At 43.2% G+C, this 136,868-nt stretch overlaps 5 protein-coding genes across 10 annotated transcripts in view; 4 read left to right on the top strand and 1 right to left on the bottom strand.

Annotated features, from left to right (window-relative positions):
- Positions 1 to 15,342: 15,342 nt before the first annotated feature.
- RETREG2 (reticulophagy regulator family member 2) lies at positions 15,343 to 20,525 on the bottom strand. Of its 2 annotated transcripts, none has more exons than XM_081261442.1 (9): positions 20,121 to 20,525; positions 19,725 to 19,831; positions 18,888 to 18,918; positions 18,386 to 18,611; positions 18,053 to 18,137; positions 17,600 to 17,743; positions 17,353 to 17,447; positions 17,068 to 17,203; positions 15,343 to 16,830 (listed from the first exon to the last, which is right to left on the bottom strand). In XM_081261442.1, the coding sequence occupies exons 1-9, from the start codon at positions 20,387 to 20,389 to the stop codon at positions 16,199 to 16,201; spliced, it is 1,725 nt and encodes a 574-aa protein (XP_081117568.1). In that variant the 5' UTR covers positions 20,390 to 20,525; the 3' UTR covers positions 15,343 to 16,198. The 2 variants fall into 2 exon arrangements, with proteins under 2 accessions (XP_081117568.1, XP_081117569.1); XM_081261443.1 differs by having other exon boundaries at positions 18,386 to 18,521; positions 20,121 to 20,522.
- A 73-nt stretch (positions 20,526 to 20,598) lies between these two features.
- Positions 20,599 to 26,233, top strand: CNPPD1 (cyclin Pas1/PHO80 domain containing 1). Of its 4 annotated transcripts, none has more exons than XM_081261446.1 (9): positions 20,599 to 20,731; positions 21,808 to 21,894; positions 22,331 to 22,439; positions 23,147 to 23,228; positions 23,386 to 23,506; positions 23,591 to 23,719; positions 24,270 to 24,331; positions 24,707 to 24,824; positions 25,008 to 26,233. In XM_081261446.1, exons 2-9 carry the CDS (start codon positions 21,826 to 21,828, stop codon positions 25,551 to 25,553), a joined length of 1,236 nt encoding a protein of 411 aa, XP_081117572.1. In that variant the 5' UTR covers positions 20,599 to 20,731; positions 21,808 to 21,825; the 3' UTR covers positions 25,554 to 26,233. The 4 variants fall into 4 exon arrangements, with proteins under 4 accessions (XP_081117572.1, XP_081117573.1, XP_081117575.1 ...); XM_081261447.1 differs by having other exon boundaries at positions 20,649 to 20,786; XM_081261449.1 differs by lacking the exon at positions 20,599 to 20,731 and adding an exon at positions 20,836 to 21,016.
- A 931-nt stretch (positions 26,234 to 27,164) lies between these two features.
- On the top strand, positions 27,165 to 35,522 carry SLC23A3 (solute carrier family 23 member 3). The gene is made up of 13 exons (XM_081261452.1): positions 27,165 to 28,115; positions 28,241 to 28,398; positions 28,511 to 28,608; positions 28,818 to 28,891; positions 29,089 to 29,270; positions 29,619 to 29,742; positions 29,891 to 30,005; positions 31,802 to 32,055; positions 32,548 to 32,653; positions 32,900 to 33,067; positions 34,071 to 34,166; positions 34,268 to 34,556; positions 35,438 to 35,522. The coding sequence occupies exons 1-13, from the start codon at positions 27,948 to 27,950 to the stop codon at positions 35,463 to 35,465; spliced, it is 1,860 nt and encodes a 619-aa protein (XP_081117578.1). The 5' UTR covers positions 27,165 to 27,947; the 3' UTR covers positions 35,466 to 35,522.
- Positions 35,523 to 35,551: 29 nt separating this feature from the next.
- On the top strand, positions 35,552 to 120,276 carry NHEJ1 (non-homologous end joining factor 1). Of its 2 annotated transcripts, XM_081261451.1 has the most exons (9): positions 35,583 to 35,670; positions 37,258 to 37,321; positions 38,451 to 38,627; positions 39,346 to 39,558; positions 49,110 to 49,248; positions 49,853 to 49,911; positions 117,215 to 117,332; positions 118,024 to 118,148; positions 118,603 to 120,276. In XM_081261451.1, the coding sequence occupies exons 3-9, from the start codon at positions 38,451 to 38,453 to the stop codon at positions 118,675 to 118,677; spliced, it is 906 nt and encodes a 301-aa protein (XP_081117577.1). In that variant the 5' UTR covers positions 35,583 to 35,670; positions 37,258 to 37,321; the 3' UTR covers positions 118,678 to 120,276. The 2 variants fall into 2 exon arrangements, with proteins under 2 accessions (XP_081117576.1, XP_081117577.1); XM_081261450.1 differs by lacking the exon at positions 37,258 to 37,321 and having other exon boundaries at positions 35,552 to 35,670.
- Positions 120,277 to 133,463: 13,187 nt separating this feature from the next.
- The window catches only part of IHH (Indian hedgehog signaling molecule), a gene marked incomplete at its 5' end in the record, with an annotated part of 5,465 nt that continues 2,060 nt past the window's right edge, over positions 133,464 to 136,868 (top strand). Inside the window, 2 exons of the mRNA XM_081261061.1 lie at positions 133,464 to 133,775; positions 136,067 to 136,328. Coding sequence (XP_081117187.1) covers positions 133,464 to 133,775; positions 136,067 to 136,328 — 574 coding nt within the window. The remainder of the gene's footprint in view (positions 133,776 to 136,066; positions 136,329 to 136,868) is intronic.

Here is a 136,868-nt window from a genome sequence, read left to right as displayed (position 1 = left end):
ATCCCATAAATTGGAAAGGACTGATTTAAATATGAAAGTGAAGGAAGGATTTGGAAGACTGGGATACAGCTTAGTGTAGAGCACTTTGCTTGTCCAGGATGCTTAAGACCATGAGTTCCATACCCCAGCAAAGCAACCAGTGCAAGTGCGCGCGCGCACACACACACACACACACACACACACACACACACTTTGGAAGATTGCAGAAGAAAGGGCTGACTTGGAGAAGGGAGACAAACACATGAAATTTGGAGACTTTCTGGGAAACAAAAAATGGAGGAATGGTATTGTGTTGCTTGAGACAGTGGGAGAAAAATGGAGGGAAAGAATGGGGAGAAATTCAGTGTTTCAGGCTTTTTGCATGATTTTGTTAAAGTCTATCAGTGCTTTTCAGTGTTCCAGGACTATTAGATTGTAAGACTATGTTGAGCCTGGCTTCCAGGAAGCTTGTTTGCAACTTCAAGTAGGTTGCAGGAAATGGGGGCATGGCTTGTCCTGGATGGTTCCCTTGTTTTCACTGGATGAATAGGCCAGGGTATAGTCTTTCACTCAAACCCCGCACTGTCTGAAAGGTCTCCTATTAAGAGAAGCAAAGCTACCTGGACCCTCTTTCCAATACACTCCCTATCGTTCATTGGGAATCTGTCTTCAAGGAGTTCAAGTCTTCCTTGCATTCTACCCAGGTCCCCAAACCTTGTTTTCACATGTCAAATGCATGCTCCACTTCCCAGTCTTACCTCTTGAAAGACTTATTGGTTGCTTCTGTTTTCCCTTATCCAGGATTAGCCTCATCCTTAATTAAGTTGAGGTGGTCCCTGGACATGCAATCCATCTGGACTCCTTCCCCTGCCTTGGGGCTAGACACCTGTACTTTTCAGGGGGCCTGCTATTAGCTTCCCTGACCTTGGTCTTGAAGAGTGAGTCAAGAGTTGGCCAGGTGGAAAGTAAAGTGCAAATGCCAAAGAGGAAGAATAAGAATTACTATACTTGCTCTGTGGTTCAAATGTCTAATTAGGGGAGGAAATAGGGAAAGACATTAATAGATATGGAAAATGAAGAATCCCCAAAATAATGTGGCTGAGAAAAGGGGAGTAAAAAAGAAAGCCATGCACTGACAGCTTTCATCTCCCAAGACAAATGTTTCCCTGGTGTTATTTGCAGGCAGGAAGGAGGTGTCTCATCACACTAAGGTGATAGCCTCTGAGGGGCATTGACCTTACTTGGAGTAAATTCTCTCCAGATATAAAGCACAGACCCCTGACCCAAGAACTCAAATTACTAAGCACTCAAACTGACCCCTTCACTGATTGATAGAACAAGCCCAAATTCCTGAGTGCCCAAGAAAACTGATATGCTCACTAGACTACTTCTCAGGATAACCTATATAAGCCCAGTCCCTTCCTTTGTTCAATGGCTCATTTTCCACCAGGAAGTGGGTCCATTCCCATAGGTGTCATCCCATTCCTGAATAAAGGCTGAAATGATCTGTGAAGTTTGCATCCAGCCTGGTCTCATTGTTCTAACAGACATGAAGCTGATCATCTAGGTAATTTTCATATTATTTTGAAATGTATGTTTATAAACATCTGTTTACAGGTGGCACAACAAGGCTTCAGATGCACCTCTTGATTCCAAGTTTAGTGGTCTTTCTATATAGTTTAATTTAGATCAGTAGTTCTTAACCAAGGGCAATTTTGCCTCCAGTGAACATTTGGCAACCTCTGGAGACACTTTGGCTGTCACAATGAGAGCACGGGCTGGAGGGTGCTACCAGCTTCTAGTGGGTGGCAATCTGTCAAAGATGTGGATAAGTATTCTATAATGAAGAGGAAAACTGCCACCATGACCACCAAAGAATTATCTGTCTCAAAACATAATAGAATTGATGCATTAAAGCCCTGATTTAGATGAAGTTTAAATCTAGAACTATTCTAGCTGGTATTCTATAGGTGGTAGCACCTGTAGTTCCACCTACTTGGGAGGCTGAGCAGATAGGATCCCTTGGGCTCCCAAGTAGGACACCAGCCTGGGCCACATAGCTGAGACCTCTAAAACAAAACAAAGCAAAAAAACTAAAGCTAATCTGAGTTCAAATCCCAGTGCCAATAATTCCTAGCTGCCTGAGATTAAAAATGAGAACACAATGACTTTACTGGCATCTCAGTATTTATTTTACATAAAACAGCTTCTTATTTATTTTGAAAAATGTTTTTGGTATCAGGAACCCAAGGTTTATTGCATGCTAAGCAAGTTCTACTACTGAGCTACATCCCCAGCCCAGTAATTTCATTTTAAAGCTAAATATTCTGCACTTTGAAAAGTAAAATTGGTATGACTCTACTTTGTGTATAACCAGAGACATGAAAAATTGTACTCTATATGTGTACTATTCTTCTGTATAATATTATAGAAAAAATAAGTAAATAAAAATAAATAAATAAGGTAAATAATAGCAATACCTTTGAAAACAAACCTAAAAATGTAGATTTAAAAATATAAACATTAAATATACATATTTTAGTTGGGTACAGTGGCACACACCTGTTAATCACAACGACTTGGGAGACTGAGGCAAGAGAATCCCAAATTCAAGGCCAGCTTCAGAAATTTATTGAGGCCCTAATCAACTTAAGGAGACCCTGTCTCAAAATAAAAAAATAAAAACTGCTGGGGATGTGGCTCAGTGGTAGAGAGCTCCTGGGTTTACTCTCCAATAACAAAAACCCCATGTTATTTTTAAATGAATTATTAACATATAAAAGTAATATTATTTTATTATGATATTAACACACATAATTGACTGCACAGAATAATGGAATTCACTGTGATATTTCCATCCAATCATATATTGTGCGTTGATCCTGTGCATTCACTCCTCTTCTGCCCTTGGACCCCTTTTTCCTCCAGTACTCTTCCCAGTACCTAGTAATCTCTCTCCTACTTTCAGGGCATTGCAGGGTTTCTATTCTCAGGGGTCACTCCAGTTGAACTGGGCTGACTGGGCTGCACGAAATAACCACACAAGAGACACAAATACCTTTTTCTTTGGGGTTGCTGTGACAACTCTTCTGACCTTAAGGGTCGGCAGGAAGAGAGAGTGTGAGAGCATTAGCTGACCCCTTTTATTGAGGAGAAGCTATTCAAATGAGGCAAGGGGTCAGGTTTCAGGGGGCTGAGTCTATCTTCATGAGGTCCACTGTCAGCAGGTTGACTGACGTCTGGATAGGCCACACCCAAGGGCACAGTAAGAGAAGGGGACTCACACAAGGCACTTTCATGGAAGATTTTATCCTAAACAGGGCAAGGGGTTATATTACAGAGGAACAGGTGAGCATAGCTCCACCCATGGGGCTTAGCAAGACACACCCATGCACGAGACACCGACCCTGGAACTGAAGAAGGGTGGGGAAAGCTCTGCCACATTTCTGTGACTGAGCGCCTCAGCACCCAGTGGGGAGTGTGACTCAGTCACGTGCAATGTTGGTCTCCCACAGGGCATCTTTCATTTTTTCGTTTCTACAAATGAGAGAGAACATGCAATAACTGTCTTTCTGTGTCTGGCTTATTTTGCTTAACATGATGTCCACAAGTTCCATCCATTTTGCTGCAAATGACAGTATTTCTTTTTCTTTTTTTAAACCAAGAATTGAACCCAGGGGTGCTTAACCCCTGAGCCACATCCAAAGCCCCTGTCCCCTCTTATTTTTTAAGACAGGGTCTTGCTAAGTTAATTAGGGCCTCACTAAGTTGCTAAGGATGGCTTTGAACTTGCAATCCTTCTGCCTCAGCCTCCCAAGCCACTGGAATTACAGGCATATGGCATCATGCCTAGCCAGGATTTCATTCTTTATGGCTGAATAAATGTGTGTGTGTGTGTGTGTGTGTGTGTGTATCTCATATTTTATCTCTTTTTTTTTTTTTTTTTGAGAGAGAGAATTTTTTTAATATTTACTTTTTAGTTCCCGGCGGACACAACATCTTTGTTTGTATGTGGTGCTGAGGATCGAACCCGGGCCGCACGCATGCCAGGCGAGCTCGCTACCGCTTGAGCCACATCCCCAGCCCCTCATATTTTATCTCTTCATCTGTTGATGAGTAATTAGGCTGATTCCCATATCTTAGCTATTATGAAGAGTGACACGATAAATGTGAGCATGTAGATATCTCTTTTGTATACTGACTTTATTTTCTTGGAAGTATACCCAGGCATGGGATAGCTGGATCTTATAGTAGTTTTGTTTTGATTTTGTTTTGTTTTTGCAGTACTGAGGATTGAATGCAGGGCCTTGTGCAAACTAGGCAAATGCTGTACCACTGAGCTATGTCCCCAGTGCTACTTTTTTGTGAGGAACCTCCATACTATCTTCTACAGTGGCTGTTAATTAATTTACATTCCCACCAACAGTATATAAAGGTTCCTGTTTCTCTACATTCTTTCCAGCCTTTGTTATTTCTTGGTTTTGATAACAGACATTTTAAGTGGTTTGAGATGGTATCTCATTGCAGTTTTGATTTGCATTTCCATGATGGCTAATGATATTGAACATTTTCCACCTTAATACTAGGAATTGAACCCAGGGGTGTTATACCATTGAGCTACATCCCCTGCTCTTTTTGTTTTTGATTTTGAGACAGGGTCTCACTAAATTGCCCAGGTTGGCCTTGAACTTGCAGAGGCTGGTTGGGATTATAGGCATGCACTGGGATTATAGGTGTGCACCACTAACTTGAGCATTTTTTCCATGTTTTATTGACAGATTTTTGTTTTTTATTTAATTTATTTATTTGGCACCAGAACTTGAAACCAGGGGTGCTTAAATACTAAGCCACATCCTCAACCCTTTTTTGTATTTTATTTAGAGACAAGGTCTCACTGAGTTTCTGAGCCTGGCTTTGAATTCAAGATCCTCCTATCTCGGCCTCCCCCACTGCTGGGATTATAGGTGCGCACCAGTGCACTGGCCTTATATTTCCTTTTTTTTTTTAATATTTATTTTGTAGTTTTTGGCGGACATAACATTTTTGTTTGTATGTGGTGCTGAGGATCGAACCCGGGCCGCACACATGCCAGGCAAGCGCGCTACCACTTGAGCCACATCCCCAGCCCCTTATATTTCTTTTTTGAGAAAAGTGTTTATTCAGATCATTTGCCCATTTTTTAAGTGGATACTTGGTTCTTGTTGTTAAGTTTTTTGAGTTCTTTATATATTGTGGACCTTAACCCGTTGTCAAATGAATCGCTGACAAATATTTCCTCCCATTCTGTAGATTGTCTCTTCACTCTGTTGTTTCCTTTGCTGTACAAAAGCTTTTTAATTTGATGTAATCCCATTTGTCATTATTTTGCCTTTGTTTCCTTTTGGATCCTATCCAGAAAACCATCACCTATACCAATATATTGAGGTGTTTCCCCAATGTTTTCCTTTAGTAGTTTCATAGTTTTAGATCTTATATTTAGTCTTTAATCCATTTTGAGTTGTATAGGGTGAGAGATAGGGGTTAAGTTTTAATTTTCTGCATGTAGATATCCAGTTTTCCCAGCAACATTTGTTAAAGAAGCTGTCCTCTCTCTATCCAATGTATGTTTTCGGCACCTTTATGTAGAATCAGTGGGCTGTAGATATCTGAATTTGTTTCTGGGTTCTCTATTCTGTACCATTGGTCTGTGTGTCTGTTTTCATGCAAGTGCCATGTTGTTCTTGTTATTATGGCTCTTCAGTATGTCTTGAAATCAGGGATTGTGATGCCCTCAGTTTTGCTCTTTTTGCTCTAGATTTCTTTGGCTATTCTGGGTCTTTTGTGCTACCAAATTAATTTTAGGAGTTTTTCTAATTCTGTGAAGAATAATATTGTTATTTTGATGGGGATTGCACTGAATCTGTAGATCACTTTGGATAGTGTGACAGTCCATTTTCCATCACTGTAACCAAAATATATGATTAGAACAACTTAGAGAAGAAAAAGTTTATTTTGGCTCATGGTTTCAGAGATTCATTCCATGGTCCTCAGACCCCATTGCTCTGGGCTCCAGGTTAGGTTGAGAATTGTAGCAGAAGGGCAGTGGAAAGGAAAGTCCTCACATCATGGTAGCCGGGAAGGAGAGAGAGAGAGAGAGAGAGAGAGAGAGAGAGAGAGAGAGAGAGAGAGAGAGAGAGAGAAAGAAAGAACAAGAGCCAAGGACAAAATACATAATCCTCAAACCACATCCCCAGTGACCCACTTCCTTCAGCCATGCCCCATCTGCCTACAGTTCCCACTCAATAATCCATTCAAATCATTATTCCATCAAATGGATTAATCCATGGATTAGTTTATGGCTCTCATAACCTAATCATTTTGCACCCTATGTTAACACAGGAGTTTTTGGGGACCTCATATCCAAACCATAACATGTAGTATGGACATTTTAACAATATTAATTCTTTCAATCTGTGAACATGGGAAGTCAAATTCTTTCTTTAGCATTTTGTAATTTTCATCATAGAATTCTTTCACTTCCTCATTTAAGTTAATTCTGGGTATTTTATTTATTTATGATTATGCTATAGGGATTTTTTCATGATTTATAAGCCAATTAATTTTGCTGTATAGAAAGTTTCTGATTTTTGTATGTTGGTTTTGTGTCTTGTTACTTTACCATAGATATTTATCAGTTCTAACAGTCTTTTGACTGGATTCTTTGGTTTTTTTGTGTGTAGAATCATATCATCTGCAAACAGGGAACATTAAACATTTTCCTTTCCTGTTTGTAGGCCTCTTATTTTTCTCTCTCTTACCTAATTGTTCTGGCTAAAATCCCTAGTACTATATTGAATCAGCTGTGACAGTGGAGGGGCTTGTCTTGTTCCTGATCTTAGAGGAAATGCTTTCAGTTTTCCCCATCCAACATGATGTTGACTATGGGTTTGTCATATGTTGAGGTATGGTCCTTTATGCTTAATTTGTTCAGGTGTTTTATCATAAAAGGAATGGTGAATTTTATCAAATGCTTTTCTGTATCTGTTGCAGTGATTATATAATTTTTCCTTGACCCTCTTTATGTGCTGTGTTAGGTTTATTGATTTGTATATGTTGAGCAATTCTTTCATCCCTGAAATGAAACCAACTTGATCATGGTAGCATGATCTTTTGCTGTTCTGTTGAATTTGATTTGTAAGTATTTCATTTAGAACTTTTCCATTGATCTTAATAAAATATATTGGTCTATTTTCTTTTTTCATTGTGTCCTTCTCGGATTTTGATAACAGGGTAATGCTTACCTTACAAAATGAGTTTGGAAGCGTTCCCTCCCTTTCAGCCCTGTGGAGAAGTATTGTTGTTAGTTTTTCAGTAAGAGTTAGATAAAATTCAAGTTGGTGCAGTGCCTCATGCCTGTAATCCCAAGTGACAAAGGAGGCTGAGGCAGGAGGATCACAGATTTGAGGCTAGCCTGGGAAATTTCATTGGGTCCTGTCTCAAAAAATTAAAAGGCTTGGAGATGTAGCTCATTGGTAGAACACCCCTGGGCTCAATCCTTAGTACCACCCTCAAAATAAGAAGTTTGGTAAAATTCAGCAGTAAAGCCATCTGTTCTTTGGCTTTTCTTTGGTGGGAGACACTTATTACTGATTGATTCTTACTGTTATTGTTCTATTCCATTTTTAATATCTTCTTGGTTCAATTTTTGAAGGTCAAATGTGTCCAGAATTTGTCTGTTTCTTCTAGATCATCCAATTTTTTATCATGTAGTTTTTCAAAATATTCCCTAATGATTCTTTGACTTTCTGTAGTAATGTTTGTAACCTCTGCTTCTTAAAAAATATTTTTATACAATTGTATAAAATATATATTTTAAAGTGTGTACACACACATATACATATACATATGTATGTGTGCGTCTATGTATATATATATTTGGTACTGTGGATTTAACTCAGGGGCACTAGATCACTGAGCCACATCCCCAGCCACCTGCTTTTTATCTCTCTCATTAGCCTAACTAAAGGTTTATCAATTTTGTGTATTTTTTCAAAGAACAAGCTCTTTGTTTCATCGATCCTTTGTATTGTTCTTTTAAGCTCTCCTACTTATTTCTGCTCTGACCTTTTTTCTTTACTAATTTTGGTTATGGTTTGTTTTCTAAGACATTGAAATGCATCATTAGGTTATTTTAAATCTTTCAATTTTTTAAAATGTAGGCACTCATCACTACAAACTTCCCTCTCAGTATTGCTATTGCTGTATCTCACAGGTTTTGATATGTTGTTTCCATTTTCACATGCTTCAAGGGATTTTTAAATTTCTTTCTGATTTCATCAATAACCTAATGTTCATTCAAAAGTATGTTGTTCAGTCTCCACTTATTAGTATAATTTCTAAAGTTTCTCTTGCAATGGTTTCTAATTTCATTCCACTGTGATTAGAAAAGATACAAGATATGATTTCAATATTTTTTAATTTGTTGACTTGTTTCATGGCCTAATTATGGTCTATACCAGAGAAAGTTCCATTTGCTGATGAATTTGTATTCTGGAGCTGTTGGATGGAGTGCTCTGGAGATGTTTATTAAGACTGAACTATAGCTGGGGATGTGGCTCAAGCGGTAATGCAATCGCCTGGCATGCGTGGGGCACTGGGTTCAATCCTCAGCATCACACACACACAAAAAAAGACTGAACTATAGTGTACTTTGAGTTTGTTGATTTTTCTTTTTTCTTTTTGGGTCTGTATGATCCATTGGTGATAGTGGGGTACTGAATCCCCACTATTACTGTACTGGAGCCTATCTTTTCCTCTTAGGTCTAAATGATGTTTTATAAAATTGGGTGCTCTGTTATTAGGTGCATATAGATTTATAATCATTATATTTTCTTGATGAATTGATCCCTTGATTTTTTTAAGAGGAGTGGGGGGGGGGGAGAGAGAGAGAGAGAGAGAGAGAGAGAGAGAGAGAGAGAGAGAGAGAGAGAATTTTAGTATTTATTTATTTATTTTTAGTTTTCCACGGACACAACATCTTTGTTTTTTTGTATGTGGTGCTGAGGATCGAACCCGGGTCGCATGCATGTGAGGCGAGTGCGCTACCTCTTGAGCCACATACCCAGCCCCAAAATTATAGTTGTTTTTTTTTTTTTGTGGTGCTGGGGATTGAACCCAGGGCTCTGTGCATGAAAGGCAAGCACTCTACCAACTGAGCTATATCCCCAGCCCTGATTTTTTTTTTTTAGTTGTTGATGGACCTTTATTTATTTGTATGTGGTGTTGAGAATCAAACCTGGTGCGTCATGCATGCTAGGCAAGCATGCTACCACTGAGCCACAACCCCAGCCCGGATCCCTTGACTCTTATATAGTGACCATCTTTTTCTCATCATACTGCTTTTGTCTTACCTATAAATATAGCTATTCCTGATTGTTTTTAAGATTCCATTTGCTTAGACCCCATCCTTTCATTTATATTCTGTGTGCATCTTTATTGGTGAGATGAGTTTCATGTAGGCAGCTTATTGTTGAGTCTTGTTTTTAATTTAGCCAGTTTAAGTCTTAAAAACATTTATTTTTAGACAAGTTCTAAATTGTCCAGGTTGTCTTCGAACTTGTGATCCTCCTGCCTTAGCATCCTGAGTAACTGGGATTAGAGACATGTGCCACCATGTCTGGCCAGTCTGTGTCTTTTAAATGAATAATTAAGGCCATTTATATTCAGAGTTATTAACGAAAGGTGTGGACTTGTGCCTATCATTTTGTTGATTTGCTTCTAGTTGAATAGTCTTTGTTCAGTTCTTCCTCTCTTATTCATCTTTATGATTTGATGGGTTTTCTGTGTTGATACTGATTGATCCTTTTCTATTTCTCATTTATGTGTCTGCTCTTCTAGTGGTAAAGCACTTGCCCAGCATTTGCAAAGCCCTAGGTTGGATACCCAGCACAAAAAAAGAAAAAGAAAAAAAAAAAAAGATTACTGAATTCCAGAAGACCCCTTCACTCATTTCCCTCCACATCCAATGGTGGCCACTAACTTGCCTTCTACCAGTATAAATTCATTTTATATAAATGGAATTATATATATCATTTTGTTTTTATTCCTTTGCTTAATATTTTGTTTATAAAATTCACCTATTTTGTGTCTACTTCTAGTTTGTCATTCTATTTAGTTATCTAAATATATCACATGTATTTATCCACTGAATAGGAAACTTCTAGTTATATTTATCTATGTATTCCTTCACAACCAGTAGTTATATTTGCTTTATCATTTTCTATCTTTCTACACATATACACATGTACACACACACCCCATATATTATTAAATTATTTGATAAAATTTACAGAGAACTATACATATAAATTCTTCAGTATCCTAAAAATAAGGATATCCACTCATATAACTATACCACAATTATTAAATTAATGAAATTTGACCTGGGATACAATCTGTGTGTATGTGTGTGTGTGCAAGTATTGTGGTGATTGATTCCAGGGCTTCATATATGCTAGGCAAGGGCTTTAGCAATGAGCTATAAAGCTCAACATACTCTTTTGTATGATATACATATTCAGATTTTACCAACTGTCTCAATAGTGTCCTTTGTAGCAGCTCTTTTCCCTCCACCTAGCATCCAATTCAAGATCACATTTAGTATTTGTCAATCTTTTTGGTTTTGTTTGTTTGCTTGTTTTTGGTACTGGAGATTGAACCCAGGGATACTTTATCACTGAGCTACAATTCCAGACCTTTTTATTTTGAGGTAGGATCTTACTAAGTAATTTAGGGCTTTGTTTAGTTGTTGAGCCTGGCCTTGAACTTAAAATCCTCCTGCCTCAGCCTCCTGAGTTGCTGGATGTGTGCCACTGCACCCAGCTTTTATATATATTTTTTAGTTGTAGATGGACACAATACCTTTATTTTATTTATTTTTTATATGGTGCTGAAGATTAGACCTAGTACCTCACATGAACTAGGAAAGCACTGTACCACTGAGCATTGCAAACAACAAAACAATCAACTTCTTTAATCTTACTTATTTCTACTGAGTAGCAGCTCAATTTTTTAATATTTATTTTTAGGTGGACACAATATCTTTATTTTATTTCTGTGTGGTGTTGAGGATTGAATCCAGTACCTCATGCATGCTAGGCAAGCACTTTACCAATAAGCCACAATCATAGCCTGCAGCTCAATTTTCTAAAGTAAGTCCTACTACATATGATTATTATTATTTTTTTGTGGTGGGGAGTGAACCAAGGGACATTTAACCACTGAGCCACATCCCCAGTCCTTTTTTGAATTTTACTTAGAGACAGGGTCTCACTGAATTGCTTAGGGTCTCATTTAAGTTGCTAAGGCTAGATGTGAACTTGTGATCTTCCTGCTTCAGCCTCCCAAGTTGCTGGGATTACAGACTTGCGCCACAATGCCCAGACATGACTAGATTGAATGATTAAAATATCTTGAGTCTAAATATTTTAGCCAAAATTATTTTCCAAATAATATAATATTTTGATGCAGTCATAATGGTTCAAGCTAATTGGGCAATCTTACTTTAAACTCAGAAAATCTTTAGCTCCAAAACCAGCAAATATAATTCTCCAGATCTACATAATTTTCATTGCCTTTAACCTAATGCAGAAACAAAGAACCCACAAGTCTATCTGTGGATTATTTTAATTTAGCTACTATCAACTCTGGAACAATAACAAAATATTTACCTTCAACAGATAAACCCACCACCAAACTCTATTTATATTGTCTGCTTCAAAAGTTGGAACTAGTTATTACAGTGCACTTGTTTAGTCCAGTATACATTTATTGAGCATTTATTATGTGTCAGGCACTGTGGTAGATTTTGGGAATATTCAGGTGAATTGACAGTCTCTGCCTTCAGGAATGAACATTTAAAGTTATGGATACATATACATACAGAGAACATATGAAAATTCTATGTAATAGGTGGAAAGAAGTATGCCTAAGATACCATAGGAACACTAGAAGAGCAGGACTAATATGGGAATGGGTATGATATGGAATATCAGGGCAGGTTTGTTGATATAGTGTGACCTGAAGATATCTTAAAAGTAAAGGGCCAGGTTGGGGACATAGTTTAGTTGGTACAGTGCTTGCCTCGCATGCATAAGGCCCTGGGTTCAATTCTCAGCATCACATACACACACACACACACACACATAAAGGGTCAGGTGCAGTGTTACATGCCTATCATCTCAGCAACTCAGGATACTGAGGCAGGAGGATCACAGGTTTGAGGCCAACCTCAGCAACTTAGTGAAATTCTCAGCAAATTATCAAGACCCTGTCTTAAAGTACAGAAAGGGCTGGGGATGTAACTCAGTGGTAGAGTGCCCCTGGGTTCAATCCCAAGTACTAAAAAAAAAAAAAAAAAAGTGAGAGGCTGGGGATGTAGCTCAGTGGCAGAGTACTTGCCTAGCATGCATGAGGACCTCGGTTTGATCCTCAGCACTGGAGGGGTGGGGTGGGGGATGCCATTGCTGAGATGCTGCACTGTGCAGGCATGAAAATAAGTATATGCATGTAGAGCAAGTGAGCAGCACAGCTGAGCAGTGGGGAAGGGGTGCTTTACCACTGAGCTATGTCCCCAGTCCTTTTTTTCATTTTGAGATAGGGTTTAAGTTGCTGAGGGTTTTTGCTAAATCACTGAGGCAATTGTGAGTTTGTGATCGTCCTGCCTCAGCCTCTGGACCTGCTTGGAATAGAGGCAAGAGCCACTGTACCCAGCTTCAGACTTCCTAACCCTTTCAGGGAGCTTGAATTTATAACCTTGTAGATAAGCCTTTGGTTAATAAATATTAAATACAGAAAGCTCATCAAATCTATTATTTCTAAATACTCTATTGACTGGGAATGTAGCTCAGTAGTAGAGTACAAGCTTACTATGCTTGAGGCTCTAGGTTGAGTCCCTGACACCAAAAATTAATAATAATTCAGACATTTTATTAAGTAAGGGTTTGTGGTCAGGGACAAGACTGTGGGCAGGAAAACTATCCAGAGATGAGGAGGATGTGCAACGGAACTGTGATGGAGATAGCCTTCAAAAAGTGATTAGAACACCAAATTGGCAGCAACTGGAGATACACTGGGTGTGGGATGAGGGAGAAGTAGGCTATCATAGTTAATGGTGCCAACAACCAAGATGAAAAGTTCAGAAGAATGTTCTGTTTGAGGGAGGTGGGGAGTAGAGTGCAGAATGGAAAGAGAGTTAGTTGTTTTTGATCTGTTGAGCAGAAGGCACCCGTGGGACATTCAAGTGGAGATGTCTAGTTGGAAATTCTGGGAAAGGAGCTAAGGTTTAGATATTATCAGCAAATAAGTGGGAACCAATAGGTAAATATGTGAAATTGCCTAGGATGAATGAGCAGAGTGCAATGCCAACTATTGACACCCAACAATATACCAATATTTAAGGAAACAGGTGGAGGGAGAGAAGTTTGAGCAGACTTTAGATAGATACTAAAAGAAAAATGGCATGGTGATGTAGTGTTCTTCCACAAGATTATTGTTAGAATCTCTGTCCTTGACCACTGTGTTTTAAAGATCATTTGTTGGCTGGGGTACTTGTAGCTCAGTGTACAGTGCTTCCCTGGGTTCAATCCCCAGTTCCACAAAAAGAAAAAAATAAATCTGTTTTGTAGTATCCCTTGTCTATAAAATGAAACTCTATTTCAATCTACTCAAAAGATTTAATTTCTGCCTTCTGAAACCCTACAAATCATCACAATCTGAAGGCAGCTAACATGACCAACTCAAGTCTCTTCTTAAAACATTTCCCAATTCTTTCAATTGGTCACACTGCACAGCAAACCCTCCTCTGGCAGTATTTTCACTTGTGTGCTGTACAGAAGTTACTACTTTCCTTGTTCTGAAGACTACAATTGTATTAAGGCAGACTAAAGCTAAATTAATTTATGAGCAGCCAAGTTACACCATTAGCTGTTTGGATACATAGTTAGGAATACTGCTTCCTACCCCAACATAAACACGAAGCCAACCCTTCTTCTCCAAGCCTGTACTTCCATGGTTGATTTTTGTTTAGCCTAATAATAGGTTTCATACTTTCATTCATAGGAAAAGTTGTCTTCTTGTGCTTTTCATCATGGTACACAAAATGGCCAGGACACCTGATAATGGAAAAAATAGACAATATGTAGCAACCATCAGGCCAGGGTGAACATCAATAATGGACCCTTAAGGAACTCCAAACCTACAGAGATGTTTTGATCTAGCTACAGGCTTCTGGTTCCAGTCTCGAACTCCAAGATTAATAAGGAAAAAGATTAAAGTGGAGCATTAGGTAATGACTTTGGTTAATTCTAATCTGGAATTGCCTGTTGATTAGAACTGATTTCCATTCTCTTCTGAAATCTATGGATAATGATGAGTTTATTTCTTCAGTGACATAGGACAAGGTCTCAAGTCAACCCTGAAAGATGGTGAATATCAAACCAATGGAAAATTCTCAAAGAGATGAGGCATAGAAGTCAACCTCAAAAAGACAGCATTGCCATATGGTGCCTGCAGCTGAAGGCTAAGGACATGAACTCATATAGAGACCAGCTGCTCAGTTTGTTTCCCAAAGGAGGGGGGATTGTCATGAGTCTAACCTTTGTAAAGCCAAGTATCAGATTTACTCTATAGTTCCCTCATCTTTGAGCATCTTCCTATTTGTATCCTGTTGAATAGAGAGGGGCTGACTATTCAAGTGTATCTGCTGGAGCCAAAATATGTGGGTTTGGATCTCGGTTCCACCATTTGTTGGGCCTTGTTACTTTCAGCAAAGTTAACCTATCCGTAAAATGGGAGTTAATAACAGGATATATCTCAAGAGTTGTGAGGAAAAAAACACGTCAACATATATAAATCATTAAAAATTGTTAGATATTATTTTTTAAGTATTCCTTGGCCTTCAGTCAGTTGCTATGGTATGTATAAATCCACTATTGTTTGGCCTGCCCAGTCCCATATATCAGGACTGAGCAAGCTGTTAGCATGTAGATGACTTCTTAAGAGGACAGTGTTAAGGATGTAAGCAACATGGAAAAAAACAAGTTTTATGGCTCCAAATTTCTACTAATTGGGAAGACAAGGCAATTTCCTCCTGCATACACTTTATTCACGCATGCTAAGTCTCACTAAACATATCACACGGTGGTCAGGAAAATGGCTGACAGGCAGTTAGGGTGTCAGGGTAATCCTCATTTCTGGCCTTGTTTTGCACCAAGATAAATGAACAGCCAGAAGCAAGACTAGAGTGAAGGGGGTAAGGGTGACGAGGGGAAAACACACAGTGTGGGAGGCAGCTCACAGTGAGGCAGGCAGGCAAGCAGGCAGCAGTTCTAGCCAATCAACACTTTATTTTTCCAAATGACACCTGCACAGATGTTACTATCTACCTCCTGACCCCAATGGGGTCCCATCCATGGCCCAGAGGAGCAGGTTTCCTTCTTCCTCCCTAGGACAGCAAGGAAGCCTCTTGTCTCAATAAGACAAGAGCACATGCTTACCACCCAGCACTGACACCCGTGCTGTGGGACCCTGCTCTCCTGCATCATGAAAAGGCTGAACTAGGGCAAGGGTACAGTGGAGCCTTTAGAGACTGCAGCAACCTAAATGCAGAACTACTGGCCTTTTCCATCACTCCAGGATTACTCTTTACCTCCCAGACCAGGAGCCACACTAAAGCTTGGCCAGTACCTGTGGGAAGGAGATGTCAAAGGATTGCACTGCTAAGGACAGGACACAGCAAGGAAACAAAGCTGAGGGGAATGCAGGACAGGAGAGAAAAATCATAAAGTGCCTGAACTAAACAACCAAGTGGGACATGAGGGCACAGCAGCACAGGTCCCTGAGGATAGGAGGAAAAAAGGGCTAGACCACCAGGGCTTGGGACATAGTGGAATGAAAATAGAAATGAGGCAGGGAAGCAAGTGCAGGCTGTGGGAAGGACTTCCCTAGCCCTGTTCACATCCACTAACCCAAATGAAAAATTATTTACAGACTTAAAATCCGTCCCAGACACAGGTGCTGCACCAAGCCTAGGACAGCAGGCAGGCAGGCAGAAGGTAGGCTGGCTACCAACTGATAGCCAGCTTCCCCACACACTGCCCCACCCTAGAGTGGTAGGGAAAGGAGAAAAGAGGAACACCTCAAGCCAGGAAGCCCACTGTGCCTGCAGCTCTTTCCCCATGGCTCATGGCTCTACCATGGCCTGTGCCTCTTGGTCTGACTGTACCAAAGAATGGGTATCTGGCCCCAAGGGAGGAGGGGGTGGAGCATCAGGGGGCTCTGGGTGTATCTCTGGCCCCAAGCCCAGCTCTGCATTCAGTTGCTCCAACTCCCCCTGATCCAGCAATTCAAAGTCCTCAGTGGCAAGTGCCTCCTCTTCCTCAGGGGCAGACAGGGGTTGGGGTGAGTCCTGGGGAAGAGGAGGGAGCACGGAGGGGGAAGGGAAGGGGACTGGGTCACTTTCAACAAGGCAAAGTGGGGGTGACAGGGTGCTTGGCGGAGCTGTGAGGTCACCACTCACTGCCTCTGGGCTCAGCGTCTCCACTGGTCCTCCAGGGGAGCACTTGACTTCATCCTGGGGGGACCCTGCCCCATTGAAGTGCGTGTTCACAAAGTGAAGAGGGGATGACAGCCGAAGCAAGGTTTCCTTGGCTGCTACATCTTCCTCCCCTTCCTCCAAGTCCAGGGCTTGCCTTAAGGGAGCTGGTGGGGTGCCTAGCAGATCTTCAGGAGGGGCCAGCTCTGCCTCCTCTCCTTCCCCCAGCTCCCGGCTCAGGGCCTCCTCTGGCTCACTCGGCAGGCTCTGCTGGTCCAAGTCTGAGCAGAGAAAAAGTTAGAAATGGGGCTGTTACTCTGACCACAACAGTCAAAAGTTCAAGGACACAAACTTAAAAAATGGATGCTAGGCCAGGGATTATGTTATGATCTTTCGGGACCTTAAATCAGAGGGTCCGTTCCCCAGAGGAAATATGATTTGTGGGAAGCCAGAGAGCACAACCAGCACCCCATGGAATGAAAAAAGGAAGATCGAGAGAGGCAAAAGGCTTCCCATACCTTCAGAGACATCTGTCAACTGTGGAGTTGTGGCCCGTGATACAGAGAAGCCACCACTCTCCAAGATAGAGGCCTCCTCATCTGACAGCTCTGAATCTGTAATGGCCAAGGCCAGTGCTGTTTTCTTCACATCCACCTGCAGGAAAACCAGGATGAACACAACAATGGGATAAGAGCACCATGCTCCCAAATTGTAGGGTTCCCACCTCCTTGAGAGGTGGCAGTTCTAAAGCATACAGATTTCCCCAGCCTTCTATTTGACATCCCATCTCCCCTGGACCTCACCACTGGGGAGAAGCCAGCCAGCTCTGCCTCGCTTTCACTCTCTGTTTCTGCCAGTGGCTCATCACCTCCTGGGGGTGCGTTCTTCCCTTGCCGCTCTAGAGAAGAGCAATAAGGCAGTGTCCAAGCAAGGACAATAGTGGGGGACAAACATGGCCAAGGAACTGGAGATGATCTAAATTCCAGGGCATTTCAAGCCATAATCCAGGTCCTCCCCCCTTCACCCTCCTGGATTGAGAGAGTCCCTTACTCCTCTTGTCATGTTTGTGATGCAGGGCATCAGCTTCCGCCTTCATGCTGTAGTCCAGCTGCATGAGCAAGGGCTCCAGGCGAGTGTACATCCTCTGGATCAGCTCATGATAAACCACCAGGGGCCACAGCAGGATACTCAGCACTATGGGTTAGAAAGTTCACTCAGAGTTCTCTAGGCCAATTTCCTAGACAGCCTTCATTCAGCTGGTCTCTAAGTAAGAAGAGCTGAAGGAATCCTGGTCCTTTCCCAAGTAGTGCTACCCTTTTTGCCCCAAATCTACTGTCTTCCTCCTTAAACGACTCTTCTACTATAAATAGGAATGCTCTATAGCATCCCTGGAAACCTCCACAGATGGGGAACTGAACAAAGAAAACATAGTCCTCCCCTTAGGTTGGTCTGTGGAAAGAAAAGAGGAAGGCTATGGGAAGGGCAGGGCTGGCCCTTACTCACAGACAATGTAGGAAATCATAATCCCTGGAACATAGTGTCCCAGCACAGCCAGCACAGCACAGCCAGAGCAGACTCGCGCACAGAACTGCAGAGAAGAATACAAGGTCTGTGAAGATGAGTTTGCTGAGCTTTGTGCCCAGCTCATGTAGGTTAACAAACTACTGCTCAGCTGTGACAGAATGGGTATTTCCACTAGAAGTTCAGTGATCCAGTCTAGTCAACAGGATGCCCATGACAATCAATTAAGGAGGTTTGCAGCAGATAGCTCACAACACTTCTGCTCTACCCTACCCTCACGCTCAAAAAACCATTACAGGGTGTGGGGAAAGTTACCTGAGCTGGATTCTGCCTCTTATACTGCAGCAGCTCTTGCAGGTGAATCTGGAAGGTGAGCCAGCTCTCAGCCAGGTATCTGCATAACTCGGGCACACTCAGCAGGTGCGGCCGGGCGCCTGACCCCGCACCCTCACTGGAGAGACATGACATGACCCCTAGAGGCCTCAGACACCAGTTTCCTAGGTATTCAATTCCCTCTAAGACTGCTGATGAGATCTTCACTCTAAGGAAGTTAAAAAAAAAAAAAAAAAAAAAACGCAAAAAACCAAAACCCACCTCCCGAAGGGTATAAGAAAAGCCCAGGGTACCCAACCCTCTGTGTCAAAAGCAGCAGTTGTACAAACACCAACACAGGAGCTGAGGACCAAGAAAACTCCAGCCTATTGTCAGTCTCTTCACTTGGCTGGGGCTGTGCCTGTAGAAGCTGCAGCACTGCTCTTCTTTGTGGTGACATCAGCACCAAAAAGCAGACTGTCTTCAGGAGACGGTCTGTACTCACCTGTCAGAGTGTGGTTCCTCAGGGGATGATGCTATGGAGAAAGAAAGGTGACAAATTATTAAGTGGTAGAGGCACTGGCAGACACTCCCCAGGCAGAAATAGTTATCCTCCTCTGCAATCCCAGAAAACTTTCTTCAAATACTAATTGCAGTAGGTATTACACATTGCTCTATATCCTTTTTTAAACTTTACCTTTTAAACACAGACACCACATCTTATTGTTGTTCATATCCCACACAATTCACACAGCCTGACACCTCTTGCTCCAAAATGCACATTAAATATATAAAAAAATAACCCCAACTAGTACAAATACCGTAAGTTAAACACTACCATAATCATGCATCATGTGTTGACTCATTTAATCCTTATCTTGTTAAGATGTTAAATTCTATTATCCCTACTTCAGAGATAAGAAAACTGAGACAGAAATTGAGACTATTTACAAGGTTATACACATGTAAGTGCTACTGAGTTGGGCATGAAACCCAGGCAAGCTGGCTGCAAAATCCACTCTTTTTTTTTTTTTTAAAGAGAGTGAGAGAGGGAGAGAGAGAGAGAGAATTTTAATATTTATTTTTTAGTTCTCGGCGGACACAACATCTTTGTTTGTATGTGGTGTTGAGGATCGAACCCGGGCCGCACGCATGCCAGGCGAGCGCACTACCGCTTGAGCCACATCCCCAGCCCTGCAAAATCCACTCTTACCCACTACATCCACAGACACATCAATTTTGGGAAATACCTGCTATATGTTACCTTCATCCCCATTCAGGAAATCAAGCACAAAGCAAGCGCGCAAATAAACAGGTGCTTGCCCAATGAAGAACCACTCACCTGAAACATCAGGGAGGAAGCGAGGTTGCCAGAGATCCAGCAGAAAGTAGGCCAAAAGTGAGATGCTGAGTAGGAAGAAAGGCCGGAGGGACGATGAGGACAGCAACCTTTGAGAGAGAGAAGCACCCCACGGGGAGTGGGTGAGAGTGGCTCCTACGTTCATCGCTAAAGGCGGAAAAGCGCCCACAGATGCGGGTACAGCACTTGCAGGCCTAACTCGCCACCCAGAGATAGAGGAATGCAGCAACCCAGGCGGACGTCAGCCTTCAAAAAGTGGGGGATGGATCATTTCCCCAGGCCAAGTGACAACCCAGAAAGGAGAAAGGTGCTCCTGGTCCCTTCCGCCCCCGCTCTCCCGCGCAGCCCGGCCCCGCCCCCCTCCTCCGCGGCCGTTACCAGAAGAGGCCGTTGAGCGCGGCCGCCGTGACCAGGCTGTGCAGCGGCTTTTCCCACACCAGCAGCCGCTGCGCCGCCGCCAGCACTGCCTCCCAGCCGCGGAGCCGCAGCCACAGTGTCGTGGCCAGGCGTCCCACCGCCTCGGCCGTGGCCGCCTCCTCCTCCGCCTCGCAGGTGGCCTCACCCATGCCGAGGCTCAGACCTAGGCCCAGGCCCAGCCCCGGGCCCCCACCTGCGCCGGTGTTACCACCGCCTCCGCCGCTCGCCATAACCCAGCCGCAGCCGCCGCCCGAGCCCACTAGGAGCCAGGGCTGCGCGGCCGCCGCCAGGGGCGCGTCAGGCGGAAGGGGGCGCAAGCCGAGGAGAGCAAAGGATGCGGACGGGCGTCACGTGACGGCTGAGCGCCGAGGCCGTCACGTGACGCGGCTCAACCGCCCGGATGGGTGACCCGCGCGTGCGCGCAGGCTGCTGCGTTGACCCGGCACCTACGCAGGTGCGTAGTTCTTCCTGTGGTATTCGTGACCATAGGTCGGGGTCCGTTCTGCACAGTTCGCGTTCTTCTCTCAGTGTCCGCAGGGAGACCGAGGCGCCTAGAGCTGATCGTATCACAGGTGTGACCCCGATTGGAGGAGCAGAAAGTGGGCTTCCGGGCGCCCAGTAGCCTGGGTAGGACCTGCTGCTACTGCTCGGGAAGGGCGGCGGCCGTCTTAGTACTCAACTCCCTACGTACTAGTGGCCCTCCCAGGTCCCTCCCCTCAGCGGGTAAACAAACACGAGCGCGTGACTCGACAGACTTGAAAACAAGTTGCTTCTTCCCCTTTCCGTAAACTTCTTTCTCGACTCCACGTTTTGGCGCTCCTTGCTCCCCCATCGCCTTGCGTGAGTGAGGGCGGTAGGTGAGTTTAAAAATAAAACCAGAGATGCAGCTGTTGGTGGGGAGACATACAAACATCACTGTTTGCAGTAACCCAGCAAAACTACTTATTCATTTAGGCTTACAATGTCAAACTATACTGGAAGGTATACAGTGAAAAGCTAAAATGTCCCTTTCACCTGGCCGTACTGCTCCCACAGGAAGTTTCTGTGTGCTTTCGCAGCCGCCTTTTGTGTGCATTATTGACTGAGTTCATCTCTTCTAAACAAGTGGGGCAGCTCGGTGCTGCCTGCTTTATTCACGTTAACACAGGGACACGGAAAGGTCCGCCTGGCTGGTTCGCCCTCGGTGGCGTGGTCTCCTAAGAACTGTCCCCATTTCTGAGACGAAGGTCCTCGGGGCTCAGCTCTGCCCCTTGGCCCGGCTCCGTGAGCTCTGCGGGGCTCGTCTTCCCGGCAGGCGGGGCGGCATTTCCTGCCGGCCTCTGACTCGCCGGCGACGCGCGCGCGGCTTGTAGACGCGGGGCGGACGCGGCACCGCGGAGTAGGCGTTGGGCTGCGGGGTCGTCTCTTAACTGCGAGGTGAGCGCCGCGCCAAGCACCCGGCCGTGGAGCTCCGCCGCGCCGCGCTCGGGGCGGAACAGGAAGAAGCGCCGGTCTGCTCGGGCTCCGCCTGCCGCTGCCGCCGCGAGGGGAGGGGGCTGGCGGGCGAGGGCTGCGGCCCGCTCGGGGGAGACTGGCTGGCAGGTGAATCGGCGGACGAGGACGGCTCTGCGGGCCCTTTACAACTCCTTTCTTTCTCCACCTTGGCAAGGCGGCGGCTGGCGGTGCGATGGACCTGGCCGGGCTCCTGCTGGACGAAGAAGGCACCTTCTCCCTCTCCGGCTTTCAAGATTTCTCGGTGAGCGCGTAGCCCGCCCTCTTCTCCAGCTCCCTTCTCCAGCAACGCCTTTTATGCTGGGCGTTCCCCTCAGGCCTCAAGTGGACCGAAAGCTCACCGTCTTTTGGTGCCCGGGACTGGGCGGCAGCCGCTGGAGTAGTGTTTACTCGAGGCCCGGCCTCTTGGGCCCTGAGGCAGAGCCGCGGGGCAAGAAGGGGGGGGTGGCTAGACTGGGGGCCCATTTTGGAGACTGTCACCGGGGAGCTCTCAATAGGGCTTTGTGTTTTCCTTCCCTGTGGCACAGGCTGCCATTTGCAAACAGTGCAAAGAACTAGGAACTGAGTGGGGCATAAGGCCCCTAGCAGCAAAGCGGACCCTTACCACCTAAGGAGAGCCAGGATCTTCATTATACTCTTCTCTACAGTTCACTCTCCACCCACTCCTGCCCTGTTTTTAGTTCCTCCCAGGACACCAGAAGCTGAATGCTCGGATCCGAAGGAGACTGTACTATGGCTGGGACTGGGAGACTGACTGCAACCTGGAGGAGCTCTCTAGCCCTGTAGCAGGTTAGGCAATGACTGGGCAAATGATGAGGGTAAGAGTGGGGCTGTCAGCAGTCACCCAGATACCTACAGGTTTACCCCCAGAGCTGTATACTGTCTCATCAAAGCTAGCTCATTGGTACTTGGTTCAAGAATGCAGGTTATAGCTGATGTTCTTCTAGCCCCTGAGAATAAACAACATTTCACAGCCAGTGTTTTGTTTTTGTTTTTGAGATGGGGCCCTTTTTTTGTTCTTCAGGCCTGTCTCCAGTTTATGAGCTCAAGTCATCCTCCTGCCTCAGCCTCCCAAGTATCTGGGACTTGTAACAGGCACCCAGGCCTGCTCTTTTTGTGTGTGTAGTATTGGGGATTAAATCCAGAGCCTTACACATGCTAGGCACATATTCTACCACTGAGCTACACCACCCTGGTATTTCTCTGCATTCATATATCAGAAACTTAGTTTTCTAGGGATTTCTCTTGGGTATGTCTATTTCTTAGACAAACATCAGCGAAAGACAGATATGATCCATTTGAATTGACAGGGAAATAACCTTCCTGCTGGAAAGATCTGAAATTCAAACTTAAGGCTTTTTGTCTCAACTTGAGACCATTTGCTCTCTATTTTGTTCCCAAGGCCTCAGATAACATAGACCTGGGTTTTTACTGATAGCAATGGGGGCTGGTGTGGGAGTCATTTGTTCACTTTGTCTTCCTTCTTCCCTTTACAGACATTGCAGTAGAACTGCTCCAGAAAGCAGCCCCCAGTCCTATTCGCCGACTCCAGAAGAAATATGTAGCTCATGTGTCACGGTGAGCCAGGAACTGAGGATCAACTAGGATGAGAGTTTTTGGGCCCTATAAAGGGGAGAATATTGTCTCTAAAGAGAAGATGTAGAGATGGGTGTTGTAAGAATTGTGAGAGCTGAATGACCCTTGGCTTTAGTTACTGATTCTTTCCACCTGCTAGGGAGGCGTGCATTTCCCCATGTGCCATGATGCTAGCTCTGGTATACATTGAGCGACTCCGGCACCGAAACCCGGACTACCTGCAGCATGTGTCGTCCTCGGACTTGTTCTTGATCTCCATGGTGAGGTGCCCCTCTCTATCATCTCTCTGGTGAGCCAGGAACCTGGCGCAAGCTCTATTGATGCCACTTCTGGTTCCTATGCAGATGGTAGCCAGTAAGTACCTCTATGATGAAGGGGAGGAAGAGGAGGTTTTCAATGATGAGTGGGGAGCTGCTGGAGGTGTGGCTGTGCCCACTCTCAACGCCTTGGAGAGGAGCTTCCTACGTGCCATGGCAAGTAGCTATTCTGTCTCTCACTTTTTTCCCCTGGTCCATCTGTTCCTTCCTTTCATTCTTTGTTCTCTCTCAGTTTTCGGCCGTTTTTTTCATTTTTCTTTTTGCCTGTCCTCTTTGTGCCTTTTTGTTAATTGTTTTACCTTCCTATCCTTTCAGGATTAACCTTTAGGAGGTTCCTGGAGTGGTGAGGCCAGGAGTAGAGTACTTCCTTTCCTCCTTTATTCCTCTAGGACCCCACAGGGCACACTGAGTCAGACCTGTCATGTTGGGCTCTGCTTCCAAACTTATTCTGCCTCTACACTGTAAGCTCTGTGGACATGGACCATTCTCTGGGTTATTTTCTGTCTTTGCCCTTAATATAGGGTATAATGTGAAAGTAGGTATTTTGTGTATTATATCAGCTTATGTAAAAGCTCTTGAGACAGTACCGTAAATACAGAGTAAGTGTCAGCTATGTAGAGGTTGTAGTTTCTGCCATGGCTCATGTTCTCAGATGACTGTGGCTCACATCCAAGTCAGGTTTGATGCTCTTCCCTCTTGCCCACAGGACTGGAGTCTGTACACTGACCCGAGGGAGATCTTTGAGGTGCTGAGCTGGCTGGAGAGTTGGTATGTTCTATGAATCAAGAAGAAAGGCTTGAGGGATTGAGAAGCTAAGGCCTAAGCCATAGAATCTAGAAATGAGGGTCTGTGTGACTTGGGGTAGGAAGGAAACAAATAAGAGAGTTGCCCAAGGTAGTGATTCCTAAACCTGCCTGCCCTTTTTTAGGAGGCTGAGAGTAGATTATTGGAAATATGTACCTTTCCAGCACTGCAAAAATAAAAATAAAATACAGATTTTGGTCTTTTTCTTTGCTTCTGGAATCTGAGCACTTAAATTTGAGTTCTGCAGTGCTTTCTGGAGGGTTCTGAGGGGTAAGAAGGTGTCCCTAGTATAGCTGCAGCAGAGTTGAATACTCTGTTTCTCTTCTTCTCTCCCACCAGTGTGGCTGAGCAGCAGGGTCGACGGCGGGGCTGGTACACCTACACAGATTTGTGTGTGCTGCTGGAGCAACCAACCTGGCAGCTGGCTCTGGGCTCCCTCTGCCAGAGGCTGGTTAAGGTGAGGAGGGGTTAGAAAGGAGAGGGATCTTGAATGGGCTTAGGAAATGGGGCTTGGGAGTAGATGAGTTAGGGGAAGTTAGAAGAGCTTTGGAGAGCTTTAATTTGAAAAAATATTTTTATAGGAGATGGGTGTGTGTGTTAAAGTAAGCAACCTGGTACTTTCTTGCCTTCTCTCCTGCAGTTCTCCTGTCTGTTAGCCATGGCATATGTGAGCAGTGTGGCCTTGGCTGTGGCATCAGTGGCTGTAATACACCAGTCCTTGGGGCTGTCTTGCAGTCCCCCACCTGGCCCTCCTGACCTTGGACTGACCTCCAAGGGCCTCTTGGAGCCTTGTTTACCAACTTCTGTGCCACAGTGCCTGCCATCTTCTGTTAACATCTCCACCTGCATGGAAGGCGACGTAGGGCTACGTTCACTCTGGGGCAGTCTTTTGGCCTCACTGACCCCCCCAACACTACCTCCCCCAGATCCCCCTGCCCCACCCACACTTCTCCATAACTGCCGCCTTTGCCAGAATGTCCAGAGAGATCCTCCAACCTGCCGTGCCTGCCACCACCCCAATCGCACGGTGTCCGCTGGGCCTCCCAGCCCCTGGTACCACACCCATGGCCTGGCTCCACCTTGGCCCTGGAGCCCAATGGCTTCTCCGCTCCCCCATCCCCAGCAGTGTTCCCTTTTCAGTGTCATGGAGCTGGCTCGTCTCAAGTCTTTCATTTTCCCAGGCTAGGTAGAGCTCCGAGGAGTGTATTAAGAGGATTTGGGAGTCCCTGAGAACCTGGGAGAGGGAAGTTTGACTTAAATCCTCGCTACCTCTCTGGGTCTTTGGCTGATCCCTTGTCCTCCTGGGTAAAAGCTTAGGGGATTGAGGGACAGAAAGGCTATAAAAGGTCATTCACTCTCCCAGACCTTAATGGCTGGCTGCTTGGCCCAGGGCAGTGATGGTGTCAGGGAAAACTTCAGCTTGGTGACCACGGGCATGTCACAAATGGCAGAGGAGAAGCCCCCATTTTGGGTCCCTGGGGCTCTTCTAGGCTTTTGATTTTGAGTTTCCTTGGGTGAAAAAGAAAAGGTCGGGAGATGGAGGAACTGGGGGCGAGGGGAGAAAGGAAATGTCCACATGGGCTTGTGTGATGTCCCAGAGACAGAAGAGCCAGGGACTGATGGGACCAAGGTGAAATCTGCTTAGGGAAATATGGGTGAGTCAGGAAAGCCTTTCTACACCCATAGACTGCTGGGACCTTCAACTTTGATCTTCTGTCTCCAACCTCTTAGTACCCTGCTCCGTAGCTCCCTCTCTTCCAGTTTCTCTCCAGGTGTTCTCTTCACAGGCCTTTCCAGCTATTGCTTTGTATCTGGGTTTTTCATGCTTTTATAGAACTGAGATTTCAATAAACAGTTTCAGTTGCATGGCCTGGACTTTTCCTTCTGCGGCAGCCTTGAAGATCTTTCCTCCTGTGTTTGCCTTCCAAGCCTCCCTATTTTCTGATTCCATCATCTTGCAGCTGTTTTCCTTGAACCCTAATTTATTTAATGTATCATTTGAGAGTCATAGGTTCCCATTTCAAACTTCTCTTTGACCCTGCTTCCAGCACCCTAGGGCCCTAGCCCTGCTTTACTTGGGGTGCCGTGGGACACAAATGATGGCTGTCCCATGTCCAGGGTTGGCCTTGTCTGTGGCATGTGAGCACTACCCTGTGAGACCAAGTATCTAGCAGTCCCCTCAGCTCCTTGAGGGCAACTCCAAGGATACCTTTCTGTGCTGGTGCTGACCGGCCTGTTCACTTGGCTGACAAGGTGAAAGGCGTTGCTAAAAGAATGCTGAAGCTAGGTTGTCATTGGAAGAACAGATTGGGTGGTGGCCCAGCAGGTTAGGCTGCTGAAGATCATCCACAACATGGTGGCACTGCCCTCTATGGGCCATTTTGGCAATATCAGTCATTTTTTGGTTGTCAAGAATTTAAGGGGGGATGTATGGGGCATTTAGTAGGCCTGGGCTAGATGCTAGACATTTCTCAGATACTCAAGGCATCTCCTGCTAGGAAGAATTCCCAAGACAAATTTTGGATGACTTAGATGGTTATTGTGCATGTTGAAGTCCTTACTGAGCCTGGAACTATCTTTTTATGTATAAACATGAATTTGTACATTTTGAAGAAGTCTTGATTTGTCAGGTATGAACTTCTATGAAAATTAAAACAGATTTGTCATGTTCATTGCTTTACCAAGAATTTGTCTGCCATTTTGCGACATCAAGTCACCACTGATCAAGTACTGAAGGTAGCATCTGAGTTGCTCAGTTGCCAGTTAAGTCCCATTATTAGCTGCCACAGTAGCTGTCACATCCTCAAAGATTCTACATATGGGTGTGGGACTTGGAATGCTCCGTTGTCTTCTGGTTTATCCATGTCCAAGCTTTTAGGCATTAAAATATATGTTGTTATAAATTTATTTCTTACAGAGAATAACATGGAGTTTGGGTCATTGTTGTGTGTGATTTGGGGCATATTATCCATGAGGTTTTTGCCCCCTCCCCTCCCCCGCAGTACTAGGAATTGGACCCTGAGGCCTTTTAACCCTGAGCTACATCCCCAGTTTTTGTTTGTTTGTTTGTTTGTTTTGAGACAGGGTCTCCCTAACTTGCCCAGGCTGGCCTCTAACTTGTGATCCTCCTTCCTCAGCCTCTGAAGTTGTTGGAATTACAGCTGTGCTCCACTGCATCCAGCTCATGAGTTTCATTTTGAGATGATCCAGGGACCTGTCCTGATATGGTTGAAAAGTGTGGATCTAATAGGGATGGTTGTAAATGGTTGTGGGAGGAAATAGTCTGCAAAACCTTTCCAGGCTATTTTGATAGTTGTCCATGTTCTCCTACCTTCCAGAGCCTGGTCTAGGAGCAGGGAATGAAGATTCTTGGGGGAGGGGTCCAGAACTCAGCTCCCCAGTTAATGGCTGATGGAATTTGCACAAGAACTGGGCAAAGGTGAAAGGGCCCCGTCCAGCCCCCAAACCCTCATCCCTTTGCTCCGCTTCATTGAAACCCCCACCCCCTCCCCACTCCTGGCAACTAACCTCACCCAAACTCCTACCTCTTACTCTGTACTTAACTCTGGCTCAGGGCAGCATGAGCCGATCACACCTTCATCCCATTCCACTCCAGTCTGTGGGCTCCCAGGATGCTCCAGTTCCCCTACCACGGCCACTGGCTGTTCCCCAGAATTCCTCTTCCCACACTTGGGCCTCTCCATGTGGGCCTCCCACCTGGGGCTTCAGCTGTCTTCTGGCTCTGCAGGTAGGAAGTAGAGGTACAGAAGTTGGTGCTAGCTGAAGGGGGTGCTTGGGGAGAATCATGTGGCATGAAAGCCCTCTAGAAATAGGAATTTCGAAGACTGTCCCTCCCCATTCCTCCACCTGCAGCATTTCCTGGTCCTGGCTTCTCTGCTCTGTGCCTCCCACCTGCTCCTGCTTCGTAGTCTTCCCCCAGGAGGACTCTCTTACCCCGCTGCTCAGCTCCTGGCCTCCAGTTTCTTTTCATGTGGTGTGTCTACAGTCCTACAAACTGGGATGGGCAGCAGGTGAGGGAACCCCTTGGAGAGAGGGTGATGGCTCCAGGGGAAAGAGAGGCATGGGGGGAGTACTATTGGCTGCCACATGTTTCCAGAGCTGCTAGGGCTGATGTTCCTACAGGCTGCCTCTTGTCCAGGCTCCATCCTTAGAGTTCCTTATCCCTGCTCTGGTGCTGACCAGCCAGAAGCTACCTCTGGCCATCCAGACACCTGGAAATAGTGAGTACAGAGCAAGGGTGATGGTACAGGGGAGTTGAGAGCTCATCTGAGCATACATGGAGAGTTGGGCTCAGGATTGAGGTTGGGCAGTAGTGGGACTTCTGGGCACTTAGGATCTTGGAGTTGTGCCAGGCACCAGTGAGGACTGGAGAGCCATGGGTTTCCATCCCATTTACTTTTCTCCTTTTCATGCCCTAAACTATTCCCAGGCTCCGTTGTGTTGCACCTGTGTAGGAGGCCTGGCTGCCACAGCCTGGAGCTCTGGAACACTTCTCTTCGAGAGGTGAGTGCCTAGGGATGGGAAGCAGGAGGGTTAAGGTGGCCCAGGCCTGGGAGGTTCTCATTTCCATTATGCAGATACTCTGAGATACTCTGGGGGAAGAAGTTGGGGTAGGGTCCCATCCCTGAAGTTAGCAAATCCAGGCTGAGGTTAACTTTACTGAGCAGAAAGTTTTTTCTTCATCTTCTCTTTTCTACCAGGTTTCAGGGACAGTGGTGGTATCTGGGCTGCTGCAAGGCATGCTGGGGCTGCTAGGGGCCCCTGGACGCCTGTTCCTATACTGTGGGCCCCTGGTGCTGGCCCCCAGCCTGGTTGTGGCAGGGCTCTCTGCCCACAGGGAGGTGGCCCAATTCTGCTCTGCTCACTGGGGCCTGGCCTTGCTGTACGTGAGTCCTGAGGCACAGGATAGTGCCTAGTGGGGTGTGCGGGACTGGGGGAGGACAGAGCTGCTGGCCCTATCAGAATCAGCAACAGTCTGGGCAGGGACACCACCTTTTAGACTTCAAATCCAAGGTTTTTTCTTGATTCATCCAGTCTCCTTGAGAGTCTTACTGTCTCTTCATGTCCCCCATGTACCTCTCTACCCCTTTCATGGAATTTTCTTTGCTAGGACCCCCTTTATTTTTGTGGTGCTAGGACCCTTTTTATGATATTCTTCTCATTCCCACCTTCATTGCCATCCCTCAGGATTCTGCTGCCTCTTGTCCCTAAAGCTGCTTCTCTCTTCTAGGCTTATCCTGCTCATGGTGGTCTGTTCTCAGCACCTGGGCTCCTTCCAGGTACCCCCATGTCCCTGGAGGCCAACTTCAACCTCTTCAACTCATATTCATGTCCCTGCCTTTCGGTTCCTCTCGGTATGTGGGGGCCTGGGTAGTTGAGGCTAGAAGGGCTGGTACAGAATGCTCCTTGGCCCCTGAGTTTTGGGCTTCTGTCTACCCAATCAAAGCTGGTTCACAAGGTTCTGGGGGAGGAGCTCTTTCCTGTCTCAGTCTTGCCCCTCAGGTGCTGATCCCTGTGGCCTGTGTGTGGGTCGTTTCTGCCCTCCTGGGTCTCAGCATCATCTCCCTGCAGCTGTCTGCCCCCACCCAGGCACCATGGTTTTGGCTGCCTCACCCAGGTAGGTTCTTTCCTAGGCCCTTGTCCTCTTACTCAAATCAAGGTATCTATTTCTTTGAACTCAGATTTGGTGGATTTCACTCCTTGTGTTTCTTAAAACACACAGGAAAGAGAAATTGCCAGCCTGAGGGGCAATCCAGCCCCTCCCTGCAGCATTTTATTGGGGTTGGTGTTGAGACAGATATATAGCTCCACCGCTCACTCCTTACCCAACTTACACATTTACGTTACTGAGCTCCAAGGGCTTTTCAGCTGGTGATCTATGTAGAAAGATTATTTTTGAGGCATAGTATGCAAAATTTATCATTCATCTATTTACCTATTGCACTGTTAGGGATCAAACCTGGCCCATCAATTAATAAGGCTCTTTTGAGTGCTGATTGTGTGCTAGGCATGTGGCAGGGGACATAGTGATATGACAGACATAGTATCTGCCTTCATGAGACTGGTAGTCAATTGGGGACTATAGATACTAATTAAATAGGGACCTAAGTAAATGTGGAATTGCAATTGTGGTAAGTATACTCAAGAGGAATTACACTAGCCAGGCATGGTGGCAAATGCCTATAATCCTAGTGACCCAGGAGGCTGCAGTAGGAGGATCACAAGTTAGAGGCCAGCCTGAGCTGCTCAGGGAGGCTCTGTCTCAAAATAAAAAATTAAAAAGAGGGGCTAGCGACTGGGGTTGTGGCTCAATGGTGGAGTGCTTGCCACATATGTGTCAGGCTCTGGGTTTGATCCTTAGTACCACATAAAATAAATAAAGTAAAGGTATTGTGTCCATCTACAACTAAAAAAAAAAGAAATATTTTTAAAAAGGGGGTGAGGGGGGCTGGGGATGTGGCTCAAGCGGTAGCGCGCTCGCCTGGCATGTGTGCGGCCCGGGTTCGATCCTCAGCATCACATACCAACAAAGATGTTGTGTCCGCCGAGAACTAAAAAATAAATATTAAAAAATTCTCTCTCTCTCTCTCTCTCTCTACTCTCTCACTCTCTCTTAAAAAAAAAAGGGGGGGTGAGGGGATGTGTAGCTCAGTAGTAGAGATTCCATCTCTACTATTGGATTCCATCCCAGTATTGAGAGGGGAAAAAAAGGAGCTACATTGCATGGTGAGAGCTAATAATGGGAGATTTGACATCATCAGGGAAGTCTGGAAAGGTATTCTTCCAGTGGTCATTGAGCAGAGATCTGAGAAATGAGTAGGAGCTAACTGTCAGGAGGCAAGAGAGAATATTGTGAATGAAGAGAATAGCATGTACAAAGACACTGTGGTGGCAAGGAGCACTGCAAGTCCAGGGCCTAAAGCAAAGGTAGTGTGTCTAGGGTGAGGAAACTGAGGTGAAGTTTGGCAGATGAGGCTAGAGAGAGAGTGTTAAGGGTCAAACCAAAGAAAGTCTTGTAGACCACAGTAAAGAGATGGGTATTTCCCCTTAGAGTTCAGGTTTTTTTTTTTTTTTTTTAAAGAGAGAGTGAGAGAGAGGAGAGAGAGAGAGAGAGAGAGAGAGAGAGAGAGAGAGAGAGAGAGAGAGAGAATTTTTTTAATGTTTATTTTTTAGTTTTTGGTGGACACAACATCTTTGTTGGTATGTGGTGCTGAGGATCGAACCCGGGCCGCACGCATGCCAGGCGAGCGCGCCACCGCTTGAACCACATCCCCAGCCCAAGAGTTCAGGGGTTTTGTCCCAAGATATCTTCAAAGACAATGGCTTCTAGCATTCTTATGGCACAGGCTGTTGTAAGTAGAGGAGTGTTCCAGAATTGAGTCTGGCCTTAAGGTGGCTCCTTTCCCTCCTCAGGAGAATGGGACTGGCCCTTGTTGACACCCAGGGCTCTGACTGCAGGCATCTCTATGGCCCTGGCAGCCTCCACCAGTTCCTTGGGCTGCTATGCTCTGTGTAGCCAGCTGTTGCACTTGCCTCCTCCACCTCCACATGCTTGCAATCGAGGGCTGAGCCTGGAGGGGCTGGGCAATGTGCTGGCTGGGCTGCTGGGGAGCCCCATGGGCACAGCATCCAGCTTCCCTAATGTGGGCACAGTGAGTCTTTTCCAGGTATGGGAACCTGGGACAGGGGTGGGGAACTGGAGGTACAGTAGAAAGTAGAGAACACATTGACTGTTTGCCAGCTGTGCCCAGCACTTAAGCAGTTCACATTAATGACTTCACTTAGGGCTGTATCTAGAAGTGGTAAGAGGCTAGCAATGAGGCCAAGACAACAAATTAGCACATCAGAGACAGCTGGCACTCTACCAAGGCTGGGGTTCCAGTGAAGAACAAGTCAGATAAAGTCATACTCTCTTGGGGACTTCCTCAGGAGAAGAAAATAAAGTAAATAAGGTAATTTCAGAGAGTGATAAGTGCTATTAAGAAAACAAAGTTGTGGAATAGTGGCTGAGCAGAGAAGGCATCTTTAGACAGAGAGTGGTTACAATGCTACTTGGATGGTAACATTAAAGTTGGGATCTAAATGATGAGAAGGAGTCAGTCAGGCAAGGATTTGGGACAGTCCAAGGAAGTGGCTGTTTCTAGTATCTCTTCCTGCAGGCTGGATCTCAGAGAGTGACCCACATAGTGGGGCTGCTCTGCATGGGGCTTGGGCTCTCCCCTAGGCTGGCTCAGTTCCTCACTACAATCCCGCTGCCTGTGCTTGGTGAGTGGATATATTGGCAGGCATCCTTTCTCTCTAAATAGCCTTCCTGGATGGGTGGATATGAACATGTGTCAGCTGCCCTCATTGTTTTGACCCAACATCTTGGTTTCTTGAATGGACTTTTGGGACTCCTGAAAAATCTGAAATAGGCCTTTTGGTAGTCCCCCCATTATAATCTGCCTGCCCACGATACACTGTGTCCTCTCCCTCTCTCAACCCTCTTGATTTTTTTTCTATATGAGACAGGTGGAGTACTAGGGGTGACCCAGGCTGTGGTTCTGTCTGCTGGATTCTCCAGTTTCCACCTAGCTGACATTGACTCTGGACGGAATGTCTTCATTGTGGGCTTTTCCATCTTTATGGCCCTGCTGCTGCCAAGATGGCTTCGGGAAGCCCCAGTCCCACTTAACACAGGTAGGTGGAGAGGGAAAGAGGAGTTGTTCAGTAGTGGAAAAGTACTGTTTGGACTCCTGGCCCCACAATCTTCTCTGGGCTTTGGAATAAATTATTTATCCATTTGTTGAACACCATGCTAGCAACCTGGGATACAAAGGAATTCTAGATGTTATAGTCTAGTAAAAGACATGAGGTGTGCAGGAAAATAACAAGAAAGATTTAGATAAAGAGCTGTGGCTCAGTGGTGATCCAGTAACATTAAGCTGGTCTTGAAGGATGGTAAACATATTTGGTAAAAAGATCATTTTTGATGATAAACAAAGATGTAGAAGTAGGAGAGCAGCCAATAGCTTAGCTTATCTAGAGCAATGGTTTTCAACTGGGGGTTCCCTATGGGGAACATTTAGCAATGTTGGGGAAAACACTTTTGACTACTGCAAATGAGGGAAGGGAGTATTGTTACTAGCAATTAGCACAGGGAGAGATGTTGCTGTATTTCCTGGGCAACTTGTGAGACTCTGTCTCACAAAATGAAAAAAGAGGGTCCTGGGAATGTAGTTAAGTGGTAGAGCACCTGAGTTCAATCCCCAGTACCCCCCCCCCCGCCCCAAAAAAAGAATCCTTCAATGCATAGGACAGTCCCTCATCTGGCTCAAAATGCCAATAGTACAGAGGTTGAGAGACTTAAGATAAAATATAGTAGGTATAAGGAGTAGGAGATAAGGTTGGGGATTTTAATACCAAAATCCCAGAGAAATGAAGCCTGGAACAATCAAAGCATATCTAAGCATGTGAAGGTTGTATGGATGCTCAGGAGATAGGGTGTTGAGCAAGGAACCTTGAGAAAGGGCCTCAGTGAGGAAAATGGAGAGTAGAGGGATAAAAGATAAGGGAGGTATAATGACAATTTAGAAAGGTCTGTCTTTAGTCCAAGACTTAGGTTTAAGTCTGGAAGGATAAGACTCCTTGGCTCTGAATAAGTATTAGAGTTCCCTTCCTGACTGGTCCTAACCCTTTGTAGGCTGGAACTCCTTGGATGTGTTACTGCGCTCTCTGCTGGCAGAGCCCATCTTTCTGGCTGGACTCTTGAGCTTTCTTCTAGAGAACACTATTTCTGGTAAGTTGACATCAGGCCCTAGCTGCCTGGGGCATGGCCAGGAAGTTATCACTCCCTGGTTTGAGCACAACCTGACAAACTTTTTTTTTTTTTTTTGGCAGGTACAAGGCTTGAGCGGGGCCTCAGTCAAGGGTTGCTATCTTCTTTTGTTGCCCAAGAGGCTCAAAAGTCTCAGAAGTCCAGGGAGAAGGCTGCTCAAGAGTATGGGCTTCCTTTCCCCATTCAAGACATGTGTCCCTGCATTCCCCAGCCCCTTCATTTTCTCTGTCCAATGCCTGAAGACCTTGGGGATGAGGAAGGAGGGCCATCTGAGCCAGGAGAGACCGCAGACTTGTTGCCTGGCTGTGGGGAGTCATGCCCTGCATGTAGCAGAGAAGGACTTAGGTCAAAGTAATTATTGAGACTCCTCTTTCTGCTTTCATTGAGAATCAGCTCCCAGGCTCAGAGGGACTGTGTATGTGTCATGGGCCCACCTAGAGGTCTCATTTCCCAATAGGATGGGTTGCCTTTTCTTCTCTTAATTAGGCCTATTATAGAGCAGGGGCCATGGTTTAGTGGATCATGATGAATGAATGAGATTTTTCCTATAAACTATTAATGTCATCTGAACCCTAGCATTCACTTAACAGATATTAATGCTTCTCATGTGCTAGGTTCTGAAACTAAAATATGAATATGATGGGATCCATGTCCTCTCTGGGTATTTAAGGTTTAAAAAGATATATGTAATTTCTTATTAAAATGCAAAGCAGAAGGCAATCTGTAATAAAAATAAAAATAATACCATGGGAGCAGAGGAAGTAGTAGTTCATTCTGGGAATAAAGCTTTATGAAAGCAGCAGTGCTGAGGATGACCTTGAGAAGCAAGGATTCCGGTTTTGGAAAACAGATGAGAAATTTTCAGGCTCAGGAATCCAGCGTGAACAAAAGCATGAGTTGTACAAAGTACTGATGAGGGGTTTCAAGTCTTCAGTGGTGATAGGTTATGAGTATAGGGGTGCATAAAGGGTGAGATGATGCAGAGGAGGTAAAGGATGAAATCAGACTACAGAATTTATGCCCAGGAGCCTCCTCTCTTCGACTACTCTATTAGCGGCCAAGACTCCAGAGATGATACGGTGAAATTCAATTCTTTCATTTTATTAAAAAAGGAAAAGTCTGGACAGTATGGGTGGGAACAGAAGTAATCTGGGTTTGACAAATTCAAACCCACATCCTACTCGCCTACATTTCTTCTGGCATTCTTTCTCCGCTGCTGATCTGACTCCTAGAAGGACCACTACCCCTCAACCTACCTAGTAAGGGCTGCGGTGGCCCTCCAGTCCTTCCACCCTCCTACAAGTTGCTCAGTGAACCCGAAGCCCCGCCCCCGCCAGGCCTGGACCCCGCCTCCGCACCCAGGACCCGCCTCCGTGGGGGGTATCGGTCTCTACCCTACGCCTTTCAGTTTCCGCGGGCGGACGGGCCTGCAGTGAGGAAGGTGTGAGTTCTAGAGGAACTGACGGTAGGTGGTATCGAGCTCAAGTTAGCCAGGGTCTGGACCGGGTCGGGCGCCGTGGAGCTGCGCGGATTCTGCGGGTTGGGCCCGGCACGGACGCTTTTTCCCAGAATGGACAGCGCGCAGCTGGGGATTTGGGCAGGCCTCCAAGAGTAGGCGGGGCTGCGCGTGCGCAGCGCGCTCCGACCGCACTTCGGCGTTTTGGGGGCGTGAGTGAGGCTTTTCCTAGGCCTGCTATTTGGTGTAGCCGGGCTACGAACCGGAGGTGTCCACTGTGTTACCCGCTGAGGGATTCTGACTATGCCTCGGTGCGGCCGGTGCTATAGAAATGGAAAGGCGGACCGCGGAGTCTCTTCTAGGGGAGGCAGATGGAAACTGGACGCCAGGCGGGGTTCCTGGGGTGGGCTGTGGTTTGGGACTCAAGGTTGGCCCTCTCCCAGGGGACGAGGAGTGGCCCGGCTTGAATCTCTCTAGGGCTTACTGCCCCCTGCAGGGTAGTGGAGGAACTGCCCTGAGAGGGGTCTGCTGGCCGAGGGGCGGAACCCTCGCACCCCCCTTCTTCAAACAAGAGTACTAAACGGATGAATATAGTTAACATGAATGTTAAAGGCGGCCTTGAAGAAAACAGAGGAATGAAATTTAGAGGCTTCAGTCTCGAATGGGCCTGGCTAGTGAGAGAAGCCAAAGTGGGTCTGTTGCAGAAATATTCCGACTTTTTTACAGGGCCTGTTGACCCTAGCCACATTTTAAACTACACCCTTTCATCAAACAAAAATCATCATTTTGAGGGTTCTGAGGTTCTTGGCTTTCAGAAGGACGGACTAGAATGATTAGCCGCATTTTGGTGACTCTTTAAAAAAAAGTGAACACTGGGGAATTTCTATAAGGGAAATTGAAGGGTTTGGCAACTTAATTTGCATTTGTGATCTTTGGCGGTAGGTGGTATGGAGCTCATTGGAACTCTGTCCAATGAGGACTAGCTTAATCATTCCAAGGTCATTTTTGCCCTGTAGGAACAGCAGTGAGAGATGTGACTGGACACATCATCTCCCAACAACACCTTGGCTGCTGCAGATAAGTCATGCAGTCATGGGTCATTAAGATTGATACATTTTGAGATACAGTATTAGGTGATTTCATCGTGGTGCAAACACCATAGAGTGTATGAAAATGCAAACTAAAGTGCCTGCAATGTTACTAGCAGTATACTGTTACGGAACTACTGTCATATACATATGGTCTGTCATTGACTGAAATGTTATTATGTGGCATGACTCTTTAGTTACAGTGCAAATTAAATAATGTCACAAGGTCACTCTTTGAAAACTAGGTTATGGTTGGAAGAATGATGATTTAGACTAAGTTGGAAATGACTGTGTTAATGAAATGTAACAGGAACTTTATTATTTTCTTTATATTCTAAGTTTTCACCTCCTGGTACTTCTCTTCATTTTGTATTTATAGACTGGAATAATGGAGGAAACTATTATTCCCCCCGCACACAGGAAAAATAAGCTGTGTTAAGCAGTCATTTTTGCTGAATATCTACTAGGTTAAGGCTACATAGAAAAGTTGATTTCCAAACTTTTCCAGGAGTTCCAAGCTGTGCAAAGAGTATGATGTCATTGGTGGCTGTGCCTTGGAGTGGGGATATGAGTTAAGTGGAAGTTAATTATCTCTTCTTCTGTGGTGTGCTGTGGTTTATATTCATGACCTCCTGGTCATTTGTAAAAGTGGATTTGGGTCTTTTCTGTTGCTCCTGGTCACAGAGTTTATTAGTTCCTTTCTATGTGTGTGCTGTTAATCTCTAAGAATTCGACCACAGCTAGGCACAGAGGCATATGCTTGTTGTCCCAGCGACTCATGAGGCTGAGGCAGGAGGATCAAAAGTTCAAGGCCAGCTTCAGCAACTTAATAAGACATATCTCAAAATAAAAGTGCAGGAGGATGATGGATCACACTATGCATTATTGTGCATACAGAACTGAGCTACGTGTGAATGTTCCTTGGTTTAATCAAAAATTTGAATTTGACTATAGAGATGGACTGCTTCTGTATGCACATATATGCATAACATTTTCATATAATTCTAGAAGGTTTGGGTGTATAAGCTCTACATTAGGAAGCTCTGTTTTAGAGATTAAAAAAAAATTCCTGAGAGCTTCTAGAGTTTTGTTTTTAGATGATGATGAAATAATTTGTATATCCTGCCCCTGACAAGACTTGATGATGTTTTACAATACAAGAACTATCTTTCTCTTCTAAAAGTTCTGGGAAATGATAGTATTGACATTTATTAGGATTTCTATTGTGGTAAAGGTGCAACAAGAATGGTTTGGGTTTCACATTAAACTATATTATGAGAGAGTGGAAACACACCAATTGGCTGAGGCTTAAATACTATGGAAGAAAGTACTATTCTCTACCCTCTAGGAACTTTATGTGGAAAAAGATTCTAACTAGATTTTAAAAATCAGATACAACACTTTTTTTATACATTTATTCTATTTATTTATTTTTATGTGGTGCTGAGGATTGAACCCAGTGCCTCACACATGCTAGGCAAGCACTCTGCCATTGAGCCACAACCACAGCCCCTCTAACTAGAGTTTAAGTGGTAGTAGGTTGGTGCTCAGCTAGTTCAATAATAAGGAGAAGAATGTAAATCCATGTTTCCTATTTTGTCAGGATTTTCACAGGATTGTAGTTGATGCAGAGTTGTCTGAGCACCCTCCTAGGCCTACATTACTCTGGAGATACTTTGCTAAATTAGGCCTTTTCTGCAGATGGAGGAATTGGAGCAAGGCCTGTTGATGCAGCCATGGGCTTGGCTACAGCTTGCTGAGAACTCCCTCCTGGCCAAGGCTTATATCACCAAGCAGGGCTATACCTTGCTTGTTTCGGATCTTCAACAGGTGTGGCATGAACAGGTGGATACTAGTGTGGTCAGCCAGCGAGCCAAGGTAAGTGTAAAGAGAAGTACCACTGTGAGGATACCTAGTGAAGGTCAGGGCATGTTAATGTCAACCAGCTTGACCACTTGTATGTTGGCAAGGAAGATTGAAATGAGTTGATACAATTCCAGTTTCAGGTTGAGCATCCCTCATCTAAAAATCCAAAATTCAAAATAATCTAAAATATGAAATTTCTGAGCATAGAGCACTTACAAAGTTTCACATTTCAGAGCATTTTAGATTTTGAAATTTGGGTTGCTCAACCGGTAAACTCTTACACATACATTCTAAAATCCAAAACTCTGAAATATGAAACACTTCTTGTTCCAAGGAATGTTCAACCAGTTATGTCCTACACTTCTATCTGCAGCTGTGGAATCTTTCTGGGATGAGGGGAGAAGGGAGGACGGGGAGAGAGAAGGAAGGGATAGTATATGTGTTTCTGTAGCATGATAATGCATAATGTGACCTATGTTGTCTAATCCATACAGGTCTTCTGTAAATTGATCTTGCCTAAGACAGAACTTTGAAGTAGGCCAGTTGATTTTTGTGACTCTTGTTACTTTTGTTTTTGTTTTCTTCTTTCCTATTGTGATGTTTTTCTCTTCCTTTCCCTTCCTCTCATGCCCATTGTCTTCACATTAACCAGGGCTTTCCTTTGCTACTGCTCAAGAGGGAGTTAATTTCCTTTTAGCACCCTCAGTGTCTAAAACTACTGTCTTTTCAGGAGCTGAACAAGCGTCTGACTGCTCCCCCTGCGGCTTTTCTCTGTCACTTGGATAATCTGCTTCGCCCATTGTTGAAGAACATTGCTCACCCTAGTGAAGCGACCTTCTCTTGTGATCGTGTGGCAGAGGCACTGATTCTACGGGTGCGGAGTGAGCTTTCTGGTCTCCCCTTCTATTGGAACTTCCACTGCATTCTAGCTAGTCCTTCCCTGGTAAGTTCAAGTCAGATTTGGGGTGGACGTCAGGATGCCAGCTGCTTGAGATGCAGCTTTAGGAGTCTTTATATTTTTGTAAACCCTGTTTGAAATTCTTCTCCAATCAGAAAACTTTCCTTGACCAGACAGTGGCAAATAAGAAAGATTTTTGACTGGTATAAGCAGGGGTCAGACCTACATACTTTATTCAGGGACTTTATTCATTAGTTTATTTATTGAACTACCTATGTGCTGCTAATTACTGAGTATCCCAAAACGTGTGTTTGTGTGTGTGTATACATATGTATATGGCTTCCTCCTGGAGTTTATACTAATGAGGAGACAGAAAGGAAATTATGATAAAGTGTGGTAAGTTCTGTCACTGAGACAGGCCCCAAATGGCTTGAGGATCAGAGAAAACCTCTTTGAAAAGTGAATTTCTGAGTTGTTTTGATGATGATTTGGGATAAAATAAAGAGAAAAATCATTCTCAGCAAACAGGTATGGAGATGTGTAAGTGTGGACTGAGTTCAGGAACTTTATAACCATAGTATAATAGGAAGGCATGAGAAATGGGGTGGATTTAAAATACGGGTTTTACATGGTCCCACTTGTGTTTTATCAGGACTGCTCATAACGGTGGACTAAGTGCTGATGTTAGTTATTTTTCTGAACATTGTCTGATCTTTTAATCCTAATGACTGTCCTGCAAAATATGTATTACTGACCTCATTTTCCAGAGCAGGAAACTGAAATTGAAGATAACTTGTCCAAAGTCATCCAGGTTATAAATGAGTGAGTTAGAAATTGAACTCCAGATCAGTCAAGTCTGAAGGCCCACTTTAGGGACTAGGAGAGTCATTAACTTCTGCTCACTTGTAACTTTCGTGCTCTAAGAGCTTTTATTAGAAATTAAGCATTGAGCATTGAGAACTAGTTTTCATGAATAACAAACAGGGCTTATTTTAGTAGCACTAGAGGTCAGGGTGTTCTCTGTGGGAGGACTAGGGGACAAGTTTCTCAACAGAGGGATCTGCAGAAAGTAATCGTCATTTCCCAGCCTATGTGTTTAGTCTCCCACAGGTGGAATGATGCTCTAGTATCCCTATATGACTGTGAATGGAACAAAAGACATTTTTATAAACTGTTCACTGATGTTTATTCATGAACTGGAACCCAGTAAAACTTGACTTGAGTGCTAAGAGAACTACTTCTCACTCATTTCTGTATTTCTAAGGCCAATATATTGCCTAGCATGTAGTCAGTCAAATTTGTGGATTTTAATTGAACTTCTTGTGAAATTTTCCATCCTGTTTTAGATATAGAATTTACCTGTATCATTTAAATCCCTCATGACTTTTTCTAAGTGACACCAGGTGGCACTGTTCCCTCAAGAATGAACCCAAATATTTCCACAGCCTTTGGGAATCTTAAGTGATATCTGATTTCACTTTGCTTTACATGGTTCTATACACAGGATAGTGTGACTTTGGAGGCAGCTCTTCTTGGAGGCTGATGGACTCCAACAGTTTCTTCTTTCCAAAGAATATAGTGGGCTTGGGATATAACTCAATGGTAAAGCATTTGCCTAGCATGTGCCAGGCCCTGGGTTTGATCCCCTGCACCACAAAAATAAATAAATAATTTTTAAAAGGATACAATAAAAGAGCACTTGTTTAATATTATAAGTAAAGAAATATGTGGAGAAAAACTAGCACACTATTCTAATTGAGGAGCTATAGTAAGAGAAGAAGCAAAAAAAAAAAAAAAATGTGTTAGGTGGGTGAGCCTTGATTGGCTATGGGCAGAAATTAGCTTTGAACAATCGATTAACAACTGTACTTTAAGTGAAAATAAAATACTCATCATGAAAAAAAGAGGAATGTCATTCCAGGGAAACCCCGGAGCCTGGGGAACTATAGGGAAGAGTCATAGCCGCTGGCGCTGGCAAGGGTGTAGGCAGATGCTATTTCAGGCTTCTGTGTGTGTGTCTGTGAGGTCATGCGGTTATAATTTTTGTTTGTTACTCATTCTTGTGATAGTTTTCACTTTTTTTTTGAATGGATAATTCATCCAAAGTCAAACATTTCAAACAGCATTTAAAGATTTACCGTGAGAAAACAGTCTCCTTTTTGCCCCTCTTCAGTCCCTCATTTTCCTTCCTTTTTTTGTTGGGGGGTTACTAGGGATTGAACTCAGGGGCATTCAACTACTGAGCCACATCTCCAGCCCTATTTTGTATTTTATTTATTTATTCTAATTTGTTATTCATGACAGCAGAATGCATTTCAATTTATAGTACGCATATAGAGCGCAATTTTTCATGTCGTGTTATCTATAAAGTAGAGTCACACCATTCGTGTCTTCATACGTGTACTTAGGGTAATGGTGTTCATCTCATTCCACCATCTTTCCTACCTCCATGTCCCCTTCCTTCCCCTCCCTCCCCTTTGCCCTATCTAAAGTTCCTCCATTCCTCCTATGCTCGCCCCCATCCCCATTATGGATCAGCATTCACATATCAGAGAAAACATTTGGCCTTTGTTTTTTGGGATTAGCTTACTTCACTTAGTATAATATTCTCCAGCTCCATCCATTTACCTGCAAATGCCATGATTTTATTTTATTTCGAGACAGGGTCTCACTGAGTTGCTTAGCATCTGGGTTCTCCTGCCTCAGCATCCTCAGCCGCTGGGATTACAGGCGTGATTGCACCACCGCACCCGGCTTCATTTACCTTCTTTAAAGCAACTGCTGATATTCCTTTATCAGCTTCTTGTAAATTCTTTAAAAAAGCTCTATGTAGTGTGTGTTTTATGTACATACACAGTCAAATACATATTTACAAATACATGTATAGTTTTACAAATGGCATCATGCTGTACACTGCTCAATATGTTGACTTTTTCACTTAATTATATAGAGATCATTCATGTCAATATGTTTAGAAAACCTGTATAATATTTTTAAATGGCAACTTAGTACTTTATAGTTTTATCAATATGTATTTAATTGATCTACTATTGGTAGACATTTTTTATTTCTAGTGTTTTGTTATATACTGTGAATATCCTTACATTTATTTATTCATTTATTTTTTTGTGGTGGTGGGGATTGAATCCAGGGCCTTTTGCATGCAAAGCAAGCACTTGTATCACTAACCCTATATTTACTTTTTCTGTGTGTAAATGCATAAGTAAATTTCTGAATGTGGAACAGCCAGGGCAAGGAGTATTTTCATCTTTAATTTTGCTAAACCAATGCCAGAGTATTCTCCAGAGACCTTCAGTCCTACCAGCCATAGAAGGAGTAGGAGAATACCTAATTACCTACAGCCTCTACCATATAATGTATGCATAATAACAACTCAGTGGTTTTTAAGTTGCTGCAGGATATTGTGGAACATATGAGGTTTGGGGTCTCTGCTTTATAACTTTGAGCTGGTCTCCACTTGTGATGAACTTCTCATCTCTTTTCCTCCTTCCTACTGTCTGCTCTTTGTAGTATCTAATATAATTCTTAATATTCTATATTTTTCCTTTCAAATTTGTCGCTCCTTTGACCATTTTATGATCCCAGGAGTCATTTCTCAAGGTTTTTAGTGGTAGAAAGCATAGGCTTTGGAACCAGCTGACTTGATTTTGTAATTAACCCCAGAACTTTCATATTTCACCATTTATGTTTTTTTCTTTAGCTATAAAATGGAGATACCAATTACAATCTTTTTACAGACTTGTGAGGATTAAATTAAAATATGTGTAACATTGCTCGACTTTAGTATTATATTGTATCTGTGAGAGCAAACAGTTAACTCCATAATTTTTCTTTTTGAAAAAGACAAGGACCATGAAAGTAGTTGAAGTCAAGACATTTTCATATTGAAGTTATGTGAGAGTCAGGATTGGAATCTAGGTCTCCTGCTCTCTAGTCTGTTACCCATTTCACTGTGTCACCTGATATGATTCATCTGGAGTTGAAAACTGCTATTCTGTCTCCTGCCTTGTGAGCATTTCTGTGGGAAATCAGAAGATGTTGGGGGAAATTCTAAATGGTTGAAGATTGGCAACTTCTGCCCTGTATCTACCACACTTCCTAACCTCTCTAACTGTTGGGCGTTCTTGGAAAGCAGAGGTCCCAGAGCACATGTTAGGTTCCTGGTAAGTATTGGTTGAATTGATTTGTGACCTGCATCTCTTCATCCTTTGCTGTCTGTAAGTGAAGGGGAGTATCCTGACCTCCTAAGCACATCCAAGATTTTTCCTTGTAATGTCTGTGCATTTGCTTTGATCTGTTTACACATTTGTGCCATTCTTTCTTTCTTTTCTTTTTTTTTTTTTTTTTACTTTTTAGTTTTAGGTGGACACAATACCTTTATTTTACATTTATGTGGTGCTGAGGATCGAACCCAGTGCCTCATGCATGCCAGGCGAGCACTCAACCACTGAGCCACAACTCCAGCTTCTGTACCATTCTTTCTTATGACCATTGATACATATTTTCAAGATTTCTATCCAGAACTGAGCAAAGCTATCTGGTTTAAGGGAAATAATTTTAGTGTTCATTTAACTTTGAAAGTAATTATAGCTCAGTAATTCAGAAGGTATAACACAATCCTATGAAATTATTACTATCTATCTATTTATTTATTTATTTCCTGAGGGTTGAACCTTGGTTCTTGCACATGCTAGGAAAGCACTCTACCACTGAGTTACATCCCCAACCCTTTTTAAATTTTTTATTTTGAGACAGGGTGTCACTAAGTTGCCTAGGCTGGCCTCAAACTCACAATCCTCCTGTCTCAGCCTCCTGAGTTGCTAGGATTATAGGTGTATACCCTATGAAATTATTTGAGCAGATGAAAAGATGAAATATGTACTGATAAAACTGTTGCTGTTGCTGCTATATAGACATTAGGGTTTGATAGATCTTTTGAGTAGCCTGGTATATTATTATCATATTTAATTAGACATAACATTGATTAAAACTTATCATATTTCATGATATATTCTGTACCACTCAGAGAGATTGCTATTAAGGTGTCCCTTTACTCCCTGAGAGAGGCTAATTATTAACTTTAGTAGTACCTGTTATTTGAGTGGTGCCACCAAATGCATGGTGTGGTTGCTTGAGCAGTGATAATTATTTTCAACCCAACTCACCAAACCTAGCCTGGCATTTAACAAATATTCAACTTTTTATCCTTCCTGATCTACTTTAACCAGGACCAAACTTAACAAAACTATTTCTAGGAAAGAGAATTGGGTCTAGAGCATAAAAATCTCCCCCAAACTGCACTTCCGCCACATTCTGAGCAGTACTTCTTGGAGACCTAAGTGTCCTGAAGACCTGAGTTAGGAGGCAGTGCCAGGTTGGGGTGTGCTATGTGATAGAAAGAAATAAGGAACATCTTGAGTTTGGCTTGGCTTCTGACCTTCCACCCTATGCCAGCACCACTCTCTCTTTGCCCACTTCCCCACATCCAGTCTTTCCTAATTGATTATTAGAGAAATGTGGAAAAAAAGTATTTTCCATATAATTTGAGTCACAACACAAGTAGAAGTTTTAGTGGTAACTTTTACCTAGAAAAATTAATGGAGGGGCTGGGGATGTGGCTCAAGTGGTAGTGTGCTCCCCTGGCATGCGTGCGGCCCGGGTTCGATCCTCAGCACCACATACCAACAAAGATGTTGTGTCCGCTGAGAACTAAAAAATAAATATTAAAAATTCTCTCTCTCTCTCTCTCTCTCTCTCTCTCTCTCTCTCTCTCCCTCCCTCTCTCCCTCCCCCTCTCCCTCCCCCTCTCCCTCTCCCTCTCCCTCTCCCTCTCCCTCTCCCTCTCCCTCTCCCTCTCCTCTCTCTCCTCTCTCACTCTCTCTTTAAAAAAAAATTAATGGAAAATGAAAACACAAGAGTCTGAAGAGCTCAGACTTCTGGTCCTGATTCAGATTAATCTGGCTTGCACATCCTATGAGAATCTCTAGTACCTTTTCTTCATTTCAAGCCTGTGTTGGGGTATCCTGTCTAAAGTCTTCCTTCCTGTTTATTTATTGTATTTTGTTTTCAGTGCTTAGGATTGAACCTGGAACCTCATGTATGCTAGGCAATTGCTCTGCCACCAAGCTGCACCTCTAGTCTTAAATTGCTCCCTTTTAGGACTAAGACAGGGGTTGGTATACTGTGGCCAGCAGGCCAAATCTAGCTTATTGCCTCTTTTTGGAAAGTTATATTGGAACACAGCCATCTCCTTTGTTTACATATTGTCTGGGGTTGCTTTAGTGTGCCACAACAGCAAAGTTGAGTAGTTGTGTCAGGACTGTATGGTCTACAGAGTGGAAAATATTGACTATCTGGCTTTTTCCATAAAAAAATCTTCTTGACCCCTGATCTGGAGCACCACTTCTTAGTTCCTTCTTTAATTTGTGTCCTTCAGGGGAAAAAGAAAGTAACTCTGGTAGCATCCCCAAGCCACAAATAGGTGATTGACTTAGTTATTTTCTTTATTTATTTTTTAATATTTATTTTTTTAGGTTTAGATGGACACAAAAAATGCCTTCTTTTTTTCATTATTTAGAGAATACTTTATTAGTTTCTGTAGTCAAACCCACGTAGATAAGACCTTACATATTTTTTTTTGAATTTTTTAATCTTTATTTTTTAGTTTTCGGCGGGCACAACATCTTTGTTTGTATGTGGTGCTGAGGATCGAACCCGGGCCGCACGCATGCCAGGCGAGCGCGCTACCACTTGAGCCACATCCCCAGCCCAAGACCTTACATATTTAATACAGTGTGTTACCCCTGTACAAATGGAAAAAAATTAAGTTTAACATTTCTAGACCAATATGGCTGTTAATTTCTGTACAATGCCAACTCAACACGGTAAACTGGGATACTTTTCCAAAGTTGACAGCACAGGTAAAGTTTCCAAAAATTCAAATTATCTATATATGTATATATATATATATATATATATATATATGTGTGTGTGTGTGTGTGTGTTTATATTTATATAAAAAGACCAATAATAGCAGTATGTTCTGCATCAGCAGCAGCAACAGCATTTCCAGGTTCTGCAGTCATCTGAACAGAATCATAGACACACCCAGCACACTCCATTTAAAAATGGGGGGAAAGTAAAAAAACAAAAACAAAATAAAACCCGAGAAAACAGCAAAGTTCTGTTACTGTTGTGATACCTGGCACCATTTTTTTTTTTATTAGCTTCTCAATCATCATCTGAAAAGAAAACATTCTAGAGTAACATCATTAAAAACAGCTCTGATAAAGCACGGTCACTACCATGTATCATAAAGCAGGTACGAGAGGTTTAACATTCACAGCATATGATACAGTACTGTCCTACATCTACAATACAAGAGGGTACGATTACAAAGGCAATTATTTGAGACTTGAGTCTACTTTTCCAACAGAGGGCCAAAAGGATGGTATGACACAGCTCTGTAAAGAAATGTACTTCCTTAGGATTTCCTTTCCTTGGCGGCACAGTTCCAAGTACTCACTATCTTCAAGAACGTCAGCTAAAAACCGTTAATGGGGAGGGGGGGAAAGAACAAAAAGCAAAACAAAACAGCCATTGGATCCATACAAAGGTGACCAAGTGGAGGCAAGCAAGACTCAACCTAACTAGCATTTGACCAAATCTGTCATGTTTGAATGGTGAGCGCTCCATGGAAGAAAGGAGATGCCTAGTAGTGCTCCAAGCTTCAGACCATGCCTTCATTTTTTTTTTTTTTAAAGAGAGAGAGAGAGAGAGGGGATTTTTTAATATTTATTTTCCAGTTTTCGGTGGACACAACATCTTTGTTTGTATGTGGTGCTGAGGATCGAACCCTGGCCACACACATGCCAGGTGAGCATGCTACCACTTGAGCCACATCCCCAGCCCCCATGCCTTCATTTTTATGTGGTGCTGAGGATCCCGCCCGCCCGTGCTAGGCGAGAACTCTACTGCTGAGCCACAATCCCAGCCCCTAGTTATTTTCTTTGAGAGGCTAATGGACACCTTTCATGGGTGAATTAAATGATTATTCTGTACAGTTCTACATTATCATATGAGAGCATCATTATAGCTGCACTGTAGTATGGCTCTGCTAGCATCCTTCTTTTTTTATTAATTTTATTTTATTTTTACACAAATGGAGCACAACTTTTCATTTCTCTGGTTGTACATGATGCAGAGTCACACCATTCATACAATCATACCCATACATAAGGGTGATAATGTTTGTCTCATTCCACCACCTCCCACCGCCATACCTTCCCCTTCCCTCTCCCCACTCTGCTCATTCCAAAGTTCCTCCATTCTTCCCTTGCCACCTGCTCCCCTCATTATGTTAGTATTCAGTTATCAGAGAAAAGATTTGGCCTTTGTTTTTTTGGGATTGGCTTACTTGCTTAGCATGATATTCTCCAACTTCGTCTATTTACCCATAAATGCCATAATTACATTTTTCTTTATGGCTAAGTAATATTCCATGGTATATTTATACCACAGTTTCTTTATCCATTCATCTATTGAAGGGTATATAATCTGTTTCTATAGTTTATGTATTGTGAATCGAGCTACCATAAATATTGAAGTAGCTGCATCACTGTAGCATGATGATTTTAAGTCCTTTGGGTATAGACTGAGGAGTGGGATAGGTGGGTCAAATGGTGGTTCCATTCCAAGTTTTCTAAGGAATTTCCATACTGTGCTAGCATCCTTCTTACTTCTTGTTAAAAGCAAGGTATATTTGGGTGGGTATTTTATTTATTTCTTGGCTAGTCTTTTAGAAATTGACGTGCTTTTATTATAACAACAACCTGAGACTCTGCTGCATTTGTGGAAACAGATTGAAATTCTGGGCTATCATCAGCCCTGAAATGGCACTTGATAAATGATCTAACTTGAACTTCAGAGCTCTCTACTTTCTGTTGAATTTTTGTTTTCTGTTATACTCCAGCTGGTGTACTCTGTTTTAGCCACTAGCCATACCTTCTTTGTTTCTTTTTTTGGTTCCAGGTGTTGAACCCACAGGTGCTTAACCACTGAACCATATTCCAGGCCCTTTTTGCTATTTTTTAATTTTGAAGTACAGTCTTACTAAGTTGCTTAGGACCTTGCTAAGTTACTGAAGCTGGCCTTGAACTTTCGATCCTCCTGCCTCAGCCTTCCAAGTTGTTGGGATTATAGGCATGTGCTACCATGTCTGTCTACCACACTTACTCTCTTGAGGGCTGCTTGAATATTCTGCTTTTATTTCTTAACCTCTGCTGAGAGTTGAGCAAATACTTTCCCTTTCTCAACTGTATCACATCATTGTCTCTAAATCACAACTCTTAAGTTAATCTATCCATATTCTATCTGGGTCATAAAGGCAATCCTTGAGCCTCTTTAATAAATTTATTTAATTATTACGTTTATATTTATGCTCATCTAAATGTATTGCTTGCCTTTGAAACTATAAATTCTTGTGAAAATATTCTTTGGTGTTTTCTTCTAGTACCTAATGCAGAGAGTACTCTGGAAGCATCTGTTGGCTAACTGATGTCTCTTTTCCATCAAAGGTCTCCCAACATTTGATTCGTCCTTTGATGGGCATGAGTCTGGCCTTGCAGTGCCACGTGAAGGAGTTGTCAACATTGCTTCGGATGAAAGATCTAGAGATCCAGGACTACCAGGAGAGTGGGGCTATGCTGAGCCGAGGTGAGAGGACATTCTTTGAGGAATTGGGTAAGGAGTGGGACAGGTAGTCCAAAGGTCTTAGAGAGTGGAGAGGCTCATGTGCATTGGGAAATTGTTTCCCCTGGGGTGAGTGTTGGGTCCTGACTAGGAACTGGAGACTTGATAGTAAGTAGATGACACTTTTTTCTACCTTGAGTACCTGGCTGGTGCCTAAGTGGCCAGTGGAAGCTATAAAGGACAAACATGTCCTAGGAAATGACAAGGGAAGGCTTTGGAAAGGAGCCAACAACTATACAAAATTGTACTAGGCAAGGCGAACTTGGGAGTTTAGGACGTTGCAAAGCACCAACTTCAAAGTAAAAATTCCATTTGACATGCCATTTTGTCAATGGAAATGGCAGGAGGATCTCATAGAGCAACTGCTGCCCCTCAACTGCCATTTGTTGCCAGTTGCCCTCTCCTCCTTGTGTTTGCCCACATACTCTCAGTCCTCCTTCTCTCACCTGGCTAGGGGGGATCTCTGGGAGGGCATCTTTCTGTTCTGGACTCTGTTCCTTTTCATCCAACAGGTAGGAAGCTCATCCTCAGGATCATATTTCTTTTTCTTTGACCCTTCTTATTACAGGTCGATTGAAGACGGAGCCATTTGAAGAAAATGCTTTCTTGGAACAGTTTATGGTAGAGGTATGGTAGTTATTTCCTTTCTTCAAATTTGAGCACTTAAAGTGCCTGGATAGTGCTGGGCATGATGGTGCATGCCTGTAATCCTAGCAGCTCAGGAGGCTGAAGCAGGAGGATTGCAAGTTCAAAGCCAGCCTCAGCACCTTAGTGAGGCCATAAGCAACTTAGTGAGACCTGTCTTGTAATAAAACATAAAAAGAGCTGGTGTTGTGGCTCAATCGTGAAGTGTCCCTGGTTTCAGTTCCTGCCACCCCTTTCCCCACAAAAAAGGTACCTGGATGGTGACTTGCATTTTGGGTGGTAGGTGGCTTGTATGGTTGGAAAGCCCTTTGTCTGAAAAAAAATGGCTATAGAAAATCTGATAAAGCTTGAGATATACATAGGGAAGATGGGGGAAGGAAAGGGGATGAATACAAAAGGCAAAAGCAGACTAATTAACAATTGTAAAATATCTCTGTTAAAGTACCTGGGAATTTCATTTGGAATTCTCTAACCTTCGGAAGCTTGATTGGCCAGTTGTTAACTTGTGCTTATTGAGATCTGAATTGTGGAGTAGAAGTGTAGTCATCGTTACTTGTCCAGTCCCTTCAGCATCTAGCAGTAGAGGAAAGTTAAAAGCTCAGGGCTACCATCTGGGGACTGTCTTGTGGGTGCTGCAGGCCATGGAAAATCACAGTGTTTATACAAGGGGATTGGCAAAGGAATGAATGGGGAGTAGATAATTGTGGCCTGTCAGAAGCTTCTGCCTAGGTTTCCCTTCTAAGGATTAAGCTTGGCCAAAAGAAACATCTGTTGAAGGCCAAACAGTGGGAGTATTAATAATGGTGACCTTTGATAATACCAGTCAATATTGATCTTTTCCTTCTCTAATTCTTTTGGGACTTGTTGGCTATACAGTTAGTACCTTAGTATTATTGCCCCATTTTCTAATTATACATATTACCCAAGTTACTATGTAAGTAAATAATGCTATTATAATATTGTTATATACATATTATTCATATTTCTATCTTGACCTTTAGGCTACTTGTAAGCTTCTTATGGATAAGTTCTGTGTCTCAGATCTCTTTAGAACCTGAAATAAACTCTTTTTACAGGGGCTAGACGTAAAGCAGCTATTCTTGATCTGGAACCTTCTGTTCTTTCTGTTCATTGACTGAGATTTAATACTTGAAGTCTTAACACTAGGAGCAAAAAAAAAGTGGGGGGGGGGGGCTGAGTACTCAGCCCATGTACTGAAGCAGTTTTAACTCTGGAGAAGAAGGAAAGCTTGCATTGCTAAGTCCTAAAACATAATTATTGTCAAATTCTTGGGGAAAGAGAGACTGTTACACCTAAATATGTGACAGAGATTTCTTTTTTAAAAAACTCAAGCTTGTTTTTTAAATATTTATTTTTTAGTTATAGATGGATACAATATATTTTATTTATTTATTTTATGTGGTGCTGAGGATCAAACCCAGGGCCTCACACATGCTAGGCAAGCGCTCTACCTCTGAGCCACAACCTCAGCCCGTGATAGAGATTTCTTAGGCCACTTTTCTCTCAGATGGCTTCTGTATGTGAATCTCTGGGCATTAAGGAGTGTTAACACAGCCTGGAGCTGGTGTACAATTTACCTGCCTCAGGCCCTGCATTAGAGTTCAGGGCTAACTCTTAGCCTTCTCTGCTGGTCTAGCGCCTATGTGCTTTCCAACTTGACTCCATAACGTTTTACTATATGTGCTTTATGTTTCAGCCATAAGAAATGACTTTTGATTTTCCCAGATGCTGTTTTGTTTTCTCTTGCCTTTATGTCTTTATAACATTCTTTCCTTTATCTAGAATGACCAATGTGCTGGCCTTATCTACCTTGTAAACTGTTCATCTTTTAAGTGCCAGCTTCAGCTTCTTTGGAAGATCTTTCTGGACTCTCATTATAAAAATAATCCTTTCCTGCTATTAGAGTGCATTGGTTTATACTTTTTTTTTTTATGTCTGCAAAACTGTAGCTTTCTGCTGCTGATCTTTGATTTCTTTCCCCTTCCCACCCCATACTGGGGATAGAACCCAGGGGCACTTTACCTCTAAGCTAAGTCTCTATCCCTGTTTATTTTGAGACAGAGTCTCACTAAATTGTGCCAAGCTTGCAGTCCTCCTGCCTCAGCCTCCTGAGTTGTTGATCTTTGGTTTCTTTGAGGGAAGGGACCATGTTGAATGCATTTCTGTCTTCCCAGCATGGATTATAGTGCCTAGAAGAAGTAGGTTCTCAATAAGTTTGTGTATGCATATTTTGATAAATCTATGCCAGGGGGAATTGTGTGAATTTTGTGGCAGTGTGGCCTGTAAATACATTGTTGCTTTTAAGGGCTATATTTGAGGACTTCAGTTATTATCATGGTTTATTTTGCAGCTTTAGATAAATCACTTCTCTCAGAGCCACTATTTTCTCATTTTTAAAATCGGAGGCTCATCTCTTTCATGCTGCTGGGGGAGGGCTCCATCCCTGTAGAATGGAATGAGAAAGCAATATAATCCAGGTGCTAACTCAGGGATGGTGTTGGTACTTGCAATTAATTACTTTATGAGTTCTGGTCCTCTAGGCACTGGGTGGATTGCAGCCAAGCCTTATAGACTTGTAGAAGTTTTATATATGGGATCATATAGAGATACATAGCTGAAGCTTTCCATTTTATAGATGAAAAAATTGAGTCTCAGAGGTTAAATGACTTACCTATGTTTAGGACTTCCCACATTTCTTGTCTCAGAGTCTAAAATGTATCCCTATTCTGTTTCTCTACTTTAACTTGTTGTGCACACCAGCTGAGGAGACATAAGGATAGGGTAATTTGAATTCTTATGACTATGGGTTCACTGCACTGTCCTCAGAATGTTCTGCATAGCTGCTAGACTGAAAGGACTCTAGAGCACTATTGAGACTATAGAGCTTCATATGGCTACTGCATCTTTTCAGTTACTGTGCTTGCCTGGGGTGCTGCAAACAGGACACAGAAGGGTCATGGGGTCACCCAAGACTGAAATGAAAGGATGTGCCATCAAAATAAGCAACATGGGATAGGAAGATAAACAAACCAGAGAGAGAGCTTGGGATGAAGGCGTGGAGAGGCCAGGCTGATGTCAGAGGGCCACGCGGTCAGTACTTGGGGTCACTCCTATTCTCATTGGAAATATTGCTAGGGAAGAGATTGTAGACAGAGTGCAGGGGCAGTGGGATAGGGAGGTTTCTTGGATATAAGATTAGGAAAAATATTGAAGGATTGAACAGGGATCACTTTCCCATATTTGATCCTTTTTGTTTTTTTTCTCCCCTCAAGAACCTCTGATTTTTCATTTCTAGGGAACCTAAGGGAGCCAATTGATAGCAGCCTAACTAAAGCAGGAATACTGGCAATGTTGATTCAAATCAAGGCTGGGGGAGAGAGGACTGCTGGCATGATCCTCATGTAGGGCAAGATCCCCATATGGAGCATTTCCCAGGATTAGGCCTAAGAGGTATCTTTTGGAGTGGAAGAAAAGTCAAGGAATTGGGCACTGTTATGACACAGCAATTGTAAATGAGTTTAAAATGAAGTTTAGGATGAGTGGCTGCTGTAGCCTTCTCTCCATCTAGTCCACTGGAGGGAGTTTCTTCTCCTGGCCCCATCTGTGCCTCTTTCCCTCCATCTGGTTGCTATCAGGCTATGCGGCTGCTGGCGGGCTCTTTATTTATTTATCCCAGTGTAATGGGATGAGGAGGGAGCTGGCCTAAGGCTAGCATTCCGAGGCCATGCCACTGAGCCACAGGCGGTTTGCATGGGTGTGTGAGTCACTGGGGCTGCATGCTGCTCAAACCAGATGCGGACAGGCTCAGGGACAGCAGGCAGCCTAAAATAGAGCCCCTCCTTCTGCAGCTGGCAACCTCTGGCCAAGAATCAACCCCTGACACCAAAACCTGGACAACTGTGTGCAGTTGGCTTCCTCTGGGTGGAGGCCCATTGTAGAGAGAGATATTTTGCAATTTTCTCCTTCTCTGTCTTTATATAATGATACTCATAATAGCAGTCATTCCCATTGCTGTATTCTGATTGTCTTATAAGGCTTAAACAATCTGTTCAGTGTAATACATTAACCAAGAAATTTGGAGGCTACAGTTAACATTGATTTGACTCAGCATCCTAAATGTAGCCGTGGTCCTTGTATCCTGTCTAGTTTTAGTTAGTATCTTCATCCCTGTCTGGTTCCAGGCAGATTCTAGAGCAGATACTTCATGCTGTGAACATATTCATTGCTGCCCTGGTGAATCTATAGTTCATATCAGAATCACCTGAGGGAGATTGGGAGATCTTTAACCTGGCAATTGCTATCCTGTTAAGTTTATTCACAAAAGATTCTACTTGGTTTCTTTGGCTGGCTTTCCAGCCTTTACCTGCCTCTTGAATGTTAGTTTTCCCAGGTTTTAGTCCTTGATCCTCTCACCCTTTGCTCTTCTCTCTGGGTTGTCTCGTCCAAACCCCAATGTCAACATCATCAGTATGCTACTGAGTACCAATATCATATCTCCACTGTGTTTCAGGCCTGTATTTCTTTTTACATCCTTGACATTTCCACCGGGGTGCTCCCTAGACAGCACACCCTAACCATGTCCGAAATGAATTATGTAGTCCCCCAATTCTATTTCTCTTTTTACATTCCTTCTCTTGAGAAACTACCACTGTCTATTCAGTTTTCTAAGCTGGTAACTTAGGAGTCACCACATGTCCTTACTTTGAAAGCCTAACTTAGCAACTTATTTTTTTTTTTTCTTTCACTACTGGGGATTGAGCCAGGGGTGCTGTACCACTGAGCTATATACCCAGCCCTTTTATTTTGTTTTGAGACAGGGTCTGAGCCTCAAACTTGTGATCCACTTACATCAGCCTCCTCAGTAGCTGGATTACAGGTGTGCACCACCACATCCAGCTGATTATGCCACTCTCCTCCTTAAAGCCTTTTAATGGTTCCCAGTGGCCTACAGGATAAAGTTCAGACTTGCATGCCACAAAGACCATTTGTGTTTAGTCCTGCTGACCCTTCAGCCTCATCGTCTGTCACTGCATTATAGCACCCTGAACTTCCCTCATCCTAAAGTCTTGGCAGCTTCCTGCTTGTCTTTCTGTTTCAATTCATTTGCCTGGTGTTCTCTTTCCTCTTACCTGTTTAACATTTCCAACTCTATGTGGACATTGCCTCTCATGTGTGTATTCCATGACAATTTTCCTTTCCCTCAGTCTGCTCTCTTCTTCCAGGTATTGGTATCCTGTTATTCCTATAGCTTCCTGCACAAACCTCTGAGCATTTGTCATCAAGAAGACACAAGAACAGGAAGGCTAGGGATGGAGAGACAGTTGAGTTTGCCAGTCTGACCATTTAGGCTTTTTCATTATAGCATTTATCAGTCCTTCTCATCATTATTCTTTCTTAGTGTGGCTTTCACAGCATACCCTCTTCTGTCTTTCTTCCTGCCTCAACAATTGTTCCTTCTTTTCCCTTACCTCTTACTATTGGAGTGCCCTAGGACTCAGTTCTTATTTCCCTCACTCCCTTATTGGTCTCAACTAGTCTTATGACTTTATTTTATTTTTTAAATTTACATACTTTTTTAATTTTGTCAGTCTTATGGCTTTAAATACCATCTTGTTAGTGATTTAATCTTTATTATAGACCTTATTTTAAAACTCCAGACTGCCTGTACAATATTTCCATTTGGATGTCTACTAGACATCTTAAACTCAACATGTCCAAAACTGAACTCTGAATCTTATTCCCAAATTTGATTTTTCAGCAGCCCAGTCCCTATCCATTTTTTCACTGGCCTAGGCCAAAAACTTGGGAGTCATCTTTGACTCTCATCCTTTTCTCACATTTTACATTCAGTCCATCAGGAAATTCTGTTAGTCCTACCTAAAAAAATATACCCATAATCTTACCTCTGCTGCTACCATTGGTCTGAGCCACCATCATCTCTTACCTGTGCTTCGGCTGTAGCCTCCTCCTCATTGGTATCCTTGCTGCTACTCCAGGAATGTAGGAGCTTAGCAGGGAGATTCTATTTCAGGGTTTCTTGTGAAATTGCAGTCATGAAGTTAGCTGGGAATGCAGTCATTGTAAGGCCTGGCGAATTCACTCCCAAGCTCTCTCATGGGGCTTTTGGCAGGAAGTGCCATTTCTTTACCACATAGCCTCTCTATAGGGCTACTCAGATGACCTGATTCTGGCTTCCTCCAAAGGCAGTGAGTGATCCAAAAGAAAAACCAAGAAAGCAAGATTGAGACCAAGTGGAGCCACAGTCTTTTTATAACCTAATTTCAGAAGAAACATCTGATCATTGTCTAGCTGTATTCTCTTCATTAGAAGTGAGGTCACCAGGTCCAGATTACACTAGGAGAGGGTCATTAAGCTCTACCTTTTAAGTGGAGCTGTGTCAAAGAATTTGGGGACATACCTATGTGGATCACATTGCATGGGTGTTCACATTTCACATTCCCACTAGCGTTTTACCCTGCCTATTCTATTTAAAATTGTAAGCCACATCCTTGTTCCTCTGCTCCTGGCACTCCCATTTCACTTTACCATGTTCTACTTTTTCTTTTTTTCTTAGTAGTTATCATCCAATATATTGCCAAAAATTTATTTATTTTATTATACTTATTGTTTTTGATTTGTCACCCCACTGCTAGAATATAAGCTCAACAAAGATAGGGATTTGTTTTGTGTACTGATCTATCTCAAGTGCCTAGAACAGTGGTGCCTCCATGCAGAGTAGACATTTATTAAATATTTGGTGAGAGGATAAAGGAATCATGTCTTCCCATCTTATAGGCCATCAAGTGATCACCTGTTGGGAGTCTTGAGCTTACCCCTATGTGTAAATAGGCAAGTGGCCCAGTTAGCTTGCCATTTTTTGCTGTGTGCTTTGTTTCCTTAATATTTTTGTTTTCTGGGAGGTGTTCTGAACTTTGGGATGAAGTATTATTGGCTCTTTTGTTATTGAGAGATTACAGACATCTATTTTTAGAACCAGCTAAAAGATGACTACCTAAAAAAACTAGAGGAATAAGAACCTCACAAAACCTTGGAAAGAAAATTATTCCTAGAACCACAAGGGCTCTACATCCACAGTTAGAGGAGCTTCCCCTTTACCATATATCTCCTGTTCAATATATAGAGGAAGGTAAGCATTCTGAGTGTGTTTTTTTCAGAATCTTCATGAGCATCATGAAGAGGATAAGTCTAAATGCATTAAAATATACTCTCTATTATTGTGTATGATCTGAGGAAAACTGCAGTTAATTTATTCTCTCCATGTTCAGTAGTATACACATGAATTATACAAGGTTTTATGATCATTAGGTATGATATTATTGTCATCAGTAGGCTCACAGTGTTTTGTGAGTGATTATAAGGGCCATGATGGTAGAATGATTTTTAAAAAGCTTCCTGTAAAAAGCAGCACTTGAACTCAATTTTAATGGTTAGTTTAGGTTTATTTTTTAATGTTTTTTAGTTGTTGATAGACTTTTATTTTATTTATATGTGGTGCTGGGAATCAAACCCAGTGCCTCACACGTATGAGGCAAGTGCTATACTGCTGAGCTACAACTTCAGCCTCTAGTTAAGGTTTTGATAGGGAACTATGTGGATGGCATTTTAGGTAAGAAGCACACCAGCAAAGATTCAAAAGTAAGAATAAAAATGGGTGAGGTTCTTTAACAGTCAAAATTAGATGACATAATTAAAACTACATGGTATCTCTGCATAAAAAAAAATGGGTGAGGATTAGTAGAAAATGAAGTCAGTGAGATAATAATGAGGCTAAGTTGTGGGGACCTTAAATGCTATGATGAAGAGGTGGTATTTTATTCTGAAGGTGTTCCTCAATGTTTTTCTTCCTGTAACATTTATTTGCCATTTTAGTCCTCGTATTAACATCAGTCATTATGTGCAGCAATTCTCAAACTGGGGCACATCTAGGAAGGAGTTAGGGCATTTCCTACTTGCAGTTATTAATTACTGTGGTAGACAGTGGGAAGCCATTGAAATTTTCGACTGGAGAACTGACATATGAAGGTGATCTTTTAGGAGGGTCAGGCTGTCAGTGGTATGCCTGAGAAATCTGAAGAATAGTGGTGCCATTGAGGGACTGGGAAAATCATGGGTGGGGCTCAATTAAATCTAATCTTGGGCATATAAAGGAATGGTTTTCTTTGCTTCAAACACAAATCCACCAGTATTTGCACTCTGGAATGAAAATCATCTCTGGGGTGGGGGTGGGGATTGCATATGTTTCTCATCTATGTTTCTTCTGACTTTTGCCTTCTATTTGGGGTTTTCTTGCTGTGATTTCTATAGTAAAAGTAACCTAGTTACCAGGGGCCATCATCTTTTCTTTTTGGCCCCCAAAATGGATAAAAGTCCACTTTATTTTCCTTTTACAAGATTTTATAAGGGCCTATACTTTTTTTTTTTAGTTGTAGATGGACAAATACCTTTATTTTGTTTATTTATTTTTATGTGGTGATGAGGATCAAACCCAGGGCCCTGCATGTGCTAGGCAAGCGCTCCAACACTGAGCCACAACCTCAGCCCAGGGCCTATACTTTTAACAGAAAATATATTACAATTTTGAGGGGAAATAAAAAGGAAATCAATATTAAAAATAAAAATGGGACAAAATTACTCACTTCCAAAGGATAAGTTTCTAATTTTAAGAATCCCAATAGTGAAGGGCAATCTCATATGCCAAACTTTTTATCCTAAGACACTCAAAACTAGATATTTAAAACTGAGATGGCTTCAGCAGCCAGGGATATATGATAATATGTATATTGGGTCAGATATAAAACAATAGGGAGTTGTAGGGGCCTGTAAGAAGTGAAATCTCAAGTACTTCTGTGTCTGATCCAGATAGGCTAGCACAATTTAATAGACACTCATGGGGGGATTGTGTGTCTTACTGCATTCAGAGGAAGTTACCAACTCTCCTAAAATTAAAACTTTTTTTTTCTGTTTTTTTTTTTAAAGAGAGAGAGAATTTTTTAATATTTATTTTTTTAGTTCTCGGCAGACACAACATCTTTGTTTGTATGTGGTGCTGAGGATCGAACCTGGGCTGCACACATGCCAGGCGAGCACGCTACCGCTTGAGCCACATCCCCAGCCCCTTTTTTTCTGTTTACCTCCACCAAATACACTGTTAGTCTCTCATTTAATTTTAATCTCCTGTCTGAGATATCTGTTCAGGCCATCAATATTGATGTCTTATTTTTGACAAATATCTGTAGAAACTCTCATCAGATGGCCTTGTTGATCTATAAGGTTTGTTTATAGGCCTAACCTATAAGCTTCTTCATGTACCTCCAGAGCATTTTTTTTAACAAAGTCAACCTTTTTTAAAATTTATTTTTTAATTATAGATGGACACAATACCTTTATATATTTTTACGTGGTGCTGAGGATTGAGCTCAGTGCCTCACACATGCAAGACCAGCGCTCTACCACTGAGCCACAACCCCAGTACCCCCACATAGCATTTTTTTTAAAGATTCACATAGTCGGGTCTCTCTACATTTTACCCTAACATGAGTTTCCTAAAAGTCCATTCATTACAGTGTGACAATTTAACAATGCCTTAGCCTATAACTAGGGGAAAAAAAACCAAACCAATGACTTTTTTATAAAGATAATTAAAAAACAAAAGATTAAGAACTTTTCAGGGACTGGGGTTGTGGCTTAATAGAGCACTCACCTAGCACGTGCGAAGAGCTGGGTTCGATCCTCAGCGCCACATAAAAATAAATAAATAAAGTAAAGGTATTGTGCCCAACTACAACTAAAAAAAATTTTTTTAAATAAAAATAATAAAAAAAGAACTTTTCATATTTATGCTGAATTTAAATTGTTTATAGGGCATACAATTGAGAATGCTCAGGAAAGAGTAGAAAAAAACAAGGTTGAAGCTTAAGTTGAAGAAAGGCCCTATAGAGGGCTGGGGATGTGGCTCAAGTGATAGTGTGCTCGCCTGGCATGCACCGGGTGCTGGGTTCGATTCTCAGCATCACATAAAAATAAAACAAAGATATTGTGTCCACCCAAAACTAAAAAATAAATATTAAAAAAAAAGAAAAGAAAAAAGGCCCTATAGAAACAGATTTGGGAATCTTCTGGCCAAAGAGCAATATCTGAAGCCATGAGAATAGATACATGTTTTTCTGGGAAGAGCATGGAGAAAGAAAAGGAAAAAACCAAACCAAAACAAAACAAAGACCCATAAGTTGAGATTTGGGGAACCATTCTGATTGGAAGAAATAATAAGTAGGAGTCAGTAAGGGAAATGTGAGAACAATCAGGATTGTGTAGTGATTAGCCAAGAAAGGGAAACTAACCAACATTAAGTTCATACTGTGTGTGTGCTAGTCACCATGTTAGGTGTTGTATATAAGTTATACTTTTTTTTTTTTTTTAAAGGAGAGCTGAAGTTGGCCTATGGTGAGAGAGCCTTTCTTTTTTTTTTTTTTTAAGAGAGAGTGAGAGAGGAGAGAGAGAGAGAGAATTTTTAATATTTATTTTTTAGTTCTCGGCGGACACAACATCTTTGTTGGTATGTGGTGCTGAGGATCGAACCCGGGCCGCACGCATGCCAGGCGAGCGCGCTACCGCTTGAGCCACATCCCCAGCCCCATAAGTTATACTTTTTAATCCTTACAATAACCCTAGGAGCAGGTAAGATTATCTTCATTTTAAAGATAAACAAGCTGGGCACAGTGGTGCATGCCTGTAATCCCAGCAGTTTGGGAAGCTGAGGCAGGAAGATCACAAGTTCAAAACCAGCCTCAGCAAAAGCGAGGTACTAAGCAACTCAGTGAGACCCTAAATAAAATACAAAATAGGGCTGAGGATGTGGGTTAGTGGTCGAGTGCCTGAGTTCAATCCCTGGTACACCGCTCCCCCCAACCAAAAAAGAAATTAAAGATAAACAAGCAGAGACTCAGGGATGAAGTAATTGGCTTAGGGTCAGTCAGCTGATTTATTCATACTTGTCTTGATTCAAATCCTGTGCACTTCACATCATCAGGGATGGTGATCTGAAGTGCCACGTGCACAAGCAAGATCAAAGAGAATGGGCAGTTGATAGGAAAGATCACCAGGCAGTTAGTGATCTTGAGCAGTCTCTGTGATTGCAGGCAGTTAAAGAAGGACAATGGATAAGGCAATGGAGACAATGAATGGAGAACTCTCCTCAGAGAAGTTGCACAACATAAAGGAAATGAGAGACAGCTGGAAAGCCAGTGGCTTAGGCAAAATAAAATTTTAAGGCACATATGGATTTGAAGGCCAAAGAGTAGCCAGTGGATGAGAAGGCGGGAAAAGGGCCAGTAGGAGAGCAAGGATCTATAGGGCTGAGCTAAGGGAAAGAATTTCATTCTTCCTCTGGGATTTATGGATGGTTTGAAAGGATGGGCAATAGTTTGAAGATGGATAACTGGATTTCTGCATACTTCCAGCCTTTCCCCACACCCTCATCCCCCCGCCCAGGAATTGTAACATTTTTATCCAGTGATTTTAAAGTCCTTTCCAGGGGCATTCAATTTCCCTTACTTAAAGAGAGACATGCACAAGAGGTTCATGAGTTTTATCCCCAACCCCCCCCCCAAAAAAAATGGGGAGGGAGCACAAATGATACGTGATTTTTCTGTTATGACAGAAATCATGAAACGAACAGGAGTAAAAACACAAGCTATATTTCTTTCTTCTTCTGAACTCCTACAATGCTTTGTATCTTTCCTATGTCACTTTTGCCTTGTAAGAATTTCTAGACTTATTTTCCATTAGGTTTTTTTTTAAAGAGAGAGAGAATTTTTTAATATTTATTTTTCAGTTCTTGGCGGACACAACATCTTTGTTGGTATGTGGTGCTGAGGATCGAACCCGGGCCGCATGCATGCCAGGCGAGCGCGCCACCGCTTGAGCCACATCCCCAGCCCTTCCATTAGTTTTTATAGTTCTCAGGGAAGGATGGATTTGCTCATTTGTTTCCTTTTTCTTGCTTTTTTTCTTTTTTTTCATGGACTGGGAATTGAACTGAGGGAGACTCTATCACTGAGCTACTGCATCCCCCCAGTCCACCCTCCTTTTAAAATTTTATTTTAAGATATAGTCTTATTAAGTTGTCCAGGCTGTCCTTGAACTTGCAATCCTGCTGCTTCAAATCCTGAATAACTGGAATCATAGTTTTGCACCACTGCATCTGGTGGTTTTCTTTTCTGAACCCACTGCAGTGCCTTGTAGATAGAAGTACACAATCAGTGGTAGTAACTTAAACTTATTAAAAATAACTTCACATTTTATTTTGCCTGGCATTCAGGGTTTCTCTTACATTGGTGCATATTGTCTCTAATTATAGAAATGGAAAAAGAAAATGAAAGTATCAACGTACCTTTAAGTGTCACATGGTCTATTGGCTTTATAAGTTTACCTGTATATCTCAAGACCTAAAGTAGTCCCTCTCATATTCTTCACTCATGGATGATGTTTATTTTGACTAGTGCGCCACATTGAAAAGAATGTTCTATAGAGACTGAGTCCTTTAGGTTGGCAGCTTAGCTGTCCAGGGTTTAGGGAATGAAACTACAGGATTCATGGGCATCCTCATCTCCTTTTAGGGAATTTTCAAGGGAGAAATTGCCAGAAGGTCCAGAAAGAGTATTTTTAATTCTGTGTGGAAGATCTATTTGCTTTTCTATTTAGAAGTTTAAACTCTCTGTGGACAGTACTTATTAGACACCATTGAAAATATTATAAAAAAATAGTTTCTATTTAGAAGTTTAAACTCTGTGTGGACAGAACTTATTAGACACCATTGAAAAGTTAAAACATTTTTTTTTGCCCTTAAAAGATGGACTTTTGAGGGAGATTAGACCACTAGAATTTAAATATCTATAAGAATATTCTTGCCGGGCATGGTGGCACTCGCCGTAATCCTTCAATGGGGGAGGCTAAGGCAGAAGGATGGCAGGTTCAAAGCCAGCCTCAGCAATTTAGCAAGGCCCTAAGCAACTTAGCGTGACTCTGTCTCAAAATAAAGCATAAAAAGGGCTGGGGATGTAGCTCAGTGGTTAAGTACCCCTGGGTTCAATCCCTGATATCTAAAGAATATTCTTTTTTTTTTTTTAATATGGAACACTTCATGAATTTATGTGCCATCCTTGTGCAGGAGCCATCCTACTCTCTCTGTATCATTCCAATTTTAGTATATGTCTGCCAACGCAAGCACAAGAAGAATATCCTAAATACTGTGTGTGTGTGTGTGTGTGTGTCTGTGTGTGTGTGTCTGTCTGTCTGTCCCCAGAGAGGAAGAAGAAACAGACCCATTGGATGGGATCTGGGATTCATACCAGGATACTTAGGATAAGGTATTGCTGGAAGAGGTGAGTATTGAGCTAAGAGTTTGGAGGATTTTGTGTGGTGAATGGCTGTCAATGGAAAAGTCACAACTAGGTATTTTATACAGTTATGCCTTGGGACTCTCCATAGGTGTAGTGGTTTGAGGGAATCCATCAAAAGCTCTTTGGCTTCTATTAGTCTTATGCTTAAAGCTTGAACAATTCTAATAAAAATTAAATCTGGTCTAAAAAATAAAGTTTGAGCAATTCTGATGCTGTACATTGTCCTCTTAGACTATTTTATTCTGAAGAATCCCTTCAGAGTGATGTGGGTAAACTAGGAAAGTGATGATACCTTGAGATGGTAGCATGATAATATAGCTTGGTTTGAAAAAGGAGCAGCTGGTGGAAGCTGCAGGATTTTGGGGGCAGAGCAAAGTGAAATTGCTGAATTTAGTGAGGTCATAAGGAAATGTCAGCCTCAAGCAGAGTATTCCTCCAGTGTAGGCTAACCATTCATACTGAAGTAAGTGGCAATAAATCTAAGATTAATGGAATTAGCTATGTACAGAAGTAACTCATTGAGTGGCACATTGTGTGTGTGTGTGTGTGTGTGTGTGTGTGTCTTACAAATCTCAAGGGTCTAGGCAAATACCTCAATGAGGGAAATTGTGACATCTAAAATATCTCATACAGAACTTTATAGTCATAGAATTTTATGAGCTGTATGAGACTTTTTTAGTTTAAAGATTTATCAAGCCAATTTGTTTTACTTATGAGGGAATGAAGGTCTACAAAGGTAAGAGAACTGTAGTGTAGACAAACAGTTTTAGAAGTTAGCAGCAGGGCCCAGGGCTCTGAACTTTGGATCCAGCATATTTCTGTCATGTCCTACTGCCTTGCCGAATGTTACATAGCTACGCTTGAACTTTATGTGGGAGGTAGGCAGGTCTGAGACCAAGGTGTATGCAGTGTTAAGGCCTAACATAATTAAAAGAGGAAGTGATCCAAGGCTAGAGAACCTGCCCCAAGTACTGCCTCCTCTCCTACTAATCCACATCCCTTTCTTGGACTTGTGTACCTCTCTGCACTTATAAGCAATTTAAAAAAAATATTGTGTATTAATTCATGATTTCTGAGGAATACATTAACAGAGGAACAATAACAAATTTTTAATGTGTCTAGAATATCCCAAAGTAATGATGTAGGAAAACAAGATACTTGTCCACCTTGTACAGTGTACACAGACTCTCCATACAAACATTTGTCTTTTTCTTTTTCACCCTTTTTCTGTTTTTAACAAATAGTGCTAATGTGTTTATTTAACTTCCCTGGAAAAAGCAGCTAAAGATATTTCAGGCTGGATGTGATGGCACACACCTGTAATCCCAGCTGCTGGGTAAACTGAGACAGGAGGATTACAAGTTTGAGGCCAGCCTGGGTGACTTAGTGAGACCCTGTCTCAAAGTAAACTAAAAAGGGGTGGGGGTGTGGATCAATGGTAGAGTGTTTGCCTAGCATGTACAAGGCCCTGGGTTCCATCCTTATTACTGAAAAAAAAAAAAAAAAGATATTTCAGTCACTGGAAGGGCATAACCCCCCACATTGTAAGGGAATTGAACCCAGAGATGCTCTACTACTGAGCTACATCCCCAGCCCTTTTATTTATTTTTAAATTTTGAGACAGGATCTCAATAAATTGCTCAGGCTGGCCTTGAACTTATGATCCTGCTGCCTCAGCCCTCCTGAGTTGCTGGGATTTTAGGCACCCTGCCTCTCATGGTTTTTAGTAGGTATCACTCACTTCTCTAGAGTCTGATCATCCTTAAATAAACTAATGAAAACCAAGTTAGACACACTAGGCCTTAGGTGACCCCTATAGAACATAGACTCCTCAAGAGAAGCTGCCTGAACAGCCAGGCAGAGTCTTTCAATTCGTGTCTCTTTCCCTTCTCCCAAATGTATTTTCCTTCAAAGAGATGGGGTCTTACTCTGTTCCCTGGTCTGGCCTTTGAAATCCTGGGCTCAAAAAATCCCCCTGCCCCATCCTCCTGAGTAGTTGGGACTGCAGGTGTGTGCTGCCATGCATGGCTCTCCCTGTATTTATTTATTTATTTATTTATTTATTTTTTAAAGATTTTTTTTTAGTTGTAGTTGGACACAATATCTTTATTTTATTTTTTATGTGGTGCTGAGGATTGAACCCAAGGCTTTGCACATGCTAGGCACGTGCTCTACCACTGAGCCACAACCATAGCCCCTCTCCCTATATTTCTTATCGAAGGCACTATGTGCTAGAGCTCCCCTAACACCATCTGAGAGTATTAATATGGGCTTAAAAGCATCACAGCAAGTATTTGGAGTTTGCTTACTGGATGCTGTGCTCTTTGTTCAGTGCACTAAGCAGATTTGACTCCAGACCTCCTTTCATCGAACTTAACACATATAGTAGGAAATCCTGCCTTCAGTGTTGGGGCTTTGCCTGCCTGGAGAAGCCCTTTGGGTTGTATGTAGGAGGTGTAGAAGTTCCAACTTGGAGGTGATCTCTGAGCACTCTCTTAACTCACAGTTTCCTTTCTTTAATTTTATTGGCCAGAGAAAGAGAGAACTCTCCATACCATTTTGGGAAATTTAGAAGAGAGGATTCCCCAGAGTTTGTTTGCCTCATCTAGAAAGCCCTAGTACCTCAGAGTCTGAGGATCTTCCTGCACTGACCTGTTCAGAATCACCTGTATGGACCAGCAATGACAGACAGACTGAGAGCCCATCTTTCCTGAACTACTTCTAGGGCCTAGAAGCTTCAATCAAATGACCATTGTACTAGCCTTGTATTGGGGCTCAGAATGCCAGGTTTTAGCTTGTCCATATATATAAATATAGGTTTTTCTAGATATAAAAAGTGAGAGAGTCTGTAAGTTGCTTTTTTTTTCTATACCCCCTTTCATGGGGCAAGCTAATGAGATGCATATCATTAAAGGCCTCATGTTTTGTGGGATGGAGCCTTTTAAACTGGATGTGCCTGGCTTAGTTATGGCAAATATTTACCAAAAAAAAAAAAAAAAAGGGGGACATACCATATAAAATTAGAGTTCTGAAAATAGTACTGAGAGAGGGAAAAAGAAAAAAAAAGGGACAGAAAATACAGGCCAGTCTGTTTGGGGAAAAGGGAAAAAGAGATAAAATGAGAGAAACCTCGGCAGTAAAAACAGCATCTTGGTAAACAGACTATAAAAAAAATTGTGACCTGCTTTCTGGCAGCCCTGGTGGCTGTCAAGCGGGTGAAGGTGGCGGAGCTGGCGTCTGTGTGGACACACCGTGCCCTGGGTGCACAGCTCCCCTGGCCGCGCAGGGCGTTAAATTTAGCCACATAATGATGGGCCTGAGGAGCAGCCTCTTGTTGACCACACCATAATTACTGCTTCGCTTTATGAATTTTATTTTGCTTATTCTGTTTCCTCCTTCTTTGGCACGAAGGAGGCCCAGAGTGGGGGGGAGTCCCGCCCCCGCCCCTTACTGGACAAATGAGTCTTCATAGAAACTTGGGTTCCTGGGCTCTCAGGGTAAAAAGTAAGATTCCTTGATAAATCAGAGAGGGAGGAAGGTTTGCTGGTCTCCAAGGCTCTTGATGTGCTAGCCCTGCTTCTCAGAGCTTTTGGAGAAAATGTTCTGCAATCATTGGTCTAGGTTGAGACTCTTACTGTGTACCTCAGGAGTAAGTGTTCTGGTGTCATTGTATTTTTTTTTTTTAATCTTTTGTCCCAAGCTCCCTAGATAACTCTTTGGAAGTTCTGTTTTGACATTCTGCATCATGAAGAGGTTCATTGTTTTATATATTTTAGTTGTGGTAATAACTAGATTTTGGAAGATAAGGATTTAATGTAATCAAGTGACTCTTTGGGTAACAGAAAAATGTAAGTTTAGAATATTCTGGTGAAACCTCAAATATTGTCTTTCTTGGGTGTTGGAATAGATGCTAATCTTGGGTTTAGTTTGCTAGAGTATACCATGGTCTTTGTCAGAGTGGTACTCTAAGGCTTAGCCTTACATACAACTTAAGAGTAGGATCCAGAAGTCCTTGGCCTCAGACCAAAAGTCCATATTGGGGAGAGAATATAGGCTCTAAGAGCAGTAGAAGAGTTATATGGATAGTACTGGGTCACTGGGGGTGAAGTTTTTGAATGTGACCTAGGCTGGCAGCTACCTATGGCCCCACAGTGGCCCTCCAACTGAGGAAGTGGTGGAAAAGGAAAAGCAAACAGGGGCTGTGGTCAGGGTACTGGTTTGTCTGTCATTGGCTGAGACTGTCCTGTTTGTGTGTCAGGGGTGGTTGGGCTCCTCCCGAGGCCAGGCAAGAACGTGTCAAGGAGAAGCTTCTTGCAGCTCTTGTTTTCCCAAAACAAAGGAAGCTCCTTGCATTGCTGGAAGTCGCGTGCTTGGATGCTGAGTTTGTTACTGCCTGATAACCTGGCCGCTAACTCCTGCCCTCCTCTTCACCCCATATAGCCAGTGAAGTAGCGGGAGCAGCTTCCTGTTCCTCATCCTTAGGCAGCACATTCACTCTTCATTGAACCCAGAAGTGGGAAAAGAGGAGAGCTAGCCTACCCCAGGACCCACTGGTTTCTTTTCACATGGAAATCTTCTGAAACAGTATTTTTCAAAGTATCTGACACACGATCTTACTATGTATAACCAACGTGCAGCATGTACCATGGTGATTTACTGTATACATTTAGCAATAAAACGTTTTTGTACCTTGTTCATTGGGGTGAGTCCTCTGAACTTTGGGTGTCCTGACAATACGAGGTTACTAAGTTTTCAAATGCTTACACTCAGTTTCTATAATTGTGTCATCATGGCTCATTGCAAAGAGTTCATGGACCAGCACCAGTTCTTTGAGCATACTTTGCCTGTGGGCTTTTTTGTTTTTGTTTTTTGAGATGGGGCCTTGCTATTTTTGCCCAAACCAACTTCAAACTTACTATCCTCCTGCCTCAGTCTCCTGAGCAGATGGTGTTACAGGCATGTGTCACAGTGCCTGGTTTCTGATGCACTTTGAAAAGAATTGTTCTAGAACTTTAAAACTAACTAGTTGAGCTAGTCCCTAGTAGATCTAGTGGTTTTACCCTAAATCTCTTCAGTGGGGATGAATAGAAAAAGGAATTCTTAAGGGGATTTCAGGCAGCAAGAAACATTGATTCTCATACTAAAGAGCACTGACAGTGAGGTGGAAAATTGGACTAAAGTTTCTTCCCCTAGCATGATGTGGTGGCATATGCCTGTTATTGTAGCAACTTGGGAAGCTGAGGCAAGAGGATTGCAAGTTCAAGGTCAGTCTCGGCAAAAATAAAAACAGCTGGGCATGGTGGCTCATGCCTGTAATCTCGGCAGCTCAGAAGGCTGAGGCAGGAGAATGGCAAGTTCAAAGCCAGCCTCAGCAAAAGCAAGGTGCTAAGCAACTCAGTGAGACCCTATGTCTAAATAAAATACAAAATAGGGCTGGGATGTGGCTCAGTGGTCGAGTGCCCCTGAGTTCAATCACTGGTATCAAAAATAAACAAACAAATAGAAACCAAAAAAAGGGACTGGGAATATAGCTTAGTGGTAGAGCATCCCTGGGTTCTGTCCCCAGTTCCAGAAAAATAAAATAAATATGATTTCTTTCCCAGTACCAAGGTTGTGTGATTAGAAGGTATGGTGTGAGGTCAAGAGATAAAGTTAATGACTATGCTGATTTTCCTGTGGGGTATTGATTCTAGACCTTAAACTACACTCTAGAAGACTTAGTGAGGCATGGAAAAAAGAAAAGGAGTGGATGCTTTCATATAGTTCACTTTCTTGTTTGTATTATCATCTAGATATGAGGTCTTCCTTTTTTTCATTTTCTCCCCAGTGCTAAGGCTTGAACCCAGGGCCACTTGCATGCTGAACAAGCAGCTCTACCACTGATCTACATCTTCAGGACTCTGGGGTCTTTCTTATGCAGATTGATTATGTTTGGTCAGCTTTATCTTAATCTTCTGTTAGGAGGCCACCAAATTGTTTCTAGAGGTTGAGAGATCTAGGATGGTGGAGAAAAGTAAATACTGGCAGAGTTGTGGAATTCAAGAGGGAGATAAGAAATGAACCTTGGATTAGAAATGTGGATTATTGGCAGGGTTACTTGACAGCCCTATTTGGAGGGTGGTGATAATGGGGAAATAGTCAAGAAAGGCTAAAAGCCTAGGTCAATAGGACAACTGGTTGGAAAGATGAGCCATACAATCAAAGGTTTTCTGTTATGTGTGCTTGTGACAGAGAGAGAGGGGGGTGGGGGTAGACAGAGAGAGAGAGCATGGCGTGGGGGACAGAAAGAGAGAAAGAAGTAAACCAAAATGTTAAAGAATAGGAAGAAAATAACTAGGCCCAGCCTGAACCTCTGCTTTTTTTCTAATGCTCCACTAACCCCAGAGATCTGCAAACAGGAAAGGAAACCAGATGGAAACTACTGATCAAAGTAAATTTGGTCATATGTCCTTGCTTAAAACTGTTGGGTGGCTTCCTATTGCCCTTAGGATAAAGTCTAAACTCCCTAATCAAACCATCAAGGCCCTTTATGATCCGACCTCTACTCAGATCTCCAACTTTATTTCCCATGCTTCTACTTGGCCACCCCTCCCATACACACACACACTCTGAGTTCAGTTTAGTTGTCCTTCTCATGTGTTACTAAGCTCAGTTGTAGGCTATCTCAATGCTGTACTATAATTACTGACTTTTCTGTACCACCCCTCTTAGATGGCAAGTTCCCCAAGAGAAGGAACATTGTATGTTGTTCAACTTTTCTCCTGCATGGGAAGCACTTAGTATAGTTTTGTGCTGCTATGTGTTCTGCAGAGGACTTTAGCCTTTATGATTTGATTGGACTGTATAGCTACCTGGCGAGGTAGGCAGGCTTCATTGAGCAAAAGGCAACACAATTATATTGACCATCTACCCAGAAAAAAATACTAAAAATACACAGGCATGGTGGCCATACCTGTAATCCCAGCAGCTCAGGAGGCTGAGGCAGGAGAGTTGTGAGTTCAAAGCCAGCCTCAGCAACTTAGCTATGCTCTAAGCAACTTAGTGAGACTCTCTAAATAAAATATAAGAAGGGCTGGGGATATGACTCAGTGGTATAAAGTACCCCTGGGTTCAATCCCTTGTACCTAACAACAACAACAACAATAACAGTTATAAAAAAATAAAGAACAAAGTTATAGTTATTGTTTTTTTTTAAGCCCCTTAGGGCCACTTAAGACTGAGGAGATGTGATAGATTGGCTCAAAGAAATTGACTGATCCCGAATTCCAAAAGTAATTGTAGTGGAAACCAGAACCTCGTCTTTGACTTTCTAGTACAGAGCTTTCCCCACTCTCCCACACTGTGTTTGAGACTCTGTTCTAATAAAATGTGTTTGAGAATGAAGAAAATGTAGGGAGTAAGAAAACAGTCCTGTAACTCATCTTAAATCTGCCATTAAAATGCAGGTTCTAAAATTAGAGAAAAATGGCCAAACACCAAGGTGGATTATCCCCACATAGAAGGTCAAAGAAAACTGTTAGAACCACGCAACATGGAAATGAGCTGAGACAGAGTTGGAGGGAATCCTCCGTCCTGGAGAAAGATCTGAGAGGGACTGACATTTTCAGCAGCCTGATGTTTTCCTTGGGGCTGCCCTGAGAACAGACTAGCCAAGAGGGATGAGGACAGAACTGGGGGTGGGGGGTGGGAGTCTCTTGCTGACTCTCTTCTACCTCTCACAATTCATCAGCCATCCAACAAGCAAGGTAGAGGAGCTAGAACATGTAGGGCTACCTCTTGGTCCTTTTTGTCCCTCAGCTCTTGGGAGCCATGGTGAATGGGTATCGCCCAATTTAGAAGCCTAGTCTGTAGGCAGGGCTGGCCACAGAGCCAGGTTCAAAATTATTCCTGTGCCCTTTCTTTGGGCTGAGGAGAGAGAGCATGGCCCTGGTTCTCTCACCAGCAAGGATCAGTAAATTCTAGCCATACGAGACCCAGACACTCTTGTCCAGTTCTGTTTTCCCTGTGTCTCTTGGGGAGTGATTCAGGGCCAAGGTGACAGTGGGTTTGGAGCCCAGATGAAAGGATTGCAGGGACCACAAGACAAGATCCCTTGTGTGGTGGCTGCTGGAAAGAGGAGGGAGTGAGCATGTGTAGAGGTCAGTGACGCAATGGCCCTGGCTCGCAGGCGTGGAGGAGGAGAAGGCTCGTGGTGTGTCTCCCTATAAAGAGGGCCTCACCACATAAAGCAGGGGGTGAAGGTGATCCCACTGTGAGTCACCCAGGAAGGGACACCGTGTGCCCAGAGCCCAGAAGAGAGAGAGGACTTGTGGATTTCCCATTCTTTCCTTCTATGATTTTATGCATAACAAGGGTTGCTTTAGTCACTCAAACTGCGTTACTTCCCTTTCTGTCTTCTAATCCATTCTTTCCCCTTTCTCTACACTGTCCCCGATGTAGACAGGTTTTAAATCTATCAATGTGTTCTTGATTTATCTAGACTTTTTTTCTCTTCTGAATGAAATTTGGAAGCCTTTGATTTTAAGAAACCCAAGGCACATTAATTGTTTGCCTTTGAGAAGATGGCCTGGTGCTCTTTGCCAAGCAGGTCATTCTTAGATTGTGTTTACTTTCTTCCTTATCTTCAACTAAGGCAGGTATCACATCCTGGACTGGAATCTGAAGGGATTCTAGGGTGCCCTGGATCCAGTTGCCCCTCAGTTGAACACAGTCATAGTCTTGCCTTTATTGAGGTCTGGGACTGCAGAGAGTTCTGGGGAGTGTCCCTGTAATCAGCCAGCCACCAACCCCACACTGCCTTGTAATAAAGCAGCTCTATATTTGTTCTGTTTATAGTCTCCTCTGTAATAATGCCACAGCCCTCACTTCTCTCTTTCTCTTTGGGGAGATTTTTTGGGTACTAGAAAAATTTGAAATGTTAAAGAGGGTTGTAGATGCAGAAAATGTTTTTATCTCATATGTCTACTGTTGGGATGATGCCCAGGAAAGGCGGGCGTCCCATGCTTTTTGGAAGGAGTGTGTTGTGGAGAGTGTGTTGTGTGTGTGCATTGTGGCTGGGACTGTGTGTGGGGAGGGGCCATGGGCGTGTGCTGTGGGTTGGAGTAGGTGTGGGGTGGTGAGTGGAGAGTGTAAGAGGTGTGTGGAAGGGGCTGTGCAACGATGGAAAACCCTGGCAGATTTAGAAATGGTCAGCTGTGCTGGATGGTGTGAGCTAGAAGTTTAACTCCAGAATGGAACCTTTGAAAGCAGACATTCTGCTCATTCAGTGGATGCCCCTTTACTCTGCTCCCCAGCCTTTGGAGGCTCAGGCCCACTGTTTTGCTGGCATTCCTAGTTTCTCCTGCCTATTCCACCAAGTTTCTCCTCTCACTCTTGCTTAGCCAGGAAGAAATTAGAGACATACTATTGTAGAGGAGTGAACTTAAGCCACCTTGGACCAGGCTAATAAGAGTAGCGGGCTGTCCCAGGCTGAAAGCTCTGCAGTCTACCTGTAAGGTCAATACAGGAGTTGTTGCCAGGCTATTGCTAACAATTCTGATTCTTCCTCTTTCCCTCCCCCATTCTATGCCCACCCCCTCAGATTCTATAAATACTTTATTATATGGCACTAGTAAAACTTCAAGTATTTCTTTTTATTAGAGCCACATAATATGGTAATTGTGTGACAGAACACAGCTCCCGTGAGTAGCCCCCACCCTCTTCCTAGGTGTGGCCTCTTACCACCTCAGCTTGGGCGAGGTCCACAGGCGTCTCTGTTCCTCCTGAGTGTGCATGAAGGGGGCTGGATCAGCTTTTCAGGCCCAGCTAAAAGGTCAAGTCCTTGAAGTAGGATGGGGTTAGAGGAATGAAGAGGCACTTTTCTAATTTTAAGAGTAGTTTGTCCTGGTGTGTGAGTATAGCAGTAATCTCGTTATTAGCATTAATTCTGACCACTGCATGGGAACCTTACCCTGCCTTTCCTTTTATCAGCACTGTCATATGGCACAGAAGTAGGTTTTAAACTTATACTCAAGGCTAGTGGTATATGGATTTCTTTGGTTGATTCTGATTCACAGTACTACTTTTTTTGTTTTTTTAAATAATAGTGATCATTCTTTCTGATGTCTCTTGGGTTTAAAGTCTGTAGATGTTAAAAGATATATCTGTATATATATTATTTATATATTATACATTCTATCTATCTGTCTGTCTGTCTATCTATCTATTTTGATGCTGAGGATCAAACCCAAAGCCTCATGCCTCCCACATGCCAGGCAAGAGCTCTATCACGGAACTACACCTGCAGCTATAGGTACAAATAGAAATTGGTACTTTCTATCTCTTACTGCTTTAACCCTAGAACATCTTTCTTTTTAAACCTGTCATTACTCCCTGTGTCTGCTAGTCTCATGAAAGGTATAGGGCTAGAAACTACACCGTTTATAGATCTTTCACTATTATTAACATGTGACCTTCAAAATAAATATATATATATATATATTATATATATATATATATATATTTTTTTTTTTTGCCTGATTCAGTGTTATGATTTGATTCTGGTTGGACTTCTTGCTCCTCTGATACAGCAATTGAACTAGGTCAGTAGAGCCCTACGGGTGTTTTTTGGAATTGCACATGAATTTGTTTGTACATCCCAACTTTTGCAAGGCTTGAGAATTGAGGATTCCTGCCCTGGTAGCATCCAAAAGAGAGCCCCCAGTGCCAGGGACATAGGGCACAATGTTTAGTCTTTGCTTAACTGCCCACGTGCCCATGTTTGCATAGGGGCCAAAAAATAGCAGATCCCTACACTGGCCTCTGCTGTCCACTCGTTACTCCCCATGGGGATGTATAGGCATATGCTCTTCCCACCTTTTGGGCCCAGCCAAGGTTAATATTAGACCTTCTAGCTGGGCTGCTATTCCCGAAAGCCACAGGGTGTTGTTAATATTCATGTGACCACAGGGACTCATCAATATTCATGAGGTATCTGCAGTCTTCCTTCAGTCCCTCAGCCTGGAGAAAACAGGGATGATTGGAGTTTCTTGAACTTTAAAACTAACCCTATTTCCTGGAGTCTCTTGAGGAGGAGGGAAACCTTAAGAGTAAATGTCTGGGCCAAGAGAAAGTTTTCTTGCCAATATCCCAAACTGGTCTGACAGCTTAGTGCAGTCATGCTGGATGTCTGCTGTTATGTGTCGTCCTTATCCAGCATTTATTGGGTTAGGTTCTTGCACAGGTAGTAGAGGATAGGAAGCTAGCATTTTTAAGTACTTGTTGAGTGCTGGAGGCACAAAGATGCCTGACATGACCCTTGCCCTCCATGTGGCTCAGAAAGGAAGCCAGACAGGTGTCTATCCAAAGAAGAATGCCGCATAAAGAAAACACACAGGGCCTAATAGGGGCAAATGAGGAACTCATTGTCTGTGGGTAAATTAGTGAAAGAGTCCCAGGCAGTTCTTTTGAGGTCGGGGAATCTAAGGAAAGGAAGTAAAAGTTTCTGTGACTTCTTTTGTGATCCTCAGCAAGTCATTGAGCCCATATCTCGGGCTCCCTGCTTATCAGCTGTGGTTGCTGCTACCTTTGTCAGATACTTTAGCTATTCTCAGACCTTGTTTAATAGAACTTCTTTCCTATAAAGTACACTTCTATTCCTTAGGTGGGAAATATTGTCTGCCTGCCTTTCTTCCTTCCTTTCTGCTCCCCCCCACCTCTCTCTCTCTCTCTCTCTCTCTCTCTCTCGCTCTCTCCCTCTCTCGCTCTCTCGCTCTCTCGCTCTTTCTCTCTTTCCTGAAAGATTTCACTAGTAAGGGCACCCAACTGTGATAGTCTTTGGTATAGTCTGGATACTATATAATTAAAGAAATAGCATATAGATCCCAGACCAATTGTATTTAGCATTAGTTGTGCTTTTAGAATTTTGGTATTCTGTTTGAAAGATGCATGGGGGACTTAGTGCCCAAAGGAAAATAAGAACAATAATAAAAAGAATGGACATACAGTAAGAAAAGAAAAACCCCAAAGCAAGAAAATTATTTCATTCAGACAATAGATTGGATGGTAGCTCATGAAAAATTAGCACATGTAATATGGTCAATAGTTTTTTGGCATTTCATTCAAAATAGCTCAAGAAGGGATACATTTGAATTGTAACAATAAGAATGGGGTTGAAGTAAAGGGAAGGATTTTTTTTAACCTGCCTAAAAAAAAAAGTTTCTGTTATCAGAGAAACTTTGGAACCTTCTTTTTTATAATTCTTTAAGATTTTGTGGTAACCAATGTAGCATGGTCCCACTTGGGAACAGTTGGAGAGTAAGATCAGGAGAGGGCATGGCTACCTTAAGATTCGAAGGCTGACTTTGTTTTCCTGGCTCATAGTACAGCCTGTGGAAATTTATTTCTTCTACAAGATGGAAATACATTTGATAGAGTCCCATCTGTTTTCTTTGGTGACATTCGAGAAAATATTTGCAAATAATTGAAGCCTTTGGTCCCAGGTATTGAACAAATGCCACTTCTCCATGTTTTCTACTAAAGACCTGTAACTCTGGAGAGCTGAGGAGAGCTGGCCTTGGAAACTGGCATGCCAGGTCCTAGATTTAGGTCCAGGAATGGGCTTTAGGGGAAAAACTTAACTTGAAGGAATAATTCTTATATACTACACTCATTCATTGCCCCCATTCTACATTTCTTCTTATATTTCTTCATTTTGTCTCTTTATGAAATTTGTTTATATTTTTGTCTTCATCTTTGCTTCATCAGGGGCTCTTAAGATGAGTGAGGAATTGCTGCATTACCTAAATGAGTCAGGTGAAGGATGCTAGAATAGAATGTAGCCTCCATGAGAGCAAAAGTTGTTTGTTTTATTCACTACTTCAGAATGTGCCTGGTCCATGGAAGGTGCTACAGAAATACTTAGTAAATGAATGAACTAAGCATTTGTTTCTGTGAGGTGATTTATCAAAAAAACTTATCACATGTTTGTTAGAATGTTTACCCAGAGTGAGGGCCATCAGAATTATAGAACAGTATAAAATATCTGAGTCATCAGTTGTTGGGTGACACTGCTTCCATTACAATGTTGTGATGACAAACACTAGATCATTGTCATCTAGGTACAAATTAGAATTTCTACCTAAAACCAAGAAAACCAAACAGTGTGCTTTAGAAATAAGTTAACTTGTTTGGACTCTATTAACTAGAGAAATTCTTGTTGGGTATTCACTATTCTCAAATCCACAAGGAGAAGGAATCTCTCAAACTAATGGTTTTAATACTAGAAATAACCCAGTGAGAAAGTTCTAGCTAATTGGTTTCTTTTTTTTTTTTTGCCCATACTTATTTTTTTATTTATTTTTTTTAAATATTTATTTATTTTTTTTAGTTCTCGGCGGACACAACATCTTTGTTGGTATGTGGTGCTGAGGATCGAACCCGTGCCGCACGCATGCCAGGCGAGCGCGCTACCGCTTGAGCCACGTCTCCAGCCCTCATACTTATTTTTTTTAATTATTAGTTGTTCAAAACATTACAAAGCTCTTGACATATCATATTTCATACATTTGATTCAAGAGGATTATGAACTCCCATTTTACCCCATATACATATTGCAGATTCACATCAGTTACACATCCACTTTTTTACATACTGCCATACTAGTGTATGTTGTATTCTGCTGCCTTTCCTATCCTCTACTATCCCCCCTCCCGCTAATTGGTTTCTAAGACATCAGAGCTGGGAAACAGGATAAGAATAGAACATTGGTTTTCTCCAAAGCACTCCCTAGGAAAGTTCCCTTTGGTAGAAATTGTGGTTTCTTTTCTCTTGGGTTCCATTCCCTTAGAGCTTATGCTGAATTAAGGAAGGTAAACTTGAGGTCCATCCAGTTCAAGGATCTGGCCTCCTCAATGGTCAGGAAAGGACAGCAGGTGGCGCCAAAACATTGACACACTTGTGCTGGCTGGGGAAAAGAACTGGGACTGAGAAAAAAGATTCTCTTTTGCATTGGGGATGGGAGGAATGGCTACCCTGGCTGTTGCTCAGGTAAGAAATTGTGGTGTATTTAGGGTCTTCTAGCCCCAACACCAAGCTGTGGACTTCAGTATGCTAATTTGACAAGAAGATTGGTGGAGAGGGGGATCCTAGCAAATCAGAGCAGAAGATGAGCTCAGTCACTTTCTGTCCTGGTAGGACTGTCTCCTTCAGGGCCTGGTTCAACCAGATGCCATGGTTTCTGAGGCTCTGGCTCATTCTGTGAGCTGCATTTTCCTTTCTGTGAGTTTGTATCTGTCTTTTGAGAGGTTTTCATATTGGGATACTTCCCTTATTTAGGGACACCTCCTCACCTGCCCCCAACTCATTGCTCTGGCAAGCTGGGAATGAGTTAAGGGAGTGAGGAGTGGTGTAACCAGCCCCTGGACTAATTTAAAGTGGAGGTGCTGGTTGGGAGGATGAGGAAGATAGGGAAATAAGTTTTATCAGAGGCTGTTTGGTTCTGAGAAGGAAGCAGAGCCCTGTCAAGACCGTGGGATCCCAGGCAGGCTGTCAGTCACCTCAGGACAGCTAAAGCTCCCCAGCATTCTGGAGCTGGAGCAGCACCTCCACCCCAAACCTGACCCTGATTGATTCCCACAGCCTAGTCATTAGCTCTCTTCCAGCATTGTCCCTGACGCCCCTAACTTCCCCACTCCCTTCCAAACCCGCCGGGCTGTCTCCAACCTTCATTCCTGGAGCTTGTTCCTTGGGCCTCCCCCTTCCCGGGGCGGGTTTAAGGGCTGGGCGGAGCTGTCCGCCTGAATTCCCTGTGGCCCCCTTGGTTCCTGGTTCTATATATATCCCTGTCCTTCTCTGCACAGGGTTTGATATGGCTTTATGGGCATTTCCATCCGCTTTACAGACATAGCCACCACAGAGGCCTATTTCACCCGAGAAACCTCAGCGGAGCCCGGCCTGTAGCGGACTCAGTCTGTCCCTGAATCAAGGCTCTCTTCTCTCCCTGCCCTCCCCGCCCTCCCTGCCCTCCACCTCCATCTCCCGCTGCTTACTCCCAAGTGAGTAGCAGAGCTCCGGGGAACACTCAGCCTCGCTGGCAGAGCACTCTGAGAGTCCCTTAGGAATTCCCTCATGTCCCTTCTCCACCGAGCTTATTGGGGGAATGTCTGCCCTTGACCTTTGTCTTGGGCACTATTGTGATAGGACATTTGGGGAGACCGGAGCCCAGTGGGTGCTAGCAGGTTTTTGGAGGCACAGGAAGGGAAAGAAAATACTTTTTACACTGAAGTTGGAGGAGCTATTGAGGCCCTAGTGAGGAAGGTCAGGAGCAGAACTAGATTTAAGACTTCAGAGTGATGAAGGGACCAGATTACTCAAGAGTAAGAAAGAATACTTCCCTAAGGAACTCCCTTTGGCTCATTCTCTGGCCAGATCAAATAGTGGAATCTGGTTTGCAAAAGGAAAGTTTGCATAGAGTAAAGGAAAAACCTGTGAAAGAGGCTGAATTTGCGTAAGGAAGGAATAGGACCTGCCACTCCACCTCTATTTTCAGATGGTTAACCCCCAGCTTATCAAAATAGCTACTATTTTGTGTACCTTTTGAGTGCTAGGCACTCTGGCTGTAAATCTTATTGTTAATCTTTATATCTTCACATAGTACAAAGACAAAAGAGATTCAGAAAATATAAGATGCCCAAGGTCACTTAGCTAATAAATAAATGATGAAGCCAGCTTTCAGACCCAGTTAGCCAAACCTGAAGCCCAAGTTCTTTCTGCTAAACCATGCCGCCTCCCTATGGAGACCATAAGAAGAGCTGCTTCTTAGTCTGTGGTCTGAATAATATTTAGTCTCTTTCCATTATTTAACATTTTATATTTCCACGTGGTTCTCTAAACTCAATATCCATGTTTATCTGTGATTTTCCCTGACATGCTGGTTGATTCTTGAGCCTGGGAATTTCCTGGGCACAAAGGATGCTTGGCTGTGCCCCATAAAGGACTGACACATCTCTGTGTGCATCTCTTTGTTATTGTCCATCTGAGCTCAGGCAAGAAGGTAGCTTGCTGTTGTTGCCTAGAAGCCTTCATCCCTGGCTTAGACACATCAGTCTATTTGTGAATTTGCTGTCCAGAGTGACCTGCCTAGATATTTTCTTTCTCCTGTGATGTTTACTGTTCTTTCGTGGGATTTCAGATTTCCATGATGGTGGAAGGCTTGTAAAACGAAGGGGTGGGGAAGGGTTACTGTGGCAGGAGCCTGGGCCAGGCCAGGTCGAGCTAGCAGCACAGACAGCTTTTATAATGGTGTGCAGGGCTGGGAGGCTTGTAAAGGCGATGCAGGCAGATAGGGGGATAAATCATGTAAGTAGTGGGCAGGGTGGTGAAGCCGAGGTTAGGAATTAACTTTGTGTTGGATGGAGCCCAGGTTGTGGGATGGGAAGAGAGGCCTCTCCTCTTTTCCTTTCCCCTTAGCTCTGTTCTTTGCCTCTTCTTTCTGTTGGCCCTATTCACTACAGGCTGTGACATGTTTGCCCTAGCCCTTCCTGTCCCTCCTCCAAGTTGCCTGAACTAAATCAACAAGGGAGAAGGTACCCCAGAGCAAGGGGAAGAAAGCATTCCATTCCCCTACCAATCAAACTGCTTTGTTGATTGCAAGTACTGTGTGGAACCAGCTGATTCCTTCTTATAGTCCTATATTAGGGTGCCCATCCCCACCTCCTTTCTGTTATTCTCTGGTATTAATGCGTTTAACATAGAAAATGGACCCAAATCCTTTGGGATCATAAAGGGAGTAGAAAATGTCCTTCTAGCCATTTTGAGGTTCCTCTCGATGTAGTGTCTCAGCCTGCCTGAGGGCATAGGCCTGACTTGGCTTCTTTTGAGGGCTGGGGCAATCCAGATCACTTCATTCAGGAATTATATTTGATGATACCATCTTTTTCTTGTGAGGCATCTGTGTGTCATGTGTGGAAATTAGTAGAGAACTTGGAAAAATGCAGAGAGGCCATGTGAGTTGTCAGAGTGGACTTTGTATATAAAAAGAAGTTGAGGTTAAATTTTCTCAGAAGACTTGTGTATATGTATACAATAGCTGATTGTTATGTGGTGCATCTTATTGCAGGGATAGTGTTTATAAGCCTGTCTGGGTCAGGGTGATATCTGTTGTGATCTTTATTTCTCTTTGCAGCCCTCTCCATAATGCTTTGCAAATGGTGGTTGATCAATACATGCTTTTGACCATCTTGTTTGGCCCTTGACTTGCATAATCAGCCATCCCCAGGCTCTCTTCTTCTACTCCTCCCTTCTCCTCCACCATCTCTCACCATAAATTATCCCTCTAATCATTACAGCTTTCAAGTGGATGGCTCAGCCCAAACGAAAGTCATTGACTGCATTTCTTCCCCCACAGATCTGTCATAGCAGTGCCACTTTTCTTTCTAATTAGGCCCTAATTGAAAACTGGTTGCATTTGGACTTCTTTTTTGCTTTTTAGTTCCAGTGGTGGAAAAACATTAAGCTGAGGTTTGAGTTCCCCCCACCCCACTCCCTTTTTCTCCTCTCTCTTTTTAATATGGTGGGATTCTTTTGGACATGCTGTCCCCAGCTCTTGGAGCCCCACTCACAAACTCCAGCCTTCTCCTAGAAGACCGGGTCTTTTTAAGTGGTTTGTGTTGAACACATCGGAGGCCCCCAATGCCTGTGACAGTTTCTGTTAATTATAGAGGCTCTTTTCCCCTCTCGCATTAGTCAAAGGAGTTTTGTATGTTTTAACAGCGTTTTCCCTTGGCTTGAATAAGACTCTGTTGGGTCTCTGTTTCCTAGAGCTGATGAGTCGGTAGTGCTTACTAGTACCCAGTAGCAGTGTTTCCTTATTTGCTTCTTTAGGGGCTTCAAAGATTACAGTGGAGGGGTGCTTCCTAATATGCTGGAAATTTAGTTGTTTCTGGATTACAGACACAGTTATTACACAATTAGAAACTTATGCAACATCTGGGCCTCAGATATAAAATAAATGGGTGCTTGTGTGTAGACATGTCCTCCAGGTCTGTGGGCCTCTTTTTGTGCCTTTACTCTTCTGGCCCTATCCAGTTTCTGTGGATTTTTATCCTTATTGTTGAGTCACATCCAAACATTTTTCTAAGACTCTGGTTTCCATTTTATACTTCTCAAGCCTGTATGAGCACAGTCCTTTGTAGACCTATGTTATAGTCATCTTCAATGTTAAAGTGTTTGAAGCCCCAGGAATGACATTTTGCTTGGTTAGACCAAGAAATTCTAAGTAAGAATCAGCCCTGGCACATGATCTGCTTAGGGACTTTTCTGAAACACCCATCTACCAGCTTGGCCAGGAGAGAAGAGGAGATCATTAAAACAAACAGTTTTCAACTAGAAATCCTATGGTGGTGGTAGTTTGCTGAATTATATTGAACTTAGGCAGCCCATATTCAGTCTGGGAGAGGATCAGCAAGCTCTTACAGATGGAGCTGCAGAGACAAGAGACCTCTTACAGGGCTAGGTTGTGGCTCAGCGGTAGAGTGCTTGCCTAGCACATGTGAGGCCCTGGGCTCGATCCTTAGCACCACATAAAAATAAACAAATAAAATAAATATTGAAAAAAAAAGAGACCTCTTACAGGCAAAGCATCCTTGGATATATGATATCTATTTGTCCGATGATGATCATTTGTCTTATTGTGGGCTTTTTCATTCTTTTCAGACATTTACTTAGCTTAATCAAAGCCCTCAGCTTATAAAAAAAAAAAAAAAAAACAGAGAGAGAGAGAGAGAGAGAGAGAGAGAGAGAGAGAGAGAGAGTTTTAATATTTTTTGTTGTTGTTGTTTTCGGCGGACACAACATCTTTGTTTGTATGTGGTCCTGAGGATCGAATCCAGGCAGCACGCATGCCTGGCGAGCATGCTACCACTTGAGCCACATCCCCAGCCAGCCCTGAGCTTTTCATTAAGAATATTTTGCTCTTGAAGATGCTTTTTTCAGACCCTACCCCATTCTTCTAGCCTAGAACCACTTGCCCTAGCCATTGACTTTATTGGGATGAGAATGCTGTGGGAGGAGGACCCTGGAGAGTGGTCTACTGAGCTCTCTTAAGGGCTGCTCCTAGCTTTGGTGCTGAGAATAAAGGGGTGAACTTTATTTTGGAGTATTAAATTGGTGACAGTCTTACTTATGGTGAGTTTTATATTACTTTTTCTGGAAGTTTGGAATATTTTGAAATGCCAATTCTCGCTATATAGCCTGATAGATTTGGCAAGGAATCTTAGGTGCATAGAGAAGATCAGCTAAGTTCATTTCTTCATAGTTTATAGAAGAGAGAAGGAAGACCTGTAGAGAGGGAGCCAGTTGCTCATGAGAAGGGTGGAAGTGGCGTGAGGAAGGGCTCTTTTCCATAACAGAGGCTCCAGAGTCTCTGAGTGGCTGAACCTGGAGGCTTATCACTTATCTGGGGCCTAGGAAGAAGGACAAAGCCATAGAAAAAAAGGTGATAGAGACTATAATGATTACATTTTAAGATAAGTTTCTGGATCAGGATCTAAACTGCTCCTCTACCTGAGTATAATTTCCCATCTCCTCCCCCTTGTCTGTCCCTTTCCTTCCCTCCTTGATTTGTTTTGTGTCTCTGCTTTAGCAGGTATTTGGTGCAGCAAATGCAAAACATCTTCCTGCCCTGTGACCACAGAGACTGCAGCGTTGGAAATTCTTCCTGAATTGCTGACATGGTTCTGCTGTACATTGTTTATATTTTGTGACACACGTTCAACAATATAAACTGTAATATATTAAGTAAAACATTGAACAAGTGAAACAGAGTCAAAAGAGACTAGCAGCATAATGTTTGTTTAACACTGAGGAGATAAAGGACTTTAACTTAGTCACCACCTTTTCCATATGCATAAATGACAGTTGCTTGTTTACCATGGTTTTAAGATGTATAGTATAAACAATAAACCACATACAAGCACAGGAACATTCTGTAACACTGGGCAACTAATTTTAACAAAGTCTCTTCATGTGCTTTTATTTGAAATGTTATCATAATTGTGATTCTCTGTGTCACAATGGGGATAGGGGTGTGTGTCATACTCTACTATATGGAGGTGGGGCCAGACTTTTTATTCTTATCATTATTAATCATGAAAGTCATGAACATGAAGGAGGGCATAAAAGAGGGTGAAGGCAGCAGAGGTTTGGAACAGAACTATTTCCCAGATGGTGTTTGTTCCAGGAAAACCTTAGCTTGCCAGAGTTCATCTTGAAGGGAAATGGTATCTGAGTCCCTTCTTCGCTTTCATATCTGGTCCTTTGGCAGCCTTGAGTCTAGCTTCAGTAGGCTGGCCTCCCCCTTTTCTACAGCAAGTGGAAGCTTGGGGTGTGCTCTTTAACAAGTTCAGGGCAAGCTCATGCTCTCCCCACTAGTCCCTGACTTTGCCTATAAGGAGATTATAATTTGGAGCATAAAGATGCACAATTATCTGGGATAGAATTAATAATAATTCATATATGTGTGGTCTTTATGGTTGGCAAAGTGCTTTCACTTACATTGTTTTCTTTTTGGTTCTGATCTTTATGAATTAGGGCAATATTTTTGTATTATATCCCTATTTTACAGATGAGGAAACTGGAAGTCCTTGAGTTTCCCCTAGGTTACATAGCAAGTAAGAAGCAGAGCCAAGACTCAAACCAGGTCAGTTAGATTGTTCCATTAGGTTGCTTAAATTGGTCACCTGGTCTTCTACCTTATGACTCTTGGTTTGACCAAGGGCCAGGGTTCAAAAGGATAAGCTTCCCAGTGTTCTTTTGTTTCAATCTCGGTTATGCTTCTCATTCTTCGTAGCATTTTTAAAAAATTTTGGACACTTCCTTTTTCCTTCTTTTTCCTATTTCTCTGGCCCCCCACTTTCAGAGACTACCTTATTTGCTTTCCTAGAAATTCCACTTTTAAGGCTTTTGGGAACTTTGACCTACCAGTAGTAAGTACATTTTAGAGAGTGTTTAAAATGTCTCCTGCCCCTCTCATTCATCTCCCACCCCCAAAGCTTGGCCTCACCCCATCCTGCCATAATGCTGGCCAAGCGCGTGGGGCAGCTGTGGTCAGTCCCATTTATAAAGCTGGTAAATATGGGACCAGTTTCGGTCCCCTCCAAAGGTCAATATTTGTGCAGAGTTTAATTTTAACTTAACAAGCAGTTGTTTTCTGCAGCTGCCCTGATGTGTTGTGTTGTGTGTGCTTTCCTTTTCCCTTCCTTCCCACTGACTGTGTGTGTGTGTGTGTGTGTGTGTGTGTGTGTGTGTGTCTATATTCATGCTACAGACTTAGTTCTGGTCTTTACAACATGCAGTCCACTGGCTCCAGCAGTCTCTGTGTACCAAAGGACATTTGGGGCTGAAGGGGAGCTAGATAAAGGGCAGCAGGCCTAGCACAGGGGGATAACTAGACTTTCTAGCAGTCAGGGGACAGAAGACTCTGCTTAATCTTTTGTGATCCTGATGTCATCACCATATCTTCTCCTTCCAGGACAGTTTCTAGAATTCAGGATTTGATAAAACTAGTCCCCTTTTTCAAAAGCTGTACCATCCTCCTGCTTTGCTTTCTAAGGAGAGTTAACCCCTTATCCAGGAAGCCTGAATTCTGATTTTGGGAGTTGCTCTTCAGTAAGATGAAAGGAATGAATAAGATAATCTGTAGATTTTGTTCTATGATTTTATGAATAATAGATCACTGAACTGGGAATTAAGAACAAATCCTGTTCCAGCTCTAGTTTTAAAATCATTTTAAAAATGATCCTCCTGCCTTACTGGTCTAATAGTTAAAGGATATGACTTATCCTTGCTGTACAAGGATTTTGTAAGAATGGATGAGATTCTATTTAACAAAACTTTGAACTACTTAAGTAAAGTGAAATACTTTAATACTGAGTTTACCTTATCTACCAATATCCCCATCCACCAGCTGTTTAAGTTCTTTCTACTTGTTAGTATGAACCTGTCCTGACATTTAGTTCAACAGGCAGTCAGCCCAAACTGCTAGAGCCGTAGGATCTGAGGTGGAGAAGGAGCTCTGTGATAACCAATGGCATATGGGTTCCAGCACAGCTCCTTACACTGCTGTGTTCAGTGGTATTAAACGGGTGCCCCACCTTTGGACCTTCGCACTTACTGTTCCTTCCCTCTGTTGAGAATGTTCTTTCCCCACATATCTGGATTGCTCATTCTTTCTCTTCTTTTAGGTTTTTTTTTTAAACACTACCTTCTAATTGAGGATTTCCTGGCTACCCTATCTAAAATTTCAGCTCCATTTCCCACCCCACAAGTGCTTTCTATCCCCTTCCCTGATGTTTTTCTCTTTAGCATTTATCACAATCCATATTCCAAAGGTCTTGCTTTTTCATTCTGTTGTTTTTCTCCCCTGTGAGGTCTGGATTCTCATTGAGGACAGGGATTTTTGTCGGTGTGTTCATTGCTGTCTCCCCAGTACCCCCAGAACAATGACTGGCACATATAAGCTCTCCAAACGTATTTGTTGAATTCATGGAAGGAAGGAAGGGAGGGAAGGAGAAGTAGGCTCTCTAAACTCGTGGTTCTTCCTAGGGGGTAATACCCCTCAGGGGAGATGGTCAGAATGATTTGGAGACCTTTCCAAACTATTCACACCTTTACCAAAAAAATTCTGATTTGTGTTTCCTCCACATCAGGCTAGTTCAGAGCCTCTGCATAATGAACATAGTTACTGATGGGAATCTGTGGCATTCTTGTGTGTGTTGGGCAGGAAAAAATTGAGAACCACTCTCCTAGGGAGTCTGAGAGGGCCTGTTCCCTCCTGGCCTGTGAATTGAAGGCAGCCCTCCCGCTAGGAGATTTGTTTTCTTCCTTTCCCACCTTTCCCTACCTCATATATACCCCAACCCATGCCTCCTTGCCCCTCCCCTTTCCTTTCTTCTCAGCCAGACAGACACACAGGGGCGGCCTACATTGTGACTGATTGTAATTGGGATACAGAGACCCGTTGATGGCTGCAAGTGCTTCTTGTGACATCAGCTCTGTGGCTTTAGGGGGAAGGCTATGGCTCCAGGTCCCCAAGGGAGGGGGCTGTTTTTCTCTTCTTGATTGTTCACATTGGTGCCCGTCTGACTTATAAACTTTAATGGCCAGTTTTAAAGGTTACTGCCATGGGGCACCTTTGTTGCCAGTTTTAGTTTTTTAATTTGGAAACTTTTTTCCCCTTGTGGTCTTGGGAGGAAAGATTTGGGACCATTTGGGACTGAGAATTGGTATTTGTGGGTGATGATGAGATAGCACAGCAACATTCTAGTTTTGGCTCTAATAACTAGAATCCCTGCCATATCATCCAGTGGTCCAAATGAACCCCTAAATGAGAAGGAGCAGACTGATGTTGGGATGTGTAGTCTTAAGCAGCACGGGTAGTCTTAAGGCTATAGTGGGTTGAGAGCTTCTTGCACTGTCTGAGAGAATGGTAATGAAAATTATGGTAACATAATTTAGGTGTTGAGACCCTGGGAAAGGAAGGGGATATCTCATTCTTATTCTAACTCTCTTGTCCCAGTCCTTTGTTCTGAATATGAACATCATTGACAATGGTCAGGTTTAATTGAGATGGGACCGAGGGTTCAGATATAGAATTCACAGAGGAGAATGTGGCCTGGTAGTAGTTACCCGTATGTAACATGGACACAGAACTAGAAAAAAAGCCTCAGAGAATCTTTGTGCCAGGGATTTTTGCCATTTACTCCTATGCCTTATTTTTTAAAAAAAAAAAACTTTTTTTTTTTCATTCGGGATAACTTCATAAAGCCTCAAGTGCCAAAAAAAGGTCATTGCCCATTTTAGTAATCTGTATCTCTAGGAGTAAAGTAGTATTATAGAATATAACTCAAATAATAACATCTTGGAATTGGGGGTACTTATTTTCAGCATCTCATAAAACTCATATTCAGTACCTCTATCTGAAACTCAGAAGGTTTAGAGTTTAAAATATATTCTGTGGATGCTAGGAAAACTTTTTGAGACATTTAATTGTAAGCATGCCTTTTTCCTGAGTACTTTTCTTTTTGTAGACAACTGGAATAGGGGTATAAAAAATGAATAGATAATCTAATAGATAGATCCTAAGAGGAGGCAAACAAATAAATCCATGGATACTTAGACACTAAAGGGATAAGCTCTTTAGGGAACTGTTGACTGGTACCCTTGCTAACCAATACCTGCACATCCCCTCTCTAATATTTTCCTGGTGAGACTGCACTCAGAATTTAACTTTGAATGCACTTAAAGAATTCAAGACCGGAGCCTGCTATAGAAGGAGCACACAGCTCCGCACTTCAAGATATCCAGTGCAGTCAGTCCCTTCTGGACAGTCTTGATACATTCTGTGAGGCTATAACACAGGGTCTTGGATTCAGATCTCACTTCTGGCTGTTCTTCCTGAGCTGGACAAAACTAGATTTGCTTCTTGTTCCCTTTTGCAGGGCAGGGGAGGAGGTGTGGTGATTGGCGCAGGGCTGGGCCACAATTAGTGACCTGGAAGCTGGGCTGGGCACCCAGAGGCTATAAATAGCAGTCATGAAGCAGTCTCTGAGCAGACTGGAAGCCCAGCCAGACTAGCCGCGTTTCAAGTGGTCTGGGTGGGATTTTTTTTCTCCTGTTAACCATTTGTACATCTGGTTTCCTCAGGGTTGGTGGGGGTAAAGGAGGAGGGTGGGGCTGTGAGCCAAATCAGAAGTTCATATGTGGAGTATCTTCTTCTGTTAGTTTTGCCATATGTGAATCTTGGCGCTTCCAGGGCCTTTAGGACCTGCCAGGCATCTGGTTGGAAGGAGAGTAGGTCCCAGAGCAGAGTATTTGGGGTGGTAAAATAGAAATCCTGCAGGGCCCCTAATTTAAAGTATGGTGGGTGTTTCTGAAGAGAGGGAACCACTAAGATTTGGGAGTAGACTGGGTGGCTGATTTCTCATTCTTCTGTGAATTGGTCCCTCTCTCTCAGCCAAGCCCCTCTGCTTACCTTCTCTCACAGGGCTATTTCTATTGTCTCAGCATTTGTTCCCACCATCTGTCCAGATTTGAAGTTGGAATACTTTGATTTGAATTCTACTTCTCCCGATTATTTCATCTGTCACTTGGACATATTAAGTTCTCTGGTTTCTGTTTAATTCATCTTTCAAAGAAGCATTTTTGAGAGAAGACACCCTACACTTCCTTCTACCTTTTGTAAACTATAAATTGATTTCAGTCAATCAGTTTCTATTTTTCCTCCTGAGGAAGGAAACTCCTCCCTGCCAGGAAGCCCTCCCTCAATCAGCAGTGGTCTTCTCTCCCCTGTCCTTCACGGTGGTTATGTATAGTCTATCCTATTTTTCTCTTGCATGTATCATTTGTTTTTTGGCAGTTGTTTTCTTATTGTTTGTACCTGTTTGTATACCTATTTATAGAATCCTGAATACCATTCTCTGAAGCAGGACACCATGTCTTCCATGTCCCTATCACACATAGCACTCACTGTCAGTGTTGGCAGCACCACTGAAGCCTACTAGAACCTACTGCAAGGCAGGAAGTGGAATGGGAAATGGGAAGAAATGAGTATGTTTCCAGAAAACCCCATTTTGAGAGATGTCTTTGTTTGAATAAAATGGGAAATAGCAAATGAGGACACCTGAGAGATTTCCCCAGTTGTCCAGCACATGGTTCCAGTTCCACTGTTTTGCTGGTCTTTCATTCTCCTTTTTCTTTCCTCATCTCCACTTGAAGATGCTTTTCCTAATGAATGTACTCAGACCCAATGGGTTTTTTAACCCTGCTTCCATGACTCTGGGAATGGGGCTACATTGTACATAATGGGAAAGGACTGTACCAGCATAGACACTTTGCATTAGGTTTCAGTTATTCTAGTTTTAATAGTTCGTGTGCTTGCAGGTCTCCTTTATGCCTGACTAGGAGGATAATGACACTTGTTGATATCTGTGAAAATGTTTGTGGCCTTGTTTTCTCAGAGTCCAAGGAGGGCAGTGTGTCTCTTAGTTGGCTCTCCTGTCACAGTACTTTGATGTTCCTCCTTGGTTTCATCCTTCCTTCAGCTTTGAGCCTGTGGACCAGGCTAAACAATTCCTCCCTTCTTGAGTGTTTACTCTCTGGATGTAAGCAGAAGGTTGTCATGTCTAGTCGCAGAGGTCACTTAGGCCATCTGCCTCAGAGGAGCCCCTAATCGCTTTTCTTTCATCCTTTCCTCCCTCACTCCAAGTCAGTTATGCTGCTCTTTCTGGAACTCCTTCAAACTTATCTGTATAGTTTTGATGCCAAAGTACCCGACAGTGGGGACAGGAACCAGGCAAGGTCTCCTCAGAGCCAAGAGAAAGAGACAGTTCTCTATCTTCAAGGCATCATGCCACCCTGCCCGGGATTCAAGACAACTTGGTTGTGTTGGTATTTTCTTTCTTCCAGCTCATTCACATAATAAACATTTACTTAGTATATGCTGACATTTTATTAGACACCAAGGATATAATTCTATTTTATTAAACCTAGGAGACTTTTAAGTATTCACTATTATGTTAGAAGATGGGGGTAACTGGGGACTAACCAAAATGAGAACCTTGTCCTCAAGAAGCTCATAGGCCAACCCTGGAAGAGTTGGACATGTAAATACCAAAGTATAGTTCAACACAGAATGAGGTGAGAGGCCCAAGCAATATACTGTGGGAGAAAAGAACAAAGGTTTAATTCTGGCCTTTTGAAGGAGGCAGGAAGGGATGAGGGACGACTGAGGAAGAGAAGGAATTTGAGCTGGAGCCTGAAAGATGAGAAGTTCCCAATTAGAGAATGAGAAAAAATATTAGAGTGAACAGCATTTATTCTTTATTTTAAGAAATAGTTTTCAAAGAATGGGGAAAGGACACATTAAATAGAATAGCACTTACCTCTTCTTCAAGGAACTATTTTGGAGTGCCTACTGTATGCTGCTCACTGTTCTGAAGGCAGCGATAGAGCAACAACCAAAAAAGTCTTGCTGTTAGAAAGCTTGCAGTGTGGAAAGTTGAAAAAATCAGTGTGGAATCTGCCCCATCTCATTGCTGTTATCATGTATCATTGCTTTGTACTATACCAAATCCTTTGAACAACAAGTCTCTTTCCTATCTGGGCACTGTTACCTCCTTTCTTGGTGCCATCTGTCTTTCTAGATATTTCTTCTTAGCCAATAACTGAGACCAGATTCTGCACAAACCTTAGGTAGTCATGACAATTGATACTTTTAAATGAACACCCTATGTTTTTGAAAGATTATGGGAGGTTTTGTATTTTAGTGTTATTTTTATTTCATAACATACTTTCTAATTCTTTGAGAGTTGGTAATCTGTATGAGAAGCAAATGGTAAATATTAAATAGAACTATGATTAACCAGAATATCCCCCTCTCAATCAAGCTGTGATCAGTACTCAGCCGTGATCATATTTACCTTGGTTGAATCACCTCTGTTTCTTTCAGTCACTGTGCTGATTCTCAGAGCCTATCTTGTGCTCTCATTGATGTGTGTTTCTGTTTTACGCATGGTCTTTTTGTGGGTTTAGGCCATTTTAATTTGGTCAAGTTAAGCCTTTCTTCCCAAGTCTGCAATTGCCTTTGCCTCAATTCTAAGAGAGGCTGACAGTAGGAATGAATCCAAAATTCCATTCATTTTATATTCACCACATCTGGGTTTCTTTTAGCATCATTTTCTCCCTTGAGAACATATTCAAGGTTTTCCTAATTTTCTAGTGTTTTCCCCCCCTTGGGGGAATGAATTTTGGAAGGTTACTGAGAAGTTTCCAGGACTGATTATCTAGTCTTCAGTCTATTTCTGTATATCCCCCTTCCCTACCATCTTCTCTCATGTAGTGATAATCATTTTGTTGTTGTTGTTCTCTCTTCATTTACTGTGCAGGCATCTTATTCTTGAGACCTGAGTTGTGAGTATAGTTATTATCCTCTGTTCCCATTTGTTTCCCAGGAAACCATTGATTCTCAAAGAGTAGTATTGATATATATTTTAATTTATTGTAAGGGACCAACCTGGGTAATGAAAACAGTAGTGAAGGTTTTCTTGTCTCCCCAACTCACCTTAACAGCTATTGGGGTTCTGAAAGTTTTGATCTCTGTCAATACTATTTTCACCACTAGGGGGACACTCTTAACTTTCAGTCTAATTGTGGGCAGAAACCTCCCTTTTCCTTTAGGCACTTTGCATCTGTCTTAGGATCACCCATGTGAGATGTGCAGGTTGTGAACTGCACAACGTTAGGGGATCCATTCACATACCCCAGGTGCTGAGGGAGTGGTGCAGTGCAGTGGCCCTGACTTTAGTTCAACCAAGGCAATGTCAATATTTAAAAAAAAAAAAAAACCCTAGGCAAAACAGAACCCAAAATATCAAAACCAGAACCAAAAAAGTGTTGGGAAGTAATAAATTCTTCTAAATATTATCATTACATTATTAATATAGATAACATAAATTCTATAAAATAAACAAACACCTCACATGGGTGTGCTTTAGAGTTTGGCACCTGTGGGTTTGAATCCTGACTGTACCATTTACTGTTACTCTATTAAGCAGGTTAATTAACTTGTTTAATTGCAGGCTCCAGAGTCAGATGACTTAGGTTCACAACTTGGCTCTACTTGTGTTAACTTTGAGAAAGTTATTTAATTTGTCTTGTTTCTTTTTGTGTAAAATAGGAATAATGCTTTCTGTAGGGCTGTGTGAGCTCAACAAGTATTATACTTGGTTTCTGGTGTATTAAAAGCATCCAGAAATAATAGTTGTGCATAATGTTGTTTATTCTCAGGTTTCTTTCCATTTAGCAATCATTCTATTTAATGAAAATGGTATCTTCCTGGTTAAATGTTTATGCATATAAATGAATTTGAAAACTGTTTTCGCTTTTTCTTAAACTGATTCGTTCTCCACTTAAATAAAATAAACAAATGAAAGTTCCAGGAACTGGGGCTGTGGATGTGGCTCAGTGATAGAGCTCTTGCTAGCATGTGGGAGGCACTGGGTTCGATCCTTGGCACCATATAAAAATGAATAAATAAAATAAAGATATAAAGTGTTGTATCCATTTAAATTTTTTTTTAAAGTTCCAAGAACAATATCCTCTTCTATCAGTTGGCAAACACTAAGATTGTTATAGCATTAGCAAGAGGATGGGGAATTGAGTATTCTAGATCATTTTTTGGTGGGAAAGTAAATTGGTACATTTTTCAGAGGTCATTTGTTTAAGGATATCAGATATATCCTTTTATTGAGCAGGTAGAAAGGTAATCTGTAGAACTATTCATGTGTGAAGACATCTGCACAAGCATGTTCAAAGCTTTATTGTTTAGAGTAGGGAAAATTAGAAACAGAAATGTCCATTGTCATGGAAAAATGAATAAATTATGGCTTATCCATATAACATAATACAATGAAGCCATTAAAAAATGAAATAAGGGGCTGGGGATGTGGCTCAGGCGGTAGCGCGCTCGCCTGGCATGCGTGCGGCCGGGGTTCGATCCTCAGCACCACATACCAACAAAGATGTTGTGTCCGCCGAGAACTAAAAAATAAATATTAAAAATTCTCTCTCTCTCTCTCACTCTCTCTCCTCTCTCTTTAAAAAAAAATAAATAAAAATAAATAAAAAATGAAATAAACCTGTATATACCTTGAAAAGATGGCTGTGATATGCTCTTGTGCCAAAAAAGCAAGATGCATAAGAGTAGATGTAATGTGCTGGGCACAGTGAGCACATCTGCAATCTCAACTATTTCAGAGGCTGAGGCAAGAGATTCATGAGTTTGAGGCCAGCCTGAGCATCTTAGCAAGACCCTGTCTCAAAATAAAAAATAAAAAGGGCTGGGAATGTAGTTCAGTGGTAGAGTACCCCTGGGTTCAGTCTTCAGTCCTGGGGAGAGGAGAATATGTGTAATATGATTCCATTTGAGGGGAAAACCACTTGTGCATGTGTGTGTGTGTGCAAAAATAATGATGGGATATACATAGAGTTGTTCAAAGGGGTTTCTCTGAGGATTTGGTTGGAGGTTAAAAAAAATAAAGAGGTCTTTTAGTTTTGTTTACATTATTTCCATTGTGTTTACATTTGAATTGGTAATTTTTTTTGTAGTTTTCTAAAATGCCCATAAAGGAAGAAATATAAATGACTAATTTTACCCTGCACCAATTCCTTATCTTGGCAGAGTCGATTTCCATTTCTTAACTCAATTGGCTTACCTTACCCAGGCCCCTTTCCTCACACTTATCTGGCTTGGTGGGATTCTTGGTCCCTCTGGGAATCTGCACAGTGATTCCAAGGTAAACACTAGCTCAGTTCTCTGGAGTCTTGGTCGTATTCCATTCTTCATTGGAGCCACTCTGCCTCTTGTAGAATAGTCTAATTTCTGATCCTCTCTGAATAAGGCACTTTCCTAAGTGGCCCCAAGAAGTATACCTAGGGCTTTATGCCTACCTGTACTAACCTCACATAATCGTCACTTTCTTGAAGGTTTCCATGCCTCCTGGATATTGAAAACCTGTTCTCACCTCTGCATAGATTTACATCTTTTTGATTGACTTCCTAATAGTAAAGCTGGTGAAGCTTAGAAAATGACCAACTTATTCCAAATAAGTTGTAGTCTAGGGTTGGTAATTATGGTGTCATTCCTAGTGGCATGATCACATCCCCAGCAGATTCTTACCTTATGTTCATCTTCTTGCCAAAATAACAGAAAGCTTCAGTCTCTTATTTTAAAGATCTACCTCAACCATACCACTCCTTCCTCAGGGGACCTCCCACTGTATCCCACCTTTCAGTTTGAGAAATACATCTGACGGTTTCCCCTTCTGTCTCTTTTCCTGCCCTTCCCCAATTCCTGAGCCCTTCCATCTGTCTTCTGGAATTAATAGTTCATTATCATCAAACTCTTTTTCTATCTTCAGTCTCTTCTCTGAGTATTAGTTTCTCCTTCCTGGTCAGAAACTCATCTTTCCCCTGATGTGGCCCTCACACATGGTGGCTGTTCATTCTCATTGTCCTCTTACCACTGAATATTAGGGCTGTTTCTGTTTGCTGCTTTCTGTACCCACTTCCCCTAGCTTTGGATCTCCTGTTTTCAGGTCGTATTACCCATCCCTCTTCATTGCTGCTGTCCTGCACTGACTGAGTCATTCATATTTGTTGTGAGGACTTTAGCTCCTGACTCACCACCACTTTCTCTGGTACTTATCATATTGTCTTGACTCTTGCTCTGTTTCATCCCCTCTCTTCCCTGGATGTATTCATAGCAGTAGTTCTCAACAAGGGAAGATTTGCCCCCAGAGCATCTTTGGTAATATCTGGAGACATTTTTGGTTGTCATTGTTTGAGAGGTACTCTGTGGGTAGAGTCCAGGGACACCACTCACCACCCTGGAGTACAAAGAATTGTCCAGCCCCACATGTCAGCAGTGCCTCTGTTGAGCAATCCAGCTCCAGAGTCTGCTCTAGACCTTGTCATCACCAGTGATTGCAATTCTTCTACAATCTCTGTGTACCCTCCTCTGAGCACTCCTCCTCCTGTCTTTTCCCTCTCTTATTCTGCCTTGACTGACATTTGTTTAATCACAGAGAACTCCATTCCATAATGTTAGCATCCTTTTCATTGTCCTAACTCCTTTGATGTTCTATCTCCCTCCCTTACCCAGCTTTCATGGTCAATCATGATAATCCCTTCCTTGTTTAGATTCCTGGTTCTGTTGCCCATCTCTTGTGCTGTGTAGAGTTAAACTCTACTTTTCTACCTCCTCCATACCTGCTTATGCAGCCAAGTGTAACCAGAACAAATCAAACAAAATTTACAACTTTGCTGACTAGTTTTGATTTAAATTCTTGACCTGGCCTCTCAAATGCATCCTTAATACTATAAGACAAACTATATTTTCCTAATCTAGTTACTCTGCTGTCATTCTAGATCACAATTTCAAACCCATGTCTCTTTCCTCAAGCTCACATCACCGTGACTTTGCTTCCTATTTTTCCTGGTGGTGGTGGGAGGTGGGGGGAGAATCCGTCAGAAATGAACTTTTGCAGATTTAAACCACTACTTCTCTTTCCTTCTTTCCTTTCTTCCTTCCTTTGTACCAAGGATTGAACTTGGGGCACTCAGCCACTGAGCCACATCCCCAACCCTATTTTGTATTTTATTTAGAGACAGGGTCTCACTAAGTTTCTTAAGGCCTTGCTCAGTTCCTGGCTTTGAACTTGAGATCCTCCTGCCTCAGCCTCCGGAGCGGCTGGAATTATAGGCATGCTCCACCGTGCCTGGCACTACTTCTATTTCTTGCAAACATGGGTACCCCAGACATTGCCCTTCCTCCTATTTGCATAATAAGTTAGCCCTGCCTAACTAAAAGCTGGCCTTCCATTTGTGCATTATATTCCGTTTCATCTATCAAGGAATTGCTCCAGTAATTCTCCTCTAACTTTTTGTTCTCTATAGATTTATCATATATATAAATGTGCCATGAGTTTCCATTTTTAAAGTCCTCCTTGTGATACCCCACTTTGCCCACTAGTTTTCACCCCACTTCTTCACATCCCTGCCCAGTGCTATAAAACTCCTGATAAGAGCTCTCTCTTTTCATTGTGTTATCTTCTAGTTTTAAAACCATTTCAGCAGGGTTTTGGCACCTAATACTCCATTGAAATTGTTCTTGAAAAGGCTATACCGACTTTGTCATTGCAAAATGGAATAAATAATTCACTTTCTCAACTTATTTGGTCTACTGGCAGCATTTTTTTTGGGGGGGGGTTGCTGGGAATTGAACCCAGAGGCACTTAACTACTGAGCCACATCCCTATCTCTTTTTTTGTATTTGAGACAGGGTCTTGCTGAGTTGCTTAGGGCCTCACTAAGTTGCTGAGTCTGACTTTGAACTTGCAGTCCTCCTGCCTCAGCCTCCTGACTCACTGGGATTACAGGTGTGTACCACTGCACCCAACTACTAGCAGCATTTGATACAGCTGGTTACCCATTCCTTGGCATGATCTTTTTATTTGGCTGCCTGAGCTGTATACTTTCCTGACCTTATTTTCTATTCTATCAGTTGCTTTCTCACACCCTTCTTTGCTGATTTCTTTTCTTCTGTGCCCCTTCCAAGGGGTCAGCCCTTGGACTTTCTATTCTCTGACTGCATTTGACCTGTTAGTGATCACGTTCATTCTCAGAACTTTAAAGACCATATGCCTTCATTACTAGCCCACTTGTTTCTCCCAGATCCCAGAATTGTGTATCGACTGCTTAAACAGTATTCCACTTGGTAATCCAAAAGATGTGTCAAACTCAGTGTACTCAAATTGAGCTCCTGATCCCCCACACTTAAACCAAGCCTGCTCTTCTCATCACCTTCTCGTCAGTTGACGGCAACTCCATCCTTCCATTTGCTCAGGTGGAAAATCTTGGAGTCATGTTTGTCTTTTCTTCCTCTCATACCCCACATCCAATCCATGAAGAGATTCTTGTTGGCTTTTCCTTCAAAATACAAACTCTGGCTGGGTGTGGTGGTGCATGCCTGTAATCCCAGTGGCTCAGGAGGCTGAGGCAAGAGGACCACAAGTTTAAGGCCAGCCTGGGCAACTAAGCAAGGTTCTAAGCAACTTAGCGAGACCCTCTCTCAAAATTATAAATTAAAAAGGGCTGGATATGTGGCTCAGTAGTTAAGTGCCCCTGGGTTCAATTCCTGGTACCAAAAACAGAAACAAACAAACTTTGCTTTTGCTTCCAGCACCTTGATTTGAGCCCCTAGTGTTTCTTGTTTAGACAACTGCAGTGTTCTCACTGGAGTCTGGGCCTGCCCTTGCTTGCCCTGTAGTGGCCTCCTCACTGGTCTCTGAGCTTCTGCTCTTGCTCTCCTATAGTCTTTTCTTCTTCTTCTTCTTCTTTTTTTATTTAGAGAGAGAGAGAGAGAGAGAGAGAGAGAGAGAGAGAATGAATTTCAATATTTATTTTTCAGTTTTTGGCAGACACAACATCTTTGTTTGTATGTGGTACTGAGGATTGAACCCGGGCCGCATGCATGCCAGGCAAGTGCGCTACCACTAGAGCCACATCCCCAGCCCCTCCTGTAGTCTTTTCTCAGCATGGAAGCTATAGTGATCCTTTAAAGCTCTAAGTCAGTTCACTTATTTGCTCAGAATCCTATGGTGGATTCCATTTTATTCCAAATAAAAACAGTCCTTACAATGATTTACAAGGTCCAGTTCTTCAGACTATCATAACCTCTCTTTTTTCTTCTCCTTCAATTTTTCTCTCCCTTTCTTCACATTGGCCATTTTAGTCTTCGAACACAATGGGCACACTCCTGCCTCAGGTCTTTGTACTAACTAGCTAGATCCTCTGCTTCCAACGCTTACCCACCACATGTCCATGGGCTAATTCCCCACCTCCTTCAAAGTATCATTTCATCAAGAAGCCTGCCCTGGCTACCCAGTTGAAAGGTACCACCCTTCCCTTCCATCTATGCATTCCCAATTCCTTACCTTACTCTACTCTTTCTTTTTATAACATTTAACATCCTCTGATATACAATTTATTATTGATGGTCTTTCACCACTAAAATGTAAGTTTCACATTTTAAGATATTTAAGTATGTTTTGCAGCAAAATAGCAAAATAAGGGGGGGTGATGAACAACTTGTGTACATTAATACAGCAGAAGTAGGAGCCGTTTATTGTAGGACAACAGAGGTATTTATACATTTTGCACAGCTTATCTTAATTAGCATAAACTAGATACAGCAGTCAACCAATAAGGAATCTCCACACTTAATAGCTCGCTTTTGTTACTTCTCAAACCACTCCCTCTGGCATTTTGCGAGGCACCATCCAGACATGTTTAGGAACTCTAACATTTCTCTGGCAAAATGCCAGGCGCCATCCTGACTTGTTTACAGACTCTAACATTCAGACTGCGGCAGTTTGTGTTGAATTACTACTCATCTAGTTTTAGGCATGGTTATGGAGCATGGATGAAAACTTGAGTCCATAGAGTGGTCATTTCATAAATCTCCATAGCACCTTATACCTGTGAGATCTTTCCCCAGTCATTACAAACTCTTTTTCACCTGGTAACTTTAGGTATTCTGCTTCTGATTAATCTTATAAAATTCTACTAGAGGGCTGGGGATGTGGCTCAAGCGGTAGCACGCTTGCCTGGCATGCGGGCGGCCCGGGTTCGATCCTCAGCACCACATACAAACAAAGATGTTGTGTCCGCCAATAACTAAAAAATAAATAGATAAAATAAAAATATTTTTTAAAAAATTCTACTAGAATTTTCTATATAGCCTTATGTGTGTTTGTGTGTGTGTGTGTGTGTGTGTGTGTGTGTGTGTAGCCGTGGCTTTTAATCCCCATTACCACATTGAAAATGTTCTTACTTCCTGTCTACCTTGAAACCTGCCCATTAGCTCTCTGATTACATTTATCATACAGCTCATACTCCTTCTCTCTGAACCAGATTCCAGATTATTAAGAATTTGGTCAAGGAACTAACTAATTCCTGCTGTAGACAGTGCCATCCCCATGGGGCGTTAGATCTCATCCCTGTGGTAAGGGTGTTCTTGAACCAGATCAGGTCTGGGCACAAGGAGTTGGCAAGAGTTTAAGGGGTTTAATTATTTAAGGTTTAGATTGTAGGGGACACAAGGTGGGGAGGGAACAGCTGTTAAGTGACCATTACGTGTAAAATACTGCACTTATATCGTCCAGAAACACATGTCAAGAACTGGTGGCGAGATCTTTCAACAGTAAGGACTACTGGTGAGCACATAACCAATCACCAGTAAAAGATACACACCTCAACACAAGAACTGGCATCTTGGCTCTGCACACTCTGCATCAGTCTCTTTATCAAGATGGGCTTTTATTTTCATGCTCTTCCCTGCCTTATTCTCCCAAAGATCATACAAAAGATACCTCAGTAGATAAGCTCAATGGAAGTGGGAAGATGGCTGATTTGGCAGCGGTTCCTTTGCCTTTCTCCCATGTCTGCTGCTCATCCTGCCTTTCTGAAAGGGTGTGTGGCACAGTTGCTCACACCTCATGGGCAGCCTTTTCTTGCATGCTTCCTTAGGTGCTCTTCTACTCTGGCTAGTGGCCTTTGGGGTAGAGTGGGTCTGGATTCCCTGGGGTAGAAATCAGAGGGCATAACTTTTCCTTCCCACCCTCTCCCTCTCTTTTTGGAGGGCCAAAGCCTTGACAGATAGTGTTTTATTATCAGCAGGTGTTCTAGATGCCCTGTAACTAGAGCCTAGACTTGGTCCTTCCTTCAGCCCCTCACCTGGGGATGAACCCTCGGGGAGCAGCTCTGTTGCCTAGGGTCAGCCTGGTGTCAGAGCTGCCTGTTCTTGCCTCTGAAGTGACCCTGAGGATGGGGGTTTAGCAAACTCAGTGGGAATCCTACACCCACAGGCCTATGGCTTCCTGAAAGGAAGTGGAGAGTTTATCAGTTAGGAAATGCTAAATTAAGTAACCAGGGCATTCTCTCCTCCTCAGTGAAACCTGGATCCAGAAGAGTGTGAGATGTACTGTCCAGATCAGAAGTGATCTAGGCATTCGAGAATACCTGGACTGTAGCCAGGTGTGTGGACAGGGATGCAAAAATTCTGAACCAAAGAACTAGAAGTCCCAGGAAATCACTCTTAGCCTTAAGCCTGATCACATCTCTTTCAGAGAATTTCCTCCTAATCAGGTTTGTCTTGACTCCTCTGCAGATTCATATTCTTTCTTCAGCCTCCTTCTCCCAGCACCCACCCACAGTTCTCCCATAGTACCACCACACTACTGTCCTGAACTGAGGTCTGAACTGAAGTATAGTCAAGCTCTGCATAACATTTCAGTCAGCATTGGTCCACATAAACAATGGTCCCATAAAATCATATCACCTAGTGACATTGCAGCCATCTTAGTTTGTGAGTATACTCTATGATGTTCACAGAAGATGAACTCACCTAATGATACATTTCTCAGAATGCGTCCTTATGGTTAAGCAACACATGTGTATATGTTTTAACCTCCACTTTATTTCTCCCTATACTCTTTTTCTGGGATCTCTTTAATGCTTAGTTAGACCTGTTTAATTTTCCCTAGGCACTGGAGTTAGGGTCATTGGAGTTAGGGTCATCATTGAACAATTTTAGGTTGTGTCTTCCTAACCCAGCCATAGGTTAGGCACGTGCCCTGCTGAGAATGAGGATTTTGAGTTAAACTGGTGGCAGATAACTCAGACCTTCTGTCACTTCAGCTTCCTGTCTCATAACCTGCCAGTCTTCTGGATCTTCAGGAAAGTGACTTTGTATCCAAATATTTTTTCCTAGAACCTCAGACTCCTCAGAAACCTTGCCTGTCTTTAAACTTGGAGTCCAGTGGTCCCAGGCAGTGGTATGAATCTGGAGACTATGTTCCTCACAAGACTTTTTAATACCTAGACTTTGGGAGTCATTGCTGATGTATTAAACAGTTTCATTTTTTTATTTGGATGTTTGAATTGATTTGGTTTTTACTGTCTTTTAAAATATTTTTAACCTACATTTTTCTTTTTCCTCTTTCACTTTTTAAAGACAGGGTCTTGCTATCTTGCTCAGGCTTGTCTTAAATGACTGGGCTCAAGAGCTCCATCTGCTTCAACCTTTTGACAAGTTGGGACTATAGGCACATACACTGCACCTGGCTTTAAAGTATTTAATACATACAAAAGACAAGACATAGCATATATAAGGTATAAGAATAATAAACACTGTATGCCCAACACTCAGGCATCTTTAAATATTCAGTCCCTTTCCTATTTGCCCCTAGGGGGATTAAACATAGTAGAGAGAGCAGCTGGAGAATCCTGAGAGTTATTCTGTTCCCTTCTCCTCGGAAGTGGCTCCAGATTTATATCTATCCAGTGAGAATTTAGGCACCAACCATCCTGAGTTATTTTTGTGACAAGAAAGTATTCAGGCACAGTTTATCCTCCATAGTTTTTCCATCATTAATGAAATTTTTTAAATCTACTTAATATGAATTTTCTAAGTGGAAAATTTCTGACAGCTTTAGTTTCTTCATCTGGCCCTTGCTATTCTTACCCTCTTGTCCTTGCTTTCCCTAAACCTAAAGATCTATAGTGATTTAGATATTACCGTGGCTTCATAATTGATTGTTCATCCTGTACCATTTGTCTGGCTTCTATGAGATTAATTTATCTCCCTATAAACTACTCTGTCTGTCATGTGTTGCCATATAGGCAGAGGTAGGACAGCTTTTCTTCCTCCCCTGAGGTATTTGACATTCTTAGTATCTTCTACAGCAGGTTTATGGAAATCAGCAGCAAAGGCTTTACAGAATTAAGAGGATAAATACTCTGAAATAAAGAATTTATAATCTGGTAGAACCTTAATGTAGGTTGAACTTCTCTAATGTAAAAATTCAAAATTCTCCAAAATCTCGAAACTTTTTGAGCACTGACACAATATACATCTAGAAAATTCCACACTTGACCTCATATGACATGTTCTAGCCAACACAGAGGCACACTAAAAATATTGCCTGAAGTTGTCTTCAGGCAATGCACATCAGATATATATGAAACATAAATGAACTTTGTGCTTAGACTTGGGTTCCATCCCAAGATATCTATTATGTATATTCAAATATTCTGAAATCTGGAAAAAAATTTGAAACCCAAATCACTTCTGATAGACTCAAGCATGTTTAGTACCTGTTCAAAGAGAAGCAAGGGAGATTAATGCTGAGGACATGCATTCTTCTAACCTGGAGATGAGTTAGGAATTCAAGTGAAGAGATTGCCAGAGAATGTCATTTTCCTGGGGCAAGTTCATACCTATAAAATATCACTTCCCACATGATGCTGTGTCTCCTCACCAGCTTTCTTAGTCGCTTTATTAATTCTAGTAGGTCATTGGCAGTAGTGGTATGGACAGGGATATTGATTGACTGGTTCCTATGGATTTCCCTCCCATCTTAACTCAGTATGCTCTGATTTTATACTCAAGTCTTTAACTCATCTCACTCTGCAGAACTACTTGATGGCATTGCTTCTGTTCCCCTTTGGTACAAGTTAAAAGCAGGGAGTCAAAGGCTAGAAAATTTCTGATATGAATGAAGAATTCTGTCTGCTTTCTATTCTTCTCTTAAAGCAGGCAACATATAGACCTGTATCATAGAACTGAACATAGTTTGCTGAACTCATAATCATTCATGTATTTCTTTGTGCCTAGAACAATTTGGCTTAGAGGAGGTGCCAAGTCAGTGCTTCTTGAATGAATAAATGTGTTTGTTTCTGTGGCTTGAGACTTTGTCTCTGATTCTGCTTTCAGGACATTATTTCCTGCAAGCAAGGATTTATTCACTAATTTTACACACACACATTCATACATACATACATACACCCTTGTTCACTTAATATTAAGAATTTGAAACAGCCTTTTTCAATAACTCTTGGAATTTTATTATCTCCCAGCCCTGGAAAAGTGTTCCCTTAGCCTATCTCCAGAGAGTTGGTAGCAGAATATATTTACTAGATTCTAATTCACCATCCCCAGACTTCAGGTTGGCTTAGCAGGAAGCAGCCTTAGGATGAAGTCAGACTTGAAGATGGAGAAGCTCAAACTTTGGGAAATGACCATCTGGGAATCTCAGGGCATTGAAGTTAAAAGGTGCTGAGGGGTCAGTCCTTCCAGGTTCATATATTTCATCTCTACAGAACTAAAGTGGCTCTTTCTTGATACCCCACTTTCATCCCCAGCCTGTATGTTCCTTGCCTGATACCCACCATACGTGTCCTTAGAATGCTGATATGAATGGATTTATAAGGCAAGAACTTGAAGAAATGGCTGTGAGTGCATTGTTTGCCCTAGCTTAAATCCCACTGAGCTGAGAATATGGGCCTCCAGGGCAACAGGAGGAGGAACTGAGAAGTCCACAGAGTTCCAACTTCTTGCCTTTTTTTTTTTTTTTTTTTTTTCGGACTTGGGAAAAGATAGGCAGCCAAGGGCTCATATCTGTCTGGGTTGATCAGAATAGGGTCCTCAGCCAGGATCTGGATAAATTTCCATCCCAAAGCTATCCCATGAATATTGGCTATAAGCTTCGTGAGGGCTGTGACCATGTCTCTCCATTCTGAATTCCAGCACCTACTTCAAGGCCTACCACATGATAGATACTCAGCACATATTTGCTGGATCAATGGTTCCTGGGCTCCAGGAACATTCAGCCTAGTGGGGAGATAGGAAGTGAGTAAAAAAATAATTAATTGAAAATGTTATAATTGTTTTGAGAAGAAAGAGTAGAACACCATAAGAGCAAATACTACAGATCATATGGTCTGGGCTAGAGGAAGTAACATTTAAATGGAGACCTGAAAGATGGGAGGAAGCCCACCACTTGGAGAGTAGAGAGAGAAAGATAAAGGAGATGCCCTTCAGTCCCTGGACCATTAGTAGTAATGCCAAGGAGGAAGTCTGAATACCTTTTCATCTAGACTTTTGTAGGAGATTTGTGGGAAAAGAAGGGTCTACTGTCAAATCAGAGTTAGTCTTTTCTCTGCCATCCCAACCCCACTCTGTTGTTTACATATCCAGCTTCGTCTCATAACACCTCAGACCTGGTGCTGTTGACTGGGAGTCAAAGACCATAGTGTATGGCTGGCCATGAAAAACAATTGATTGTTTATGTGTCTGACTCGCTAGCCAGACTATGAGCTCCTCGAGGGCAGTGAACACTGTTTTATCCTTAGGACACAACATGTTATCTGACATACTTGACAATTTTGTTTAATGATTGAATGAATAATAATAGTTAATATTTATTGAGTACTTCCTATATGCCAGGGATGATAGTGTGTGCATTATTTCATTAATCCTGATAATAACTCCATTATGCAGGTAGTACTATTATTCCCATTATACAGTTGGGGAAGCTAAGGCTTATAGATGTGAAGTAATAGACCTGGGGATTTGAGAATTAGCCATTTAACTGCAGAGCTCAGTTGCCTTTAAATACTTGAGATTGCTTGGGATTCTCAAGGGAGTAGAATTAATATGTTACTTATATTATCTCATTTGATCCCTTGTGACAGCCTTCATGCATAGAAATTATTTCACTATATAGTGAGAAATTATTTCACTTTATAGAGAGAAAATTGAGGCCCAAAGAAATTACGTTACTTGCCCAAGATCATAAAATAAATATGTTAGGCGGTGGATTTATTTTCAAAATTAGGTCTGTCTGATTCTAGGTGCTGTGGTCTTTCACCACTCCATGCTAACTCCAGCTGTTCAGTCACTGGGCAGGCTCCACTGAATGGACCAGATAAACAGTCCTTTTATTTTTATTTTTTGATACTGGGGATTGAACCCAAGGGTCCTTTACCACTGAGGTATATCACTAGCCCTTTTTGTTTATGTATTTATTTATTTGTTTGTTTGTTTGTTTTTTGGTTTGTTTATTTAATTTTGAGACAGGGTCTCACTAAGTTGCAGAGACTGGCCTTGAACTTGTGATTCTCTTGCCTCAGGCTCCCAAGTATCTGAGATTAAGGTGAGCACAAAACAGTGCTTTTTTTAAAAAAAAAATATTTATTTTTTAGTTACAGGTAGACACAACATCTTCATTTTTTATTGTTATGTGGTGCTGAGGATCCTTTAAAAGCTTTTCAGGCCTTTTGAGAGCCTGAGGGTCTATTCCTAAGAGCAAACAGCGAGGAGAATAGGCAAAGGAAAATGGGAGAGTAAAGACTTTTAAAAAATCCTTTTAAAATTTGAGCTATAATCCACATGCCATAAAGTAAAATTAAAACTATACATCAAGAGTATACAATTCTGGGTTTTTAATATATTTATGAGGCTGTGCAACAATAACCACTTATCTAATTCCAGAACATTTCAACACCCTAACAGGAAGCCCTGTGCCCATTTGCAGTCATTCTCCATTCACATCTTTCCCTAGCCTGTGGAAATCACTAATCTACCTTCTGTTGCTGTAGATTTGCCTTTTTTGTGTATTTCATACAAATGGAATCCTACATTACATGGTCTTCTATGTCTGGCTTCTTTTACATAGCACTGTGCTTTCCGCTATTAAAGCAAATATCAGTACTTCATTCCTTTTCATGGCAGAACAATATGCCATTTTGATATTCAGCATTTTTGTTTATTCATTTATCTGTTGATGGACATTTGGGTTCTCTCCACTTTTTTGGCTTTTATGAAAAATGCTATGAACATTTGCATACACTTTTTTTTCCTGTACTGGGGATTAAACTCAGGGCCTAACATATGCTATGCAAGTGCTCTACCATTGAGCTGCACCCCCAGCCCATGTGTACACATTTTTGTGTGAATACATGATTTTACTTCTCTTGGGTATATACTTAAGAGTCGTGTTTCTGAGTCATGTAGTAACTTTTGAGTTTAACTTTTTGAGGAACTGCCTGTTTTCTATAAAGTGATTTATTTTATTTTTTATTTTTTGAGACAAGGGCTGGCTTCAAACTTGTGATTCTCCTACCTCAACCTCCTGAGTCTCTGGGATTACAGGAGTATGCCATCATACTCTGCTATCTTTTGTTAATATATTTTTTTTCTTTTTAGGCAGTGCTGGAGAATTGAACCCAGGGCCATGTCCATAGTAGACAAGTGCTCTACCCCTAAGCCACATCCTCAGTCCTTTTATTAATAGACTTATAAAATCAAAATACAAGACACTATAGGAAAATACTCATAAGTGTCCTGTTTGAAGAATTATTGCAAAATCACTATAGTTTTGTAACTATCCAAACCAAGAACTAAAAAATTTCCAGTGCTCAGAAGCAAACTATTCCCTCCCAGTACCTACTGCATCCCAAGGGTAAACACTATCCTGACTTCTAATAAGATCATTAGTTTTGCTTATTTTTGAATTTTATATAAATGGAATCGTATGATATACATTCTTTTGTGTGTGACTTCTTGCACTCAACAAAATGTTTATGAAATTTATCCATGTCACTGTGTGTAGCAGTATTTATTAATTTTCATTTCTATATACTATCTCATGGTTTGTCCATTTGTGTAGGAATGGGCATAATGAATGGAATGACAGGGTCACAGATATGTGATCTCTGGATTTAGTAGAGACTGTCAGACCACTTTCCAGAGTGACATGTCAATTTATACTCACACAAGCAATATAGAAGTGTTTGGGTTGTACCACATCTTTTCCAACATTTGATATTATTTGCTTTTTCTGTTTAGTTATTATGGTGACTGTATAGTGATATACTATTGTGGTTTTAATTTTCTTAATGACTCATTTTCAAGTAATTGATGTAATATAGATACAACAAAGCCTTTTGCCAGTGTTTTATTAGGTTACTTATGTTCTTTGTCTTTTTTTCAGAAATGGGTATTGAAAGGGCACCCCAGCCCTTTTTTTCTTTCTTTCTTCTTCTTTTCTTTTTTTTTTTTTTTTGTTGTTGTTGTTGTTTTTGAGCCAGGCTCTCATTAAGTTGTTGAGGCTAGCCTCAGTCCCTGGAGTAACTGGGATTACAGGTATATGCCACAATGTCTGACTTTTTCTTCTTGATTTTTAGAGTTTTTAAAAATATATTTTGGAAGTAAGTCCTTTCATTGGTTATTTGTATTTTCCTACAGTGTAGGTTACCTTTTGCTCTCTTAATTGTGTGATTTTGATGAATAGAGTTTCCTAATTCTAACATAGCCCAATTTATCAGTTTTTTCCTTTATGGTTTGTATCCTTTTCAGAATTCTTTATTGACCCACAGTCATAAAGATCAGGTCCTTATTATGCATGCATGCATATATGTGTCTGTGTTTGGGGAAGTGATATGTCACCCTATGGAGCAAGATTTCTCAGGGCCTAGAGGACACTGTGTCACCCTACAGAAAGCAGGCAGCAAGCCATGGGGGAAGGGAGCCCTTGAACCCTGCCATTGGCTGTGTTCCCAGCTGTCAAGCGTGTAATCTGGAGTGAAAGGGAATCTCCTTGGTGTGGAGGTCCTCTAAATCACCTCTGTGCCTATAGGCCCAGCTGACTATCCTCTCTTCTCCATTAAACCAGGAAAAAATTGAAATCTGCACAGAGCTGATAGCACAGGGAGGAACCACGAGAGCCTTCAGAGCCACAATGCCTGCCTCATAGCTGCAGTTTTCTTTTTGTCATTAAACCTGATGCATGGCCAGGTGCAGCGACACACACCTATAATCCAAGCGACTCTGAAGGCTGAGGCAAGAGGATCATAAGTTCAAAGCTAACTTCAGCAACTTAGCAAGGCCCTGACAACTTAGTGAGACCCATCTCAAAATTAAAAAAAAAAAAAAGGGATATAGTTTACTTGTTAAGTGCCCCTGGGTTCAATCCTCAGCACCAAAAAGCAAAACAATATAACAACAAAAAAACCCTGATGCTTTTTTTCTTTTTGATTCTACCACATTGTTTCATTTCCATTTGGGGAAAGGCTGTTAAGGTGGCAGGATTTGAGAGAGGTGCTAAACTAATGTTCAGACTGGCTGTCCCCTTGCTAGGTTGGCCAGAGTTCACTCCCTGAGCCACAGGGACAGGAGCTGCTTGTTCTGAGGGAAGGAGTGGGAGCAAAGAAAAGAAGAAATGAGAATTGCTACTACTCATTCTGAGGGGTTCTGAAGACTCATCCCCCCCAGGAAACCACTTTCGTCCCGCGAGCCCCTTGCCGCTCATTAGCTGCTCTCCAGACTAGAAAGCCATGGTTTGTGCTGGGGCTGGGTGGGGCTCTGGGGACAGTTTGGGCTCTGGCCCTCCAAAGGGGAGGGGGGTGGTTATGGAGCGAGCAGAGGGTCACAGCTCAGTCTGTACCATTTGCTTGTCACCTTGAGAAGTTCCACCTTGTCTAGCAAAACCTCCTTTCAGAGGCAGCCACCACAAAGGGCTCTTATGAGAGCAGCTGCCCCTGCCCCCACCTCCACTTCCACTCCCTTCACCATTATTTTTCTTTGGGGGCAGAGCTGAGGGGCCTTCCTGCAATGACTCTGAGGGGCTGTGCTTCTTTTAAAAGGAGATTCAGAGTCTAGAGCTTCCCTGTACCAGAGATTCATTTTGGATTTTCTGGTACCCTTGGAGGCTACACAGGAGTTAAGAAAGTCCTCCAGAAGCAGTTTTGTCTTTTCCCTCTCTCAGCCTCTTAGGCCATTCGGAGATGTACAAAAGGAGGTGAGAGCTATTTTGGAGTACTATTAGACCTCACAACAGGGACTGACCTCTTTATGAGCCTAGTGGCAGGAAGGAGAAATGGACATGTCATGGGGTGGTTCTGAGAGGCAATCTAATCAGTGGTTCAAGTGTAGGTTCTGGAATTCATCTTCCTGGGTCTTCAACTTTTCCATTCTGCTGTGACCTTGGTGGAGTTATTTAACTCTTTGAGCTTTGTCTTCTCAGGTTTAAATGAGGATGATTTTAGTGCCTAGGGGGTAGAATAACTATGGAGGTTAATTGTGATAATGAACTAAAATGCTTAGCCTAGTACCCAGCACATAGAAAGCATTAAAAAAATCAGTTAATCATGGGACTGGGGGTGAACTTAGTGGTAGAGATCCTGCTTAACATGTGTGAGGCCCTGGATTCAATCCCTAGCACCACATTTTTTAAAAATTGTAATTTTTTTAGTATTATTTAAGCCTTCTGTTTGGGTCCACTCCTTTTATAGTATCTTCCCTTTTCCCCGCTCTTCTGGCTGTACATCTTGGGAGCTAGCTAGGCCTCAAACTGAACCAGAAAAATCTGAATAACCTGGGCTGCATTCAGACCATTTTGAACTCTTTGCCTGAGTTAACCTTCTATTTCCAGCCTTATGAGAGAGAGCAGGACAGCAAAATTATCTCACTCTGAAGGGAGGCCACAAAGAAAGTGATTTGTTGACTTTCTTAGATTTGTTGACACACCCACTTGCATGGGCAATTCAGCTTTCCTCCATTCTCCTACTTTATTCTAGAGTGGGGGGAGCTAGGTGGGCCATCATTTAATTAATTTGTAAGGTCCCTAAATTGCCATTAATTTGCAAGTTCTCTAAACACAGATTATATTCAGGCTTCTCTTTGTTCTTTTTTGTTCTATCTCAGCTCTGAGTGAATGCTCAAGAACTCTGGCTAATTGTGGAGGTCAGTGGTGGCAGGCCAGAGTGGTCAGGAAGGCCTTATTGCAGGCACAGACCCAAACAAAGCTAAGTCAGACCCAACACAGAGCAGTGTCAGCTGTCTCAAGGGTTTCATGCAGACCTTCAAGGGCATATGGCTTGTGTGCTTAGGATGCTGTGTTCTCGTCCAGATCACCAAGGTTTCTATCAGTGAGCTGATAGTGGGGTACTCTGAGAGGGACAAAACAGAGGGACCCCTCATAGTTGGACCTTGCCTGAGACTCAGAAATTGCTCATCCAATGAGCTGCTATGGAAACCGGAGTAAGGAGAAAGGAGAGTAAAAGTGTTATCTTCTAAAAATCTAGTTGTCACTGCCATATCACTGTCCTTTGTCCTATTTATGTTTTTCTCTCAGACTCTGAGGACACTGTGAGATTAATTCTATCAAACACCATTTGACTGTTAACTCTTTGTAGAATATATCTGCTGGTTATATTTTTTCTATTTTTCAAAGAGCCAAGAGCTGAGGATGTAGCTCAGTGGAAGAGTGCTTGCCTAGCATGTGGAAGGCCATGGGTTTTACACCCAGTACCACACATAAAAACAACCCCCTACACACACCAAAAACAAACAAACAAACAAACACTCCAAATATCTCTTACAGAGTGCATATGATTTACAAGTGGGACTAACACAGCAGAGCCATTCCACAGGCTACAGCAGGAAGCTGGAAATGGTGGTGAGAAAGGACCCTGGTTGAGCACTGTTGGATAAGTTGGGCTACATAGAATACTTCTGCTGAAAATTTGTGGAAAGCAAGCTGTCTGTGCTTTGTGTGCTCTGGAAAGAGTTGTAGCTTTACTCTTTACTATTGACCCTCTCCCCGTAGGAGGGTGAAGAGAATGAAGGAGAAACCTTGACCTCTTGGGCAGGTCCTAAGAAGTAGGAGAATAAGCTGAGCGCAGTGGCACACACCTGCTATCCCAGCAACTCAGGAGGCTGAGGCAGGAGGATTGTGAGTTCAAAGAAAGCCTCAGCAACTTAATGAGGCCCTAAGCAACTTAGCGAGACCTTGTCTCAAAATAAAATACAAAAAGGATCTGGAAATGTTACTCAGTGTTTAAGCACTCCTGGGTTCAATCCCTGGTCAAAAAAAAGGAAGTGGGAGAATAAGGAGATCTTGGAGATGCAACAGGAGCTGATGTGGGGAGGTAAGGAGACATAACATATACTGAACAGCACCCTTAACAAATGTCTCATGAAACCTTCAGTGTCATGAAAGTAGGTATTGGTCCTTTCATTTCTCTGATGATATAACAGGGCCTAAAAAAAATTAGTAACAGCTGGGGATATAGCTTTGTTGGTAGAATGCATGCACAAGGCTCTAGGCTCAATCCCCAGCACCACCAACACACATACAAATTCCAGAAAAGGTTAGTAACACAGCTGGTAACTGACAAAACCAGGACTTAAACCCAGGCCTTCTGATACAGCAGCCTTGCTGGTCTCTGCTGGAGATGGAGGGTAAGCTCGAGTGGTGATAGTTACTAGGTAGGTTTTTCCTTACTGCCAATCTGATCTGGGCCTGTATTAGTCTATGAATTGTTCCAAGATCATATTCTTTGGGATGCCAGTGGAGAAAAGTTGACACTGGGACCTCCCGCTGGTTTCTCTATGTATGTAGTCATTAGGGCATTTCTTGATCCAACTTGGTGCAGGACTAGGGCCCAGCAAGAAAAGTATCAGTGTGCCTTGCAAAGGGAAGGAAGATCTCTTTCCTGGATACATAGCCCACTCTCTCATTTAATCTTTTCACAGATTCTTTGGGATGTACCTCTTATTAGTCTCAGTCTTCTCCTTCCTCCTTCCCCACTCCCTCTTTTCTTTCCTCTCCTCTCTCAAAAAATAAGACATTACGTATATAACTTGCCCAAAGTGTCATAGCTAGCAGATAGAAGACCTTAGTTATAAATCCACATTTTTTTGAGACTCTAAAGCCAGAACTTAAAGTTTGTTTGGTTCTTTTTTTGGCGTGGGCGGGGTAACTAGATATTGAACTCAAGAGCGCTTGACCACTGAGCCAGTCCCAAGCCCTATTTTGTATTTTATTTAGAGACAGGGTCTCATTGAGTTGCTTAGTGCCTCGCCTTTGCTGAGGCTGGCTTTGAACTCGCTATCCTCCTGCCTCAGCCTGCCAAGCCACTGGGATTACAGGCATGCACCACTGTACCTGGCTGTTTGGTTCTTTGCAAAGAATTTCTCTCCCAGTTCCTGGATATTGCTTCTCCTTTCTCTTTGCTCTCTCCCAGTATTGGTTCGGTTTCCTTCTGACTCTCACCCTTTCACTAGGAAGCTGGGTCTGTGTTGTAGAAGGGCCATGAGACTATCTTTGATTTAAGGATTTTGTTTTAGGTTTCTAGATTATCCCTTTTTACTATCTACCTGTGCCTGACTCCTCTCCTGTCCTATACTCAATCCATCAGCTTGAACGTATGTTGTCAATCCCTTAAGATCTATTCAGAATCTCACCATCCTCACTGCCTCTCTGCTACCACTGTGGTCCCAGCTGCCTTCTTGTTGTAGCAGCCTCCTGCCAGGTTCGCCTGCTGCCTTTCTTGCCCTTTTACACTGAGCCATCCTTTTGAAATGTAAATCAGATCATTTCACCCTTCTGCTCATCAGCACTAATGGCCTCCTGTCTTATAGAGTAAAAGATAATATGCTACATTACCTCACAATGTTAAATAAACACACAGATGCACCTTCATATGCCTGCCATGCTCTTCCTCTGACAGGATAACCACCTAATTTATTGTTCAGATTGAGGAACTTCTAAGAGATTTTAAAAAAGCTTTATTTATAATTAAATTGGGAGACAATAAGCATAAACAGGAACTTTCTCAAGCACACTAGAAATCTGGTCACTTGACTCAGTCTCATGGATCATTCTCTTATTTTCATTTAGGTCTTTATGAAATGCCACTCTCTCGGTGAGGGCTTGACCTCCATTAAAAATTGTATTACAAGGTGTGGGGAGTGTGACTCAGTGGTAGAGCAGTTGCCTTGCATGCACAAAGTCCTAGGTTCAGTTCCCAGTACTGCAGAATGAATGAATGAATGATTGAATGAATGAGTCACATTCCTGTCCCTAATCTACAATGCCCTCACTGATTTATTTTTTCCTCATGGCACTATCACAGTCTGACAGAGACTGAGTTTTGATCAGCTGTATGTTTTTGTTGACCTCCCCTCTAGAATGCAAACCTTAATTCCCTGCAGGGATTTTTATCTTTGGTTCTCTACGTGATACCTCCAGTCTCCACATAGTCCTGAACAACATAATAAATGATCAGTGCATGTATGTTGAATTTGAATAGGTTGTCAGAGGGGAGGACATGTTTCTTGAACAGTCTTTTCCTAAATTGTTTTTCTTATTCCTTTCTATTTATTTTGGCAAATCCTTTGGCAATTGAGACCATAGAAGAATTTTCTATCCTAAGAGAAGCTAATAATGAATATTACCATGATACCCTAATATGTGGACTCTCTAAGGAGGGATGTTTGAATCCAGACCAGCATATTTGCAAGAGGGAAGAGAGGACTTCTTACCTTTAGGGAAGCGATGTGTCTGGGGCCCTGCCCTGGAAGTCATGATACTGTGACTGTCAGTGCCAGGGCCTTGATCTGTGCAAGAATCAATTACCTACTCAGTGGTCACTTGCTTTCCCTTGCCCTTGGTCTCTTAAATCTGTTCCCAGATTGAGACCCATATTTATAAGGTGAGCAGTATATCATGTTGAACTTTTCCTTAGCTAGGATTCTAAAGGTTTCTTTTCTGAAACATTCTCAGAGGAAAGAAGAGATAAGACATGGGGTGAGAGACAGAACCCCCCCACCGGAGATTAGTTGAAAGTGGTCATTGGGACTCCTCTGGACTGACTTGTTGAAGATGGATTGCAGTAGGGACACAAGAAAAAAAGTGCCCTGCAGGATTTCTATAACTCTGGTTTTCCTAAAAAGTTTCTGATATGCCTGAACAGCAGTGGCCAAAGTCCTTGTGAGCTGGAGACAGGAGAGTAAAATAGATCATAGAGATGTGCACAGAATATAGCCCTTATGGCTTTTGAGAAGTCATGATACCACAAGTCAGTATTGAAGAAGTACTGAGTTTAAGCAAATGTAGCCAAGAATCTAAAAAGGGAAACCTTGAGGAAGTTCCTGATTCCTCATTATAGTTTCACTTATTTTGGAGCCAAAAATCTTAAGCAAAACAGTTGTGTGGTAGAGAAAGTCACTTTGCAAAATAAAAGGAAATTCCCTGGTGTAACCTTAATTTAGAAAACAAAGTCCTTTGCAATCTCAGCCTTCTAGTCGCATTTCCAGGAGACTAATCCATGTCCTATCTTTTCACACCTCTATCATCACTCAGAGTCTAACTTTGCAAGGCTTACCTTGATGTCACCACCTCTGAAGCTTTTCACAGGCCTCTCAGTCAGAATTTATCACTTTGTTCCCTGGGTTTCTCTCGCCCTTTGTTTGTTACAGCAAATTATTTGAAAAACCGGACCAAGTAGCATATATCTGCCTATCTCCTGAGTGTGAACATGAGCTCTTAGAGGCCGGACTCTTATTTATCCTTGTATTGACCCAAACCTTTCTGAGCAACGACCAGCTGATGCATTCATTCCCTCTCCCCCTGCTCCTATAGTGCCTCACACATAGAATCCAGTGACTTTTTTTTTTTTTTTTTTTTTTTTTTTTTGCTGGCTAAAATTGACTCTGGTTTAATCAAATGAATGGGTTACACAGTAGACTAACCTGACTCTTCTTCCCCTCCCACTCTGGGCAGTGACCTGCTTGTGGCTGGTACACCGTGCTCCTGGCTCAGTCATACTTACCACAGGGGACACTGTTTGCTTGGCTTAGTCTTGACTTCAGCATTGTCCCTTTGATCTCTGCCGCCTGCCCCACCTTGCCCCCCACCATTGTCCTGCCCTGGGAACTAATGTTTCTTATTCCCAAGCTCAGGCCTCCCCAGATCTTTTCCATGACACATTCTAAGATGACATCAAGAAATTAGTTAGGCTGGGGAGTAGCTGCAGTGGGTTTCAGGGTATGGCCTGTCAGCCCCCAAGAGTTCTAGTTTGGACCAGCTCTCTCCTTTTTATCTGCTCACTTTTTTTCTTGTCAACTTAGGGATGGTATAAACTGTGATGTGAAGGGTTGCCAGTTGTGATCCTGGGAGAACTTGGATTGCCATTTTGACTAAAATCCTTCTGTTAAGAGAAGTAAATAGGGGAGTGATTGTATATGTGCCCTGAAGCCAGTCTGCCTGGATTCTAATCCTGCTCTACCACTTACTAGTTGTAATCACAACTCAGCCAAATGGGGTCATACTAGTGACCCCATTCATTCATAAATAGTTATTGACACCCCCCACTCCAAGGTTGCTCTGGATGCTAGGAAAATAGTAGTGAAAAGATGAAAATGAGTTAATACATTTAAATTACTTAGAACAGTCCCTAACATGTTATAAGTACTCAGCAAATATAGTAATATTCTGTTCCTAGTACTTTTCTTAGAACAGATGCTTGGTTGGGATAACCTTTGGCAGCAACTGAAGGACCAGATCTCTCTGAGAAGAGGAGAGATACAAGAAGGGCTAAGTTAGGTTCTAGATTTGAACTTAGGTCCAGGGCAGCACTGGCTTGAATGCCCAGTTTTTATTTCTTCTGGCATTTCATTTTAAGGTTAAATACATGAACTGGGTAAAGATATTCCTGGACATTTTATGAGTCTGATTAGTTCTATAGAAAGGGCAGGAGGAAATGGCCCTGGACCCCTAGATTCTGCCTAGTCCATTTGTATGGACAGCATATGCCCACCCAGCGGTGTATGAACAGCCCTGAGAGAGGCTAGGCTTCTTGAGCAATGTGATGGAGAGCCTAGAGACTGGAGGCAGGAGAGCAGCTGTTTGCCTCTCCACTCCCAGGGCTCTCTGCCTATAGAATAGAGGACCTTGTTTTGGAGGAGGAAGTGACTTGGGGGTTAGAGAGAGAGCTGAACCTGAGAAGGAGAGTGAGGTGGGACAGAGGTGGCAAGCCCTGATAGTTTTCCTCCCATTTCAGGTCATTCCTCAAGGAATGCTGCTGAAGATGTCTAGTGTGACAACTCATAGTGTGATTATTGCTAGAGGCAAAGTTTAGACCCAAGGCTACTGATTCATTGTCTGTGGTTTCCAGTGAAAGTCCAAGCCTTACTGAAACCTGATGTTACATTGCAATAAAAAGAAAGAAAGAAAGTCCAAGTCTGAGATAGTCTTTATGGAGGTAGGGTTGGAATGGAAATGAGCGTACTATTTCTTTAGCTACACCCCACTCTGGGAAAGATCACTACAGTTCTGACCATGGGTCAGTACCTGTTCACTGCTTCTCATACTTCCCTTCTTCCATTCTTTTCCCACAGGGGATTTTCAGAAATAAATGCATTTATAGCACAGAAAAGGTGTCTTGACATGAGATATGGGGCAATCTCATGGGCCAAGGATTCTTGGGTTGGTTCCCATGTGAGTCGCTGGCATGGCTGCTCTTAGGGACCTGCTCCCTTGGCTCGGAACCATGACAATTGGCATACATAGGGACAGATGAAGTAGTTCTGGGCCCATTCCAAGATTCTGAAGTGCAGCCAGGTTTGGAACCACTGGATACCATTCTCTTTCATCTCATTTATATTGTACTTTGTTCAGTCTTCAGCCATTACTTCAACTCAGTTCACCTTAGTATATGAAACTAGAACTAGGCAAAGCATTTTGCTGTGGATGTACATCCCTAGTTCATTACATAGAGAAGTAAAGATAATATATTTATATCAGTGTTTCTCCACTTTTTTTCCTCTTTATCACCTCCCTTTTAAGACATTTTTTCCCTAATAACCCCCTCTCAGGAAATTATAATGTCAGTTATACCAAAACTCTATAATTCTACCGTATATATACCTATGTAAGATCCCTTAAAAGAGTAACTTTTTTTCATCCCTCAAAAACAATTTTTTCGTCTTCAGGCTGAAGATATACTTCAGTGATAAAGTGTTTGCCTGGCATGTATGAGGCCCTGGATTCAATTCAGACCATGAAAATAATATTTCCCCCCCCTGAGGGTGCATAGATTATATAAAACGGCAAGCAGCCCTCCAAAGCTGTGCCGGCTACCTTTCCCATCTCCTCTACCTGGCATCATGGCTCCATAATTTTTTCTTAATTTCTCAGTTTGTCAATCCATTTTGCTCCCTCTCCCTTCTCCTGGATTTAATCCTTTTTCTCTTTCTAGCGTAGAAAGTTTTGTTGTAAATTTAGGTAAGATAGTGATTTGAAGAATTCAGAGACAACTTAAGGAAGGTGATTTCCTAAAACAGCTGAGAGGTTATTCCTTTGGAAGAAAGATTCTAAAGATCTTTGGAATATTCATGGAAAAACATAATAAACCTAATGAATGGAGGAAATAAATGCCTAGAGTTGCCTTTCAGAGGAGAAGGTCTCCCAAGAATTCTTATCAATAGGCTTGATATGGATATGCTGTATTGGATCTAACAATTTTATATAAATTCATTCAGGGAGGGTTGATGTGAGTTCTGTCATCTGGATGTCAGATTCCTTTTCTCTGGCCATACAGTGACAGTGTCTCCTCTCCTCTTGTAGAAGCTACCAGAGGCATGCAGAGTTGGTAATGGCAGTCCCTTTGTCATGCATCTGCAGAGTCTGTATGTGGCAGTCACCAAACAGGAGGTCCAAATGGGACAGAAGCATCAAGACACTGGTGAGTAGCCCCAGACATACCTGGTCTGCCTAGGGTTAGAGCTGGGGTGAAAGTTTGTGTTGCCCAGTATGATAGCTCTAGTTACATGTAGCTTTTTAAATTTTAATTAATAAAAATAGGGGCTGAGGTTGTGGTTCAGTGGCAGAGCACATGTAAGTAACTGGGTTTGATCCTCAGCACCACATACGAATAAATAAACAAAATAAAGATAGTGTGCCCATATATGATTAAAAAATTAAAAATAAAATAAATTAAATTTCATTTCCTCCTATGCTCTAGCTACATTTCAAGTGCTCAGTAGCCACATGTGGCTACCAAGTTGGATAGTGCAGATACAGAACACTTCCCTCACTGCAGAAAGTTCTCTTAGGTGGCACTGGCATAGATGCTTAGGAGTGAGCAAGAGAATCAGTGGAAAGGTTAGTTTCCCTAGTAAGAGACATCAGGTAACAGAGAGAGGAACAGTTGGCTCTTTCGTGTTAGGAGTACTCTTATCCTGCCTGCTGAGAGTGGGCCTGAGAAATCTTTGTAGAAACAGAACAGAATCTTCTGAAAATCAGCTGAAAATTGGATTGTGGCTTCTCTGTTAATTGATTAGTACCAAACTCTGGCCTTTATCTGAATGTTTGGTAAATGCTAATGTCCTTCTAGTAAGATGGCATTTCTCACTATCCTTTCTTGATCCTTCTAGTTTCAGGAGATGCTCATACCTCAAGCTGCACCTCCCTTCAAGCTACTGATAACCAGCTTCCAAGTCAGCCAGAACAGCCAGTCTCTTCAGCACCAGCCCTCTCAGTGCTTGAAAAGGAGCCCCTGGTGAGTGGCAAGTAGCTTCTTGGATGGCATTCCATGCACTGAAGGAATTAGCCCCTGTAGCCCTCAAACCAGTGGTCCTTACAATTGCTGCCTCATTGATGCTGTTTCTATATTATTAAGGGATATTTGTGAGCAGACTTCCAAATAATGGAGAGTTCTTGTCTTTCACATCTTCCCTTGCTGTCTCCTCTCTGCCATTCTTGTGCTGAGTGATGAACCTTGACTCCTTTTCACCTTAACCCACTTTAGGTAATGGTCTGTGAGGTTGTTCCTGGAGGAGAAAGAACATGTCTTATATCACATTTAGTGCCTGACACAGATTTCAAAATACCCATGTCAGACATTTCAAGGAGGCCTCATCCTAACCAGGAGCCAGGAGAGGAAGAAAGTCCCTTTTCCAATGTCAGTGGGTCTGTCTCAGAGCCTCTATTAACTTGGGTTCCTTTTTATCTAGGATACTTCAGGCCCTATGCAGAGAACTCAGCTGTCAAAGGTCAAGAGGAAGAAGCCACGGGGCCTCTTTAGTTAACCAGTCATGAGCTCAGCTGCTGAGGATGCACCAGAAGAACAACTCCCAAACATCACATGGAAAGGAGCTCACATGGCAGTTTCTCTCAAACAGAGTTACAATCAAAGGTCCACTCTCAGAGCAAGAGAACTAAGCTCATAGCGACGTGTTTCCTGAATGGGTTACTGTTAAACAAGAAAAGCTTGTTGCCATCCCATGGAGCTTTGGCCTTCCCTGGTACAGTGGAAGCCAGTCTCTGGGATCCAGTCTCTTTTGGTGGAGGTTCTTTAGACTTTAGGATATAGAGCAAGTCTTCAAAAAGGAACGGTGTGTCCAGGAAGCCTGTGTATTCCTCTTCTGAGTCCCTAGCCAGTCCCAGATGCTCCCCAGAGACCCACTTCTCTCTTTAGCATAGAATTAAAAGCACAATCCCTTATGTTTGAGATATGTATCTGTGGAACTCAACCCACCTCACCTCACCTCACCTGTTGTCCTCTCTGGGTGAAGTCTGTGTCCTCAGTCCAATCCTTCAAATTTATCTTAAGCTTCTCTGTTGTAGTCTGAGCTAAGACTCCATTTCAGAGGTTTTGATCTCCAGAATTCTTTCCAATAAGCACAAGATAAGATACACTGCTGGGCTGGGGAAATAGCTCAGTTGGTAGAGTGCTTGCCTAGCATGCACAAAGCCCTGGGTTCAATCCCTAGCACCCCCCCCCCAAAAAAAAAAAAAAAAAAAAAAACAACGCTGCTGCTCTCCTTTGCCAATTGGATGTGTTTTCTGCCTGCTTACAAGATCTAAACAACAGGTTAAACCACAGTGCAATGTTGAAATTACAAAGAACTTTGAACACTAGGGCCAAGGTAGGTTCTCATGGGTGGGAGAAAAATGAATTTGACTTCTTCATTCTTCACTCCACTTTAGATAACATACTAAGTAGAGAACTAGGATAACAGAGAATAGGAAGTGACCCAAGAGTTCCCAAGGACAACAGAATTGGCCTGTAGAACTTTCCTACAAGGAAAGAGTGTGAAGGCATAGGAAACAGGCAAAGTCTGAGACAGTCACCTCTTGAACACCCCAGGACTGGCACAGTCCCTTGACCTTCTCTGCCAGGTCTTTCTCAATTGTAACATTATCTTAAACTTCACCTTGAAGGCAGAGGAATGAAAGTCAGCCTTAGACTGGGAATCCCAGCTTCTTGAGAGACTGAAGCAAGAGAATCATAAGTTCAAGGACCATCAGTTCATGACCTGCCTGGGCAACTGAGTGAGACCCTGTCTCAAAATAAGATGTAAAAAGGATTGAAGATGTAGCTCAGGGGAGAGCACTTGCCTAGCAAGCACAAGGCCCTGGGTTCAATCTCCAGTGCCTCCCCCAGTGAAACACACACACACACACACACACACACACACACACACACACACAGTAGAACTCAGATGTTCACTGGGAACCCTGCAGTAGCAGGTGGGAGAATGCAGAGGCCTTTTCTGGTGTGTTTACTTTTGCTGGCCTCCTTGTCTGTGTTTCCTCTCTAGCTGGGTTAATGTTTCTGCATTGATGTAGCCCATGGAAGGAGGACCATTCAAAGAATAATAAAGTACTAGTTATTATAATAAGAACATCAGCTACCATTTATTAAGCCATTAAAGTGTATCAAGTAGTCTGTCTAATAAGTGCCTGACATTGAAGCCTCACAACATCTGAGGAAGATACTGTTCACTCAGTAGGAAATTGAGTCTTTAAGTGATTGAGTGACTTAGCGAAGGTCATGCAGCTAATAAGTGACAGCAAGAATTTGAACTAGGGGCTGGGGATGTGGCTCAAGCGGTAGCGTGCTCGCCTGGCATGCGTGCAGCCCGGGTTCGATCCTCAGCACCACGTACAAACAAAGATGTTGTGTCCGCCGAGAACTAAAAAATAAATATTAAAATTCTCTCTCTCTCTCTCTCTCTCTCTCTCTCTCTCTCTCTCTCTTTAAAAAAAAAAGAATTTGAACTAGGACTACTGAATTCTTAACAGCATTATTACAGATACACTGAAGACACTTGTCTTTTTGTTTTTCTTCTTCTTTTTTTTTTTTTTTTTGCAGTACTAGGATTGAGCCCAAGGAGGCTCTACCACTGAGCTAGATTCCCAGTCCTTTTTGAGACAGTCTTAAGTTGCCAAGGCTATCCTTGAACTTGTGATCCTCCTGCTTCAGTTTCCCAAGTTGCTGGGATCACAGGTGTAGTTGCTGGGATCACATCCAGCTCTGGAAACACTTTTTCTAGGAGTGCTGTTGGGTCTTCTTCCAATTTGTATAGTACCCACCTTTATCCTACGACCCTGCCTCCTTCCAAGGGACGCTCCCCTCCATGTGGGTTCTTCAAGGCAGGAAGCTTTGAGCACTCCAGAACTCATGCCCTTGTCTTTTCCTGCCAACAGCTTTTGAGAGGGCCACCAAGCATCCAAGTTGCTAGTGATAACTTCTCTTTACCTCCAGACCATAGCACCCCAGTGCGTGCCCACTAGTAATGACTATCATCAAAGCAATTTGGAACCTGTGTGAACACAGCGTATCAGCTGGGTCACCTTGTTCTGTACTTTCTTTTAGCATAAATCAGATAGCCAGATTTTGGAGTTTTCATGATATAAGACCACATAAAAAAGGGAGGCTTTCCCAGCAAGCTTGGAAAAAAATAGGAGTTCTTTCACTCTGGATAAATCCCTCTGCCTAAGAGCAAAGTCTGAAGCAGGCATTTTTAATCAGGGGGACAAAGGGCCTATGACTTTCCTAAAATTGTAAGAAAAATCCTTAGAGTATAACTTTCTTCATATAAGATGACATGACTTTTTCAAAAAGTTAAGTAAGTTTATGCCTGAGAACCTTCCTGTCCACTACTCCTGCATTCTCAAAGGTTGCTCCCTCCTTGAGGGCATTTCTTAAATGCATCCTCAGGGAAACATCCCTGCTAGAGGCCTTGCCTTGGGTATCCTTGCCCTAGAGCCCTTACCCAAGCTAGGGGTAGTGGTTGAGAATTATTCTTCCAAGGAAATCACTGCTTTGACAAATTGGCCCAGCCAGGCTGTATTCCAGCCCTGCCCCCTGGCTTGGGCCCCTCCCTGAGGCCCCCAGCCTGGCCCAACCCCCACTCCAAATGCACATAAAAGGGTCGAATTCTCGTGGCTGCTCCATAAATTTTATTCCGTAAATATTAGTTTTCCCTGTGTTTAATAAAGCAGTGGCCCACCTCCCCGCCTACCCGCCCGCTCCCCGGGGCCGGGGCTGGGGCCAGGGCTGGCTGGTGGGAGAAGGGACTCTTTCAATTGCTTTGGAGTATTTTTAGAAAAAAAAATAATATAAGGTGGTTTACAGGAGCAAGCCAGCAAACCAGGAGCAGGACTTGGGACCTCGAGGAAGTTCCTGCAGCAACTTGATCTAAAAAGTAGAGAAATAGCGCCACCTAGGTTGCAGGGTCTACTTGGCCTTGCTGGCTGGTCCCAGGGCAGTCAGCTAGGACTGGCATTCTCCTTTCTGGGAGAGAAATCCTCATCTCTGTGCCCCAGCTGGGTAGCTCCACCTTATTTCATACCTCATGGAGCTTCTTTCTCATCAACCCTTAAAAGCACAGTCCAGATTGGGTTCTGTATAATCCTGCCAGCGCTTTTCTCTTCTCCCAGATCAGGGTTCCAGGGTATGGTAAAGTTACTGAGATGGAGGAAGGAAGCTTCTAGTCACCATCTTCCCCTGAGACCTGAGGAACCAGAATTCCTAGGACATGAGGTAACAGGGAGTAAAATCTGTGCTTCTGTGCTTCTGTGCTCTGGATGGCAGAGTCTATCCCAGTCAGACCAGGATCTTTCCATCAGCCTGCTATGGGGCACCTACCATGATTGGCTGCAGGACACTGGGGGAAGGAAAGATGCCACCTCTTCTGATACTCAACTCTGCTGCTTCTTGCTTTTATCCTGTGGTACATTTGGACTCCTTTGCTTTCCTTCCTGTTCATTTAAGCCTTCCTTTCCTAAGTCCTTCCCTTCTCCCTAGTCCAGCTCTGTTGGGAGATATCCAGGAGCCCTTGTGTACTCTGTGCAAAGATGGTGGCAGGAGTAGGGCAACACTTTCTCATTCCTGACAGTGTCACCAGGGATAGTTTCTTCTCCTATTTTGTCCCTCACTTTCTCCTACTTTTTTAACTGGGAAGATTTGCTCCAAAGAGTTTAGGGAAGCCTAAATCCTCATAGTAACCCCCATGTGGTGAGCTCACTCTGATCTGTCTTGCTTACCCCTCTCTGTTGTGCTATTAATGTAATATGTATTAGCAGGCACATTTGTGATTTTTTTTTGTTTTTCTTCTTTCATTAGCTTATACTCCATGAGAAGAGTGTAAGTTTTTAACCTAACTCAGAAAATATACTGTGATTGTATTCCAGTATAGTACAACGTAGTGTTAGCTGAGTTTTCAAACACTTTGACTCACCTAGGAAGATTGTGCCAGATATGTTTTTCTACACTTTGCCATGGAGTAGTTTCTGTCTTCTAATTATCCCAAAGAAGAAAGTGTTCAAAAGGAGTAAATAACCTACTGCAAGGAAGCCACCAAACTCAGTGCTCAAGAACCATGGTCACTAATTCCTGTTACCAACATTCATACATGTATGAGCTGATAAAATTGTACTGGGTGATACTGGGCCCTTACATACAGAGAAAAATGTGGGAAAGGGAGAAAGCTCACACTTTAAAGGGGTGTTTCCCTATTGTTGTAACCCTTAGGAAGCTTCTAGAGGATATTCCTGTCCAGGGCTCCCTATTGCTTTAGGTCCCTTTCTTGTCTCCTCTGTGATCCTTATCTGTGACCAGGGTCACAGATGATCCCACCCTATGGGAGTGTACCAGCAAGGAAGGTACCAGGTAGCCTGTCTGTGTGTTAGGGACAGGGACCCTGGGGATTAGTTCTGTATTTGAGGAGCTGGAAAGTCATACATCTCTCAGTCTTTTATCCCAGAACCCTTTTATGTATACTTTCCATCTCCTGAGAATTTCTCTATGGTCATCCTTTGTGCATCCCCTCAGTTTTAGGGTCTCCTTTCCGTACTCTGGCACCTGGGATGTCATTAGATAGCACCAAAGTATTCTAGCAAATGCTCACTCTTCTGAGCTGGTAATTCCCACCCCCACTCAGTTTTCTTATCTGGAACTCAACAGATCTTTTGCCACTATTCACACCCTTGGACCCCTTTGAATAAGTGCTAGTCCCTAAGCACCCAACTCTCATGGATTCCTAAGAATCTGGACCAGCCTACCAGGGGAACCCGGAAGAGGCATTGAAAGAACTCCAGGGTGTGGGGAGCACACAGCCTTTGACTCACCTGGGAAGATTGTGCCAGGATTACTTGTCCTGCTGGGCCAAGGGCCAGCAGTTAAAGGAACATGCAATGCCACACTCTCTCCTCTTCACTTTGGGGTCCAAAATAGTAGCAAGGTTAGAATAGGGAAGTAGGGCATGGGGGCTGCTGGGAGTCCCTTCTGAAATCTGGGTGTTGTATTTACTTTTTCATATTGGCAGCTGGAAGGGGAAGCCCATCCCAGCTTGGCATTGTCGTCTAACGTGGTTAATCAGATCCTATAATCCTGCTGTGGAAATATTGGGCCTCACTCAAAACAATAGAGACCAAGAATATTGTAGTTAAATTTCAACCAACTGCCTCCCTGGCCTGTTTGCCTAACCCCTACCCCCCTCTCTAGGGCCAGAGTCCTCCCAGCTTTATGGACCCCTGATAGGATCGACAGCTGGTCAGAAATCGGGACAGGAGACAGGAATGGAGTAGGGGAAGAGCGATCATCCCCTTGACTGGCACTCCATCCTGCCTTCTCCCTCTCTTCCAAGGCCTTGAAGGGTGGATAGAGGATGATAAAATGGGTTCAAGCTGGTAGGGAAGCCCTACAGGTGTGAGTCTTAGCTCAGGGGTCAAGAATAGTACTGCTGGGAATCATTGGTGACAAAGAGATCTTTTATTCAAGACAGAAAAAGACCTCTGCCAAGTGAGAAGGAAAGATTGTCAGTTTCATTTATTACTGGTGTCTGATGCTTCCAGGGCACAAAGCAATACTAGTTGGTCCTGTGTCACCCATGGGAGGAATGGCAGCACGGGTTGGGTGAGATGGAATTTTTTGTGTCATCAGTAATCCAATAACAACAATATTACTACTGACACTCTGATTATATATAAAGGTGATACTGATAAGGCAACCTGAATGCTTTTCTGATGGTGGTGATGTCCATTGTGTTTAATAAGTACAACTTAAATATGGCAAAATAATTTTTAAAATGGAATAGCAGGACAAAAGGGATAGGTTTTTTGAGAAGATAGGTTGATTTTGAATCAAAAATGGGAAAAGATGCAGTGTCTGGATTTTGCGAATGGGGAGATTGAACACAGTGACATGTTAAGCAAGAGGCTGGGAGAGTTCCTCCTGCAGATGCTTCACCCCACTGTGAAGTGGCCAACTTGAGTTTGAACTTGGCTGTTCAAACCCAAGACACAGGGACATGGCTTGCAGCCACGCTGTTTTGGAGGCGTCACTAGTCAAGAAGGTGAAGTACAGTGAGGCCCTAGCTCCAGCACTCTGGACTATTGAACGGTCAAAGTGTATGTGCGTTTTTAGGATTTGAAGAATGAAAATAGCAGAACAGTGCCAAATGAAACTGCATTAATCTGTCTCCAGAGGGTGGGGGTGGCACTACAGCAGAAAACCCTGGCAGATGTTCTCACTAGGGTGCTCTGTGATGATCCAGGGACTGGTGTGGTCATTCATCAAAGCCAGGGTGAAGCAGGGACTGAACTTTCCACCTGCAGGACATCTGGGAATCTGTTCTGAGAAATGAGAATCTAAGACATATGCATGATTCTGGACCGGAATCCCAGAAGTAACTTCATGGTGGTTGTTGACGGGGACTGAAGCAGGTAGAGAACCTGATACCAAATTATCTAAAAATGATGGAAAATATTTCAAAATGTAAGCAATTGGGTAATGAGTGATTAGAATTCAATGAGAAGAAAGATTCCCACAGAAGCCCCAGAGAATGGGCTGTATTTCTGAAGGAGAAGAGGAATATAAGAAGCCAAGTTGGTTGGTTAAACCTCATGCTGTTCATACACTTGAATTGCAAATGGGAAAATCTAAACTGAAAACATCACTACAGTGAATTTCCAAAGAATGGCACCAGTTTGTAGGCATTGTTGTAATAGATTTTTAAAAACCTATATTCAACAAGAAACAGGAATAATTAAACATGCGTTAATTTTAATCCTATTGATTGAGTGCTTATTCCCTGGCATTCTCACCAACAGGGGTGCTCTGCTGCTTTCTAAATGGCCACAGGGACATATTCCCCACGTTCCACAAGCCTACACAATACAAAATTGATATTTAAAGAATAGAATTTTTGCCCAAAACTTTAAGTTTATGAAATAGAAAGTGAGAGCAATGACAATACATCTTTTTTTTTAAGTTTAAAAGAATCCTATATGTAAGTACTCTTTTGTTACCTACTCTTACTGAACTATGCTTTTTGTCCATATTTACACATCAGTACATACATTTTTTTTTAAGAGAGAGAGAGAGAGGGAGAGAGAATTTTAATATTTATTTTTTAGTTTTCGGCGGACACAACATCTTTGGTTGTATGTGGTGCTGAGGATCGAACCCAGGCCGCATGCATGCCAGGCAAGCACACTACTGCTTGAGCCTCATCCCCAGCCCAACATACATTTCTTTAAAGAGTATATTATCTTTCGAGGTTGGTATCATACACCTGTAATCCTAGCAACTCGGGAGGCTTAGGCAGGAGGATCTTACGTTCTAGGCCATTCTCAGGAACTTGGCAAGACCCTGTCTCAAGATGAAAAATAAAAGAACTGGGGATGTAGCTCAGTGGTAAAGCACCCCTGGGTTTAATCCTCAATAGCCCCCCAAAAAGGAGGGGGACTAAATTTTCTTTAACTGGAGTTTTATAAAAGCTTGGAAATGGGGCTGGGGCTGGGGCTCAGCGGTAGCACACTTGCCTGGCATGAGTGAGGCAATGGGTTCGATTCTCAGCACCACTTGTAAATAAATAAAATAAAGGTCTATCAACAACTTTAAAAAAACAAAGAAGTTTGGAAAACACCCTTGTGATCAGGAAGTAGAAAGTCAAGGTCACTTGCTCCAGTTTTTCTCTTAACTTTATCTTCTTCCATCGAAATGATCTCTTTGTCTTTCTGTAACATGCCAAGCATGTCAGGGTCTCTTTGATCTACGCAGTTGTCTGCCTAAAAGTTTCTTTCCCTAGATACCTGCTTAGGCAAAACCTTCACCTCTTTCAGGTCTTTGTTGAAACTATACCCTTTCAGAGAGTTCTACATTGACTACTCCATGGAGCAAGCTGCCTGCTGACCTCCCTGCTCCCCACAAGCTGGCTGACCCCCTCCATCCTGTTATCTTGTTTCATGTGTTTTTCTCATGGTCCCCCCTTATTGCCTTTTAATGCATTCTATGTTTTATTTATTGTATTTTTGTTTTTAATTGTTAATCTCCCCAACTCCTCCCCACCAGAGTAAAGCTTCATGAAGTCAGAGGTCTTTGTTCTTTTGTTATTAATTTTTTTTGTTGTTGGTTGGTTTTTTGTCTTCTTACATCCCAAGCATCTGGAATGATATGTGGCATTTAGTAGGTGCTCAAAATTTTTGTTGTTGTGGAGTAAAAATATGAAGAAATGTTAATATGCAATCACACACACACACACCTTCTCATACCACAGTATCTTGGGGTAGTTTTAAAAATTTGTGGTTATAAGCCAAAGTAGTGTTTTAGGAAGGTGAGAACCTGTCATAGGGTGGGAATAGGATTTAAATACCATTTTGTTATCAATAATTATAATGGAATGGATTTGTTATTTGTGGAAACTAAAAATACAAGTTGTTAAAAAGCAGGTGTCTCTATACTTTTTTGCTTTCTTTGGCTTCAGATCCCAGAATCTTTAGGGTGTTGCATCTACCAAAAGGGACTGGTGAGAGTCTCAGTGGATTAGAACAAATTCAGTCAAAGAATGTTGTCAGGCATTTGGCTATTAAAAGAATAGTAGCCTCTTGCCTTATTGAAAATTCACTAAACTAATAGTTTCCAAGATTTTCTGCTAAGCAAATACTTTCTTTTCAAATAGAGATACTAGGGAAGAAATGAAGCTCATTATTTAGTAAACATATTATAATGCATAGAAATACAATTCTGTGCATGTCTTTCCATATGCAACTATCCGCCTACAAGATAAGAGTTTCCCACCATCTTTGGTCTCTTACAGGAGGGGCAAATGCTCTTTATGTAACTAATTTTGTTGCCTTTTCCTACCTTTTCAAAGTCATCAAAGCAAGGTCTTTAATGCCTGAGCCTCTCTGAAGTGCCTTGTAATGAGCTTATTGTTTGGACAAAGGTAACTCAACATTCCCATTTCTGATCAATAGCTAGCTTTCAAAGCATTGTTAGTTTTGAGTGGCTCTAATTGGACCTCTAAATGTATTCTGCACGATCTGAGACTTGAAAGACAAGCATGCTTCTATATGGGCCAAATTTGGTGGAATTACCAACCTCTTCCAAAAGTCAACAGTAGTGCAGTGATCCCAACCAGGTGGGGAAGTAGTCAGTCAGAGCATGAAGGCTTAAAAGCCTAAGAAGGTAACAACTCTTGAAGACAAAAACAATTTCCTAGATTTTGAAGAGAAAATGATTGACTCAAACACAGGTCAGCAACCCAGCATTCTTGCGCTAGGAGTCATTCACCGAGAAACTGTGCCATTGTGTGGTCACACCGGCCTGGATTCCAGCTCCTCCTCCCTCATGTGCAAGCTCTGAGCCTCGATTTCTTCATTTGTAAAACTGAGATAATGGCATCAACTTTGGAAGGATTTTGTGAAGGTTTGTGGGACGATATTAGAGCCCTTCATCCCCATTGCCTCCTCATCTTGGCTTGTCCCACACCCTCTCCCTGAGTTTCCTTTTCATTTTTTGCAGCCATTTCCCCCCTCCTTCAAAACTGATTTCATCCAAGAGGTTTCCAACTCTGGGCTAATCGTTTCTTAATTCCATATTCTCCCAGAATAAATCCACCTAATCTGTTAACCTATCTAGTTTCTAACACACTCTGTACTCATTTAGAGTGGCATTTGTGGCTTTGTAATTGCCTTTATTTTAATGATATATTTGTTAGGTTAAATAATAAATTTTTTGAGGACAACAACAAAATCTTCTATTTTGCTGTTGGCATTCTCTTTTTCTGTGTGCCCATTATGTTACTGTAGCAAGGTAGAGACTCCTTACAGAAAGATGTAGGACCTCCTGATCTCCAGTGCTGCCTGAGGGCACACACATACCTGAGCACCCTATACCCTCCAGACAGGTATAGGAATCAGAGGACTGCCACCACCCCTAATGAATCCAACAGAGGATAAAAGAAATTTATATACAACATTTGGACTTGACAGCTTGTATTTTTAAACACTGTCAACATCCCTATGAGATAAATGTTATCATAGATGATAAAACTGAGACTCAGAAGGTTTGTGTACCTTGCCTAAGGTCACACAGATAAAAGGTAGCAAAGATAGTGTTCAGGCATGAATCTGCTACCTCCAGCTCTAGTGTTCTTTCTATTGCATCAAGGCTGCCATACACTGTGTCACTCGGGGACATTTGACTAACTGCATTCCTGAAACTTGTCCAGTTATGGTGCAGCACCCTTTGGTTTAGGCTGGATTGATCTGGTCAAGAGGCAGGATTAGGAGAAAAAGACTAGTTGGCTATGGAAGTATAGATCTATGTAGCGTGTGTGTGTGTGTGTGTGTGTGTGTGTGTGAATATTATGTATTATATATATTTTATACACACTTAAATGTATCTGAGTATATCACTTATATAGTACAAGTACTCTTAAGTTTGTACTGTAATGTTAAATTTGTACTGACTAAAAATAATAACATGGTAGAGCCAGGGGCAATGGTGCACACCTGTAATCCCAGCCGCCCAGGAGGCTGAGACAGGAGGATTGTGAGTTCAAAGCTAGTCTCAGCAATGGCAAGGCACTAAGCAATTCAGTGAGACCCTTTCTCTAAATAAAATACAAAATAGGACTGGGGATGTGGCTCAATGGTCGAGTGCCCCAGAGTTCAACTCCTGGTATCCCCCCAAAAATAATTATAATAAAAATAACACCTTAGACTCTACTATGCAGATGTTTAAATTATCAGACCCTATAATATATGTTCCTCCTTTAACAGCCTATTTTTCTAACTTTGGCTTTTAGACAAAGATTAATTGTATTGTCAAAAGCAACATATTTTTCTTTGTTCTTTTCAAAATAGAGATGCCTGAGGGGTAGAAGAGATCTAAAGGTGAGAGAAGAAAGTGGTTTTTACCAATAGGTACAGGACTCAGACATGAGGCTCTGATGAGGCTGATGTGCTCTGTCTTCTCTGCTCACTCATGACAATTAGGTCAGGAGCTGTCCCAGACTGTTGATGCCTCCAGAATGGTCACCTTAGTTCTCTAGGTCTACTGCTGGCAGAGCCTGGCAGTGATCAGAAGGAGTCAGGCTTTGTTTGAAAAGTCTAAGGCACTGGCCCAGCTCAACAGCCACCCCACATCTGCTGAAACTGAGAACATAAGCATACAAGCAATGACCCGGATTCTTTAGTCCTTACTTGGATTAAAAGTGCTTGTGGTCACTGCTATAGAAATCATGATACTTCCAATCATGTTACTCCTCCACCAGAGGAGACTGAACTAATCTACTTTTTTTGAGATTCAGATCTTGAAACATAAATTGTGTCCTGAGAAAAAAGAGTATAGCTTTTCTATATAGTATAGAATGTAGTGTAGAATATCTAGCTGCCTCTACACATTTTTCCTTTTTCATTTCATTTCCAGTACACACCCCATCACTGCTTCTTAGTGATAGGCCTGAGTGAGGAGGGTCTGATCTTAGCAAGTCCCAATCTCTGCCAAGGAGGTGGTGCTGCTGCAGATGCACTCTTGGCACCCAGCTGTAGCCACTGAATAATTTTATTTGTCTGATAAGATCTTTACAGATTTGTGTTCAATTGGATAAGAATCACAATTTAAGAGAGGAAAAATGAGAGGACAAATGGAAAAGCTTGTAAATAAATAATCATAAATTAGAATCTCTGAGATAATCTTAAAGAAATGGTCTTTCACTTGGAGAAAAGCAGATTGAAAGTAAACTTCAAGACCATGCATATGGGATACTAAGAAGGAAAATAGCCTTGATTGCTAAGGCATGAAAAAGAGGAAAAGAGTTCATTTTGCATTGGAGAGGGAGGGAGGAAGACAAATGATATTTAAGGCAAAATGTCTCTAGATTATTATTAAACATTGCAATAGGTAAAGGCAGAAGCCTATAGTGGGGGGGGGGTCTTCTGAGGGAGGCTTCTTTTTGGAGCTTCATAAAAACAGAGCCCCTTTTGGTTGGGAGGTACTGACCTGCTGAGTACTCTACCCCAGAAACCTGAGAGATGTGGAGAGCGTAGGAAAAGATGAAGATATTGCATGAATGGTTCTTGAACCCTGGAAAGCTCAAGTTAAAGCCTTTGGAAAACTTTGAAAGGAAAGAGGCAACATTCATTCTGTGACTAGGAAACAGAATCTGAGTGCTAAAGAGCATGGCACCGCCGGGGCGGGGTGGGGGGTGCCAACAAAGGGGAGAAAAGGAGGTAATCCATTTCGTTTTCAATTCACAGGTGCCACTCCACTCCTGGTGGAATCATCCAAAATTTCCTTCTGTGGGCCTCAGTTTCCTTTCTGTAATATCGAGTGCTTGGATTAAGCCCTCTTGAATCCCTTCCAATCCTGAATTTGTGTTCACAAAACTGATCCAGAAAATGTGAATGAATCTATGAAAAGCTGCTTCCTCTTACAACCCAGGTGTGCTGGATGGGTGAGACCTGCACAGAGAAAGGGATCAATGTCTGCCTAGGTGAGGGCTGGCCCCTGCATCCACATGGGGTGGAACCTCTGCTCCTGAGCCATGGGTAAGTTGCTTATCTTCTCTTAACTTAGATATCCCTATTTGTAAAATAAGGATAGCAATAGCTCATCTGATTGTTGTGAGTTTAAATTAGATTTGCAAGATGAATGCAGTATAATAATATCTAATAGCTCCTGTATCTCAGACACACAAGTACCAATAAATGTATTAATATTGGAATAAGAGTTTGTAAATCATTTTATTTCTTATCCTTTTATTTCTCTTTATTGAATTGCAAAAAAAATCATATAGTTTAATACTGTGATGGCAGTGGTTTTTTTTTTTTGTTTGTTTGTTTGTTTGTTTGTTTTTTAACACTTACCTTTTCTTGTTTGGGCAGAATAAATCCTAATTAATTACATTTTCCTGAATGTCCTATTAAAATACATAACCCATGATCACTTTTCTAGCTTCCTCTACATATTCTGTCCTTTTTCATTTCTAAAGTAGAGCTAAGAGTACTTGTAGGGACTTTGGATCCTTTTGGCATTCTTAACAAGCTGCTCTTCCTGAGAGGTGGCTCGCTGCGTCTCTGGGCAGTTGGGCTCATTGTTTTGTGGATGTCCTCATTTTAGCTGCTCTGCTCTTGGTGTGGGCCTATCTGCAACTTCGTGGCCTATCTGCAACTTCGTCTTGCTTGTTTTAACAGTGGTTTGTTTTGTTTGTTTGTTTGTTTTCAGTGTTTCCAACTCAGAAGCCCCTATTTGCCTCTTCAAAAGGCTGAACTGCCCACTCCCAGTTTCACACCGGCAGGCCGTGGGATGTTCCTTAGGTTGATACAGAACCCAGTTCCACTAAGCTGAGAGGGCGCGCCGCTTGGGCCAGGGTGGGGCACTAGGTTATGAGCAGCCTCCTGCCTTTTAGGTTTGCTTTCCCGCAGGGGACACCGTAGGCGGCTGTGCGGTTCGGCCACTGACCCCCGCCCCTCGCGTCCGGCCGCGCCGTGGGTTGCGGTCTCCGTGGGGGTGGCACCTCCTGTCCGGGAGGTTTGCGCCTGGCGGGGCACCCCGGAGCCGCGAGGAGCCGGGAGGCGAGGCCAGGGCGGGGTGGGGCGCGTCCGGGCGGGGAGGGCAAACGCAGGCAGTGCAGGGGGCGCAGAGGGCAGCAGGCAGGCTGACGCGCTGCCGAGAAGCGCGCGGGACGAGGGCTGGCTAGTGTCGGGGCCGCCCGCCCGAGGGGGAGGAGGCTGTGCTGCCCTTGCTACAGGTTCGCTGTCGAGAGCGCAGGAGGCAGGGACATGGGTAGGGTGCGGTCTGCACGGGGCCCGAGCCCGGATCTCTTCCATTTCCCCTCTCATTCGGCCCGGGGCTGCGCCGCAGACGGCAGCAGCTCCCGCTCCGCCCGAGCCGCCTGACCGCCGGGCCGGGGTGCTAACCGCGGGTCCCTTCAGCCCGCCGGCCCGGCCAGCCCAGCCCAGCCCGGCGGCCCGCAGCCCCGCCGCCCGCCGCCCCCCGCCGCCGCCGCGTTGCCAAAACAAACGGGCCGGCCTATTTATTGGCGGCCGGCGAGCTGGGCAGCTCAGAGTCGAGGCGCCGAGGGGGACAGCGCGCCGCCACCAGCCAGGGCCCTGGGCCCCCGCCCCGCACCTGAATCCCGCGGACCTTGAGCCGCGCCACGCCGCCCATGGCGCCCCCGCCTGGAGCCCCCAAGAGCCACCTGGTCGCCTGAGCCCCTACAGCGCTCCCGCCGACCCGCCCACCCCATCAACCCACAAGGCTCCCTCGCCCGCTGCTCTACCGGGCTCCTCGGCCATGTCTCCCGCCCGGCTCCGGCCCCGCCTGCGGTTCTGCCTGCTCCTGCTGCTGCTGGTGGTGCCGGCGGCGCGGGGCTGCGGGCCGGGCCGGGTGGTGGGCAGTCGCCGGCGACCGCCGCGCAAACTCGTGCCGCTGGCTTACAAGCAGTTCAGCCCCAACGTGCCAGAGAAGACCCTGGGCGCCAGCGGGCGCTACGAAGGCAAGATCGCACGCAGCTCGGAGCGCTTCAAGGAGCTCACCCCCAACTACAATCCCGACATCATCTTTAAGGACGAGGAGAACACGGGTGCCGACCGCCTCATGACCCAGGTGAGCGCGATCCGCCCTCCTAGCGCGCCGCGGAACACAGCCACCTGCCCGGTCTACCCGCCCCCCTGGCACCTTTTCTCGACTGCCTGGCACGCCCCCTGGCACCTGCCCCTCTCACCAAGCCCGTCTACTTTCTGCCCAAGACCGGCCGGCCAGGGTCCCGGCAGGAGTGTCGGCATCCCCGAGCCGCGCGGAGTCTTTGCGAAGAGATTCCCCAGCAGGTTGGCGGCGGCCCCTCTGCCCGAGAGCGCTGGCAGCTCAGGCTAGACGCCGCACCTGGAAGTACCTCGACCCTGCTGCCTCCCGGGCCCACGCAGTTCCTCCCGGGCTAACATTCCTCACGGCGGCGCCCTTTTCATTTCGAAGCCATTTGGTACCCCTGAGGCGAAGAAGCTCCGGGCGCTAGGGGCCCCCTGGTCTTTCCTCCCCGCGTGCTCTTAGTTCGCTGCGCTGCCCCCTCCTGGATCACTATTCCGGCTGAGTCTGGGGTTGAGGAACAGCAGGGAAGAGTTGAGTAGGGAGGCGGAGGTGGGATAGGGAGCCCGCTGCGCCCCACGTGTTTGTCCCGATAGCTGAGCGGCGCTGCTGCGCTTAAAGGGTGGGGTGCCAAGGCCTTTGGGCTCTTGGACCGAACTTGGGGAATCCCTGGGCTTGGTGGTGGAGATGGAAGAGAGGAGCAGGGATGCCGAGGGAGACGGGGAACAGAGATGACTGAAGTCTCAGCGTTCTCGGAACAGGATCCACGCTCCAACCCAGCGCAGGGGTGCAAACTTCCCTTCCCTGCAGCAGGGTGAGCCAAGGGAGAGACCTCCTCTGGGGTCCCGGGATCTTCCTCCGCTAGCAGGCAGCTGGCTTTCTAAATCCTTTAGGGAAAGCAGCTAAAGCACGGCTTTCAGCATGCACCCTGGCGCCGGGGCCGGTCGGCCGATGTCGGGGCCGAAGGTTGGCTGGTGGCCGGGACGGGCCGGGCGCCGAGGAATGCAGATAAGGATCCGGGCCACAGGCTGGGCAATCATTGACAGCGAGAGCCCAGGCTCTGCACCCGAGGGAGGGGGGACTGGGGGAAAGAGAGGCTGGGAGCTGTGTCCTCGGGTGGACATAGGTGGGGGGCTAAAAGCCAGGCGGCATGGACCAGGAAGGGAACACTTAAAGCTACCTCTCTGAGCAGTGAGCGTCCCAAGCCAGGCTGCCTGCCGGGAAGGCTGGGTCTGACTTTGGTTTGTAGCCGTTGGCTCCTGGGAGGCCAAGTCCAAGGGTCTATGGGGCCCCTGGAGTGGATATAGGTTGAGGCATGAGTGGCCCACACTTGGTGGGGGCCTCACAACTCTGATTCAAGGCCTGGTGGAAGGCCTTTTTCCCTACAGGTGGAGGCCTGGGCTCCTTTGCCCTCTTCCCTCAGTCAGCTGCATGGTCCCTTTTGCTCTAAGGACCCTAACAGGGAGGTAGCAACAGTGGAAGTTTTCTCCTGGTCTTTCCTCAGCGGGGCTTCACCCCATTTGAGGAGGATCCTGAAGATATGGAGCCAGATCCTTGAGAGTATTGGCTCAGTTTTTTTGGGTTCCTTTTCCAAACAGAAGCAGTGTACCAATGGGAAGATGCAGAGGAGTCAACCTCACTCGATGCTTGCAGAGCGAGACAGTCCCTATTGCCCCCTATCAGGCCAGGGGGGCACTAGCCCACCAGCTGCTAGTTCTCTGCCCCTCTGTCTTTTTGGAGGGTGCTGATGGGCTTGAAATCTTAAGAGGGTCCCAGTAGGACTGCTCAGTGGTACTGGAGGGATCCAGGCAAGCTTGGGATTCCCCTTCAACACACCCCTGCCCTATGCCCACAGGCCGCTCTGCACCTGCTGTTCCTCAGGGGCTGATCATCCCAAGACCTCAGCCCTGAGGCTGCGGTGACACCTACTGGGCACCTCAGGCTTTGCATGCCTAGCAGGCCAGCCTCAGGCAGTAGACTCCACTCCACTAGTACTTCTTCCTCTGGCACCTCTAGGGACCAAACCCAGAGCAGGGGAGAGACAATACTGGGGGGAAGGGTAGCTCCACCTAACAGAGAAGGGCACCTTGAGGGAACATACATCCTTAATCCCCCATATTTGTGGTATCACAATGTGGCTCAGTTCCCTGGGGGCACCTGGATGCTAGACTGGGAGGGAGCACTTTAGAACCTTCTCTTCCTAAGGAGGACAGACATATTTCTGGCTTTTCCAACTCCGGGTGTAGTAGGAGAGTATGGGACAAGGTTGGCCACCTCCTGCTCCTCCAGCTAACTCCTCTTCCTTCCTCTCTCAGCGCTGCAAGGACCGCCTGAACTCGCTAGCCATCTCTGTTATGAACCAGTGGCCGGGTGTAAAGCTGCGTGTGACTGAAGGCTGGGATGAGGATGGCCACCACTCAGAGGAGTCCTTGCACTACGAGGGCCGTGCAGTGGATATAACCACCTCAGATCGTGACCGCAATAAGTACGGACTGTTGGCACGCTTGGCAGTGGAGGCTGGCTTCGACTGGGTGTATTACGAATCCAAGGCTCACGTGCATTGCTCTGTCAAGTCGGGTGAGCCAATGCCAGGGGGCTGGACCCGGGGCCGGGGCCGCAGGGCATGGGCAGACAGCACAGTACCCTCTGGGGCCAAGAAGGTGAAGATGCCCACCAGGGGATGGAGGCTGGGAACTGGGGGAAGAGGACGTCGGCGGCGCTCCCTGCAGCTGCTCATGACTGCCTGTCCCTTGTATGCCTGGTAGTGTCATGGCAGAAGCCTAGGTTGACAGGGCCTGTCCGAGTGTTGCTGGGTGCTGACCTGCTGGTCCACAGTCCAGAGCCTACCACAGGACGTACAAGACAGAGCAAACTGGACAGATGGAGGAAGCCAGGCTGGCATGTGCCCCCGCGGTGCAGGAGAAGTGGTGGGGCTTGGGATCAGAAAGGGCCCAAACATAAGTATGCCTGACCAGAAGCCCTAAGGTTCAGAACCCACCACCCAGCTATAGGTCAGGCCTCCTAGGGTGGAGGGTGCAGGCATCCCCAACCTCTCTCCCAGAGCCCCGAAGCTGGACATTTTGGGGCAAAGCCAGCTGTGAGTGCCAAAATAAACAA

This window comes from Spermophilus citellus, assembly GCF_964194105.1.
Source record: "Spermophilus citellus genome assembly, chromosome: 11".
Lineage (NCBI taxonomy): Eukaryota > Metazoa > Chordata > Mammalia > Rodentia > Sciuridae > Spermophilus > Spermophilus citellus.
This window is presented reverse-complemented; position numbering and strand designations above follow the sequence as displayed.

What these genes read in the sequence shown, in the direction of transcription:
- RETREG2 (XM_081261442.1), bottom strand. Translation starts at nt 20,389, where the DNA reads ATGGCGAGCGGCGGAGGCGGTGGTAACACCGGCGCAGGTGGGGGCCCG. An exon ending in CTTCCTCCCTGATGTTTCAG is followed by an intron (nt 18,919 to 19,724) that starts GTGAGTGGTTCT and finishes CTTTCTCCATAG; the next exon opens with CATCATCCCCTGAGGAACCA. An exon ending in GAGGAACCACACTCTGACAG is followed by an intron (nt 18,612 to 18,887) that starts GTGAGTACAGAC and finishes TAACTTCCTTAG; the next exon opens with AGTGAAGATCTCATCAGCAG.
- CNPPD1 (XM_081261446.1), top strand. Translation starts at nt 21,826, where the DNA reads ATGGACCTGGCCGGGCTCCTGCTGGACGAAGAAGGCACCTTCTCCCTC. An exon ending in ACTTGTTCTTGATCTCCATG is followed by an intron (nt 23,507 to 23,590) that starts GTGAGGTGCCCC and finishes GTTCCTATGCAG; the next exon opens with ATGGTAGCCAGTAAGTACCT. An exon ending in TCTGCCAGAGGCTGGTTAAG is followed by an intron (nt 24,825 to 25,007) that starts GTGAGGAGGGGT and finishes TCTCTCCTGCAG; the next exon opens with TTCTCCTGTCTGTTAGCCAT.
- SLC23A3 (XM_081261452.1), top strand. Translation starts at nt 27,948, where the DNA reads ATGAGCCGATCACACCTTCATCCCATTCCACTCCAGTCTGTGGGCTCC. An exon ending in CAAACTGGGATGGGCAGCAG is followed by an intron (nt 28,399 to 28,510) that starts GTGAGGGAACCC and finishes ATGTTCCTACAG; the next exon opens with GCTGCCTCTTGTCCAGGCTC. An exon ending in AGAGAAGGACTTAGGTCAAA is followed by an intron (nt 34,557 to 35,437) that starts GTAATTATTGAG and finishes TCTGACTCCTAG; the next exon opens with AAGGACCACTACCCCTCAAC.
- NHEJ1 (XM_081261450.1), top strand. Translation starts at nt 38,451, where the DNA reads ATGGAGGAATTGGAGCAAGGCCTGTTGATGCAGCCATGGGCTTGGCTA. An exon ending in TGGAACAGTTTATGGTAGAG is followed by an intron (nt 49,912 to 117,214) that starts GTATGGTAGTTA and finishes CTCCTCTTGTAG; the next exon opens with AAGCTACCAGAGGCATGCAG. An exon ending in ACAGAAGCATCAAGACACTG is followed by an intron (nt 117,333 to 118,023) that starts GTGAGTAGCCCC and finishes TGATCCTTCTAG; the next exon opens with TTTCAGGAGATGCTCATACC.